Raw genomic sequence first — 144,179 nt, 5'->3', positions numbered from 1 at the left:
GTTTATATTGCACACAAATTTCACATTTTTTCTTATCATTTATAGCATGCTTAGGGATCATGTCAAGATTCATCATCCTTTTTACGGTATTAAAATTGACATGTCCTAATCTGTCATGCCACAGATCATAAGACTCAATGTTATATGAACAACCAATATCAGAAGTTTTATTTAAAGTAGCATTTTCTACATTGAGTTTAAATAAACCTTCATTAAGGTAACCTTTTCCAATAAAGGTTCCTAAATGTAATATTACAACTTTATTACATTTAAAGTTCAACTCATAACCAGCACGGACTAACTTTGATCCGCTAATCAAATTCCGACGGACTGCTGGAACGTGATGCACCTCATGTAGTGACAGGACTTTTCCAGAGGTGAACCTCAGGTTAATTTGTCTTATCCCAAACACCCTGGCTGCAGAATGGTTTCCCATGGTCACGGAAGTGCCTTCAATTACCTGATAAGTAAGGAAGGCAGAGCGATCAGCACAACAGTGTACATTAGCACCTGTATCAACTAACCATTCATTGGGTTGATAGATCAAGTTTAGTTCGGGTTTGAAGGTAACAAACCTATCGCTGGTGTCGTCACTAGCAGTCACGACATTTACTTGTGCCTTAGTATTGCTTTGGTTTTTCTCTTTGTCTTTTCGCTTAGGGCAGAATTTGACATAATGTCCAACCTGTCCACATGCCCAGCAAGACTTAGGTTTGGTTCCAGTTTTCTTTTGAACCTTTGGGTTGGGTTTCATCTTGTTTTTCATTTTCTGGTTTTTGAATTTCCTCTTGTCAGATGAGACTACTACATTTGCCTTTGGAATAAAATCCATAGGCATTCTTGTTTCATCACTTTTATGTTGCTTCCGATGTTCTTCTTCGATATTTAAGGCAATCATCAAATCTTCGAGAGAGATTTTACCTCTCCGATGTTTAAGAGTCATGCCAAAATCTTCCCAACTCGGAGGTAATTTTTCGATGATAGACAAGACCTGAAATTTTTCAGGTAATGACATATCTCCTTCAGCAAGACCATGAATTTGAACTTGGAATTCATGTGTCTGTTCAACCACAGATTTACCTTCAACCATTTTGAAGTTCAGGAATTTTGCCACAGTATACTTTTCTAAACCAGAATCTTCGGAGTTGTATTTTTTATCCAAAGATTTCCACAGCTCTTTAGCTGAAGAGGTTGAGCAGTATACATCAAATAGTGCGTCTGAGAGGGCAGACAGGATTCTCCCATGGCAGAGATTATCCCTTTGCTTAAACCTCTCTAAGGTAGCACTACGGGCAGGTTCCTCTTCATTAGGTGAAGGAGGGTCTGTTTCTATAACGGAAAATAGCCCTAGCGTAGTAAGCCAAAATTTCATTCGTTGTTGCCAACGTCTGAAGTTTTGCCCGTAAAATTTTTCGGGTCGGGCACTAGCCTCATCAGACCCTGTTATCCTATCGTTCATCATGTTTATTGATGCTACAATCAATTCTCTAAAATTGTAGTAACTGTAATAGAACTAATTATGCTAAAACAGTAATTTTTAATTGCACTAATAAACGACGAGCATGCAATAAACTTTAATAACAGTAAAGGGTTAAGAAATTGTGTATCTCCGGTCGAAGCGTCGGACGTGCCGACTGTCTTTAGAGAATTGATTGCCGCCCACGGTGCAAAGGCTTTCCGGAAAAATCCTCCCAAGATCCGACAACCGCTCGCGTCGCTCGTAGGTGCACTCCAAAACGAGCACCGCACTCGGACTCAACCTCAAATCGCAAACCAAGCCTCAGAACTCGGAACAAGGGGAGAGAAGAAGAAGTAGAAGGCAGAAGAAATGCTTTGCTTCGGTGTGTTTTCAGAAGGAACGGAGGAAGTGTATTTATACACTTCGAAACAGTGCAGAGGAAGGGACGCACTCCCTGTTCTCACGCGCGGATGCGTTGTATCGCATCCTCATACGACGCGGAGCGCGCGCGGATGCGTTGTATCGACGCGGAGCGCTGCTTCGCTTCCTCACGCGGACCAGAAACGAGACCAAACCAGAAACCAAACTGGTTTGGTTCAGACTGAACCAAACCAGCAAAAACAGACCGGGCCGCCCGTGAGCGCAAGGCCCACGGGCTAGGGATTTGCACCCCCCCTGCGCGCGTTAATCGCGCACGTGACGCCCGGATTATGGATTTCCGGCTCGAACCCCCCAAATCCACTCGATTTGGGCTTGGCCCGCGCATGCGTGTAGGTCTTCTTATTATTGCTAAGCAAGGATGGAAGGGCTTCATATATAAGCTCTTCCAAGCTTCTCCACTTAGCAATGTGGGACTAAAAAATACTACAAAAATTGCTTTGAATTTAAAACAAAACTTAACACTAACTACATGCGAAGATTAAGGAGCTGATCACCGGACTAGTCAACCTAGGTAAAATAGTAATCAACCGGGACTCGATGCGCTACGTGCTCAATCCTTTCCCAGAACTCCAGAATGGACGTCGATCATAGACGTCTACTATATCTCTAAGAACTTGGAGGTAAGTACCTTAGAAGAACTTTTTTCGACTTTAGAATTGCATAGATCCAGATGTGCAGGGATAAGTAAAGAGTCAAGCCAGAACCTGACGCTAAGAACCACTAAGAAGGATGAATCCGAGTCACACTCAGATATTAATGCAGACGAAGAAGCTTATATAGTTAGGAAATTTTAAAAGTTTTTTAAATCTAACAAATTTAAGAAATGCATACTAGAAAAAATCCAAGAAATAAGAGAAAGATTTGATGGTACCATTGCCAAAAATAAGTACATATAAAAGAAGATTATCCAGAGATCAAGAATGAGAAAGACAAAGGGCTAAAGTGAAACAAGTACAAAAATCTCAAGGTCACTTGTGATGAAAGTTTGTCATTCGAGTATGAGATAGAAGCATATGCTGGACTAGCACTGATGGCTAGTCACGAAGATCCAAGCAACTCAGAAGCTAACATCGATGAAAGGGGAGCGACATCAAATGAATGCAGCGAATATGGGGAAAAACTAGCTTCAGATCCGACATGGTAAGTGCGGTATGTCTCTTACCTCTTGATCAATTGTATTTTGGTATTAAATCGATGTCTAAATCAATGTGTAAATTGAAAACTAAAAATAAAAAATTAAAAAAGAAAAATTTAGAAATAAAAATAATCTTACCAAAATCATATTTAATAGAGTATTTTGATAAATTTAAAATTAAAATGAAAATGTTAATTTGAAAAAACAAATAGAAAATTTAAACAATTCTACATGTTCAAATTTTACTACTTCAAATTTTAAAAATTATCAAGAATTAAATTACTATTATAATTTTATAAGGGTCAAATCAGAAAAGTAATAAAAAGTTATATTCCTAGAAAGTACTTGAACAATCCAATAAGAAGAAACTTATATTGGGTTTCAAAATTAGGCTTAGATTAACTTTATGCATGTTTCTAATTTTAATTATCTTTAATATTTTTTTTATGTCTGAATTTGTCAAAATTTTCAAATAAATTGTTTTGTATGTGTTCTATTTGAAATTAATTCTTAATTTTTTTTCTTGTGGCAAAGGATATTATTATCTATCTATAAGAAAATTTTGAAATTTTTTGATTGATATAATATTTTTTGTAAATTATTTTTTAAAAAATATATCTTTAAATATAAAATTATTTAGCAGAGTTATTTTTGAAAAATTTTATTTTTTGTAATATGACATTATATTCTCTGTCAAAATAAATTTTGTCAAAATATTTCAACTATTATTTGATTTTCTATATATTATTTATCAAACTATTAATTTTAAATATTAAAAATTCTTGAACATTCTATTCTCGAAAATTTATTTTTCTATAAAAATATTTGTTATTTTACATTCTCAGAAAATTTTTCAATATTTTTGAGCTAAGAAACTATTTTTAAGATTTTTTTTTTTCAAATATACCTTTCTATATAGAATAATTAATTACTGCTCTAATTATTATTATTTTTTTATGAAAATTTTATTTCTATTGTGTATAAGTATGCTTAACTGTTATAAAAAAAATTTCTAAGTATTAGTCACTAATGGTGTTACCCTTAGTTTTTTTAATCTCTATTTTTAATGTAATTAAAGAGGGAGAATTATAGATTAAGTATATGGGAGGTAAATTTTAATTTACATATTTAATTTACATATTCATTTATTTTAATATTTTATTTTACCCTAACTTAATTAGGGTTGATCCACATCAAAAGGAGAGATTGTAAGTACCCCGTACTGGTTTGATATGATCAACCAAGTCAAGTTAGGTCTTGTGTATGTTTGATATCTTATGTCTAAGTGTGTAAGAACTTAGGAGCACAAAAAGTCGAGCGAAAGATGCACCTAGCGAGAAGGACGACACGGGAGAGAGTCAACGGGCTCGGTGCGTCCGAAGTACGAGGTACTGCGGAAGAGTACACTGGTGGATGAGAAGGAAGCGCACGACATTTTTGAGGGATGAGAAGCCGGATCGGAAGCTTGCTAGAGGAGAATGTCTGAAAATGAGTTCGGGTGAGTCCTATTCTGAATAACCGAAATCACCCAACTGAATGGAGCCGGGATTGAGGAGAAACTGGGCAGTCAACACTATGCTGACTATCCGGGCACCTAGACCCCTGGCCACCCCCAGGGCGCCTCCCTTGGCAAGGCTTCGAAAGGGCTAGTCAGCACGATCCAGGCGCCTGGATCTGCTCCAAGCGCCCAGACCAGATAAGCCTAATCCATTGTGAATTGTTGCAACGAGGATAAAGCTTTATCCACGCTCAGGTGCCCGGAGCTGTTCCAAGTGCCCGGAGCTGTTAGGTCAGCAAACGGTCAGATTCGACTAGTAGACTATAAATAGAGTCTTGATCTCAGTAGTTTAGAACAACACTTGTAAACGAATTTTGTACTTCAACTTCTAGTTATGTTTTTTACTTTTCTAAGCTTTCAACGTTGTAAAAGGTTATTCCGCCTTTGGGAGAGAGAAATTTTAGTAAGTTACATTTGTCTTGTACTGATTGTAAACCAAGTCAATATTTTTGCTTCTTTCTTTATTTTTATACATTTGACTTTATATTTTTTTAACAAGTATTTGTCTAACTTACTCCAAAGATTGAGAAAGAGTATTCTTTTAATTTTAGACAATTCACCCCCTCTTGTTGGCCGTCCGGGAACCTACAATATTCACATTTAACTCTCAACATCCTAATATCTCCAGCAGTGATGAACAATAACTTAGTTAGACCAAGGAGTATAACTCGTACTGGACTCATAGAATCAATAATATCCCAACTCATAAATTCATCTACTAGAAATTATTTTAATATATTCATAATTACACATATAGATATGCTCACAAGTTGTGATTCAATCATAAGTTTTTTCATTGTTATGAATCGTATTATGGATATTCAATAAATAAATTTAAAATCAAATCATAATGGCAAAGGCGAATACGTTCGCCCCCAGCGCCCCCATCAATCCGTCCCAGGGTCAACACGGAGGAGATAAATCACAAGCGACTACTAGCCTTTGGACATAGAGAACATACACTTAATTAGTAAAATTTTATTTATTTAATAAATAAGTATAAATCATAGAAGATTGTTTTAGGAGACATCTCAAATATAACAACTAAGACATCTGTTCTTGGAAAGCCAAAGCATTAAAACAGAGCCATCCTCAGGAAGCGCTCTCGAGAGGAGTCACTTCTCCTCTGATGACCATGATGATGAATATACTCCTTCTCCGACGATGACACTCCTATTAAAAACATCAAAATCAGTACAGGAGATGAAGCTTTCGAGACAATACAATGGCCGGTGCAAGGGAAAGAATGAGAGAACTGGGACTCGAGGGGGTAGATTGGGGATGGTGCAGCGAAGGCTGAGAGGCTTAAACTCGTCGGAGGAAGAGGTCGGAAGGGATTGCCCGATAAGAAAACAGAATTGCTCTACTGCGATTGCAGCCAATTTTGTCAGATTTGTTGTTGTTCTTGTTGCAAGAGCGGTCTATGATTCAACAGAATTCGTCTTGGGGTTTTCTCTCTTGTGTTCTGTTTTGCAAGCTGTTTATTTGGGCCGGGCCGGGCCGAGAACCAAGGTAAGGCCCAAAAATCATTGTCCGCTGCCACATTCTTGTTTATCTTGGAGTATTCGAAATCTGTCCCTCCAAGTAAACGGACGGATAGGGCCACCCAACTTGAAGAGTTGGCATCAAAGATGATTGTGGGCGACTTTCTACCTTTGATAGTGAAGCAGCCCATGCTCCATCCGACATGCTCTCCATTATTATTCCCACTATCCATTAATAATAATAATTATTAAAGGATTTAAGGATTAAAACTTAAAAGTGGTTAAGAGAGGGCAATTTACTATTTACACACTCAACTTTAAAAACCACTAACTTTAATATTTATCAACTGATGTACTTATTTTCTAAATAATCATTTTCGAGGTACTTCAAAAAAACTCATCACTGTCTAGACCGTAAATATTCACGGCCACAAAATCTTGGCTAGGTTGGTGATGAAATGTAGCTAGGCGGCTATAAAGGTGTGGCTAGGCAATCCTAGAAGCTTACAGTTTGGCTACTAAATCGTACGAGCTGTCTAGATTGGTTTTTCATATAAAGGAGGGAAACAAAATCACAACTATCCAATCACATGGTAAAAGATAATTCCTTCTCTTCTAATATTCTTGTCTTAAATTAACATGAAAATAAATAAAATATAAATAATTATTAGTCATTAATATAAATGACAAGGTATAAGAAAAAATATACTTAAATAATATTTCATATTTTAATCATCTCATCGTTCTAAAAAGATTATAATTATACACTCGTGAAACTAAAATTAGATAACTACGAAAGTATAACCAAATGATCTTAAAATTATGGTTAATCGTCCATGAGTTTGCAGCTATTAAGGATATTTTCCATCGTTAGAATTTTAAATAATTTTTTTTAGCCTTTTGGTATTAAATATATAAAAATTTACTATTTTCTTAATGGTAAAAAAAATTCTAATAGTAAAAACAATTCCTATACCTTTTGCAGATATCCTACGTTATCAAATCATATCTTTTTATTTATTATTATTTTGTTTAATATTTTTATGTATAGTTTTTATTTAATTTTTGTGGGCCCTCCTACATTTTCAATTTTGAGAAAAAAATAGTTTGAAAAAAAAAAAAAATCTAATGTCTAATTTTAGATGACAGATCCTCTAGTCCTTAATTTACGGATCAGGAGATGATCCATTATTATAGATCCTTAATTTGAATGGATCCTATTAATTTAAAGATGGGCTCCATCCAAATCAATGATTCTGATACAATGGACCATCCTCTAGTCCACAAATTACAGACCAGAAAATCTCTATTATTAATTTTATTACGATTTACATAGTGCAACAGTTAAAATAAAAATGATATATATATATATATATATATTCTATTTTCAAGAATAATTAAGTGAACTTGGACACTTGAATTATAAGAAAATAAAATAAATATTTTTTTATTGCACGTGTATTCTTAATTCTACGATAACTAACTCGATCCTTACGTTTCAATGGGTTAATAATGAATAATATATTAGTCCTATTAAGTAAAATTTAATTACTAATTTATCAAATCATTAGATGAAAAATTAGAAAAGCAGCACCATTATCTAGAAAAATAATAATAATAATAATAAATGTGCTTTTTAATAAATATTAAAGTTGGATTTTTGATTAATTTTTAAAGATAAGTGGATAAATTGCGCTAATTAAAACATTATTATTAAATAAATAAATAAGGCTTTAAACTCCTCTTGTCGCTCTCATTTCCTACGTCGATCGATTGAAGCGGTGAAGCCTTTCCCCGCCATGGCCAGCGCCGAGTCCGATCGCCAGGAGGAGGAGGTTGCCGCTGCCGGCGACGAAGAGGACACTGGCGCCCATGTCGCCCCCATCGTACGCCTCGAGGAGGTCGCAGTCACCACCGGTGAGGAGGACGAGGACGCCCTCATCGACCTGTAGCCCTATTCCCTTCTCTCCTTTCTGTTTCTTCTTCGTCTTCTATCTCTGAGATCGAAGCTTTTTCACGATCTACGGATGATTTAGGAAGGCGAAGCTTTACCGATTCGACAAGGAGGGGAAGCAGTGGAAGGAGCGGGGTAATGGGAGCGTGAAGCTTCTGAAGCATAAGGAGACCGGAAGGGTTCGGCTCGTCATGCGGCAGGCTAAAACCCACAAGATCTGCGCCAATCACCTTGGTTTCTTCTTCACCGTCATCGTTCCCCTTTTCACCCTAAGTTTTGGATTTTGCTTCACGCGGTTGATTTGTGGATTGCAGTTTTGCCCTCGACCAGTATGCAGGAACACGCCGGGAATGATAAGTCGTGCGTGTGGCATGCGATGGATTTTTCCGACGGGGTGCTGAAGGAGGAGCTGTTTGCGATTCGATTTGGATCAGTCGAAAGTGAGATTTTCTTTTTCTACCTCTGCTTAGTTCCTATGGTTTGCATATTTATTGTTCTTTATCTCCATTTGTCTTTCGTTTTTCTTGAGCAATTCTTCCAAAATTATTAAGACTCAATGCTCAACTTAGAATCCTCACAAAACTGACTCAGGATTAAAGTTAATTGAATTGTACACATTAGTTGATGGTTTGGCGCATATTTGAAAAGGGTAATGCAAACAAAAGTTCTATCGAAAGCCCCTCTATAGAGCTCTCATCTATGGGCATTCCTCTTTGTGGATCTCATTCATACTTAGGTAACTGCTTCTTATTGTAAAATAATTACAGTTTATGGTAGTCATTTTTGTTTTTTTGTGTGAATGAATGAGATTGACAACAAGGAGGAGTGCATGATCATCATAAACAAAGGTTCTGTCTCTGTAGATTTTTTGTCCCAGTCTTGTTGTCTAGAGCAGGAGTTGCAGTAAGAGTGAGCCCCCTTTCCAAATCTACTTAGTGGTCCAACTACTAGTGCAATCTAAAAGATTGGCAAAACTAAGTGATGCCACATATCTTTAAGGCCGACTATTTTTTAAACTAGCCTACTTCAACCTGAGTTTCAAGTTATTAAGAGCCACTTCAGTTTCAAGCTTGAGTTCATCTCTACCTCATTTGTCTAGGCCAAAACAAAAAGATTGATATATATGTTTCAGTCTGCAAAACAAATTGTTTCGATCCGAAAACTAATTGAACTGACCTTAAAAAGTTGAAGTTGTCTCATGTAGTTTAAGATATCTTGTTTCCAATTTTCTTTTTGGAGGAGGATTTAGGATTTGGATATTATATAAACCCCCCAATCTATCTAGAGATGTCAAATGGACCAAGCCACTTGTGGCCTGACACTAAATGGGTTGTGTTGTGCCTGACCCATCTCTGGATGAATTGTGTTGTGCCGGGCTCGATGCCATTAATGGGTTTGAGCCAAGTAGCACTTGCGTGGGTTAGGCCAAGCATCGCATGGTTCCACATCGTGTCTGACATGATATGACACTAGGCATGACAAGGCGCTTGTTTGGCCGAGGTGGGCCCTAATCCGTGTACCCGAACATGACCAATTGATACCTCTAAACCTTAACAATATGATATTTAGGAATAAATTTAGGCTTCCTTTAAAATTTTGTATTTTAAATTTCTGCAATCTTGTTTAATTTTAGGAGTTGTTTTAAAAATTTAAAGTTGTTTATATTAAATTTAGAAAGTTTGATACACATCAATCTGAAAAACCTGGAAGCTCAAAAAACCAAACTGAAAAAAATCAAGTTCAGGGATTTCTTTTTGTAAATCCAGGTTTGGATTTAGGGATTTCTTTTTGTAAATACAAGTTATTTTTGTAGGGAACTGCCGTTTTTTATGATATCTTATCTTTAGAAAGCCTTTGGTGAATGATGTGTCGATGCTTGATAGAAAATGCCAAAATGGTGAAAGTTCAGAGAAGTTGTTAGCTACCTAACTATTTTAGCATCCTTAAATGATAGGCAAGTGTATTCATTGAAAGCCTAGCACATCGCCAGCATTAAGCTATAAGTGAATTCATCTTTTCTGGTCCAATTTTTCTGTTCACTAGCTGGCCTTTGAAGCCTTTCTTGCAACTATTATCCATCAGCATATGCACCTACAAACTTCTAGATTTGTGATTACTCTTTCTCAACCATTACACGCATCAGATTGCAAGAAATTCATGGAGATGATTGAAGAAATCATCGCTGATTGTTTCGGTAAAACTGAAGACGAAGACAGTAAGGATGCCTTATCTGCTTCCTACCTCATAGAAAAGTTAAGCATGACTGAACCTGAAAACAAAGCCGACACAAAAGAGAGAGTGAAAGAAGATGAAGAGAAGCAAGTAGAATCTGAGCAATCATCTTCCGCAACTTAGCTCGTACCGTTAACTGTCTTTCAGGTTGGCGGTTATCTTCTTTCTCTAAACTTATGCTCTTGTGCAGATCATTGGTGTAGTTGAAAATCTTAGTCCTGCAGTGTGTTCATGTGTTGAAAGACTCTCCCTAAGGTTCGAGTCTCTTTGTTAAAATTGTTCCTCTTGATGGCTTACTATTATTCTGATCTATTTATCTCCCAACTTTTTGAAAACTATAAAAATAATAAAAAAAAAGGTATATTTTAAAAAAAAATAAATAGAAGATTTTAATATCAAAATAACTAATAAATTATATGATTTAATTTTATTATATCCTAAATGAATGATAGACAATTTAAATAAATGCATAACTTTTTTTAAAAGAAAATTAATTTTACACATTTATACCTACAGAAAGCAAACACATCATAAAAATGTGTTGATATAATTATGAATTTTAACAACATCAATAATTATACAGAAGTTGAATTTTCTTTCAGCGATATTTATTTTATTTTAGATGCTCGGACACCTTTCCTTTAGATATTTAATTATTTTTCTTTAAATGTGTGAAAATGGAAAGGATTGAGAAATGAATCGTGATGCATATAGAAATTAATATGGGTGTTGGCTTAATTTAAATTGAATCGAACAATTAAATAAACTGAATTTTTATATATTTTTTTTAAATAAATCAAACTGAATAAAATAAAATTAAACTGAAATTGTCAGAGTTTAGTTTAATTCCTCAAGGTCTTATTTGTAATACAAGTACATATCACTTGAAGAATCTCATCAGAGACCTAGGAAATAATTTCGATAGACACATGCACACCAATAATATCATCTCCATATAAAAATTAGTATAATCAAAACAAAGAGGGATTTATTTGCACAACAAAATAAGATAGAACGCCAAAGATTTATTATCATCCCTAGACCACCACCATAACAACAATAACAAGATATATGCCCCAACCATTCAGAGTTAACTAGATGAATACTTTTCCAACTAAGAATTATTACAAATAGAGTTTCTTTTGATCTAATACCTTCAGTCTGGTTGATTCACCTAATCTTGTTTATACTCACTGTGTAAATCAAATTATTTAACTATCAGAATCTCAACCAAATATACTTCAAATATATGAATAGGAGGATGACTCTTTCATCATAATAAGAATACCATTTAATGTGAATTTATGCTCCTTCAACTTTCAAAAACATTAACCAATTGATGGTAAAATCAGTTAGAAAGAAAACGGTTTCTCTATAACCTTGGCATACATCCAACTCTGCATGTAAACTTACAACAAAATCACCCATTGATCATTCTAAAAGGTAAATCTCTTTTAATTGGAAGGAGTTCAACTGACAAGTTCCTAAAACAAATCCTTTTCAGCTAAATCAGGTTGCTAAAAGAAACTCAGACAACTAACATCTACATGTCTACAGAAACAGTTACATTCATGATATAGAATATGAACATAGCAAGTAAACTATATGAAAACTAGGACGGGATTTGGTTCAATATTGTTGCTCATCCAGTCATAAAATCATACCCAAAAAGTGATTAGCAGTCTGGATTACTACTCCCTTTGAACTCGGGTACAATTCACAAGATTTCAAGCAGTTTGGGTAATTTATCTCTGTAAGGGAGCACATTCTTATGCAAAATTTTGATCCTGGTGACGAGAAAAATGTATGTAGCTTGTCTGTGAAGTCCACAACCCTTCAGATTTTAATACCACTGATCCGGCAGTAAGAATGGGGAACCCACTTCCTGAAGGGTCTCAGCTTGAGAACCGATGAAGGGCTGACTAAGCGGTTAATGGCCGAGCCGATCATCCGGGTATGTCCGAGCGGAGTTAGATAACCCATCCATGGGTTTGGGTTTCCGACGCCAAGGCAGAAGGATCGAAGGGCCGACCGGGAGCCCGAACGGCAGGGGCCAAAGAGCCGAGCGGGCAACCCGCCCGGACAAAATAAGGGCGAGGGGAGAAAAAGGCGGCCGAGCGGCCTATGCGCTCGGCTCGGGATATGGAATATCGGCAGAAGCATGTCTGATGATTAGGCCGTACATAAGATCGCACGATGGAGGATCTTGCCGTCACATCATGGAAAGGTTGATACAGTAGCAGTATGGCCTCATGGACGCCTTTTCTGACGGGTCCATATCTGGGCATGGCCCTTCTGACAGACCCATGTCTGGGCATGGTCAAATGCAGGTGGCTGCTTTGATTGGCGCGCCCAGGCTTCTTCGAGGGGTCTATATAAGGCCTCCATTTCTTCACCGGAGGTATGCACGTCTTCATCTTGAGGCTACCTTCTTGTCATTCCTCGCCTGACTTGAGCGTCGGAGGACCGTCGCCGGGACACCCCTCCCGGCTCGGTTTTGTTGCAGGTTCGCCGGAGTACTCGAGGATCCAGCAGAGAGCGCCACGTGCCCAGCGTCCGCTGACTCTTGGTTCGGACAGGATCAAATTGGCGCCGTCTGTGGGAACGCTCCTGCATCCGATCGGAGACAATGGACGAGGCTGGACGACAACACACGGTGACGCTTTCAACAGAGGAACTCGACGCCCTGGTCGAGATAAGGGCCGCCAAACTCATGGAGCAAAAACAAAAAGCATCCGCCGAGCGGGCGGAGCAGCAAGCAACATCTGCGTCTCATGGCCGAGCGGAAGCACCTCCAACCACCGTCGCATTCCATCGGGCCTTGTTTCGCACCCCTGAAGCCATACCAGCCCGAAGAGATAGAGGATCTTCCTCAGATGAAATGCCAAGGCGGGATGACAGGAAGGGAAAAGCTCCCCGAGCGGACTACTCCCCCGAGCGGATCAATCGTCAATTTTCGGAGGTTATCCTACGAGACCCTCTGCCCAAGCACTACGTGCCTCCGACGATCGGCGAATACAATGGAACAACGGACCCGGATGATCATCTGGGTAAGTTCGATAATACAGCCACGCTCCATCAGTACACAGATGGAGTAAAGTGTAGAGTTTTCCTTACCACCCTCTCGGGATCGGCTCAACGGTGGTTTCGAAGGTTGCCGGACGGATCCATCACGAGCTTCAAGGAATTCCGAACGGCCTTCCTCCACCACTTTGCCAGCAGTCGGCGTTACCAGAAGACAAGTGTCAGCTTGTTTGCCATCAAGCAAGAGCCGAGAGAATCGCTTCGAGCTTACATTCAGCGGTTCAACCAAGTGGCGATGGATATCCCAACGGCCACATCGGAGACAATGATGAATGCCTTCACGCAAGGCCTTGTGGATGGGGACTTCTTCCGATCGCTCATCCGAAAGCCGCCCCGAGATTATGATCACATGCTGCATCGGGCCAACGAATGGAAGAAGCGCAAGCCGCTCGGAAAAAGGAAGCTCCAGCCGAGCGGGCACCTATTCATGCCGAGCGGAAACAGCAAGCCGCTCAGCAGCCGCCTAGAGGACCGAGGGCCGAAGCAATCCGATCCCCACACGCCAGATCTCACGTACAAGAGGTGGCTGCCACTCGGCCCAAGCCAAAGAAGAGGTGGACCCCTATGTTCTGCTCCTACCACCAGACGGATACGCATAACACGAGGGATTGCCGAAGCCTTCCCTTTGTGTCCAATCCTGTTCCCAGGAAAGCCGAGCGACGGTCTCCTCCCACCGACAGGAGACTTAGGACTCATGAAGCTGACCGAACCCGCACCGAGAGGCGACATCAGCAGACACCCGATCGGCACCGATCCCCGAGGCAGGAGAATCGCCGGGCGTCCAGAGAACGGTCACGACCGTCCGCTCGGGAGGAGGAAAATAGGAGCAATACTTCCCGGGGCGAGATCAACGTTATTGCTGGCGGGCCGACCGGAGGAGACTCCAACCGAGCCAGAAAGGCGGGCGTCCGGCAACTTCAGATCCACGCGGTCGGTTGCAGCCAGGAGCGGGCGAGTGGACCGGAAATCACTTTCGGACCCGAGGACTTAGAAGGAGTAGAAGTGCCCCACGACGACGCGCTGCTCATTAAAGCGGTAATAGCAAATTACACCATTCACCGCGTATTTATTGACACAGGAAGTTCGGTCAACATCATATTCAAGAAGGCGTTCGATCAGTTACAAATTGATCGAGCCGAGCTGCTGCCCATGACAACCCCGCTCTACGGGTTTACGGGTAACGAAGTTCAGCCGGTCGGACAAATCCGGCTGGCCACCTCGCTGGGAGAAGAGCCGCTCAGGAGGACCAGGACAGTTAACTTCGTGGTGGTCGACTCTCCCTCATCCTACAACGTCATTTTGGGACGACCGACGCTCGGCGAATTCCGAACAGTTGTCTCAACCTTCCATCAGAAGATAAAGTTCCCCGTGGAGGACAAAGTAGGAGAAGTGCGGGGAGATCAGCTAGCAGCTCGGCGGTGCTATATAGAGATGATCCGAGCAGAGGCTTGTTCCGCTCGGAAGGCTCCCCGAATTGAGGTACATGCCATAACCGAGAAACCTCCTGCTTTAATTTATGATGAAAAGGAGGAAGTCCAGATCCATCCGACCCGATCGGAGGCCACGACTTTTATCGCCTCGATCCGGAAGAAGAGCAGAGAAGCTGATCCAATGCCTCCAACGAAATCATGATGTCTTCGTCGGGTCGACACATGAGTTACACGGGATTTCGCCGAGCCTAGCGCAACATGAATTGCATGTCCGACCGTAAAGCAGAGAAAAAGGGACTTTAGCGCCGAGCAGAATGCCATTATCCGGGCGGAGGTGGAAAAACTTCTGAAGGCCGGCCACATACGCGAGGTGCAGTTCCCGAGCTGGCTGGCCAACGTAGTCTTGGTCTCCAAGCCGGGCGGCAAGTGGAGGGTCTGCATCGACTTTCGAGATTTGAACAAGGCATGCCCCAAGGATTTTTATCCTCTGCCCCGGATAGATCAGCTGGTGGACTCCACGGCCGGCTGCGAACTAATTTGCATGCTTGACGCTTACCAGGGATATCATCAAGTACCGCTTGCCCGGGAAGATCAAGAAAAAGTAAGCTTCGTAACTGCTGACGGCACATATTGTTACAATGTGATGCCGTTCGGATTGAAGAATGCCGGAGCCACCTATCAACGCTTGATGAACAAGGTGTTCAAGGAGCAGATCGGGAGGAATCTGGAAGTTTATGTGGACGACATTCTTATCAAATCCGTCCGAGCGGCCGATCTTTTCAAGGATATGGAAGAAACCTTCCGAACACTGCGCAAATATGGAGTCAAGCTAAATCCACAGAAGTGCCTGTTCGGAGCTAAAGGAGGGCGTTTCTTGGGGTACATAGTGACCGAGCGGGGAATCGAAGCAAATCCCAGCAAGGTGAAAGCGCTGCAAGACATGCCGTCCCCTAGAAATACTAGAGAAGTGCAGAGGTTGACCGGTCGGATAACTGCTTTATCCAGATTCATCTCCAGAACCGCCGACCGGAGCCTTCCATTCTTCAAAGTTCTGCGCAAGGCTGCTAAGTTCCAGTGGGATGAAGAATGTGACCGAGCATTTGAAGAGTTGAAGATATATCTTAATTCTCTGCCAGTGTTAGCCAAGCCGATCGGGGGTGAGTCACTTTATATGTATCTGTCGTCAACTGAGCATGCTGTGGGCTCAGCACTTGTGAGGGCGAACGGCGAAGAGCAGCCGGTGTATTTTCTAAGCCATATTTTAAAAGACGCTGAATCTCGTTACACCGGGCTCGAGAAGTTGGCTTTCGCTTTGGTTCTTGCCGCTCGGCGCCTGCGACCGTATTTCTTGGCCCATACCATTATTGTCCGGACGAACAGTCCACTTGGAAGAGTGCTGTTGAATCCGGAAGCGTCTGGACGGCTTATCAAGTGGACGACAGAATTGAGTGAATTTGACATCCAATATCAGCCCCGCTCGGCGATTAAAGCCCAATCCTTGGCTGATTTTGTGACCGAAGTGCAAAGGCCAGAGCCTGAAGCTATGTGGAGAATATATGTGGATGGATCCTCCACTCGGCTTGGAAGTGGGATCGGAATATTACTACTCTCACCTCAGGAAGAAAAGATGCACCTATCCGTCCGGCTAGATTACAAAGCTACTAACAACGAAGCAGAGTATGAGACCCTCATAGCCGGATTGCAGGCAGCACGGCATGTGGGAGCAGCTCGGGTGACACTCTATTCTGATTCACAGTTGCCCACTCAGCAACTTTCCGGCTCAAACTCTACGCTGAGGCCTTTGAAAAACTCAAAGCTACTTTCCAAGAGGTGCTTATTCAGAAGATCCCCCGAACGGAGAACCAGGCAGCCGATGAGTTAGCCAAGCTAGCGAGCTCAATAACGCCGGTCGCCGTTCAGCAACCAATCGAAAAAACACTACTGGTGGCGCATGTCGATCGGATGCAAGGCCTCACATTTCCAAGTGACTGGAGGACACCCATTATAGAATTCCTCCGTTCGGGCACCACACCATCCGATGAATATGCAGCCCGGCTCCTCAGAAGAAGAGCCGGTCGGTTCACACTCATCGGAGATCAGCTTTACAAGAAAGCTTTCTCGCGCCCTTTGCTGAAATGTGTAAGCTCGGAGGACTCAGCTTACATCCTCCAGGAAGTACATCAAGGATCATGCGGGGGTCATCCGGGCGGACGCTCATTGGCCAAGAAGATCCTCTTGGCCGGATACTTTTGGCCAACTTTACAAACAGATGCCGCTCAGACAGTATCTACATGCCTTTCATGCCAGAAGTATCACAACTTCTCCCACCGACCGGCAGAGGAGATGAAGGCATCAACCATCTCATGTCCGTTCGATCAATGGGGATTGGATATTGTGGGTCCATTTCCGATGGCGACCGGGCAGAGGAAATTTTACTAGTGGCGGTAGATTATTTCTCCAAGTGGGTGGAGGCCGAGCCGCTGGCAAAGATCACTGAACAGATGGTTAAAAAATTCATTTGGCAACACATCATTTGTCAGTTCGGCATCCCTCGCCGACTAGTGTCCGACAACGGGCGGCAGTTTACAGGGAAGATGTTAGAGGATTGGTGCAAAAGCTACGGCATTGAGCAACATTTCACGTCCGTAGCCTATCCTCAAAGCAACGGTCAAGCTGAAGTCGCCAACCGGGAGATTCTTCGTATTCTGCGCGCTCGGCTCGACCATTTGGGAGGGAGTTGGCCGGATGAAGTGCCGAGCGTCTTGTGGGCTATCCGAACGACGCCAAAAGAAGGGACGGGAGTCACACCGTTCCATTTGGTATATGGCGGTGAGGCTGTCATACCGGTCGAAGTCGGCGTTGAGCTATGATGATGACAACACCGAACGAAGAAACATGGAGCTGGACTTGGTAGAAGAGGAGAGGGCAAAGGCGTCCGTTCGGCTGATGGCATACCGTCAGCGGATGAAGCAAAACTACAACCGGCGCGTAATTCCCAGATCGTTCCAAGTCGGCGATCTTGTCTGGAAGAAAGTCAAGCCGGTCGGCGACGTCGGCAAGCTTGAAGCGCCATGGGCAGGCCCTTTCAAAATCATCGAAAAGCTCCGCTCGGGCGCGTATTATCTGGAGGATGAGGACGGACGGCAGATAGATGCGTGGAGAGCAACACACCTCGGCGATGCTATATAGAGATGTATCCATCAGAATCTTCTTTCGCTAAATACTTGAAATGCAGAGATGAAAAGTCAAAGGAGCGAATATAAGGCATTATCATCGTAGCGCGAAGGCCCCCGAGCCGATCGGCCGGGAGGTTTATGTGGTTAAGACTTGTAAGCAAATAACCCGTGCCGTTCGGCCGGAAGTAAATTGGTCGAGCCAAGCGCTCGAGGAACGAAGGCCCCGCGCCGTTCGGCCGGAGGTAAATGGGTCGAGCCAAACGCTCGAAGATCGAAGGCCCCGTACCATCCGGACGGAGGTATATTATCCGAGCCAAAATACTCGATGAAGTAGATCCTGAGCCGTTCGGCCAGGAGGGCATTATCCAAGCTGGGTGAAAGGCAAAGAGCTACGCCGAACGGAAGTGTCAAAATTAGCCTTAACGGCCATCTAGCCCAGACGTTAAACCGTAGAGCCGCGCCGACCGGCTATAAATATCCGCGCCGACGAGCACCGTAGTTAAAGATCAAGAGACGAGCCGGCGTCTATAAACCCTCCGAGCGGAAGACCGACGAGCACCGTCGTTAAAGATCGAGAGCCGCGCCGACCGGCTATAAATATCCGCGCCGACGAGCACCGTCGTTAAAGATCAAGAGACGAGCCGGCGTCTATAAACCCTCCGAGCGGAAGACCGACGAGCACCGTCGTTAAAGATCGAGAGCCGCGCCGACCGGCTATAAATATCCGCGCCGACGAGCATCGTCGTTAAAGATCAAGAGACGAGCTGGCGTCTATAAACCCTCCGAGCGGAAGACTGACGAGCACCGTCGTTAAAGATCGAGAGCCGCGCCGACCGGCTATAAATATCCGCGCCGACGAGCACCGTCGTTAAAGATCAAGAGACGAGCCGGCGTCTATAAACCCTCCGAGCGGAAGACCGACGAGCACCGTCGTTAAAGATCGAGAGCCGCGCCGGCGTCTATAAACCCTCCGAGCGGAAGACCGACGAGCACCGTCGTTAAAGATCGAGAGCCGCGCCGACCGGCTATAAATATCCGCGCTGACGAGCACCGTCGTTAAAGATCAAGAGACGAGCCGGCGTCTATAAACCCTCCGAGCGGAAGACTGACGAGCACCGTCGTTAAAGATCGAGAGCCGCACCGACCGGCTATAAATATCCGCGCCGACGAGCACCGTCGTTAAAGATCGAGAGCCGCGCCGACCGGCTATAAATATCCGCGCCGACGAGCACCGTCGTTAAAAATCGAGAGCCGCGCCGATCGGCTATAAACATCCCGAGCGGAATAACGAATGCCAGAGTAAGAAATCGTGGAAACTACAAATATTAAAACGTTCAGGCCCGATTGGGAGTTAGTCCTTCGATACTCGGCGTTTGTGGACTTCACAAAGGCAGGATACATGCAAAGAGATTAGGCCACCTCGCTCGGGCTCTATGCAATATGCCGAGCCAATCGGACGCGTGAAGGAGAACTCTTACGAGCAGGACTGACTCTAAGTATCAACGATAAGTAAACCAAAGAACATCAGGGACGATGAGTAGGAAAACAAGCAAAGGAACAGTTTCATTAGAAGAATTATGCCGAACGGCAGGTACAAAAATTTTACATCCGCCGAGCGGATGAAATACAGAAGGTACTTGAAATAACCCGCCTCACTCAGGGTCTTCAAAGTTGAAGAAGGCGTCCGGAATATCATCAATCATGGCCGCCAGGTCGGAGGCGGGAATATGCATTCCCTCGGGAAGGTGGCCCCCTTTCTTCAAGTATGTCATCGTGACTTTGACCGCTTCGGCGAAGGTGGAAGAGACGTTGCCACCGAATTTTACGCCGAACCTCTCCGAGTGGAGGTATTCTTGGCGCGCTGCAGCTAGGCGACTCGGCTCTCCCTCTTTATATTTTCTGAGGGCCGCTCGGGAAGCGGTTAAGGTGTCTTGTACAGCCTTCAAGTCCACCTCGGCCTTTGTGCGCTCTGCCGAACGGATCTCCCGCTCGGCATTCAGCTCGGCCTCTAGTTTCTTAGATTGCTGATCTAGGGCCCGGACTTCGACTTTCATTTTATCCAGATCAGCAATCGCTCGCCTCTTCCGGCCACTGGCGCGCTTCACGTCCCCGTCCCGTTTCTTCACCAAGTCTTCGAGTCGGGCCACCTCCGCAGCCAGATCGGCAGCCTTCTGCTGTTCGGCCTCGAGGGTTTGTTTCCCCCGCTCGGCCGACGGACCCCCCGACAATTGAAGTTTTTCCAGGAGACCCTCCAGCTCGGCTAGCCGACGGCTAGTGGCGATTTGCTCAGCCCAGCGCTGTAAAGGAAATAACGAAATCAGGAATCAAATAGTTGCATGGAACAGGAAGAAAAATGAATACCTGAGTGGCCTGTTGCATGTTGTTGTCGCCGAGCTGCTTGGGCGTCATGAGGGCCGCTTGAATCTGCGCGTCCTCAAAAAGCTTGGCAAGCGGACCCGTCAAGGTTATTTCGTGAACGGGACTTGAGGGCCGATCGACGAACAGTAAATATTCCTCCGATGGGAATCGGAGGGTGGTCTTGATGGTTGGGTGGCCGGTCGGCGCTTCTCCAGCTGCAGTCGCCTGGCCAGAGGACTCCCCTATGGTGGAAGTTTCGCCCAACCGATGTAAGCGGCGACGAGTCCGGGGAGGAGAGTCGGTGGGCTGCGCAGGAGGCGATGTCACAGGAGTCCCGATCTGCGACGGCGTGCGATCGGACGAAGTAACGCCGATCGGCTCGTGTGGTTCCCCCTCTTGGGGTGGCGGAGGACCGGAGTCTCTTCGACGTTTTCGCCGAAGTTCTAGCGGTGGATCCCCGGACGAGGGAATTCCCAGCTCGGCGGGAGCCGAGGAAACAGGATCCGCCTCAACCTCCGTTGAAGCGGATGGGGCAGCATCTGTTTCAGGGGCGGACTGCGCCCCCCCCTCTCCCGCATCTGCCGGGCGGCTGGGGATGAGACCCCGCTCGGCGAGCTCCTTTTTGGTGGCCGCCTCGATCTCCACGGCCTTCAGTTTCAGATGAGCGGTAGCTTTGGAGCGCCACATGACTTCAGCTGCAATAGGAGAAATTAAAATCAGTTAGATAAAAAAGGTAAAGGGAGTAAAGAGTCTCTTACCCATACGGTAGGGAAGATTGGCCCGAACGGGAGATAACCCAAAAATATATAACACCCCCTTGAGCAGCAACTGGTCGATCTTGTATCGCTGACCAGACAACCAATTCGCTGCATGAAGGTAGGCTGGATTGCTTCTGAACTTGCCGAGCTCCGGCTGAGTCGGCACAGCGGTCTGCCATTTGGTTCGAAATGCCGGCCGCTCGGGAAGTCGGATATAGAAGAAAAATTCCTTCCAGTGCTTATTGGAGGTCGGCATATTATCAAAAAATTTAAAGCCTATTCTACTCTGGAAAATGAAAGTGCCCAACTCGGATTGTTTGGGGTAGAAGAAGAAGTGGAATATTTTGGGGTCAAGGGGAATACTATGCAGCTTAAAGAGGACAACCACCCCGCTCAGCAACCTAAAGGAGTTCGGTACAAGCTGGCCGAGCGGGATGCGGAAATAATTACAAACCTCCAAAATGAATGGATGGGTAGGAAATCTAAGGCCGCCCTGGAATTGGTCTAGAAAAAAGCAAATGGTGCCGATCGGCGGGTTATGGGGCCGATCGGACGGGCTGGCTAGAATTATTTCGTGGTCATCAGGGATCACATACGTCCGAACGAGGCGCCGGGCACCCTCCTCATCAAACCGACTCTCCATGGTCATATACCAGGGACCGTGAACGTGAGTGACGGGTTCAGAGGAACTTGCCATCTCGGAGAGGCAAGAGAATAGCAAGAAATCAAAGGCAGGGAAACAAAAGGGGCGAAATGAGCAGAGAAGACCTAGTAAGTGAAGGAAGAAGACTCACTGGGAAGGAAACGGGTGGAAAGAATCACCGATGAGGTGATCGCCGCCTAAAAACAGACGCTAGATCGCCGGAGGCCGCAGCAACAGAACGAAGCAGAAGGCAACGCGCAAGCAAGCATGCGGCGAAGGGAGGAGAAGAAGATTTTATACTGCCGAGGCTGGTCGGCCTCCGCCGTCGGATGCAGGTCACGAAAGGCGAGGCCAACATCCGCCCGTCCATTTCAAAGCAATCGCGTCCCATCGTACTAAGCATCGCCGCCACGTGGGAAGAGCCACGTGGCGCCTTGCCACTAGGCGCAATTAATGCGCGTCATACCGCGCGTGTTGCGACTTAATGGGAAGGATTTGCGCAATTTTCGAGAAGATTTAGACAAGCAAGCATCCACATTGAACGACGAGGCATTCAAAACGAAGAGCCGAGCGGCTGAATCCGCCATAAGGGCCGAACGGCTCAAAGAATATTATAGGCGACGGTAAGGCGATGACCGCCCGCTCGGACACATATAGTCCAGTCAGTCGGACTCACGGCCTCCTTCGACTAGACTTGAAGGGAAGGCAAGTGATCCGGCAGTAAGAATGGGGAACCCACTTCCTGAAGGGTCTCAGCTTGAGAACCGATGAAGGGCTGACTAAGCGGTTAATGGCCGAGCCGATCATCCGGGTATGTCCGAGCGGAGTTAGATAACTCATCCATGGGTTTGGGTTTCCGACGCCAAGGCAGGAGGATCGAAGGGCCGACCGGGAGCCCGAACGGCAGGGGCCAAAGAGCCGAGCGGGCAACCCGCCCGGACAAAATAAGGGCGAGGGGAGAAAAAGGCGGCCGAGCGGCCTATGCGCTCGGCTCGGGATATGGAATATCGGCAGAAGCATGTCTGATGATTAGGCCGTACATAAGATCGCACGATGGAGGATCTTGCCGTCACATCATGGAAAGGTTGATACAGTAGCAGTATGACCTCATGGACGCCTTTTCTGACGGGTCCATATCTGGGCATGGCCCTTCTGACAGACCCATGTCTGGGCATGGTCAAATGCAGGTGGCTGCTTTGATTGGCGCGCCCAGGCTTCTTCGAGGGGTCTATATAAGGTCTCCATTTCTTCACCGGAGGTATACACGTCTTCATCTTGAGCTACCTTCTTGTCATTCCTCGCTTGACTTGAGCGTCGGAGGACCGTCGCCGGGACACCCCTCCCGGCTCGGTTTTGTTGCAGGTTCGCCGGAGTACTCGAGGATCCAGCAGAGAGCGCCACGTGCCCAGCGTCCGCTGACTCTTGGTTCGGACAGGATCAACCACCTTCACATGAAATCCAGGAATTAACCTCTTTTCCAAACTTAATTGTAAAAACACTGACTGCTTAGCAATGTCTAAAGGTGCCATTCCAAAATCCTTGACTAAAAATCCTATCTTTCTCTGCAATATCTCTGTGGAAAACCATAAAAAAAATGAATATTTTTTTATTGCATCAACCAAACCTGAGTACGTCCAACCAAAACTATTCATGAGCTTGACATGGGCCTCGAATTTTTCCCTGCTGGCCTTGTGCAACACATCAAGGATCGAGAGGAACATCTCAGATCCCCCAGCAATTCCGATCCCCTCAACTCCATCTACCAAAGCCCGGAGGGAATCTGGTTTCTGCAAGAAGAAGCTGGGTTGCCTTTTAAGAACCAGAGAATCCAATCTTCAGGAATGCGACATTCATCCCGTAAGAAGTTCAAGTTAGGAAATGCCACATTCTCAATGCTGTTGCTCATAAACCTATTACAGCTCCAGAGATTCTTGAGGAGGATCTCCCTGGATCCAAAAAGACTTTCCCAAACCTTCAACTTGGGGAGAAACATGTTCTGGACGTTGAGGGAAAGAATGATGTGGTGCCGCATAACGACATTGACTGCATTAAACTCAGATAACCCCATGTCATGCAAAAAATTGAACTTTGGAGCAAGGTCCGTCTCCACATCACAGCCGAGCATTCCTGGCCTCCAAGATATTATCTTTCTGAGACTAACTTATAAATAAGAGGTAAAACGAGATACTTTTGAGAATTTAAACAATAAGAGGTAAAACAAGTATGAGATGTAGTCACCTACCAAAGCTACCTTGGCGATTGCCCCGGCTACTTTTAAGAACAACCATATATATAGTAGTATAAGACCTTTATGATCACTTTACTATTCAAATTACTATACAAGAAGAATCACAGGCAAACAATACTTCACATATATGTAAGAATTTGTAATCAGCCTTCGAAGAGGATATTTGGATTATCAAAAAAAAAAAAATTATAATTGACCACATGCAGAAATGACTTTGCAATTTTTGTGTTAACAAACAAGAAAATTTAAGTAGGTGACAGACTCTGTTCACATAAAAAGAGTGAAACTTTCAATGAAACTCGAACAAAGAAGCTTCTAACTAGAATATAAGGAACGTGATTTCTCACTAACCTTTGCAGATATCACTGTACCACACAACATGAATCAAACATTGCTGGAAGAAAAAAAAAAGGAAAACAAAATAATTTTTTTTTTACATTTTAAAATACACAATGTCTTTTACATTGCGAGGAGTTCAACTGATAACTTCCTAAAATAAGTGCTTTGCAAGTCAATCAGTTACTAGAAAAGAAATTTGGAAAAAAACTAGCATCCTCATGTTTATATTAGCAATTACATTCATAGTTGGCTGACCAGGAGAGTAACAAGTAAACCATATCAGAAACTAGAACATGATTGGTTCAATATCTTTGCTTATCCAGAAAAGAAACTCATACCCAAATAAACCTCAGTTGGATATTCCTCTCAAACTCAACTACAGCTCAAACAGTCACAAGACTTCATGCAGTTTGGGTAATTTATCTTTGTAAGGGAGCACATACTTCTGCAAAAATTTTGGTCCCGGCAATGAGAAAAACATTGATAACTTCTTATGTGTAGTCCATAACCCTTAAGATTTTAAAATCTCCATCACATGAAATCTAGGAATTAACCACTTTTCCAAACTTAATAGTAAAAACACTGCCTGCTTAGCAATGTCTAAAGGCGAGACATTCCAACATCCTTAACTAAAAACTCCATCTTTCGATGCAACACCTCTGTGGAAAGCCATAAAAAAGTTGGATATTTCTTGACTGCAGCAAAGAAATCCGAGTTCGACCAACAAAAGCTGTTCATGATCTTGACATGGGCCTCAAATTTTTCCCTCCTGATCTTGTGCAGCACATCAAGGATCCAGAGGAATATCAAAGATTCTCAGGGAACTCCAAGCCCGTCAGTTCTATCTACCAGAGCTCAGATGGTATCTGGGTTCTGAGCAATGAAGCCGGGATCCCTTTTAATGACAAGAGAAACCCGGTCTTCAGGAATACCACATTCATCCCGTAAGAAGTTAATGTTAGGGCGCACTACATTGTCAATGTTGCTGCTAAAAAACCAACTCCTCCTTCGGAGATTCTTGAGGAGGATCTCCTTAGATCCAAATGAACTTTCCCAAACCTTAAATCGGGGGAGAAGCGCGTTCTCGCAGTTGAAGGCAATAACAATAGGGTTCCGCCGAACGATAACGATGATGTCGGACTCAGATAATCCCATGTCGCGCAAAAATTTAAACTTTGGAGCGAGGTTCGTCTCCACATCCCGGCCGAGCAATCCTGGTTTCCAAGCTATTATCCTTCTCAGATTAGCACCATCAAGGCCCTGAGATCTGAAGATTCCAAGAACGGCGTCGGCCTTCTCGGTGGACTGAATACTAGTATACGAGGGAGCAACTTAGAGACCTTGGAAGCAACGTCGGCGGAGAACCCGCATGTATTCATCAGGTACTCGACCATGAAGTGGGGATCGGGAGAAGCGGTGACGCCTGAGGAGGATACGGAAGTGCCGGTGGAGAAGAGGACGCAAAGGAGTGGCGTCGACGGAGGGAGAGCATGGCGGCGGACCAGTGAGCGAAGCATCGCGCCGTCCGACCAGGTAGGCGAGTAAACTGTAAAACCCTAATTGATACACCGCTTCAGGATAAACTTCACATTTGCCCCCTATATGTTTCAATTTTCTTAATCCACCCACGAACTGGAAATCAAAGTCCAGAAGGATTTGACTATGAGAATCTCAGTCAAATAAATATAATTCAAATAAATGAATAGGATGACTCTTTCGTAAGGAAGGTGCTTGCAATGTGAATTTATTATTGGTGCTAGAATCATCCTACATTTATGCTCCTTCAACTTTCAAAAATATTAACAAATATCAAAAATATAAAAAAGACATAAACCTAACCACTTAGGATATAAAAGAACTAAAGCTAGTTAGTACGTGGTTATTTAGTATTAAATTTTCTATTTTGTTCTTCGAAAGTTTATTCCTTTTATTTTTTAATTTTTAAGTTTCCAAAAAGTAGAAGCTTTATACCAATAATTTTTTATATAATATTAATATTATTATATTTTAATACGATTCGATGTATATATCACATAAGTTATATATTTTGATTAATTTTATATATCAATAATTATTATTATTAAGATGTATATCGATGAAAAATTAGTAAATTATTATTATTATTAAGATAGTTAAATAAGATTAATAAATTTAATGAGTTAGCAAGAAAATAGTCTCGTATTAAAAATTCAACACACAGATTAAAAACTTAAAGATAGAATAATCTCATATTAAAAATTTTAATTTAGAATAAATGAATTAATTTATATTAAATTAAACTATTAATATTATTAAATAAAAAGCTATGATTGGAATATATGTATTAAAAATATTTTTTTAAAATAAATACCATAAACCCTAAATTGCCAGTTCATTTGGGGTCCAACTCTGAATCGATCTATTGAATCGGATCCATTTACTGCTTTACACACATCACTCCAAAGACTCGTAACTAAATAGGATAATAAAATAGATTACATACATAATCATGGATGTTTAAATGGTGTATTCCTACAGTAGCTAGCCATTATTTTCTTCAGACGAATTCTTATTAGCATAGTAAATACTGAAACCCCAAAGGGACTTTCGATCACATATGGACACGCCAAATTCACCATCTTGATTAGAAAATACAGAAAACAATCCTCTAACAAATAATAATACCAAACATGGACAATGTTCGTAGGCAAATTAGCTGGTCTTCTTCATCAATCCAGCACTTGCCGCGACTATTTGCATCATAACCTATTTTACATAGATACATGTCAAAAAGACTGGGGGAAAAGTGGCCGGAATGAGCCTTGGTGCTAAATTGCATCACACTTTTAGAGTTCTGCACATCAATTAGAGCAATCCTATATGCAATAAGATCAGCTACTTCCTCCATCTTCAAGAAGTCTGATAAAAAAATCAAAAAGAATATCACAAGATTAGAGTGACTAATGCAATGGAGCTTCTGGTCACCATTGAGATGTGGCTCATGGAGTCTGAAGCAGGAGGAGATACTATTTTCCATTTATCATGCGTGATTGAAAGGGAACCCTCTTTATCTTGAGAAATGTGGAGTGCTCCCTGTTTAAAGGATGTTTCCATGGCTCTCCGTCTGTTTGCAAATAAGCTCTGTTCCAGTCACCACCTCGCAATTCCAACTTGACAGCAGCAGCCTGTTACAATGGTTTGTTAGATGGAGTTCTAGATCATATCCATGATTAGGTGCAAATTTTCTTCCAGATAAATTTTTAATCTCATATATATATATATATATATATAATGAATTCAACAAAAACTTGATAAAGGTTTCACTTGTATTACTTTTCACGTTCATCATCCTTCGGGAGTCACTAACAGCCAATTGCAAACATAATAGAGAAACAAAACACTAATGCTTAGTGTTTACCACACAACATCCCAAGAATTTCAGGTGGCAGAGAGATGATCATGTAAATTCAACTTGGTAATAAAGTGCTTGGTTTGGTATATGAAACTTAAATTGTGAATTATGAATCACACTTGTCCACAACTTCCTACTTTCATGATAAGAACCTATCTTATTTTCATCCAGATCACTCAGTTTCCTCATCCTTCGTGGATCATAATTGTACAACAACATTTTGTATGCACTCATGACTGACCAAAATGAAATTGTAAAACTAATATATGACTGCTGCATGATGTAAAAGTGTTTTAGGTAGAAAAGGAATAGCTACATATTCCAACTTAGAAAGTGATTGGTATCACAACTCCAATTGGCCCTTTCACTTGTTATGACAGCAATAAATAACACATAAATCTCAATTATTTCAAGTCACACCCTGAATATTTTTCCAACAATTAAATAATTATTTAACACTATCCAAGATCTTACCTTTGGCAAACAAGAAATAACAGCTATAGATGTCGCACAGATAAAAGACAATAGAACAAGTTGGTAAGCTAAGCATGGGGATGATTAAGAAATATAATATAAAATGGAAACTTGACTCTGTCTAACATGCTAGTTAAGAATTTTTTTTCTTTTTCAAATCAGGTGGGTTCAGGTTTTTATATAAAGCTGAAAGCAACCTGTCAGCCCAGCCTGAATTTATTTAAGTAATAAATAAAAATACATATTTAATTACAAAGAACTCTGAGAGTTTGCATTAACTGATATCAATCTCTTCCAGTTCCAAGACTGACCTAACCTAGCTAAATCTACACTGATAGCTAAGAGTTTGTTGCACTGTATATTAATAATTCGTGCCAGTCAGTGCTCTCAAATGATATTTATTTCTAGGGAAATACACATCCAGTAGAATTGAATTAAATACATGCTAGTAGCAGCAAAGGCTTCATGATCCATTAACCCTAATGGGAATGAGAAATTCCAGATATATAGCAACAATATCATTATGCTGTGACAGTTTAAATGGTTGAGACAAAAATGGTACTTGAGCAATGTGTACAGCAGAGATAATTTCCACCATAACCATGGAAGCATGCCATCCTTGCTTCATTCCGAATATCTCGAGCAGCCCATCATCCGCTCGAGCCTCATAAAACCTTCGCTGAGAAAGAAAATAATGGCAAATATCTGTGAATACTCAGTGCATAAAAATATTTCAGGAGCAAATTGTAAGACATCATTTATGTCTTGTGGTCTTTTATACACTGTAGATTTACATTTTTATTTCAATTATATAAATTTTAAAGAGAGCAATGAATCTAATTTATGAACTTCCACTATCAACACAGAACACAACTCCATCTACATGTGAACTACTATTGTAAGGAAAATTTCCTAGAGAAAAAAAAAACATCGAAACAGTAAAATTTCATATAGATGAGTAATATCAACCTGATCAAGATATTCAGGAGTAGGATGTCCCCATGGATGGCTTCCACTTCCATAGCTGTCCAGATTTAGAAGCACAAGGGACCTAACACTGTAGCAAATGTGTCCATTGCAGAATTATCTCCTTGACCAGTTGAATAAATAAGTTCTGCATGTCAGCTAGGAGAGAAATTGCACTAACAGCATCCTTCCATGCTGAGTTTTTTTTAGCAAGAAAACTAATGTATCAATTAGAAGGTTACTATGTGAGTTCAAAAGAAGACATTTTCAAAATTCTTAACTCAATAGAATCTAGAAACTAAAGATGCAGCAAAGCATGCTAAATCAAGTTCTGAAATTTCCACATTGTATAGTACACAAGGAAAATCCAGTAGTGAACAGGCAATATCCGTTCGAGACAAAGCTTGATAAAATGGTACATTTACTAAAGTATGACAGAATTTAGTCATACATGGTGAGTTGTGGGCTTCCAAAGGGCCCTTATGAGCTTAGATGAATAAGCTACTAGTAATTTTAACTTAGGGACTAGTGCTTGGGTCTGACAAGTTAATAGGAAAATTTTCTAATTATCAAAGCAAATCTAACAGTGCGCAAGGAGAGGTAGTCAAAAGGTTGTTTGTGTAACCATACAATCACCGTTATACCTCACACACATGATTAAAGATAGGCTGTGTATGTGTTAGACTTGACACTCCAGTTTAGCCCATATGGCAAATTGTGGATTAATAAAGACAATTTATAAGCTTTGATTAGCAAGCTAATGTAAACTTCATCTTAAGCATTTTTGAGCTGGTGGTTAGCTTGACAAGTAGAATTAGAATGCATAATAACCAATTATGCAAAAAATAGAAAATATAATAACCCATTATTGCTCAGTTAATGCACAAATACAAGACATATTTCTAATGAAAGAAAAATATGGTTCAATATGTTTAAATGAATAAAGGCTCCAATTCCCACAAAAAACTAAAATTAAACTCCATGATCATCAATATTAATAAGTGAAGAAAGATTACAACATGATCACTTGAACATTGCCACAGTAAATTAGATAGGCAATAAAAATAACAAAGTATAATCACCTAGCAGGTATTGGAATCTTCTCCCATTCTTTATTGCTAACCTTTTTGATATAAAGGGATAAAATGTTTTTAAGCCCCCTGCATTTGAAACAATATCAACTTATTGAATTTCTATGGGCAGAAATATTGTCACACATGAACAACAAGAACAAAACAGAAGACCCATTTCAATATGAATATAGATCAGTCATTCCAAGTTAGAAAATTAATCACTTTTTGTTACAGGAAAAAAAAATCAAGCAAACATTTTTTTAAAGTATGTGCTATAACTGACCTCAGATTTGGAGTTTTCACACATGGTGTAAAGAACCAACCTTGTGTGCAGCTATATCCACCATAAATCAACTGCAAAACAAAGGCTGTTTGTTACATTTGACTACAGTCAAAATATTATTCATTTTAATAATTGAGAAGGAATAATGCTTAAACTGTATCATTAAATCAAATTATTGTTAATACATCATATAAATAACAAATCATATTGTTGATATAGAATCAGTAAATGTTTAAGTATGTTATAACAAATAGTGTGTATGTGTGTGCATTAAAAAGATTACTAAACAAAAATAGATTATTAATATATGTTTGTAAACAAAATGATTTTATTCCCATATTATAAGATTTAGTCAGACCCTAATTGCGTGCAGGTAGAGTTTTAGCTAAAGGAAAGGGAAATTTTGGGTTGTTGACCAAGAGAGGTAGCTAACTTCTCTCTTGACCCACAGTGAAGAAATGAAATTTAGAGTCAAATGACAGCAAGGTTGGATCAATGATCCTAAGTTCATGATAAATCTAGAGTTGGGGCAAGGGTGAACAATTTAAGCAAATGATAAAGACTATCCCTCCAATGCTAGTTCACTAGGAATCAAGTTGGGATAGTCGAAAAGGCCTTCGTTCAACATTTTCCAATGCATTCTAATATGACCAGATTTTAACCTGATTCCATCTAATCTGATCTCGGTTTCACCAAATCACAATTTATTTTCTTCAATTGGTAGTGAACTATCTAATTTTAGCCAATTTCACTAGGGATATGTATGATTCATGGAAAATTCCATTTTTCTATTTTTTTCAGAAAAAAATGAAATTTGAAAATGAATATGAAGAAAATTAGAAAAATGTTAAACAACTTTTTCACGCCATTGTAGAATAAAATTAATTTTAAAACCAAAAAATGCTGGTTGCCAAAGAAAGGAAAGATTTATTATGAAAAATAACATGGAAAATAGAAAATAATGAACTAACTCTCAATCCAAACAAGATGTCAATTTCTTGGAAAAAATTGAATCAACCTTTGCAAATACTGATTGATCAGCTAGAGTGATATATAGGTATTAGCTGATTCTGGCAATCACCTCCTTACCTTTACCCACTTTGTCAATTTTACTTGAACATTCCAACAATCAATGTCTGGAAAATGATAAATCATCATGAGTCAAAATATCGAGTATCATTTCGAACAAGAGTTTCAATCTTCAATCAAAATGGTATATAGTATCGATATGATGTTTTGTTAACACTTCGGCATGCTTTCTGAGCGTTCTGAGTTCAACTCAAATGAGTTTAAATTCAAAAATTCACTTCCACTAAACTCACTTACCCCCACATATAAAGTAGTGGTAGTTATAAAATCAATTGAATTATAATTTTAAAATAATAAGTTAGCAAGATTTAAGAAGTATCTCAACTAATGGATACACCTACCAAATACCAAAAAATGAACATTGTCAATCTGACGACAGCATTGGCTCTTATAACTTCATATTAAAATTAATCTCGTAACTTTCTATGACCTATTAAATAATACTCCTAGGATATCAGATATTAGAATTGATTACTCCACATATCCATAAATATATCTCAGTTAACCACCCACCAAGAGCTGATCTTTAATTGGCACATTAAAACTAGAATGGGTATAGGTACAAGATTACGAATGCATCTTAGTTTCTCCAACTTTAACATCACTCCTTTTGCTACTATGATACTCCAACTAGTGCAACTTGGTTTCCAATCTTTAGCAAAAATTAGCATGATGAAAAAAATACAGTATGAAAAAAACTCAGATAATAATTGGAATATGGATTAGGCCTTGTTATCTAGTTTTTAATCACTATTTCTCGTTTTAAAGTGACACTATTAATTTACTAAACGCATCACAATTACAATTATTTATCCATAACAAAAGACGTTCTATCTGATTCGAATGCAATGTAATAAAGACATAAATATGAACCTACTTTATTTGAAATTGGACCTTGTGCAAGGTATGGCCTTGTGTTACGTAAATGGTGAAAGCCATAGGCAACTTGGGCATCCATTCCTGTATTGTAACAAATTGAAAAGAATTAGGATCTGCAAGCATCTAATAGATGGAATACATGACTACATAACATGTTAGGGCATTGTATGAGCTAGAGGGGGGTGTGAATAGCTTGCTTCGCTTCTTCAAACTTGATGTTGCAGTGGAAAACTTGAAGCGAAGACTCCACAATGCTAACACTGGGATTTTACTTGGTATCCACCTCCTTGAGATAACTAATCAAAGGGTTCACTCCTCACACTCACAACTCCACTATGAATGTTACCTTCTCGAAATCTTTCCGGAGACAGAGAAGTCTTATATAAGCTGTTCTTACAAGAACACAACAAGAAAACGACTTGCTCTTTTCTGTCTTTGGATTGCCCCTTGGTGGTAGAAAATACAGCAACACATGTCTCCCAAACCCTCAAGAATTGAATGCTTCAAATGTTCACGAACTCCCCTTTTCTAGGATTACTTTCAGGCCAGAAAACGCCTCCCAATCGATTGACCTTACCCCCAATCAATTGCCATGTCAGATCGACCGTTCAAAACCTGTAGAATGATTCTTTTTCGCCCGACCGATCGATTGGCCTAATTAATTCCAAGGCTTTCTATTCTCACGTGAAAATACCTCCAATCGATTAACAAATCGATTGCTTTAGCCCCTAATTGATTCCAAACCTTTCTGTTCGCAGAGAGAACACTGCCTAATTGATTGCCCTAATCATGGGCATTGCTGGGATCGATTACCTTAATCAATTCGAGCTCCTTCTGTTATCGCGAATCAACCTCCCAATCGATTACCACCAATAGATTGGTGTTGCTTCAATTGATTATGTCAATCGACCTAAGCAGCAAAATCCAAAAGTTCGGGTTTAGAGTTTGCGAATCGATTGACACATCACCTCAATCGATTGATAACCCTAAATTCAACCTTTCCAATTCTGAATTCGCGTCTTGTCTAATATCCGATTGACCTCAACCTACTAAGACTTCCTCTATCCAACATCGAGTCATCCATGACCAGTTGAGACTTCCTGTTGCCTAGCATCTAGTCATCCTTGATCTGCCAGGGCTTCCTCACCAAGTATCTGATCCTCCTTAACCCACTTGGACTTTCCCTTGCCAACCTTCCCGTTGGACTTCCATCATCTAGCCGCGTTAGAACTTTCATTGCCTAGTTCTCAACTAAGTCTTCTACCACCTAGTCCCGCTAGGACTTTCATTTTCTAGTTCCTAACTAGATCTGTCACCGCCTAGCTCCGCTAAAACTTTCCGTTGCCTAATCTCCTATTAGGACTTTCCTAGTCAAGTATCTGATCCTCCCTTGACCTACTTGACTTCTCTCTACCACATTGTCAAACATTGAAACTCAAGCTTGGGTCAATCCGAGCTTAGTCAAACTTATCAACCTTGACCCGAGAATGATTGCACTAACAATCTCCCCCTTTTTAATGTTTAACAATATGATTAAGTTAGGCTAACCCATATTAGCCCAACTTCCATCTTCATCTCATGCCAAAGCATAAATGAGAGTTTTCTAACTTAAACGTTACATTCTCCCCCTTTGACACGCATCAAAAATCTTCTTCCAAGATTAATTCCTCTTATCACAATGAAGGTTCCCAACCTTTCATTGTTTTCAAATGCTCAACCTTGAGCATTTTTCAAATTTTCTCTTTTCTTATTCAAATCATGCCTTTAAGGTGAAACTCCCCCTCAAAGTATGCTCCAACTTCTATCATTGCACCAATAATGATTTGGAGTTCCTAAACCTTTAAAAAATCCCAAAATTGAAATCATAAGGTTAAAAATTCAACCTTGAATCTAAACCTCCTCCTTAACTCCAAATTAGTCCCCTTTAACCATTCCATTCTCATTTTCACCCAGAAAATTACCCTTAAATACTTATCCAAGCATTTCATGGGGATAGGAATAGTTAAAATACTTAAATACAGCTTAATCCACTGGAATAAACTCATTTAAGCAAAAACAACAATTATTAATCGATTGATATCTGACACCAATCGATTTCGGCCCATGTTAATCGATTGGCATGAGTTGTCAATTGACTACTGCATGTGCTAATTGATTGACAACAGTGCCCTTACTAATTTCTCAAATATGATTTCTGCCCAAAATTCAAAAATTCATAATTAATTCTATGATATTTGAAAAATCATGAAATTTTGTGTAAACATTACTTATGTCATATACTATTAGGGAAAAATAGTTTTCTATGAAAATATATCCCATTTTCAAAGAATGATCCAAAATTGAAAACCATTGGAAACTTTAATGTTTCACTCTAACTTTGTATTTAATTAATATATGGTGATTTCTAACCACAGATAAACTTCACCAAGGTTTTCCAAAGCATTTTTGAAATCATTTTCAAAACAAATTTCCAACCACGATCTTTGGACTAAATGCATATGACTTACACATTTGCTTTCCCCGTGATTGGACTTCACAAAATCCATGTATTTTGATAAAATTTATACTCAAATAGATGCATTAAATCAATATCTTGAGTTTTGCTCATCCTCCTAACATCTCACATCTAATATGTCTCAATACACATACAAGTCATCCTATGATCTTGCGAGATGTAAAGTTAGGTTTTTCATAATCAAAGGAGTATGCATCTCTATATAGACATTTTAACTTTGATCATCCTACCTAAGATGTAAATTAATATCATTTTTCTTAATTACAAGAAATTAAAGCAATGCATGATAATGAATATATCATATATCAAATGCATAATTTTTCAAAAGAAAATTCATCATATTTAAATGATGCATGTATGATATGGCATGTGTCAAAATACTAACACTATAATATCATGTCAAGATGAATGAATAATATGATGTCAAAACATGACAATTATAGCACAAAGAAAATACCTAGATTTTCATCTAAGTTCTAATAACTAATCACTATACCAAAAACATGATTTGGCATAGACGGCCCTATCTCCCTTGAATGTGTCAAATCCCAACTCAACACACTTTTAACTTTTATCCTATTTGTGCCAATTTGATTAATCTCAATGCCTCAAATTTTATTAGCACATTTTAAACTCTTCAAGAGTAAAAATTAAATTTCTATTTTCAAGATATCATAATACCTTGAAAATGCCCTGAAATACCAACTTTATTATGGTTGGTTTAATTACCCTTCCAATTAGAGTTGACACACTCTAAACCTATTTAGTATAAAGAGATCACATTCTTAGGAACTCAATACCTATTGGTACGGGTGTACTAGGTACTCATTAGAGATAACTTCCCTAGAGACCTTAATAACTTTCCTAGGCTTCTTAGAAGCCTTAGTCATGCTAATTTCCTCAAGGTCAACACTAGGGATAACTTCCCTATAATATGGAACTCTATGAGGTTTATATCCCAAACCTTTCTTGCTCTTAGATAGCTCTTGTCTACCAAAACTTAGGTTTTGTTTCTTGGATCCTTTGACATTATTTGTCATTTTCTCTATGATCTTCTCTAGTTTTTCAAGTCTTGACTCAAAACTTGATTTTCATTCCTTAAATCCTCAAACTTAGATTTTCCATGATTTCCTTGAGCATTTTTCCTTGAAGGGGAGCCTTGGCACAAAGGTAAAGTTGTTGTCATGTGACCAAAAGGTCATGGGTTCGAATCCTGGAAACAACCTCTTGCAAAAAGCAGAGTAAATCTGCGTACAATGGATCCTTCCCTAGGACCCTACATGACTGGAGCTTCGTGCATCGGCTGCCTTTTTTTTCCTTGAGCATTTTTCTTTCTAGGCATATATCTAACTGTCTTAGCATATATCTAACTTTCTTAGGGTTCTTACCTAACTCATTTTCTACCTTTCTATTATTAGGTAAGGTTAGTTTAGCATAATATAACTTGTAATTTTTCTTAGGATTGTCATGCTTTCTATTTTCATGATAAACAGCACTAAAATGACAATATTTATTTCTAGCATGCTTTTTATATTGAAATGAGGAAATGACATTAATTAATGGCACCTTAGTTTTGCTCTTAGAAGTTTTCCCTTGATTTGAGCTTCCTCCTTTGTTTTTTACTTGAAAGTCTCCTTTTTGGACATTGATTTTGATAATGTCCTTTTTGATTGCACAAGAAGCACGCAATGTGCTCTTTGCTCTTTTGTACCAAGGTTTTGGCCTCTTTAGATTTTTCCTTCACCTTGGGTGGCATTTGAACCTTCTTCTTCATTAAATTGGGACACTTGCTCTTATAGTGTCATTTCTCCCTATACTCAAAGCACATTATATGATCTTTATTTTTACAAATTGAAATAGTTATACCTTCATGATTTATGCTCTCTTGACTTGTAGAGGCGGAACATTCATTGTCTTTATTGGCTTCGAAAGTTGAGACACCTCGTTCCGGTGTCAATGAGCTTTCCCCCTCAATCCTTGAGGTAGATGTCTTTTCAATTTCATTCTCGGATGTTGAATGTCTCCCAACCCCTGAATCCTCATGTACTTGAAATAAAGAGTTTCCCTCTTTACCTTTTTCATTACTTTGCATTGAGGATGGATCTTCATGAAGCTTGACCAACTTACTCCATAACTCGCTTGCATCCTTGTAGTTACCTATCTTACACAAGATATTATTAGGAATTAAACTAACCAAAATTTTGATTAACTTGTCGTTTATTTCGGATTTTTGGAGTTGTTCCTCGATCCACTTCTTCTTGAGGAGTTTTCCATTATTATCCATTGGGGCTTCAAATCCCACCATTAGAACAAACCATTGCTCTATGTTCATCATGAAACTCTCAACTCTAGCCTTCCATTAGTGAATCCTCCCAATCTGAAAGGTGGAGACGCTCGGATATCATATTTGAATCCATCTCGGGATCCATTTTGAAGTTGAGCTCCTCCTTGATTTGTTGATAATTAGGGCTCAAACTTTCACTATTTTCTTCTTCCTCTAGCTCTTGATTCTTCCGGCGGTTAGGCTGATGAAGAGCGGTCTCGCTATGATACCATTTGTTATTAGGACATGTATGAGCTAGAGGGGGTTGAATAGCTCACTTTGCTTTTTTCAAACTTGATGTTGTAGCGAAAAACTTGAAACGAAAACTCCACAATGCTAGCACTTGGATTTAATTTAGTATCTACCTCCTTGAGGTGATTAATCCAAGGATCCACTCCTCATACTCAATTCCACTATGAATGTCTCCTTCTCAGAAACTTTCAGGAGGCGAAGAAGCCTCATACAAGCTGTTCTTACAAGAACACAACAAGAAAATGAGAATGCAAATACAATCAAAAATGACTTTACAACAATGAAACTTATTTTGGATTGCCTCTTGGTTGTAGGAAATGCAGCAGCACTTGTCTCCCAAACCCTCGAGAACTGGCTGCTTCAAATGTCCACAAACTCCCCTTTTCTAAGGTTACTTTCGGGTTAGAAAATGCCTCCCAATTGATTGGTCTTACCCTCAATTGATTGTCACGTTAGATCGACCATTCAAAACCTACAGAACGCTTCTTTTTTGCCCGACTAATCGATTGGTTAGCCTCTAATCGATTGCCCCAATCGATTCCGAGGCTTTCTGTTCTCACGCGAAAATACCTCCAATCGATTAACCTAATCGATTGCTTAAGCCCCCAATTGATTCCAGGTCTTTTTGTTCGCGCAAAGAACACTACCTAATCAATTGCCCTAATCGATTAGCATTGCTAGGATCGATTGCCTCAATCGATTTCAGTCCCTTATATTTTCTTGAATCAACCTTTATGACCAATTGATTGGCGCTGCTTCAATCGATTAGGTCAATTGATCGAGTAGCAAAACTCGAAATTTCGGATTTAGAGTTTGTGAATCGATGGACACATTACCCTAATTGATTGATAACCCTAAATTCAACCTTTCCAAAGTTGAATTCGTGTCTTGCCTGTATTTGGTTGATCTCAACCTAGTAGGACTTTCTCTGCCCAACATCCAATCATCCGTGATTTGTTAGGACTTTCCGTTACCTAGTATCCAGTCAACCTTGGCTGGTCAGGGCTTCCTCACCAAGTGTCTAGTCCTCCTTGACCCACTTGAACTTTCCCTTGTCAACCTTCCCATTGAACTTCCACCGCCTAGCCCCGCTAGGACTTCCATTGCCTAGTTCTCAACTAGGTCTTCCATCGCCTAGTCCCGCGAGGACATTCATTGCCTAATTTCCAACTAGGTCTGCACCACCTTGCACCGCTAGGACTTTCCATTGTCCAACCTCTGGTTAGGACTTTCTCCGTCAAGTATCCTGTCCGCCCTTGACCTACTTGACTTCTCTTTACTACATTGTCAAACTTCGAAACTCAAGCTCGGACCAACCCGAGCTTAGTCAAACTTGACCCGAGGACGATTGCACCAACATAAAAGGTTAAGCATGCAAATGTATGACAAGATTGCACAAGAAAAAGGAAGGTTATTTAATATAAACCGGAAGCAATATCACCATATGATAGCAGTTGAGCTAGACAACACCTTCACAAGATAGTAGAAGAAAGAAAACATTCTGAAAAGTAATAAGTTTAGAGAAACGGACTAAAATAGCAGTATAGACAAATATTGATAGGCGTCATAAAGAAACCAGTTATGACATGATAGTCATCCTACATACAAGAGTGTTAAATAAACCACAATATCCTCATTTTGTGGTCATATCATTCTGCCTGAAAATTCATAATATAAACAAGGAAGATATCACCCAAATGGTATATTATTTATTCTAAGAGCCTTCCATACTATATGGATTAGAATAAAGATGTTAATTCAGATCCAAGATGGTATCAATTTCAATTTTCCCCAAAATTTTTCACAACGAAATGAATTGCAAATGAATATTATTAATAAAATTGATCATACCAATGCTCAAGTAGTTGTAGAAGACTCCTTCAAAGCAAGAAATTCTTTCAGGCAATTCTCTTTGGATATCCAGATCCTGTAGAGACAGTAACTTTTCCAAAATATCACCATATATCTTAAATGGTAGCACATTTGAGCAATTACCTTAACTAAGCAGAGGACAAATGAGAAATCATATTTGAATAGACACATACTAAACGCTGCTACTTTGAAGCTAAATATAGCAAACAACCTTAAATTTAAAAAAAAAACAAAAGCAAAAGTGTGTTTGGTAGTAATTGGAATACTAAAAATGAATTGAGTAGAGATAGTCAAACGACTAGTGACTAGAGCTCTAGAAGTAGTAACACTTAGCCTTAATGGAAGTTGAGGATACTTGAAAAGAGAGACAAAAATGTAGTTTGACATAGGCTAAGTGAAGAAAAATAAGTAGCTAACTAGAATAAGTCAACTTGCAGGTGATTGTTGTTTGTAATGGTATTCAACGATTAACAATGCAACAAGTTGTAGCTTTTATGATCCTTAGAAAAATAGTGTCTACTAGAGCTCGTTGGATGAATAATGTTTATGCATCTTTTTTCTATTCTCTTCTACCTTCTTTTGCTAAGCAAGAGATGTAGTTGAATTTTGTGGAACATTTATGCCATTAATCACAACATTCCACAAGCCTTGAGACATGAAGAATGTTTTCCTCATAATGCTCCAATAATCATAGTTTTCACCAGAAAAGATGGGAAGAAGGATAGAAGGTTGGTTGAAAGAGGAGGATGTCATAGTTGAACGAGGAAATGGATGACCCCCAATTACTTTATCACACTAAGCTTTGATACCACTGTTAGTTTGAAAGGAAGAAGATAGAATATAAAATGGGAACCTTTCTTTAATCAGAATTTGTTTACAAGAGCGTCAAATAGTTTACAGTTGGAAATTAGGAGTGTTGAGGGCTTTTGAATGGAGCTATAGTTGTAGCTGGGTTTCTTGACATTTTAGTTATAAATGCCCACACTAACCCTCTATTTATAGACACTCTCCCCCACCTATGAAGATTCTAGAGAGCCATCTCCTCTTCTCGAGATATTTGAAAATATTTGTTGTGACTTTTCTAGAAATTATACAAGGTAATTGCTTGCTTAATTATGCAAGAAAGTGTTTTAACTCAACAGGTTCATTGGAAAATAGAAATGTTAAAATCTAACTTAGACTGGGGGCAAATTCCTGTCATAATAGCAAGGTAAATAAAAGCTAAAACAAGCATATAAAAAAATCTTGAGGAAAATGGTTCTGGCCTTCTGGTCGTTGGATGGCATGCCATAATAGATGTTCAATGTCAATAAAATAAGTATAAACATTTCCTAACCTTGGAACCTGCATATCAGCAACTATAATATAGTAACTCTACTTTCCAGAAAACGCACGGAGCCAAGTAATTACCAGAAAGCCTTAGGAGCATAAAAATCAGCATGTATCATGGGAAGTGGACAAATGGAAATTTGCAAAACAAGAAACCACAACTGAATCGTAGATGAAATGAGATCAAGCTTAGCACTGTACCTCGTTGAGATCATACTCTCCTACAGACTTAAGACAATAAGGCAATTGGAGTCCTTGTGTTTCTTGCATTATGATTGTAACGTGCCAACTGCATGATAAGGGGAAAAATTTGCATAAGAAAATTATCTCAAGAAGGATCAGTTGCTTGTGTAAAATTTCCCAGATTTACTACACCGCTGTTAAGCTACCTTGTGCAGCTTCCCATACTGGATTAGAACGGAAATAAAATGTTAAAAGGTTGCGCAAGGCTAAGAAAACTCATGGTAGTAACAAGTCTGATAGACCAATGTAGGAGAATTTCTAGTCATTACCAATGTAGCATACTTGATATGTTCCATAAGATGGAGGGCCTTTGACAAGAGCTACAGGAAACCAAGCCATGCACAATTCATGAACTAACAAGATTTAGTGACGTTATATTAATGTGGATATCACTGAATAAGCATAGCATAAGCACCATGGTTATAGAAATCATTCCATCTTGCATGATACAAGTGAGATTGTATCATTCTAAGGTGGGATTGAGATGTGGAAAAGTTGGGATGGAAGCACCATGTCAGATATTTCACATTGCTGGCGACTATCCAAGTCAAAGGAGAGTGGAGGCAGCTCTAACACGCAAACTCAGTGAACAGAATGGTAATTAGAAACAAGTACAGATTTTTTTTTTTTAATACTGAGCTAAAATGGATATATGGCTACTCAAGAAGAAAAAAGATATTCTTATCTTGCAAAAATTAGATGTAGCTCTAATAAATAATAAGATGAGAGAAAGCGGATTGAAATTTCAGGGACATGTTCAAAAGGTTTGAACCAATTAATACTAAAGGAACAAGGACTAGAGGGAGACATTGAAATTGTAGATAATCTGTCTAAATATAATTAAACGAAATCTATTATAGAATTCAACTAATAGAAGAGTTGTGAAACCAACACCAAATACTTGGAACCTAAACTACACAGCTTGATGATGCACATAATATCAAATCAATTTATCATCAAAAATATAATCAACATCAGGTTGTATTAATCCATGATATGGGATCAACTACATGAAATCTTATCCTCCATTGAACTCTATATACTATTTCACAACTATGATTCAGATCTGCTATACTACTTCCAATTACGTTAATTGTTCTCTTTGGATATCATGTGAAGAAGACATGATACTGGAATCAAAAGTGCCTAGCAAACAAAACAATTATATAATTTCATGCAACAAAAGATTCTTTTTATGGCACAAAAGAAGAAAGCTGCTTTCAATTAGAATTAAAAGTATTGCAAACAGAGGGAAATGATAAAAATTGTGATAAATGTAACAAAAGGTTATTTAATTGATTTATTAGTGAAGTCTTGCATAAAATTCAATGGAGGGATAAGAATCATGTAACAAACCTCAAATAGTTGGAACTACACGGTTTGATGATGATGAAGATATCAAATCAATTTATCACCAAAAAACTAATCGCCACGAAGTCATGATAATCCCATTAATTGGTGTGACTACATGTATCTTATTCTTACTTATGCAAGGCTATTTCAATAGTCATATTAAGATTTCTTAACTATTTCCAATTATCCTAGTCGGAGTTCTCTTTTAGATATCATTTAAGAAGACATGATATTGAAAGAAAAGGTTAAGTTCCTAGTTTATAAAACAAGTCATACTCTTGAACAATTTTATGCAAAGATTCTCGTTATGGCAAACAAGACGAAAGAGTTCATTTTACATGCTGAAATGAGAACTATAATTTTTTCCCCCATTTCTCACCTCAGGAATGGGTACTATTTAATGTATTAGCAATCATTTCCAATACCTTGAATCTATCACAGTTGATAAATCCATCACGGATGATATGTGAAAACCACTAGCATTCTTAGTGTACAAAAGGGACCACTATATCACGTAACTTGATATTTGTAGGAAATCAATTGATTTTGTGTGGTCAGGCCACAAGGAAAAAATATATGATTTGAAGAATCATCATCTATTGCATTGAGCTCTATTCAAGAAAATATCGCTAGCAATATTTAAATCATTGGCTAATATTTATCTTAGTCAGCCTCTACCTCTTTCATCTTTCACTCTAATAGATTCAAGATGTTACTGGTCGTCTTTGAACATGTCCAAACCATTTTGACTGGTAGTTAAATATGGTAAACATGAAATTAAAGGAGTTGCACTCTCAATCTTATAATAGAAATAGATAAAATGTTCACCTATCAAGGTTTTGAACAGGATTAGAAATTGCCTTAAGAAGAGATTGTTTCACTGCCGACTTCCATGCAAAAGGGAAGGAGCCACCCTGCATTGGTGTACTATAAGTAAACAAATGTTATTCCAATTAAACTGGAACAATCAAAGTTAGTGATGTACAAGTCTTTTACCCAACCAAAACTCCTGGAAAGATCATTCCCTGTTCCAAGTGGAATAATACCAGTTGGGGGAACAGGCTCTCTTTTCTGCACGAAAAGTTCACCAAGACTCCCCAAAATCCAACCTACCGTACCATCACCTCCTGCAACCTGCAAAATAAAATAATAAACCAAAATTCATTTGATCAGTAACAGGAAAGAAGCAATCAAACAAATCTTGTGAAATTGCATCAAAGCAAGAATGGAGTCGACAAACAAATAATTTAAATATTTGACTAATATCGACAACATAACAAATTTGGATGTGCAATGATCGAACATGCATCATTGAATCAGATATTCATAAAAAGGTATCAGCAAGATAAACTTGCAGGAAAGCGTACCATAATTCTTAGCTTCTCACGGATGGTCTTTGCATAATCATCGCCAAGAGATGCCAAATTCTCTAAGCAAGTTAAAGCATACTGAACAAAATGAGAAGGTGACGTCTCTGAAAGATCAAAGACCTGGGTTAACATACAAGAAATAGTAAGTGGCATGATTTCATGCTCCTAGATATGTTCCTGACCCAAAAAGATATTTATAAAAACAAATTCTAGAACCAAATGCAGTCAGCACAACATGATCATTCAAACATCCTGAAAAAAAAAATGTGTGTCAGATTGGATAGATTTCAAGATACCAGAACTCTACTTTGCTAGCACAAACCAATCTGGGTGGTAACTCTTATTGGAGATATTGATGGATATTGGGCATTCACTTCGAGTCCCAACCACAAATATGACGAGTATACAAAAATCTCATATATTCATGCGAAATTGTATAAAAAATCATACGAAAACATAGAGAAATTTGATTTTTGTCTCTGTGTGTGTGTGCACGTGTGCGTGTTTACTTGGATAATACAACAATGTCACAATCCCTGACTAGAGCTAGCGATATGGCTAGCAAATTCTGCTATTCCATAGTAATATAACCGGCAGTTAAATCTCACTTATGCTAGTAACTTTCCTGTACCCCTCGCACCTTTAAAGTTCAAGCTAACTAATCAACTTCCAATGTTTAGAATCTAATGAATTTCTTACATGCGAGTACTATCCATAGTTTTCTAGATTGGCTGATTCCATTCCGAATCAACTGAGTTGGATAGGTATCTGCTTTTTCCGATCCAATATCTGAGAAATCACTGATAATGAAGAGATTATTCAGTGAAATTATATAGATTAAAAAGAAAATATACTAAGCAGAAAAAAAACAAAGTTAAGCCACTTTCAAATTGCTCAATTACAAGAGGATGATTTGACTCAGAGAGAAATCTGCTGATTCTTAAAGGTATTGTTTTATTTTGAGAGGCACCAGATTTGTCTTTCCCAGTCAAAAGTTGAAAACGTATAAAAATATCAAAATAGGAAGGACACAATGAGATTAGAAGGAAAATAAATTAATTGCCATCCAAAAGTGGAGAATGTTTTACAAAAAGAAAGGAGACAAATGAGTGACATGTTCTCCTTTTGAATAAGAAAGTTCTGTAACACATCTGTTTTAAAGTGTTTTAGTGTATGTGCTATGACAATAAGTGAGACATTTGATATTCTTTAGGCCATAAATATACTGCACGGTGTATGTACTAACGTGTGTGTGTTGGTTATTGAAAGAGCTAAGTAATAGTGTACTATAAAACCTTAACAGATAAATATGATTTATAATTGAATATAATAAATTATGAGTTAATATGACAAAATTATTCAACATTTTTAAATTATTAATAGAATAGAACAGGTATTAAAATGTCACACTGAAGACAATCGATAATAATATATTAAACATTTAAATTTCATAATACTCAAGATTATATAATTTAATAATTCTAATATTTTGGGGTTTTAATATGTATTTATATTATCCATAGTAGTGATAATTGATTACTTTTCTATTTACAGTCTTTATTTTTTTCATTCCGATTCTACTGATTCTATTGAACTGAAACAGCCAACATTATTGTTTTTGAACAAGCTGATCCTGATAACAATCCTAATTCTGCAAACTATGATACTATCTTAGTGAATTTCCTTGTAATTTAGCATTCATCAAGACCACAAACCAACAAAAAATAATATTTTTTTATTATATTGTTTGGAACATGGAACACAAGAACGTTCAGTAAAGCAATGGAGGTAGTAGATATAATAATTAGGAGAAGAAATAATATTTTTGTGTACAAGAGACAAAATGAATAGGAGAGAAGACAAAGATGGTAGAGAATTTAGATTTTAAGTTATGGTATCATTCCTTTATTTGAGATAAAAAGAACACATTCTTTTATTGAAGAGTGAGACATATTTATATACAAAATTAGGAATCTATCTTAGGAAACTATAATTAAGGTAATTGACAACTATATTAGCTAATATATACATATATATACAGCTAATACTCCCCCTCAAGTTGGAGCATAGATATTAATCATGCCCAACTTATTACAAAGATAATCAACTCGAACCTCATTTAAAGCTTTTGTGAAGATGTCCCTAGTTGTTCTCCAGTTTTCACATATCCCGTAGAAATCAAGTTTTATTGAATTTTCTCACGAATAAAATGGCAATCAATTCCAATATGCTTAGTTCACTCATAAAACACAGAATTCAATGCAATATGAAAAGAAACTTGGTTATCACATTTTGTTTGTATTGAAATTTTAAATCCTACTTCGATCAAGAGTTGATATATCCACATTATCTCATACACAGACTGTGTCATAGCCTTATATTTTGACTCTGCATTGGATCGTGACATAACGTTTTGCTTCTTACTCTTCCATGAGACTAAATTTCTTCCAACAAAGATATAATAACCTGAAGTAAATCTTCTTCTATCCATTTTGGAGCATGCTCAATCTACATATGAAAAACATTCAATATGAGTATGCCCATAATTTACATATACGATACCCCATTGGGTGCTCCTTTCAAGTAACACAAAATTTGCTCTAACGTTACCTAATAATGAATTGTTGGAGATGATATAAACTAACTGACAACACTAACCAAATATGCAATATCTGGATAAGTCACGGTAAAGTAATTCAACTTCCCAACTAACTTTTGATCTCTCATGATGTTCAAATAATTCCCCATCTCCTGTGAAGTGCATGTTTTGAGTCATTGGAGAATTACAAGACTTTGCCCCCAATTTTCATGTGTCTCAGTTAATAGGTCGAGGACATATTTTCTCTGAGATACAAATATACTTTTTTTACTCCTAACTTCAATACCCAAGAAATACTTTAGCATCCCCAATTCCTTCGTGTGAAACTGAGTATGAATGAAAGATAAGGGATGAGATTCCTGTAGTATCACTTCCAATGATTGAATATCATCCACAAATACAACTAACAGAATGATATCCGCTCTTGATTGCTTATAGAACACAGAATGGTTAGACTTACTTTTCATCATACTAAATTTTCCAACAACTTGACTAAATTTTCCAAACCAAGCATGAAGACTCTGTTTCAAACCATATAAAGATTTTCGAAGACGACAAACTTGTCTTGTCTCCTCTTGAGCAACAAAACTCGGAGGTTACTCCATATACACCTCCTCTTTAAAATCATCATGAAGAAAAGTATTCTTGATATCAAGTTGATATAAAGGCCAATGATGAATAACGGCTAGAATTAAACAATCGAACATATGTCAATTTTGAAATTCGAGAAAAAGTGTCAAAATAGTCCACGCCATAGGTCTGAGCATTGCCCTTAGCAATAAGACGGACTTTCAGGGGGCATTTGGTTTAGGGGTTTGGGAATGAGGGAATGGAATAATAGAAATATATGGTGTTTGGTTAATGGGTTTGGGAATAAAAATTTGAGAATCATTCCTAAATATTTGGGAATGAACAAAACCCAATTAACTAGGTGGGTTTAGAATTCATTCCCCTGGATGGCTTTTGTTCCCGATAATTTTTTTAAGCCACCTCTCTTGCCTACATCTTACGAGCTCGTCTTCTCCGCGAGATTCCAATCGCAACCTGCGCTGCTTTTCCCTTCCCGAGTTGTTTCCATGACACACACAACTCCATCACTTTTGATCTTCCCGCTGTCCCCGTTTATGCTCTCGTCGATCTCTCTTCACACCTTGTGTGTTTCGCTTGCCGGTGCCACCAAGGCGGCTTCGCCTTCGATCGGAGAACTGTCCCTTTCCGATTTTCTCACCTATTTCTCCATATTTCCTCTCCCCAGCGTCTTCGAGGACTAGCGCTGCTCCCTCTCCTACTTTGACCAGGTCCTAAACGGCATAACGCTTAGGTGTATCTTACATGCTTTCGAACAAATTAGCACTTGAATCTTGGCTTTTCTTTTCTCAAGAATGTACTCCACACTCCCTAAATTTGGATTTGTTGTTAGGAGTTTCGGTTTTGTTTCTTCCACAGTGAAGAACAAATTTTGTAGTTTGACTATTCGTCCTCTCATATTTGTTGCAGTATCTTCAAGTGATAGATTCAATTTGATGAAGCTTAACTGATCTCCCAGTTCAAAATAATTCTGACAGTAGTATTATGGGGAAGAAGTTTATTGATAAGAAGAAGTCGGCTACCTTCCACCTCCTCGCCCATGACACTTCTGACAACAGTATTATATTTATTGTATTTGTATTCCTAAACCGTTGGTAAATCAAACAACAATATTGGTAATCATACCTAATCAAAGCTTATAAACCAAACAGCAATATTGGAATAACTAAACTCATTCTCATTCCAGTCTACTATCAAATTCATTCTCATTCCTATTCCTACACTCTAAACCAAACGCCACCTCAATCTGGCAATTAACTCATCCAAATTGACATTAATTGCAAATACTCATTTGTATCCTATAGCTCGTTTCTCGTAGATGGACCAAGTCCCAAGTGTCATTGTCATCTAAGACATTCATCTCCTCTATCATTGCATATTTCCAACCAAGATGAGATATAGCCGCGCAGATAGTTTTAGGAATAGAGATAGAGTCAAGTGAAGCAATAAAAGAATAAGAGGATGACAACAACTTGTTATAAGAAACAAAAAAAAAGTAGGATAAGTACCACTAGCGTTTATCTTTGTGTAACGCAATAGGAAGATCATCACTCAGGACTAGATATGATGACGAAGGAGTAGGTGTAGGACATGAATCAAGAGGTTGACGCTTTGAGTAACTTTAATAATAGGAGGCTTAACAGGAGCTAGTTCCGAGACGGGTGCGGGGATGTGATAGAATACACCAACAAATGATCATCCTCTTTTTGACGAGTCAGAATAGGTGAGGACAGGAAATAAGGTGTCTTCCACAAAGGTAACATCAATAGAGACAAGATATTTGTTAATACTAGGACAATAACATCTATAACCTTTTTGAAAACAAGAATAACCAAAAGATACACTTCAAAGATTTGGGATCTAATTTAGCGACATGCGGACGAACATCTTGAACAAAAAACAAGTGCTACCAAATATCCGAGGGTTGACAAGAAACGACTTATTGGGAAAAAGGATTTGTAGGATCTCACCATGAAGAACAGAGGATAACATGCGATTAATGAGAACTACATCAGCCCAAAAAGATTTACGTTTTACTACACCATTTTGGGCTGAAGTGTCAACACAAGAGGTTTCATGAAGCATGTCATTCTCTATATAAGATTAAAATAAGTCGGACGTATATTCTTTGACATTATCCTTTCACAAAGTATGGATGGACAAATTGAACTGAGTTTAAATCTCAGCGCAAAATGGACAAAACAAAGAAAATAATTCAGAATGACTTTTCATTAAATATAATCAAGTTATACAAGAATAATCATCAACAAAAATAACAAAATACCTAAATCCAAGTTTAGACAAAATATGACAAGGACCCCAAATATTAAAATGCAAAAGGAATAGTAGTAAATTTATTTACTCTAAGACTTGAATTAAGACGGTGATGTTTTACTAGCTTTGGACTGAAAAGTAGAAAAGAGACTAGAATTACCTATCATATCATTGATGGTAGTGGCACCAGAATCAATGGCCCATTTAGAAGATGAGAAAAGAAGACATGCGTTGTGTTTACCTGAATCAGCAATAGTAGTGACAGAGGAAGATGAAGACTTGAGTGATTTCTTATATTGTGAGAACTTGGCAAGTTCATCTAAGATAAGGATTGATTTATAGAGACGTCATTAGTGGATGCAATATGGGTCAAATGTTTTTGCTAATTTTTTGTACTAAAGCTTTCTACACTCAAACTTCATATGGTCTAGCTTATGATAGTAGTTGCACACAATATCACCCGAATTTAGTGTTCGAGTTTCAAAGTCCACTAAGCCACTATGACTAGCTGATCTCCCAAGCACATAATTAATATTATGACTTACCAAAGCACCACAAAGCGGAATATATGTAGTACTTTCTGTACAAAGAAAACGGCTAAATACATCTTGTAAAGAGGAGACCTCAGACTAGAGAGAACTTGTGACTTAGCAGACTCAAAGTAAGGAGATAAGCTAGCGAGGAAACTCATGATAGTCATCTGCTCTCGTTGGCATTGTTGAACCTTCATATCATAGCTAAAGGGCAGCAGCACATTAAGCTCCTTATATGTCTTCTTGAACGCCATAACATAATTGATCGGAGGTTCATCTTGTTTTTCCGCATAGTAAAAGGTTTTGCAAACCTCATACATGAAAGAGAGATTCCCTTTTCCAAAGTATAAAAATTCCAATTAATCTATCAGTTCTTTAACAAATTCACAATAATTAAATCAATTACCTCACTATTAATATAATTTTGAATCTGAAGAACAAACGAGCATGCTCTCTAATCCATGTCTACTTTGAATCATCTTTAGGAAGATCATCAGTCAAATAACCATTTTTATCAATACTTCATAGATAAAAATGCAGTCTTACTCTAATCCAAATAGTTCAAACCATTTAGCTTATAGTAGACATCACAGCACCACATCCGTCACAATGGAAGACTTATTCTCAGCTATAAAACTTTATTCTAAAGGAAGTCAAATAAGAGAAGAATCCAAAAGAATTTTCAAACCAACAAGACATAGGCAAATCCACGCATCGACGAGTACAAGCACGTCCCTGCCAGAAGTTCCAAACCCCACGATTAGCAAAGCGGCTAGGAAGGAGGAAGATCGATTGAGACGTAGCAGCTGATGGGCAGCAAAGGTTACAACGGAGATGGAACCCTAATTTCGAATCTCTCATGCTCTGATACCATGTAATTTGAGATAAAAAGAATATATTCCTTTATTGAAGAGTGAGGCATATTTATATAGCTATCTTAGAAAAGAATCTATCTTAAGAAGCTATAATTAAGGTAATTGATAGCTATATTAGCTAATATATACAGCTGATAAGGAAAGAGTAAAATAAGAAATAGAGTAGATATTATTGTAAATAGTTCGCTAAAGGATAAAGTAGTAGAAATAGTTAGAAAGGGAGATAGGATTATAACTCTCAAGATAGTAGTGGCAAAAGAAACTATTAATGTAATTAGCATATATGCGTCTCAAGTAGGATTAGATGAAAATATCAAATCTAAGTTTTGGGATGATCTAGACAAGATATTACAAAATATTCCACTAACCGAAATGATTTTAACATGAGGAGATCTAAATGGACATGTAGGATGAAAAATGAGAAATATGATAGAGTACATAAGATTATAGGTTTGGAACAAGAAATGAACAAGGGAAAATTATATAAAATTTTGCGATACATTTTTACTAGCTAATACATTTTTCGAGAGATAATAACACTTGGTCACATTTAAAAGTGGGTATAATAAGTCATAAATGGACTTTTTTATAGTTATGAAGAATGATAGAAAGATTTATAAAGATCACAATTCTAAAATTCGCTAGGCGCTAGATCGGCGCCTAGGCGAGGACTAGGCGCCGCTAGGCGGATTCCTCAGTATTAAAATAATTTACATAATAGCTCACATATTATAACTCCAACACAATAACATCAAATTTAAAATGAGTTCAAAATTACACAACTAATAAAATATCATTGGACACAAACTCAATATCATCGGACACAAACTTAACACTAAATTTATTCTACTTCTTCTCCATAATTTTCGACAACTTATTCTTCATCGAACACAAACTCAATATCATCATTATGATTCTCCTCTTCTTCTTCGGATGTAAAATCATTCTCGTGAAATTCTCTCACTCTTGAGCTTCTTCGAAGTTGTAGATTTTCATCTGCTCCACTTGCTTCATCAACCATTTGTCATGTGAGCCCAGAACCTAGTTCAACTTCATCATCTTCTCCACCATCCACAATCCAACCTTGTGGATTTGAAGCATCTTTTGCTAGAAGGACATCAACATTCCTTTCTTTTTCTCCTTTTTGTTTGTTCAACAATCAAGCATTAAATTGGATAAATACTAGATTGTTCAATCTGTTGACATCCAACCTATTTCTTTTCTTTGTGTGAATCTAAAAAAAAAGAGGGAGTAAATACAATAGTTAGTAACATGAATAACAAACTTTAAAAATTAATACTTACTTTAATTAAAGACTTAAAGTTTAAAGCTTACTCCTTCGAATGCACTCCAATTTCTTTCACACCCAGATGAACTTGTAGTTAATGAAAGTATTCTCAATGCCACTCTTAGCAAGTTGGTTGTGTGAGCCCCGTATGTACTCCACCATATACATAGATCAAATGTATCATCATTTTTTTCACATGCTCTTGCTGTTAATGCTTTTCCAAATAACCAGTCTTATCTCTATATTTTGGCAATTCCTTATTAATAATTGTATCCTGTGGATCTAACTCATTGGCATGCAAAATTTCCATGCATTCAAAAATCTACATCGCAGCCACCTTATAAAAGCAATAGAACTATCTTTATAGTAAAAATAAGGATTCAATAAAAATGTAGTGGTAGGTAATGATGTATCAAGTCTATCCTTCATTTTTGACTCAATAATCACTATGATAGGCTGATAATTTAACTCCACGTTGTTCAGGGCCACCTTGATGTCTTCTTTAGCTTGAAGAAACTCCCCATATAGAAACCCGATCGATCGCTTTCTATCTCCAACTACCAATCGAAGAACTCTTACTAAAAGTGTAAATATTTTTAAACAAAGTGTCACACCATTCCAAAAACTCATGCTCATCACAGTAAAGTAAGCCAATTTTCCTTAGTTTGTTTTTAGCCATTTACATTTCTCCTACATATCACTTGTAAACATGGCCCTTAAACTAGATATGTTTTCAATCAAACTTTGCAATGTGAGAAAATTTGATACAAATTTAGTAACTCCTGGCCAAACTATGTCTCTCTTCTTTGTGAAACTTCTCATCAATAACAAAATCTTATGGTGAGCATAAATGAAGATGGTAAAAGACTTAGCTTGCTCAATAACTTTTTTATATTGTGGAAGCTTGCCAATACTTTCAAGCATAAGATTAATGGTGTGAGTTGCACATGAACTCCAAAAGATCTCAGATCGCTTTTCTCTCATCAATTTAGCTATAGCCATATTATTTATAGCATTCTCTATTACAATCTGAACAATATTCTGAGCTCCTACTTTTCAACACACTTATCAACATACTCAAAAATAAGTTCAACTATATGTGTCTCGTATGAAGACTCCTTAGACTCTAAAAATGTAGTACCCAGCTTGCAATTAACACACATATTTAAGATTTTTTCTTATTTTTCTATCACTTTATGCATCTGTCATGATCGAGTACACATTCTTCTTCATGTTTCTTTAGCAGTTGCTTTGTTCTTTCAACTTCGGCTTTCAACAGTGGCTCCCTAAGTTGATATTGAGTTGGAGACTTGAATCATGGTCCAAATTGACCCACTGCCTCCATTAGTTGCTTGAAGCTATCATTATCAATAGCATTGAACGGGATTCTATTTTCATAAACTCATCTTCCAACATATTATTGAACTTGTTGAGTTCTCTCTTTAAAAAGAACATTATTTATATTTTTTTGACGAAACACTTTACTCCCATGGAGCCTGTATTTTCTGGAGCAATTGCCAATGTATATCTATCCATGGGGCTAAATAGAAGAGGTTTTTTTAATTCCATCTATCTCTTTAATTTCATGACTTTCTTCTTCATCTAGAAAAGTAGTCACCCCCACTCTGCAACTTTGTTCTTCAATTATTTTGTTCTTCTTTCTGTTTCTCCCTTCTAAAATAGCCTGTTTGCACTTACTTTTATCCTCCTGAGATGTTATGTGCTCCTTGATCCTATACACTCCCACTAACATCGTTTTGCCACACAACTTGTATTTAATTTTGTCGAGGTTCTTAGAATCAATCAACATCTCAAACTCCCATCCAATGTCATTTGACTTTCTCCTAAGAATCCCGGATTCAGGTTGAGTGACAAATGACGTCGAAGATGGATTATTCGCCATTATAATTGTGATAGCCTGAAAAATGATTTAAGAATAAATTTATAAGATATAAATCAGCAAAAAAACATTAATATAAATTAGTAAAAAAAATATTATCAGAATATAAATGTAATTTATATGAATTAAATAATTAATAAAATTTATTAGATTTTTTTAACATTTCAAATAGAAAATTATGAATATAAATATGATTTATATAAATTAATAAGATTTGTTAGAATTTTAATTTTAAATATAAAATATCAGAATATAAATTAATTAATAATATTTATTAGAATTTTGAAATTTGAAATATAATATTATTAGAATATAAATAATAAAATTTATAAAAAGATTTTAATTTTAAATATTTTTTATATATAATTTCTTGGGATAATTTAATTAAGATGTATAAAAGTCTATTCAAATTACCTTATTTAAGTGAGGAATTGTTGAATTAAATAAATAATATATAAATTAAATAAATAATAAATAAATTTTAAAAAAAATCATGTCCTGAACGCGATGAGCGACTCGACGCGACAACGACAACGAGCGGCACCGAGCGCATTCCTAGACGAGTCTGGGTCGCCGAACAAGTCGTCGGAAGCTTCCAGTGCCATCGGAACCTTCTGACAACTCGTCCGATGACCCTAGAAAAATATAAAATAAATTTAAAAACTTACAGCTCTTCCGAAGGAGGCAAGAGGCAGTCGGGGTAGTCGAAACGGTGAGATCGAATAAGGTTTAACCGTTTAGGGCTTTAAATTGAAAAATAAAAAATAAAAAAATCCTAAATTTCCACGACGATGCCCAGTACCGCTTAGCGGCTGGGCCGCCTAGGTTTGACGCCTAGCACCTTTCCAGTGCGGGTGTCGGGCGTCGAGCGCCTAGGTGCATTTTAGAACATTGATAAAGATTGTAAGGTATCCCTGGAGAAAACTAAACTACCTAATATAGATTAGTAGTATTGAATATCCGCCTCAAACATAGTATTAATAGAAGAAAAATGTGCACAACAAATTAAGTGGTGAAAGTTAAGAAGGGAAAGTAAAATATATGTAAGGAGATAGTAGTAGTACAGGTATTAGAAGAAATACACGGAGACTCAAATACAAGATAAGATAAGATGACATTAAAATTAAAATTAAAATTAGTAGCCAAAAGTATACTCAGTGAATCAAAGGGACGTGCACTACCAAGTAAAGAATATTGGTAGTAGAATGAGAAAGTACATGAGAAAGTATAAGAGAAAGTAAAAAAAAAAAACGAATAACCAATAAGATCTTATACACTGGTAAGAACGAGAAAAACTTAAAAAATCATTCAATAGCCAAGGAAGAGGTCAAGAAAGTAATGGTTGAAATCAAGAATGAAACTTTTGAATGCTTATATCAAAAATTGGATACAAAAGAAGAGAAAAGGAATATTTACATAATAACTAAAACAAGAGAGAAGAAAACAAGAGATCTTATCCAAATAAGATATATTAAAGATGAATGCAGTAAGATACTATTAAATAATGAGGAAATAAAAGAGCGATGAAAGATGTATTTTCATCAACCTTTTAATGAAGGTTTAGGTGATGAATTTAGCTTAGGTAATTTAAGTAGGTTAAATGAGTATAAAAATTTAAATTTCTATAGTAGTATTTAAACTCCAACAATAGAACAAGTTTTACAAGAGATGCAAAATAGAAAAGTAGTTGGACCTGATGATATTTAGATAGAGGTATGGAAGTGTCTAGGAAAATAAGGTATTGAATGACTTACAAAGTTATTCAACTTGATATTAAAAACTAAAAAAATGTTTCTGGTTCCCTTATATAAGAACAATAGAGACATATAAAATTGTGCAAAATATAGGGGTATTAAATTAATGAATCATACTATAAAACTTTGGGAAAAAACAATTAAAAAAACTAAGAAAGGAGACCACGATGATCAAAAATCAATTTGGATTTATGTCTAGAAAGTCAATAATAAAAGTTATATATCTTCTCATGCAACTAATTGAAAAATATCGAGAACAAAAGTAAGATTTACATAGTATTTATTGATCTAGAAAAATTTTATAATAGAATCTCAAGGAAAATTATATAGAGAATTCTGGAAAAGAGAGGTGTTAGAGTAGCATATATTAAACTAATTAAGCATATATATCAGGATATAATAATAAGAGTGAAGACTTATCAGCTCTAAGCCTTTATCTTTTTACACAAATCATGGACGAAAACTCCGAGAGACATATTTAAGATGGTACAGACATGTACTTAGACAACCAATAAATGTTCCAATAAGACTATATGAAAATATGATAAATGTGCACATTAAATGAGGAAGAGGGAGACCAAAAAAAAAACTTTGTTAATAATAATAAAACAAAATAAAATTTATTTAAATATAAATAATGATATAGTAGGGCATAAAGCTCAATGACATGGAAGAATCCATATAGCCGACCCCACCTAGTAGGATACAGCTTGGTTGTTGTTGTTATATAATTGTATTATATTGCTCTCTCATGTTAGTCTCGATAGTAATATCTCCCTTTTTTTTTGTGTTGTGGAGCATAAAAAGAGATTGATCATTAAGAAAGTAGATAGCCACTAAAGATGCTCAAAATTGAATGATCTTCTAGATAGAGAACAATTGTCAGGACCTCCAAGCTAGATAATAACAATCTGTATTTCAAATTAAGTAACATACATGTTCGCTTATACAGTCCTTGAAGAAAATGTTCCTTTGAGAAGAAAACAAGGGATAAACACCATATAAGGATGAAGGATGAAGGAAGAAGGGAAAAAATTATAATGGCGCTCATAAAATCATCAGATAGATGTACTTGTTTTGAACTTTTAATTAGTATTAAAAAAGGGATGCCCCATCATCTCTAATATTCTCATTTACCAACCCTCGGGCGCTACGGTGCAACAATTAGGCCCTCCAAGAGATTAACCAAGTATCTAATGATCGAATCCCAACTACGGCGCACTGTAGGAATTTTCTTCCAATGGGATGACAACCCTAAGAACGCTAGCCATTTGGATGAGCCGCTGTGAGCATTTCCTGATTTACCCTGGTAGCCGGTGGAAAACTTTTGTGGGGTTAGATCGGTCAGCTCCAAGATTAGTCAGTTAGAAAAGTTAGATACCTAAATTACCAAAAAAAAAATTCCATTTACCCCTTTCACCTTGATTTATTAAAAAGTGAACACTTTCATTAAAATTGTTTAAAATTTTATCAATTTAAAGCATTAAAACCTTAATTGAGATAATTACAATTTACATCAAAAATTCTCAAATAAAATTGTTCACTTTTACTCATTTAACGTTAAAAAAAAATTAAAAAAATTAAACATTCTAACCATGGTTTAAAATCTTGATCCATATCAAAGTTTTGATTTACGACCGAAATGATACGTGTCAAGACCATATTGTGTCATGCCGATATAGTTTTGCTATTTTTTAAATATAAAATATATTAATAAAAAATTTAATCTAAATATTAGAAAAAATTAAAATATGAGATTGATAAATAAAAATTTTATTATATATATATATATTAAATTAATCGTAGTTTTATTAGGGTTTGATTAAGCATGTTTAAATTATCTATTTATAGTTGAGAGTTGATTGAAACTATTAACATAAGTTTTATTATTTTTCTATGTTAAGTTGTTGTCTACCATGCCTACACTACGTGTGCCCACACACATCCTCACCACTACCAGTTGACGTCATGGAGCCTCACCGTGACCCAAGGACGTCGCAGGTCCTCACAACGACATGAGAACGTCGCAGCGGCCTAGCCACGACTCGCGGAGGTCACGGCAACCTCCGCGTCCCCATCGGGATGCAATCTAAGGAGGTTGTGATGCCAGTGGTGCCGGTGTCGAGCAGTCGACGGAACGATAAATTTCATCTATTTCTCCCGGTACGGAACAAAATTTTAAATTATGATCCTAACTCCACTTATGGACAACTAAAAGTTTGAAATGTAAATATTTACATAATTTTCCAGTGGAATTAATGTATATTTTGGCCTTAAAAGGGTCGTGAATAAAATCATAGCAAAGAGAAGTATACTATATAATATCATATTAGAGGAGGTGATAGGTTTCCCCTTTGATAATTTTGAAAATTATGGTAGATTGAATTTTACCCACGAAAGAATTTGAACCCTTTTTTTTTATTTGCAAAGTCACTAAGGGCATCCACAGTGGGAGCTCCTCTACGTGGCAAATGGGAAGGAGCTGGAGGGAGTTCCTTGGATTAAATGAAGAAGCGGCTCCATAGTTATGGAATCGCTTTTTTAAATTTTTTATTTATATTAAAATAATTTATTTTTAATATTTGTAAAAAAAACAAAATCAGCCTCAAGAACAATGGCTAATTTCGTTGAACAACTATAGCCATTAAACAACGACTAATTTTTAGTTGTTCAATGATCAAAATTTAATTTTTTAAATTTAAAAAAATCTATAAATACATGTTCAATTTTATTTTTTTCATTCATCTTATTATTCTCTTCACTCTCTACTTCTTATTTCTTCTTTTCTTTCTCTATTTGTATCTGAGATGGATGAAAATTTCAATACTTCTTTTACAAATCTTTTGAATTCTTCAAATACGGAAGAAAATGCATCTTCTGAATATATTTGCATTCCTCCAAATGTCCAATATCCTCATTTTTTCTCTCAAACACAATACCTTCCAAATTTTCAAAACATGTCATATGTTCCATAATAGCCTCCAAATTTCCCAATTTCCCAAAGTTCTCAAAATTTGTTGACGAATCCAAGTAACGCCGCCCAGCTCCATTTGGTATGTATCCACCGCAAGATTGGTCAGCCATGGGTAGTAGTCAATTTGGGATGTCTTCTCCTTACGTATTTTCTCCTACTCAACCATTATTCATGTTTTTGAATGAATCAAGAAGGGTTACTATTGACCCATCTAACAACGATAAAGAATCTCTTACGTCATCATCTGTTCTAACAACTCAGTGGCCACCACACTCATCACAAGAAGTGTAAAGATGCACCGGAGAAAGATGATTCGAAACAAAGATTTTGGTCTCTCGATGAAGACGTGGTCCTTGCAAAGTCATGGACAACTATCAGCACTGATGCGTCATTGATAATGACCAGAAGGATCAAGCTTTTTATAAATGTATAGATGATTACTACAACAAGCATCAACCAACTGGATGACGAGAAACTATCAGCGGCTAAAATAGCATTACTATAGGTTTGCACCAATAATAAATGAATTTTCTGCAAGCTATAATAATTTTTATACTCATCGTCAAATCGGTTGGAGTGATGAGAATATGTTAGAGAACGCACTGAATATGTGGAAAGTAAACAACAATAACAAGGACTTCAAGTATATGCATGTGTGGAGGGTTCTTAGAGAGTATGAGAAATATATTCCACAATCAGTAGCTAATTACTCTAGCAAGAAGGCGAGGACATCTGAATCGGGAGGGACACTTCAACATCAAATCCAAATACAAGTGTTGATGTGGATGATTTTGTAGTCTGCATTCGTCCGATAGGGCAAAAGGCACGAAGAGGAACAACTTCATATACATGAGAAAATGGTTGAAAAAATTAAGCAGAGACATGAGCTAGTGTAGATGTGTTTAAGTTTATTTTTATATATTTTTATAATTTGTCTTTTTATTTGATGTCCTGTAATATTTATGTATTTTTTAATTATTAATGTTATTTCATATTGGCAATTCATGAATTTAAATTTTATAAAAATTTAATTATATATAATGTAAAATATGGAGGGATGAGAAATATATATAATGAAAAGTGTGGGACTCATAAAGAAGTTGAGAAATTGCTTTTGATAATGGAGAGATATATGAGGTTTTTTACTATTGATGTAGCACGGATGTGACAACGAAGGAATTTTCTAAGAGAGACAACCATTGTGGATGCTCTAAGCCCCTGACTAGCTGGCATCTTCTGTTAGTATTAGCCCTAATACCAGTTATGAGATGATTGACAAGGACACTTTTTGTATCATATTTCACTTATTAATAAAAAGACAAAGGTAGTTATTATATTTACTTCAGTTCAATGCCGAATAAATAAGTATAATAATGCCCTAGGGTAGTAGGTTTTAATCTACAACATATCAATTGGTTGAATTGATAGTGGGATATTGTAGATATATATATAGAACGCTACTCTTAACTATTCCTAGTCAAGCCTTATATACAAGGACAATATTAATGTGTTGAGACTAGTATGTAGGTCAACAGATGACTTAATCTCACAAATCATAGATATGTAATATCAGATTGACACATGGGTATATATTAGAGAATATGTACTGAATTGACCCGTCATGAGATATTTCATGGATCGTTATATGAGTGTCATAAACATTATCATAGTGACTATTAGTATGAATAGTCCTTAGACTTGAAGTCACGACGATTCCCTACATAAAGAGTTATATACTTTGGTATCGGCAAACGTTACCTGTAACAAGGTGGACTATAAAGTCGATCACTTACAATAAGTTATGCGGAGAGGTGTAAGTGATGTAGATGAGATCTATCCCTTCCATATAACGGAAGCGATATATGTGGGCCCCTTGATTAGTATGACACAAGAATGCATGGTCATGCTCAAATGAGTCAATATGCGATATTGAACTTATTTAATTAAGTGTGTCTACTTAGAGATCAAGAAACACAAAGATGATAAGAGAATGACACGGTTTATGCCTCATTGATCAATCTAGATATCAAGGATAGAAGAATTGAGTTATACAAGATAATAGACACAGAAAGGTTAGGTCGAATCTCGACATTTTCGTCACTTGGGTAGTAATGATGTATTGTTAGATGTCACTCATTGTTTATGTATCTAAAGTGGTTTTAGATACATTGCCAACGTTACGAGAGCCCATTGGGTCACACACAAAGAATATGTTGATTTGAAGATGGATTATAGGGTTAAGTCTAATCCGAACTATACGTATTGAGTTAGACTCGAATGAATTTGGATTAGACTCATTGAGTAATGAGTTAGACTCATTGGTTTATTGGGTTAATGGCTTATTGGGTTAATGGTTAATCCAATATACTAAATCCAACCCATTTAGATTAATATATCATTAATCAAAAGGAAGATCAAGAGATAAAAATGTTTTTATAGTCATTGGATGAGTACGAAAGTCATTTGTAAAAGTAACTTTTAGGTGAAGTAACATTTTTGATAAAGTAACCTTTTGGTGAAATAACCTTTTTGGTAAAGTAACATTTTGGGTGATTGTGATCTTCTTGGTTTTTGCTCTTCTTCCTCTTCTTCTCTTGGCCAGAAATAACCTTGTATAGTTGCTAGCACAACAAAGGTTGTTTCTTCTCCAAGTTGTGAGTTCGTGAGACGTACATAGAACGTGTTCGTGTGGATACGGTAGAGGCACGGACGTGCTGATCGCGCTGAGATCTACATCCGAATCAAAGTTGTTGTCGGAAGCACCAGTTCACGCAATAAAAATAGCTATTCTATCTAATAGAATAGGAAAACATAGTATACAGTATTCGCAAGGATCTCTGGAGGGATCCTTTTTCCGCTGCATTATGTGTTGTTTTATGCATCAGATCCCTACATCTTCATGTGTTGAAAAACATGTAGCCATTTTTTCCAGGATATTGTCCGCCACATACAAAAATTTGCAATCTCCCCTATCTACAACTGAGCTTAAGTTCAACCAAAACAAGGGAAATAAAAAATAAGTAGACCCAAATTTTCAGTCAAAAGGCAAAAAGATCAAAATCTTCCAAGTAATGCTTAAGGTCAGATGACAGAAGCGGAACCGCATTAGGAATTGCTATCAGCCTTAAGAGATTTAAGGATTTCAGTAGGAACTGAAAAAGTGTACATAGCAAAGTAAAATGCTCCCTAAAAGCTCCAAATAATCTTCAACCTAAGGAACTCCAACTATCATAAATGCAGTAGCAAGCACATGAAAGGAGGAGGGGATAGTGCATAACGACCTGTTCCTCGTTGATGAGCTCCTGCAACCGGATCTTAAGCTCAGGCCCATGGCGCCCACCACTTCTGGAGTTCACGAACACCACAATCGGCGCCTCCGGCATCTCGTCCGCCTCCATGCCGCCACGGTTCTCGGCCGCAGCACTGGCCCCAGCGCCTGCGTCCTGGTCCCGGATGGCTGCCACCATGGCCGACCTCAGATACACCGGAATCACGATCCGCCGCTTAAGTTCTTCCTTCTCGACCCTGGTTCCGAAGAACCCGCACGCCCGAATCGAGTCCCACAACGACGACCGCGCCGCCACGTTCGCTCCCCCCGCCGCTGCCGCTGCTCTCTTCGAGTTCGGCATCTCTCTCTCCCCCCGCGCTTGTCGACTGGCTTCACCGGAGGCGGCGGACAAGGAAAAGAAGCAAAAGGAACCAAATTTTATTCTGGTTCAAAAGGAAGACTGATTAGGCATCTGACAAAAAAAAAGTTATTCTTTAAATTTTAAAAAACAAAAAATTACATTGCTTCATTAACTGTAGCCGCGGCGACAGAGTGGTCTTTACCGCAAGTGGAAATAAGGCACTGTGTGAATTAAATTACGAAGATGCCCTGAGGGTCACGCTGTCTGTAACTAGCATTGGGTTAAGCAACCCCTGGGGCGTACCCTTCCTGTCTATTCGCTTGATACCCGTGCAGCGATTCGATAAGAGAACTTGTGGCCCACAGATAGTTACTGAAAGTAGAAGCCTCAAGTTGCCCGACCAAACACGGAATCGGCTTTGTTAGTGGCTTTCTCGCTGGAAGAACTTTAAAAAGAAAAAACATTGGAATTTTGCGTCTGGATTTTTTTATTTAAAAAATATGTTTGATGAATTCATGAAATCTAAAAAAATATATAAAAAGGTTTTAGAAGAATCGTATAATGCAAACTAAGCATCTTTAGAAAAAGTTAAAGTATTTGATGTGTCTACCGGTCATACTGTGAGCAAACTTGAAATCAATAAAAATAAATCTAAAATAAATATGAACATTCATAAAGGCTTTGATGCTCATTGAATATGAATTTGAGATATTTTGAGTCATCAAATACATATGAAGCACAAACTAAAACCAAAAAAAACTCGAAGAAGCTCAAAAAATGTAGTGTTGCTCAAACAATATGAATTTAGAAAGTACAATTTTTCAATTATACGAATTCAGATGGTAAAGTCCGCAACACTTTTTATTTTATATTTGGGTTCTTACTTATGCAAACAATGCAGTAAAAAAATAGATTTATTACCTTAGCGTCCCTCTAGTATCGACCTCACGGATATAGAAGGAAGTACATATAAATACACAGGCTATAGATACATGATGGGATAAAACCTCAGATCGTCAGTTCCTGAGAATGGACCCTTGGTCATTACGCCAGAAATATCATATGTCCATCGTATGCACTACGCCCTAGGGCAGAAACAATGCATAAAGTAAAAATTGAAGATGAAGTAGTCATTTAAGCATTCTTTTAGTATAGTCTACACATAGTTTATAGAATCACAATCCTACACATAATCAATTTAGGATCGGATCGTAAAATCATACGATCCTACTAAAAATCCTTAAAATATTATCATGCATGATTAATAATTAGAAAATATAGCTAAAAAAGTCATTTACATATACATATATAAATTTAAATTAACTTATAATTTAACTATCATTCTCGCATAGTAATAATATTTATATTTTCATATCATAAAATAAAAGAATATAACATTTTTATTAACACAATAAGAATATCGCATTCAATGTCAAAAATATTTTCTTGGTTTATAAGATAATTCAATTTAAAGGTTAACAAAACACCTAACATATATAACAGAAAACTATTAAATCCCTTGATTCAAATATGAACGTCGAAAATAATATTCTAAAATCTGATTGACGTCACATAATACTAGACAATAAGCATATAAAAATTCATCATTTTAGGGGGGAAATGATAGAATATTATTGATAAAAAACTAACTCAAAAATAATTAAAATATAATAATTTAAAACCCTAATAAGATGAAAAATAAGATAATAAAAAAAGATAAAAACTTCTGGACATTCGAAATGGATTTAAATGATATTTTTTGGGTTTGAAATAGGGTGGCTAAGGATAAACTTTGAAATTTATTAAAAATCTTTGAACGAATTTTGATTTGATATATTATAAGTCTCGTGATTCAATCCAAGTCAAAAGTTATGAACTCTCAAAGCTTCCACCGATCATGTTCGATTCTGCTCCGATCCTATCGATTCTATTTCAATCCTACTGATCCTAACGATCCTGCTGTGATCCTACTGCAAAAATCGATTATGCACGATCCTGGATCAATTTTGGATTTCCGAATCATAGGATCGTATGATCCGGATCGTGATTTTGCAAACTATCATCCCACATTCTCTAAAAATCTAAAAATTATGGGAGATATTTATTTTAATATAATGATCCTTTATAGAAAAAAGATAGATATGTAGCCATACATTTTATACCCATTAAAAATTGATTTCAAATTTTATTAAAGTAACTATTCATATAAATATCAACTACTATAATTCATGGGTCAATAATAATACTATACGATGTGGCGATAGAGGAAGGTCCACCTTTCACGGAGTCAACTGTCAAGATAGAGATCAAAGTAAAGGGGGTCAACATCTAGATGTCTAAGGGTCGAATGGAGGACAATTGCAATGATCCATCGGAACAATCAGAGCCCAACCAGCGGGAGACATGTCCAAGCGAACCACCTGACCAGCTCGGGAAATACGTAAGATAGTCGACGCTCAGTATGGAGCAACAGAATGTTAAAGGAGACCAGATAACTCGTCCTAACGGGGAAGGGCATGTTACTATAATCGCCACAAGGAAGAACAACTGAGGCCAACAGGGCGAAGGAGTCTCGGCCGAGTGGCTACCCCGCTCGGCCAAGCAGCGGGACCTGGCTGTGGATAGAACGAAGCCCCGGCCGAGCGGCTACCCCACTTGGCCAAGCAACAGAACCGCTGTAGTATCTTTCAACATCCTTTTGGAAGATAATGTCTCTGACACGAGGCATGATCGACAGGCGGATCGTACCGCGGAAGCTCTACTATCTTGTCAGGGATATGTATGCCCTGTTAAGGTATAGCGTCAGGGGTACTTTCCTAACAGGTCCTTTCATAGGACATTGGAGAACGCGCTCATGCCTCAAGAAGCGTACACGTCGCCCACCATGGCTCTATATAAAGAGGGGTCCATCACCGACGATAATACACATTATTCACTATTTGCACTTATGTTACTGTTGCTCCGCATTCCTTCTATACTTTCGATGACTGATTTGAGCGTCGAAGGATCAACGCCGGAGATCCCTTCCCTAATTTGGCACTGATGTTATTTTTTTTGCAGAGCGGAGCGAGATCTGTAATCAGTCAGCGAAGCCGTCATATCTCAATTTTTCACCTTCCCGCTTTCGAGCATGATCATTATATATAAATGATATAAATTACCTATATAAAAAAAATAATGAATCAGATAAGACCACATATGAGGTAATTAATAAAGCTAATTACTCACTAAATAAAATAATTTAATTAATAAAATATGAAAATCATTTGAAAAAATACGCAATCCGATGAAGTACTTGTTGCTATGTGCTCTTTCATTTAATTATTGATTTGGATGGTAAAGAATCAGATAAAGCACGTTGATAAAATGATTTTAAAAAATAAAAGTGTTTCTTAGATAAATTTTACACCATTTGAGGATTTTAGAAGTCTGCCCTTTAATAATTTGTCGAATTTTATTTTTTTTAACAATCCGACATCTAACTTTTATTATCCTATTAATTCTAAAAATAATCGACCCAACTCATAAAAATTTCTCTTCAGCCATCTAGAAAATCTAGAAGATAAGTCATGATAGATGACCTAGTATCATAAAATTTCCGAACTCCCAAGTATAATATATTCGATGAAATTTGAACAATCGTTGTCTAATGAGACTCTCACTTCTTACTATTGCATAATAATCCTAGAGCGATGGCCTAACATGACTAGGATCATTCTTGTGGTATCGTTTCTATGCTTGATTCGGACTGTTTCTTTTGACGCTCTTTCAAATTCTACGACATGTCTATTTTGCATAGAGATTTTTGGGACTTTGTAGCCAATTCATGGGAGAGTCGGTCTATGAAACTGCCCAATTCATGCTCAAATCCAAGCTCACAAGGCACAAGGGTTAGCTATGCCATCTTGATAAGTTGTACTTCGATCATATTTCAGAGCAAACTTTGAGGGCCAAATAAGTTTTGGAGGCGACCCAACACACCGTGTTGTCGAGGGGAGGCCCCAGTGGATTATAGATTATTAAGATGACGTGTTACCATGCGTGCAAGAGGCAGAGAAGAATTACTATCAACAAAGAGTGAAGATCAATTATCTCAAGAACAGTGATAAAATGTACCAAGTTCTTCCACAATTTGGTGAAGCATAATAACAAGCGGAATGCTATTGTCATTTGTCACCATCATCAAACAGTTTAAGGAATAAGCCACCAGCATTGGGGAGGTCGCAACAGAGTTTATGGGGTAATTCTGAGAGCTATTGGGCAGAAATAAACAGATTTTACCTTTCCAAACCCCAGATTATCTAGTACGTTGGGGGCAGTACTAGTTCAGGCGGTCACCGCCAAGAAGATACGGGCTGTGATCTTTAGCATTAGGAGGAACAAAGCCCCAGGGTTGGATGGTTTAATGCCAATTTTCACACCTCCGCTTGGGACATAGTGTGTGCCTAAGTCATAAATGCAGTGCAAGAATTTTTTCTGCATGGACAACTATTCAAACAGTGGAACCATACACTAATAGCCTTGGTTCCAAAATCTAATCAGGCATATAATGTTAGTGATTATCGAGCAATATCTTTTTGTACAGTTCTACAAAGTGATCTTCAAAGTACTAGCAGAGCATCTAGTGAGAGTTATGGATTGTTTATTAGATCCAACACAAGTGACTTTTATCTAAGACCGCTCAATATATAAGTGAGAACATTCATCTAACTCAATAATTACTTCAGAAATATACACGCAAGCGGATCTCTCATCAATGCATGGCCAAGGTGGACTTGAGGAAAGCTTTTGATACCATGGATTGAGGTTTTCTTATGATGACTCTTGTTGGTTATGGTTTTCCCAATAATTCTATAACTTTGTGATTGGATTCAAGAATGCGTCACCATATTTTCATACTCTATTAGCCTTAATGACGACTAGGCGATATGGATTGTAGCAAAGTGACCCACTTTCTCTTTTGTTATTTAGGCTTTGTCTTAAGGTATTCTCACAGAAATTGTAGGTAGTATTGGAGCAAAAGGATTTTTCACTTCCATTCTATGTGTGAAGCGACCCAAGTCATTCATTTAGAATATGTCGATGATCTTTTGATGTTTGCTAAGGCAGATGTATCCTCCATCTTTATGATCACCGCTTGTTTAAAGGAGTTTGGGGACAAAGTGGGGCTTCGAACTAATCCGTTAAAGTCCAATATGTACATGACAGATGCTAATAAAAGAACAAAGGGTGAGCTTCTACAAATTACAAGTTTTCAAAATAGTATCTTCTCCTTTAGGTACCTTGGTGTTCCTTTAGATGCGGCAAAGCTTCAGATTGTAAATTAAAGATCTCTTCTTGATGCGGTGAATAAGAAGATTATCTTTTGGCCAAAATATTTTATCTTTATATGGGGTGCTCGGAGTTGGTCCGATAGGTGCTATAAGGCCTTGAATGCTATTGGTTGTCTATTCTTCCCCATTTCAAGTGGGGTGATTAACAAACTCTATGGAATTTAGTATTTTATTTGGTCCATCAAGCATCTACTAATCTCATAGACGACTATTTACTTATCCAAAGATAATGAGGCTATGACATTCGAGACTTGCATGCAGGGAATAATGCTTTACTATGTCGGATATTATAGAACATTGAAACTGTTGGATCGTAGAGACGTTAGGGGGGTGAATAGCGTTCGTCGAAAATTGAGAGTTAAAAAGAGTTATGCAGTGGAATAAAGAAAACAAAAACCAACGTTAACACAAATGATTTTATTTGATTTTGAGCCTGTGACGACTTCTACTTCAAGCCCCGCGATCGCCGATCACTTTCGTTAGACAATCACTATTAGTTTGAATAATGTGTTACAAGTATTGAGTACAAGAACTAAAATAATTGTTACCGACAAATAGAATGAAAATTGAAGTCTTTCATTCTTCAAACTTCTGAGTAGCTTTTCGGTGTCGTCGGATCATTTTCAGGGTAGCATGCAAGAACAAAAGTCGTATTAGTTGATATTCTGAAGTTGCTGGTCAAAGACCCTTAATAGGCCCATTCCGGACATCTAGAACCCCTTCGGGCGCCTAGACCATGCTGACGTGGCAAACTCTCGTTGAAACTTTATCCATGAAGTTTTATCCACCTCTAGGCGCCCAAGCCCCTCAGAACGCTTGGACCATTAACATGGGCTCGACCAATTAAAGCGCTTCAACTTAGCTTCTGGATAACTTTTCTGATCCGAGCGTCTGGACCAATTCCAGACCCTCAGACCGCCCAGGTGCCTATCCAAGCACCCACCCGAGTGAGCTAGATCACGTGCTCGGACCAACCCCGGGCATTTGGAATCCAGGCGCCCAGACTCCCCTTTTCACACTTCTCCTTCCTAAAAAAAGAGCTAGTCCAAGCAAATAAAAATATGTTTATCTTGTAAAATAAAGTTAGCACAATATAATAAGATAGGAGTAGTAATTAGATCATGTTTCCTTGAGACCAGGATCTAATCAAGGTCTCAGCTTAGGTTTTCCAAATGGACCTAAGCTAGACCGACGCATATAGTTCCCTTAACCGGGAGCACATTCTCACTGGATCTCTCCTCCAGTGCTTTCCTCTTACTTATCAACTGCAGTCGCTTGACTTGCCTTTGACCTACTAGGTCTTCTCGCTAGTTGTAAGGTTCGCAGATTCAACTAAATTTCGGTCGATTGTCAAGTGTCGCAGACCCAACCGGACTTCCCGCCACATATCGAGTCCCGCTGACCTATCTAGACTTCGTACAAACTATTGGATATCGTGGACCTAACTGGATTTCAGCCTGGTGTCAGGTCCTCCAGACGCGTCAACTCCTGCACACTTGGTTAAGCAATTAGATTATAAACACTCTAACTTTAATTCATTTATCATTCATCAAAAACTGAGTTAGACCATTAGTGCAAATTGATTCATTATAGATTCATTGGGTGCACCACCATTACCTCAAGGGTGCAAATTTTTGGCAGTGACAATGCAAAATGTCATCCTCCCCTTTAATCAAGAAGTTGGTGTACATTTGTAACCAAATTGTACAGGCGAAAAGGAAGCTCTAGGAAGGGCAAAATGAAGCTTTTGGAATGGTTTGCAGTAGAGAAGAATGACACAGATAATGTCTACTAATTTTCCCATTCACAAGCAACAACAACTGTCTTTTGGATGTCAATTATATGGAAAATTAATCTGCTACCCAAGCACATATTTTGCTATTGGATGCTTGCTCACTAGTGATTGTGAGCAACAGATAGGTTGGCGTTGAACCTCACAAGCAATGCTCCCTATGCCAACAAGCTGTGGAATCAAATGATCATATTTTTTTCTGTTGTCCCATCATGAGATAACTTTAGGTTAAGGTTCGGGAAGGACGAGACATCCAACCAACCATCAATATAACGGGAAGTTTGTTTAGAGTTTTTCGGAGAAGTCTCTCTATTTAGTGGTAACTTGTGTGATCTTTTTTATATGGTAAGTTAAGATCTGATTTGATTTTAAAGATAAGGGACCTTATATTAAATGAATATAAATATATATATATATATATATACAAAGTCTACAATGACTGAATCTTGATTAACTAATTGCATGTCACGTGCATTTATCCATAAAACTTTTTTTAATTCATCTTTCATCCTGCAATACTTCTTGTATGACTCATGGAATATTTATTGAATTCACACCGTTCGACGCTCGAACATCATCGATGTCAACGTCGACTTTGGTGTCGACACATACTTTGACGTTGACACCAATGCCGATGTTGATTTCGATATCATGAACTACAACGCTGACTCCAATTTTGACGCCGACGTCGATTTTTACAAATGAGCAACAATTGTATAAATGCGTAAGTTAACAATAAATATATGTAAGATGTATTATGTTCTTGAACGTACAAATCTTTAATAAAAGTAAGGATAATTTTATAACTTTATATTATATTAATAAACCTTCTCTTTCTCTCAAATAAAGAGAATATAAATATTTTACTTTTCCTTCTTTTCTCTCCCTTCTTCTCCTTTTTGTTTGCTAATGAAACTTTATTTATACATCCAATAGAGGATAATAATATAAGAGAAAGTTTCTCAAAGCCCAATTTTTTTGTTTTTGGTAAATAAGTCTAACTTACTAAATTTTTATGAGAAAATTATATTTTCAATCCTGTAACTTGCATCTTTTTTAATTTTAGTACTGTTATGAGTTAATTTACGTTCTTGGTCCTATAATTTATAATATTTTTTAATTTCAATCCTTTTTCCTCCAAAATTGAAATTTTTCAACGAAAAATGTCTAGTTTATGGTTGGAATATAAAAAACACATAGGTCAGAAAAATCAAAATCCCCAAATTCAATTTATAACTGATCATTTTCCATTGAAAAATTTCAATTTTAGAGGAGAAAAGATTGAAATTGAAAAATATTATAAGTTATAGAACTAAAAATATAAATTGACTCATAAAAAAAATTAAAATTAAAAAATATAAATTACAGAATTAAAAATATAATTTTTCTAATTTTTATTGACTAATTACATGTCATGTGCACTTGTCCTTCAAACTTTTTTTAATACACCTTCCACCCCGTATTACCTTGCACGACTCATGGAATATTTATTGAATTCGCAACCATATATTGATTAATGTGTAATGTTAAATTATCAATTTGTTCAAAATAGTTCGTATTATTATTTTTGCTCTAATAATTAGACACGTCCACCTTTTTGTTTCTTTTTTTTTTCAATATAACAAATACATCAAATAGACATGTATACACACATCCATAATACGACGACTCCATATACGATAAAACAGAAATCCGAAATCCGCAAAAGCGTCTCCTGTCTCCTTGCTCGCGATCGCCTTATCATTCACATGGTGAAGGAGAGGCGAGCAATCCTTAACGCACGCAATTCTTGATTATTATTATTATTATTTTTTATTTTTCCACCTCTCTTCTCCCCCTTCTCAGTCCCCGCTGCTCCGCTTCTTTCTCGTCTACTCCAAGCCTTACCCTAATCGTACGCGATCAGAGTTCGCAGGTTCTGTTAACCTGAATCGACGCCGGTGACGCAGAGGTTAGAATCGGAACTGGCATGGAAAGCGGGATGGAGGCTCAAGTCAATCCCCTCTTGAGGTAATTTTGAGTGATTTCTTTTTCTCGTCAGGATTGTGACTACAAATGCAATTTCGTGGGTTTGCGTGATGTGGAATCGGGATCTGGAAATTTTGATCTCGATAGGAGGAGAATAGGAGACGGGTCGCATGCATGATTGAAGATGAAGCACTATGTTTCTAAATATGCGATTTTGCACCACATGATTATCTTCTCCTTGCTGGATTTGGATAAGATTTTTAGACGTGTTCCGTCGCTTGATTGTTATATTGGTAGTGTCCTAGACAATAGTGAATCAAGAAACTTGGATTTGTTTGTTCTGGTCGGATGGATATATGTGATTGCTTTGATGACCTGGATGACTTTTTAGAAATGTGCTTTCTTCAATTGTTGGTGCACATATTCTTTTTAACAATAATAGTGATGGTGAAATTATCATGGTTGATTATTATCATTTCCTCTCTGAAGATGCTTTTTGCTTTGCAGTTTTTTTGCCGCCTTTTCTTATGGTATAGCATCAATGACTATGGTCTTTATTAACAAGGCAGTGTTAATGCAGTATGGCTACTCTATGAGTCTCCTTACCTTACAGGTATGGTTTATGTCTTTATGTCTTAGGCATGTACACTGTATTGATTGGATGCCACCTTTTTACTTACTCTGTTCATATACCGTACTAGCAATTGGTCACAGCCCTTCTCATACACTTTGGCAAAGTCATGGGACATACAAAAGCCAAAATGAACATGACGACAGCTAAGAAACTCCTTCCAGTGTCGGTGTTCTACAATGCAAATGTGGCGTTTGCACTGGCAAGCTTGAAGGGCATCAATATTCCAATGTACATAGCTTTGAAGAGGCTCACCCCTCTTGCAGTTTTGGTGGTTGGATTTCTCAGAGGAAAGGGAAGGCCTTCAACTCAGGTAAAAAATCAGCTTGCTCTTTTCCCTGAGGCACGAGCAATGGATTTTAGTTACTTACATTTCTTATGTTTGGTTGGTTTTGTTTTTGGCACTAATACAATGTCCATGTGGTGCTAACTTTTTTCTAATGATCAATTAGCAACCCCAATAAGCAATCTCTCTCTATGGGGATTATTTCATTATTGCTGATTGGCGGAAGAAAATCAGTGGCTTGAAGTGAATGTTGCTTATTCGTATTGTATTTGACCTCTTTTTATTCTAACTCCAGGTTTTTGTTTAAAATTAAATTTATATTGTTTTAGTCGCCTTAACAAATATTGGTTGGATTAGAACATTCTGACTGATATTATTTGTCTGGCATAAGTAATTCCACGTCTTTTATGCTTCTCTTTACACTGATGAAAAGAATATCATCAATAAATGTTGAGTTCGACACTGTATTTTGACTGTCCTCTTGTTTTCAAAAATTTTGCTGACGAGGAAAGAGCGTATTCAGAATAATCTGAAGGAAATAGTTAGCATAATTAATTTAGTATGCTTTTCTGGTGTGCGATATTTTTTGAAAGCAATAACCCTGAAAACTGCATAATATATTAAGATTCGGTTTGGACAAGGGACCTGAGATAAATAAAAAAATAAAAATGACTATCCTCTCTGTTAAATTGAATTTTATATAAGGGTTATTACATTCACGGATTTTGCTTATTTCAAATGAATCTATCTTAACTAGCGTTCCTGAGCATGAATCTACCTGGCATATTGTCACTCAATAATTACTTGGCTTCACTCGGATGTTTAAATGACCTTTCAGGTATCTCTTTCAGTCATCCTCACTGCTGTGGGAGTCATCATTGCAGCACTAGGAGACTTCTCCTTTGATTTCTATGGGTACACCATGGCCCTCACTTCTGTTTTCTTCCAGGTGAAAAATGTTTGCATGTTTTACTTTGTTAGATATTGGAAAGTTTGATAAAGAAAGGTAAAGTGTGAGTTATTACTTATTAACATATGTTGTTAAGCTGGTTTAATATGCACATGTATTTTTTCCCAATTAGATTAACAGCTGGTCATGATTGTAGACTATGTATCTGGTGCTGGTAGAGAAATCTGGAGCAGAGGAGGGGCTTACTTCAGTTGAAATAATGTTCTATAATGCCTTGATATCTCTCCCATTTCTGTTTTTCCTTATCATAGCAACAGGAGAATTTCCACACTCTGTCTCATTGTTGTACGAAAAGGTCAGAAACAACCTCTAGTATCTCAGTTCCATGATTTCAAATAATGTTTATGCTTGAGATATTTTTTGTTAGTAAACTTCCAAATTTTACATCATCATGGAAAGCATCACTTGTTTGTTATTCACAAACGGTTCAAATCTGAGTCTTATCGTGTTATCATTTATTATACTGAAAGTCAGATGCATATCCAACAGTCCAGCCTGTACTGTATAGGTTGTTTATTTTCTATTATTTCCTTCTAGAACAAGTATCATTTTATGTAGAGGAACATTGAGGAATAGTAAGTCTACAGTGTGTGTAGTTCGATTGAATTTAGACCATTGGTTTCTTAGTCATCCACCAGCTTTCTTGGCCTTTGAAATGGTCCGGGCTTGGCGAAGGATTTTAGTTAGACCTGCAAATTACAATGTTACAAGCTGTTAAGATAATATTTAAATCTATAAGATTGACATGGTCATAGTGGTGAATTGAAATGGTAAAATCAATATTGGGCAAAGGATGATCAAGTTTTTTTTAATCTAATAGTTGCATTATTGTGAACATTTATTTTGTATATGTACATTGTTCATAAATGAACTTATGATATTGGCTTTTGCAATAAGAATTTGAGACCTTAGAGATGCAAAATTCAAGCAGAAAAACTAAATCTTGCCTGAGAAAAATGCAAGCTCTCATGTCAGATTGAATCAGAAAGTCAGATTGGACCTTTCAAGTTTTTCCCAACCCTATTTCTCAGGAGTAATGTTTAGCCCACCCTTCACTGATTCTCCATTGTGAAGGACCTTGTGCAAAGATCGTCTTTTTTTTTCCTTTCAGTAATTTTGAACTTGGACTAGAAGAAAAGTATGTCATGTGTGTTGGCTAGGAAATTGATAGGTAATGCTGTGGCACCTTCTTAGAAAGTTTACAAGTTCTTGGTAATTCCGTAACCATAAAAGCAATCAACGATTCTTGTCATCTCGCCTGATATCTACATGTTTATAATCATTCAGTTAATGATTGGTTCAGCTCAGTTTTGTTGATAACCTGTGTTTGTGCATCATCAGTTTATTCAATTAATTCGATGTTTTTCTAACATGGCAGGCGTATTCATTTACATTCCTTCTGATTCTCGTTCTGTCATTGATAATGGGCATCGTTCTGAACTTCACGATGTTCTGGTGTACCATTGTGAACTCTGCTCTGACAACCACGATCGTAGGAGTTCTCAAGGGTGTCGTGTCCACAGTGAGTATTAACCGACATGCCCTGAATTCATTGAAAGAATTATTGACTCGGTTTAGTTTGTTGAAGAACTTTTGCATGTTTTCTTCCAGACCCTTGGGTTCATCTTGTTGGGTGGGGTTCAACTACATGCTTTAAATGTGACTGGATTGGTCATCAACACAGCAGGTGGCGTGTGGTATTCATATGCTAAGTACCGGCAAAAGAAGAAAATCCCTCGCAAGGTGCTGTCCCAAGAAGATCTAGTTAAAAACAAAGTTTGAATTAGATAGAAGCACGTGGCCTTCTCGTGCTTAGAAATACGAAAGAAGAAAGGAAGAATTACAAGAGAATAATTCATTGGAATTTGGAATAGTTGATTTGTTACAACCATAACAATGTTCTTAAAAATATTCTTGAATTGTAAACCATTCTTTTTCCTTCCAGTTACGGTGGAATGTTGATTTGTAATTGTAATTGACAAACTCCATCCATTTATATGTTGATAAGGACCACAAATCGTAGGGTTCATAGGGTTGCAAATTCATCTTCGGCTTCCCTCGCCCGCGGGCTCCATTTCGTCATTCTCTCTTCCCGATCCAGGCTAGGTTTTATCCCTGATCTGTGCGCCGGCGGTAGCTCAAGTGAAGTTCAGCTGCAAGCCCCGGTTGACGTCTACTTACCGTAGCTCCCCGGGAAAGCAATAGCAGGAGAGAGCTCAGAGCCTCAAAGGTGGTACTTTTGTCCGGAAAATGCTGGGGTATTCGATCGAGGGCCGATGCGAACAAGAGAGAAGATCATCCTTCTTCGTCTCTTCCGCTGCGGGCGAAGAAGAACCACCGGCGATGGATTGAGGCGACGGTAGAAACGGTGTGAATAATAGTGCTAGGTTTAAATACGACAAATTGTTAAAGTTACTAAAATGGGGGTTATTTTGCGTTTGATTTCAGCCACCAGCTTGGAATGGAGCCGAGAGACCCAGTGCCGAGCGCATTTCTCCGTCTTCCTCTTCGGTCGCTGCTGGAACAATCACTTGCGCCGGTGCTATCTCATCTTTCCTTCCGCCTTGGTCTCTCCGCGATTCTAGATTTGTGTTTCCTCTGTTCCACTCAAACGGTTTGGCGCGGCCAACTGATTCTAGATCGGATCGGAATACGAATGTCCGGTTTTGAGACAGATCAGCAAATCCATACGGTTTTGAAAGAATTTAGCCGATTTCCGTTTACCACCAGTTGGAAGATGATTCAGATGATCTGTGCGATCCTTGCGAATTCGAGGCGGATTGACAGTGTGCGAGATTGAACTTGAAGGCTCGCGTCCGCTAGCCCGGAGATCCTTTGATATAGGTGACTTTCATCAACGAAAACTCAATTCGATCATTTGTTTGACATCAAAGCTAATAACTGGGAAGATATGCAAGTTTCAATGTTTAGTACTGAACTATGGCATTGCTTTAAACTCGAGTTACATGCTCACTTTCTTCACTAGTTACTGACTTTGGCATTTCTAAGGTTCATTACACTTACAGTGAGCAACAGTTAGGTTGGCCTTGTGTTTGTATGACATCTGAATTCTAAAGACGGAATATAAAGAACTTCAATAACTTAGATTTCTTTAATAAAATCTGATGTTAGTTCCATAATGTGGTAGTCGAATTTTCCAAGCTTTATCATGGCATGCTGATCATATGCTTAAACTAATGGAACTGGTTTACTTCAGAGAGATGTGGAGAAGAGTGAGAATTACTGGCATTCAAAGTGCAGTTGCTACCTGGGTACTAATCTCTCACCAGTATTTGTGCTTCTTGTTATTCACTTTTTTGTATGAAATTGAACTCATATTGTAGTGCTGTGTTATTGATACTTTGCTGCACATTCTTGGTGCTTGGTTTTATATTCAGTTTGCAGAATAAACAATTCTTGGAGCTTGCTTCATGATGAATATATTTTTTTTTTCAATTAATGCTACACGTCCATTTTTTGTTATTTCAATCATCCCTTTGTTGTATATCTCATTCCTTAAGTTGTTTGTGCGATCACCAGCATCAGAATCCACTGGTTGATGAAAATGTTGCCAAGATCAGGGCAGATATCACAAAGGAACACAGCTGTCGACACATTCATCACAACTGACGAATTTGCTCACAAGCATAAGGTAGTAAATAAAACAAAACTTGACGAATTTTCTTATTTTTCTTCATTTTAGTTTTGTTCAGTTACAAATGTATCAATGTTTATTAGAAAATAAACTGTTTCTACCTATTGAAGTTTACTAGAAATCTAAAGACTTCCTCGTGGAGAAGATAGTCAACATGCAAACTACCTTTCAATTAAATAAATGAACAAAAATTATATATCGCTAGAAACAGCTATACGTGCAACAAACAACACATCTTCAGGATATTTGTAAAAAAGAATAAAAACAATCTAATTAATTTAGATGTCATTAGCAATATTATCTAATTTCAACTTGCCAATCTAGATAGTTGAGGCAAATACTTCATGATGCTGAATTTAGATTCTCACAAATTATCATCAGCATCATGAAGCTAATTCAAATGATGAACAGTTGTATGAGCTTCACAAGATAATACGAGATTAATGGGTATAATGGTTAGTTGCTTTGAATTATGCTATTGTAAGATCAAGGCCACTTGGTTGTGCTTTGGATGCTATTGAAGCTTTGTTAAGAAGGTTCCGTCCAGAGTCATTAGTTTCAGTATACGCTCAGTGATTCCTTATGGATATTTCAGGAAGGCATTCCCATGTTTATTGATGGAGATAAAGACATCTTTGGAAACTTGCAACAACACAATTGATTCACTTCTACTCCTCAAACAACAAATACATTTCAGAAGTTTGTAGCCACCATCAGCCCATGCATCTTATATGCAGGTGAGTTGTCTTGCCCACTCCAACCTTTGCTACTTATGTCATACATATGTCTTGATTCTTCTCCTTTCGAAGACTAGTTGAAATACTTTACATTTCTACAACCTTACAACGGCGTGCCAAGTCCTAACAAACATCCTCTTTCAAATGATTTATGTTACCACGATCAAACTGCATGATGTTACAAAATTTAATACAAAAGATGCTTATATTCTTTAGAGCCAACTATGAGAGGACAAGAATCAACAATGCAACCCTTTGAACAGAATTTATGAGTGGAAAATTCAAATATATGATCATTTATATTTATAACTCAAATTACAATAATATTACAATCAAGCTATAATATTACAATCAAGCTCAAGAGGGATAGATGGGAGGAGAAAATAAAAAGAGAGGATATTAAAATAAAAAGAAAATTATAATAAATTAGATTAGAAAAATTAAAATTATATAAAAATATAATAATATAAAAAACATTAAAATGAATTTAAGGTCTTGCAAGGTCAAGAAAATTATAAAAAAATCAAAAGAAAAAAGAAAAGAAAAGAAAAGCTCAGAGAGGATAACACCAGTGACAAATTTTAGTAGTTGTAACAAGCAGTGACATCTTCCACACAGAAGTAGCAGAATAGCTCATCACTCCGGTATGAGGACGCATGCTAATAAGATCAGACCATGCCCTTGGTAGATGAATGGATAGGAGGCTGTGGAAGATTAGGAGTGTTGTGTGAAGAAGGGTTTTATATAGCCCATGAACTCTTTGACCTCGAGCAAATACATAATAAAAGCTGACAGGACTAGGTGGTAACTAATTAAAAGCCTCTGGACTTGAAGTTGACATTACACTCGTTGAAAGCTGCAGGATGCAGCAGCTGTTGAGCTGCCTACGCCAAACAACAGCTCTGTGATGTCTGAAAGCAGATTACATAACAAATCTTTTGTTCATAAGGGGAGCCAAAACTAGCAAATCCCAAGGAAGTATCCAAAGATCACCTGACGACTGAAGATTTCTTGCATTCCAGTGTTTGCGCCTTTGGGATATATAATCTCGGAAACCATACTGTAGGTAGCTAAATTGGCTAGCTAGGGATAGGAGCTATTGAATAGATGTTGAGAGAATCCTGCCAAGATTTTGCCAGCCCGTTACTGTCCCTGCGTACTTATGCTTTCGAAATGACTATACTTGATAAGCGTTGGAAAACGAAATGGAAAGGCTGCCTATACTTTGATGGCTCAAATATTACGGTTTTACGGAGTTGTGTAGGGTTTTGACCTTTTTGAATCGATGTTCCCGGGCTCGTGAAACTGGCATTAATGCAGTAGTCCGTTGGCCTTATCATGCTCACGGAGAAAAGTGGGATATGCTTAATATTTCAAGTCAACCTAAAGCAGTGCTAGCTAAATACCACCCCTTAAAAACAATCACAAGTCACTTATTTGTTAAATATAGTGTAGATATTGGCCAGCGTAGCAGTGTCCCAGTATCGTCAGGCAATCCTTCGTTAACAAAAGGAGGAAAAAACAAGATCGTCATACTACAACACTTCATATGTGTATATATGTATTGCCCACTAGGTACGTCTGGGCCAGGCTATACTTTCGGCTTATCAGGTCCCAATGGCAGAACCACCAGCATCGAGGCGGATGGATGGATTTACTCATTTAGAATAGGCAATTTTTATAGATTAGTAGCTGCTGGGAGGATAGATTGGAGTTCCGTTTTGACCCTTTTTTTTTTTAAAAAAAATTGTGTGTTCATATGGAAATATATGATTTAATTGGATCACTTGGTGTATTGCACCATTCTTGTCTGCATACAATACAAATGACCGAGAACAATAACAAAGCAATGAGGAAAAGACAATGAACAAGACAAACATAGACACTTAAAAAAGAGAATGAGAAAAGCATGCCAATGTGTAAATGGCACAAATAGTCCCCCATCTGTAAATTGCTAAGGAGGGTTTTATTCGCTGGCGTACCATGGATGTTTTCTTGGCGTGAGACCCTTGATGGCTTCACCTGCGGGTCACCGGGAAATTCTGTAGGTGAAGGAATAACTTCCTGTATCAAAATGAATAACATGAAAGAAAAAAAATGCAACTTAAAGGTGTTCGACACGACGAAAAGGAAATGTAGATCGAAAGTACAACAATTCTTATCCACTTTCAGGGGCAAGAGTAGACATATGAGCTGTCTTTATTGACTAAGAAGAGATGCAATATCATGACATGAACTTATGATGTAACAAATTGATTTTTTTTATTCATCTGGAGTTCATATAGATAAAGTTCTTTCAATGATTTTGGTCAATTAGAATGGTTTAATCCATGGCATATGATCTCTCCGCCAACAGTAGGGTGAAAGTCTTATTTTAATACTCATAATTTTTAACCTGAAGTCATTTTCTTTTTTAATTGGTATTATGTATTTAACTTACGCCGACTAATTTTGAGAATGACCAATCCGGTTCTACAGAAGTTTCATGAGAATAACTGATCTGGTTCTACAAAAATTTTCCACCAACCACCTAAGAAAACATTGAATACACTAAAGGTTCAAATGCATAATAATAAAGATTGGTTAATGTAGAAAATGATTAATTATTTGGCAGGAGAGATTTGATTATTCTACATCTGAATCAGATGAAAAGGCCCAACAATATGAGTTGAAAACATTCGGGCCTAGAAGCGAGAGGGAAAGAACCAAAGTAATTATTTTATTAGAAATAAAATTATCTGAGATATTATAATGCTCAGAAAAAAAAACTCATCGAAGATAGCTTAGTGGAATAGGTCCAAAGACTTGAGTGTAATTTCTAAACTCTCTTTTTTCTCGTACTTTTAGATGTGTATTTCGTCCCAAATAATATTTATGTAACTTTTTTTTTAGTTTCAATTGAAAAATTGATTGATATATCTTTATCTTTAGAGGTTTTTCAGAAATCATAATGTCTTTCATATTGTCAGGTTTAATGGATGCAACCATGCACGACACCAGACGAATACGTTCAAGTTCATTCCTATCTTTGCTTGAGAGGTAGAGGTTTTTTTGTGTAATCCGCGACAAGTTTCATATGATTACAGATTATTTTTTTTTGAAAAATATAAATTTTATATAAAGGGTGTTTTAGTTTTTCCTATGATCAGATTATATTGAACATGAGCGTGAACTTATTGTTATATAGAATCACTCGTCTACAGTGCCAATCTCAACTTTACACATATACAATGTGAGTTTCATCAAATCAAGCTAGTTATTTATGTATAGATGATTATCTATAGGGAAATAGTTCAATTTTTTGTCCTTTAATTCGAGTTGAGATGAAGCTTAAAACTCGGGTCTCTAGCTAATGTCAGCCATAATCTATTAGTTGTATTGAACCCTCCTCCAATTCATATCACAGCTAGTTGGGGCACAACTTCTGTCAGACTTGTTTTAATATTGGTTATTTCAAATTCATCACAATCATTGCTTCTATGATAAATGCTTTGTTAAAATTGCAATAGATGACTTAGAATATGATAGTGCATGAAAATTTCAAAATATACATGATGCATGTAAACTGTTGTATGTTTGTAAAAAGTTGAAATGTCTCTAACGGTGCCTTAGTAAAATTTATGTTCAAGGAGATGTAAAAAGTGTTTCTTTCAACGTCAGTGGTCAAGATTTTAGATTTGTTCTTTGATAATTTTCATTTTGTTCTACTGCGTTAGAATATCAAGTAGGCATGCAATCCGTGAGATGGTAGCTGCAGTAACAGTGACGATGGAGATAACAGCAGTGACATGCGTTGAATCCAACACTGCCTCTTTCTCTATTGCCTCATCATCGACATTCAATGGATTTGACAACAACTTGTGATCAGGTAAGATGCATCATGTCACCAACTGGCTGCCTCTTGTCCTAACTCCTCTGTTGGCTACTATCGTCTATCGATATAGACATCTCAGAGATCAAATTATAAAATCATCCCTTTTGAGTTTTTTTTTTATTGAATAAGCACTCCCATTTAGTTTTCTTATAGTTCATAAAAATCTAATTCATGTCAAAAACCGAAGATAAAGAAAGACATACATGCATAGGAAATTATTACCAAGTCGTAGAGGTGTTGCTGAAATTTGTAGTAGCGTTCAGGAAATTGATGGATGATAGATTAGACTGAGATGAAATAGCTGACTGAGCTAGACATGTGCGACATGCATGCATGCATAACTTAATGCGACCCACGAGTGACTGAGATGTTCACATGCACTTTGTCTTCCTGCAGTTAATTCTCACCCTCTCGATCCTGATCCAAATCCAACTATGTAAACTGGTCCTGCCTGCAAACTCCTCAATTAATTATCGTCATATGAAGTACAAAATACACCAACTCAAACTGGTTGCAAGTTTGAGGAGTGGTGCCTACAGAAGACCAACCAAACTCTGCTGCATCTCAATTGCTGTGCCAGTTAATTTCTTGGTACAACCACATCAAGAAGCAGACACTGTTTCTCGATTTGATATGCCTCGAGGAATGAGGAGGTCAATAATATATTATATAGTTTTATTCATAACCAGCTTCGAGTGTGGCTATTTATACTCCCTCTTCCAACTTAAATTCTACTTCTTCAAACTTCTATCTATTGCTGATGTTCATGGCTAGGTCAGCGGCAACGTCGAAGAGGAAGGCAATCAGCAGATCAAGACTGGTGAAGACGCCACTGCAGCATGTGGTGGTGCTAAGGAAGCTGAGGAGGCTTAAGAAGCTTGTCCCAGGGTGCTGCAGGAGCACCGCTATTGGATTAGAGGAATTGCTGAGGAGGACTGCGCAGTATATCTCATTCCTGGAGTTGAAAGTGATTCTTCTTAAGAGGACCATTGACTTCATGGGGATTAACAAACTTAAATAATTATCCAGCTTTAGCGGAGTTAATTTCATGCTGAATGTGTGTGTGTTCATCGTATGTGTTAATTTAGCAGTGTCCCCTTCCTGGTAGACCGTACGGATCACATGAGATCTTGTAGTCGCCTATATATATGTTTGCATGAATAAACATTGCACCTCTGCTTTCAGTCTTCCTGTTCCTGGTTACAAATGGCTGGCTGTTTCCGGCAAAGGCAAGTTCTGTTCATATTTGAGGGACCCCACCATATCTAGCTAGTTCCACACACTTGATCTTCTTTGGTTAATTCATGTGTCGTCACAACACAACTGAACTGAACTGCACTGCACTGATATCTCTATGTGCTTGGACTCATCTTTGGTTATACTCTTGTTCTTGCAGGATTAAAAAGGTCATTCCAATGCCATAATGAGATTATATCTATCTACCTCCATCCGTCCGGCAAACATGCATTGATCAAACATTGAAATGAGTGATAAAAGTTGGAGGAACAGTTCCACATCTTGTCGCCCATGTTTCCTGGATCTTGCAACACAGTTTCTACAATTTTTGTTACTCATCTCCTGTTCATGCTTTACATAAGATCTCAGGTGAAAAAAAATTAAAATGAGGCTCTCTGTTTATTTTTTTCTTCATGTTGAGGAAAACATCAGAATTTCACTGAAAATGCATATGAACATTTATTTACTTTTCAAATAATTAACCATTTATTAGTGAAGTTCATTTTTTTTTGTATATATAAGTGTTCTTGTGTTTTTGTATAAAAGTGTTCTTGTGTTTATTAACCATTTATTTACTTTTCAAATAATTAACCAGGTATAAGGATGACAATGTGATGGGATGGAGATAAATTTTTCATTGCCGCCCCTGAATTATGGCCCCATCTTTATCTCCGCCTTCATCCCCAATTTTGTTTAATTGGAAAATTCCTATCTCTGATTCTGCAGGGATTAAATTTTCATTCTGCTCCATCCTCGTTTCAAATGCCATTGATTTGGCTATTTATTTTAACTTTCAAATTCTTTTATAAATTCCTTTTATTATATTTTATATAATAAAAAGTTAACTTTTTGGGATTTGAAAAATCCAAATCTAAATCCAGAAAAACTCTCCGAACCCTAAATCCATCCCTGTTTCCGGTTTTCCTCACAAGACCAGAATCAGTGAGAAAAATTAGTATCCCTACTCAAATATTAAGAGTTAAGTCGGACCAATGTGATTTTTGCACTGGTTTATGAAAGAATTCAATTATATTTAGGGTTTAAAACAAATTTTTAGTTTTTTTTTCGTTTTTTTATCTATAAAACCCACAAAAAATAACAAACGTGTCATATATTTGATCAATTTTAAGTAGTCTTAACCGACGTCTCTTCATTCTCAACTTTTTGAATTCTTATTTTGTCTTTCACAATTTTAAGATTTCACGAGATCAATGTGTCTTTTATCATTTGGGACTGTACGCACTATGTTCCCTTGTCTCTTTTGTCGATTCATATGTCCTTTCCAATATTCTTTTTAATCTTCTATTCCATAAGATCATTACTTGCATTTGTCCCTTCAAGCATTTCCTTGAAATGCTTCTTCCTTCCAGAATATTTTCATGAGGTGTTGTTTGGAAATTTTTACTTGGATCATCTTTTCTTTCGTGTTACCATTATTAAAAAGTTGTAGTGGACGCCACAAAGCGACCTTCAAGTATGAGAATTATAGCAAATAATTCTCTCATCCAAATATCAATACCAACCATACTACATGACAACAAAATAAACTAGACTACATTATAACAAATGATATATGCCCCAGATTATTTAAATAGAGAGAAATTATGAAATTTATTAATCCTAGAATTAGAAGTCGTTGATTTTGACCAAATATCATTATTAAAAAAAAACAATAAATGACTCGTGATGGCGAAAAAGTGTTGTTGATCCAAAGTGACCGTTGCCTTACCGTGTGGCTCTCCGCGCTTCTCGAAGCATCATCGATTCCTCAAGTCCTTATCCCTTCGCCGGCCCACCTTTTGCTATAATATTAAAAATATAACAGCAAAAAAAAATACACTTTCGAGAGGCTGGGTCCCACGTGGTCCCCTCCTGCCATTAGTCGGAATGGGAGACGCCCGACTGCTAAAGACCAGCCTATCAAATGCTGTTTCTTACTTGGCCACCTGCGAGTCGGTGGACCGTATCTCGCGGTGGCACCCAGCCACTTTGTCCTCTAACGATCATAAATAAAAACAAGAGCCATCATGAAATTGTATGTGACAAATTAGTCGATAAAAACCTACAAATTAGCGGAAATAATGCTAAATAATAATAATAATTTTAACCCTACAAGCTCTTGTGGTCGTCGCGGCGGTAACCGTAGTAAGAAAGGTACCATTTGACGAACTTTTTGAGACCGGTGTCCAGGTTGGTGGTCGGCTTGTAGCCGAGCTCGGCTCGAGCCGAGCTGATGTTGGCGTGGGTGAACGGCACATCGCCGTTCCCTGGCATCTCCACCACGTGCTTCTTCGCCTTCGTCTTCAGATGCCGCTCTAGGATCCTTACCAACGCCGGCACCGTCACCGGAGACGTGTTGCCTAGGTTGTAGATCCGGTACTGCGCTGGCCGCCGCTTCTTTCCGCCGCTCCCCGTGCTCGCCTCGGCCGTGTCCAGGGCCGCCACGCACCCTCGGACGATGTCGTCGATGTAGGTGAAGTCGCGCGCGAGGTCGGCGCCATCGCGGCGTCGGTAGACAGTGATGGGTTTGCCCTGGAGGATGTTGCGGGTGAAAGAGTAGTAGGCCATGTCCGGCCGCCCCCAAGGTCCGTATACGGTGAAGAAGCGGAGACCGGTAACGGAGAGGCCGTAGATGTGGTTGTAAACGTGGGTGATCTCCTCGCCAGCCTTCTTCGTGGCGGCGTAGAGGGAGGCCGGTCGATCGGTTCGGTGAGACTCGGAGAAGGGAACCTTGTCGTTGAGGCCGTAGACGGAGGAGGAGGAAGCCCAGACAACGGCAGGCTGCGGATCGCCTTTTCATTTGATATAGTAAACCACTCTTCTATAACACTTATTACCTTAGTATATCTGTCAGATGTATTTGTATCACAGTTTAACCAGTAGCAAGGTTATATCTTTTCAGGAAAAGTGGTTGCCAAATTCTGTGCAAAATATCTACATACACAAGTTCTCAAGTTTGATCATCTTCTTGGAGATTTAACTGCTGCACTTCGAAGAGCATATTTTAGGTATCATTCTATATTTATCTTCGCTATTTCCAGAATTATCTTGAGCTTAGAAATTCATATTGATTATATTGGGTAGTGCCATAAATGAGAACTGGTACATCAATATATATGATAACTAATTTAATGCAGAATGGACGAGATGATGCGAGGCCAGAGAGGGTGGCGAGAGTTAGCTGTTCTGGGAGACAAGATGGACAGATTCACTGGCTACATTGAGGGCTTGATATGGTCCCCAAGGGGAGGTCATTCAGATGAACACGTAGATGAATGGACCTTTGAGGAGGTATCCTATCCATTTAGTTTCTTTGATACGTTAAAATGCATTATTTTTAAATGTTTTTTTAAATTTTTTTTTTTAAAAGGATGGATGATTTTTTGAGTGTGAATCTGTATTTCATTTGTACTATGAATTTGCTAGATAAATGAGGCATTCAATCAGCCACAGCTATGAGATTTGTTATCATATGAATGAAGGCAGTTTGTTTGTGTGTTATCGTCTTTGTCCTACTCTTTCTGATGATAAGAGTTTCTTGGGGAAATCAAAATCCATTGCTACTTTTTTTTCCCTCTCCCTTGCGTGTGTATCTGAGATATTGAAGCCACCTCAGCAATTAAATCTGCAGGAGAATTACATTCTATTAGGATGATCTAAGGCTCATGCATCTGAAGTGAAAAATGTCTTACTGTGGAAATATTGACAGAAATAGAAAAAAAATTGTGAAAGCAAAGGAAGAGCCAAGTGTTGGAAAGAAGGATTGGAGTAGATACAGAGAAAGATATGAGAAAGTAATTAATCTATTTTCCTAGATATGCCATGCATTTGCATCTTCAGAATAGATGCTGCATTACAAAATGACATTTGTTGGAAAATCATCGCAGACATGTTGGTTGATCACAATATCCCATGAAAACTTTTTTACTATGCTACATTTAACACATAAAGGTGTGTGATTCTAGTTTTGTTTCATTGAAACTGAAATTATGCGACTAAATAATTATTTATTTTCTACCAGTACGAGGTAGTTGGTACATCTTGGTTCACATTTCGTATTATCTATCAATTCTGGGATACTTCCAGATTAGAAAACTAAATACAGGTAGTATTGTCCATATTATGGAGCAAGGTTTCTTTGATTAAGCTAAGGTTCTTCACCTGATGGTGATAGGGTTGTCTTTCAGTACTATGAAGTAGTTTATCCTGCTAATTCTTCTTTCTGTCTTTTCTCAACTCTCCTTTATGCTTAGCAGTCGAGTTGAAGAAGTTTGAACATCATTATCCATGCTCTTATCAACTTTAGGGTTGCAGGCAGCAATTTAAACATCCTAACTTTCATATACCATTTTACTCCATTTCTTGGAGAAAAAAACAGAATCTATATCCATCTTATTTGTAAAATTCATTTTCCCCACAAAAAGATCACCTGTTTGAGATTATATGCCCCTTGCCCATGCCCATGCCCATGCCCACATGCCCAAGCCAATGTGAAATAAGCATGTTCTTGTAATTACTATTCTATTGGAAAACTTAAAAAAAAACCCTTGCAATTCTTTCTTAGGGACCACATTCTGATTTTTCTGGGCCAACATCTGGATGCACAGCTTGTGTGGCTGTTATTAGGAACAATCAACTTTTTGTTGCAAATGCTGGTGATTCTCGCTGTGTGTTGTCAAGGAAGGGTCAGGTTTGTCCACAAGGAATCCTATTTTATGTGTGCGATCATATGCTTTACTACATCAATGGAAAATATTCTAGTTATGTGTATGTTTGTTCTTTTTCTTCTTTGATAGGCAGTCAGCTTGTCGACTGATCACAAACCAGGTCTTGAGGATGAGAAAGAGAGAATCCTAAAAGCAGGAGGATTTATCCATGCTGGACGAGTAAACGGAAGCTTAAACCTTGCAAGAGCAATTGGTATTTTCAGTGTTGTTAATTGAATTTTATGGCCCAATGAAGTGTGGCACCTTTGAGAAGAACCCTTCGTGTCAGGTGACATGGAATTTAAGCAAAATAAATTTTTACCTGCGGAAAAGCAAATTCTGACTTGCAATCCCGACATCAATATTGTGAGCACTTCACAGTTCTATTTTGAAATATTTAGTTCGAAAGCTCAGTTTGTTAAGAAGGCCAGTCTATATATTTATATCTAACATGTGCTTGCAGGTGGAGCTATCTGATGATGACGAATTCATTGTTATAGCATGTGATGGAGTCTGGTAAGCCTTATCAGCGATTCTAGTTTCAAGATGACTGGTAATAGCATCGCTTTTCGTACTGAGGAAATTATAAACAATGTGAATTGTATATACTAAATGCAAGTTTCCCTGCCGCTGGAAATGAGATTTTATAGACATCGACTCACCATAAGTGCTGGGATGGTATTTAACCCTAGAAACATCCCGATGGAAGCTTATTGTTAATCAGTCTTCTCTGTGATGTTAGGTAGACAACCGTCTACCTAAAATATGAAATTGAATTTAACCCTCCTTCTCATGCTTCCAAATTACTTGTTTGATCTTTTCTTCTGTCACATACCAGGGATTGCATGTCGAATCAGCAGCTAGTTGATTTTATCCATGAGCATCTTAGAACTGTGAGTGTCATTCTCCATATTTTTTTTTCTCTGATAATTTTTCAGTGACTCTTAGCATGTGTGTTTTAAGTGGCTAAAGGCGCAAAGGTATGTCTTGACTGCAGGAAAGCTGCCTCTCTGCCGTATGTGAGCGAGTACTGGACAGGTGCTTGGCTCCGAGCACGCTCACTGGCGAGGGATGCGATAACATGACCATGATACTGGTGGAGTTGAAGAAGCCCATTGAGCCGAATGCTTCTCTTGCTTGACGACCGATTCTGATCTGGCACTAGCGTCTCTTGTTGTATCATTCTGTAGATTGGAACTGCATTGTACATGAATTATACGATGAATGACCTCTTCAAGATTGTAGTCTCTTTTTTTTTCCCTGACTTTGTAATTGTTTGGGGATATCAATAAATGTGTGAGACCCACTGCAGCCAAAACTAGTTTAACACGTCTAATGTCGAGCTTGCTCAATGTTATTTAAATTTATTCATTTTTATGTTTTTTATTATTAAATAAATATAAATGAAATTTATTATTCAAATAACGAATTATATTCCTGAAATATTCTTTTTCTTCTCTATAGCTCCGTCAATGAATATTTTTTTCTCTATAGTTTTATTATAAATTGATCTAGAGAATTATTAAAATCAATGTAATTATCAAAACTTTTAATGTATTTATGCTCTTTTATATAAATTTGATAAAGTAAAGTGAGAGTAATGATTTAAATTAAGAGCAATCTCTAAGTTTTTATTCTATTTATTAAAAAAAAATAAAAAATTATTGGATTCCATTTACGTATCGAATTTAAATATGAAAATATAAATATATTAGGGAGGTTTTAATCTAACGGTAAATTAGAGAAAAATCCCTAATGGTAATCATAACTTTGCATACAATCCCCATGCCCAAAAAACTTTGTTTCCACTCCCTGCATGCAAAGTATTACTTGTTTCAACTCCCTCATGCAAATATTGATACCTAAATTGCCCCTCAGATTTTTTAGGTACAAAAAGTCCAAAATTGAGTACAAAAAGTCTGAAAAAGAGTATAATTCTTCTTAAAGTCAGTACTTTATATTAAAAATCGAGTATATTTTCTATCAAAATTGTCCTTCTTATTTTTTAGGTATAAAAAGTCTAAAAATAAGTATAATTCCTGTTAAATTCAGCACTTTACACTATAATCCAGTATTCTATACTAGGATCGAGTATATTTTCTATCGAAATTAACCCATATTTTTTAGGTATAAAAAGTCAAAAATTGAGTACAAAAAGTCCGAAAATGAGTATAATTCTTCTTAAAGTCAGTACTTTATATTAAAAATCGAATATATTTTCTATTAAATTCAGCACACTAAACTAAAATCGAGTATATTTTGAGGTGAAAAAAGAATCGTACTCAATTTGATAGAAAATATACTAGATTCTAATTTAATATACTGAATTTAAGAGGATTTATACTGATTTTTAAATTTTTTGTATCTAAAAATATCATGTGCAATTAGGTAAATATATTTGATTAGGGAGTGAAAAAAAAAATTTCATGAATGAGGACTACATGTAAAATTATGTTTACTAATGAGGAGTGCATGCAAATTTACCCTTAATCTAACACCGAGCCACACTAGGCATGGTCCGGGATTAACCCGGGCCGTCACGGTTGATGAACCGCCCAAAAAATCCCAGTGGAGTCGCATCGCATCGCATAGCATTGCATTCATGATAGTATGTGTATCCCTTCTGCCTGACTCGCGCAAGCTATCCCTTTTCTTCTCTCGGCATCCGGAACGAAGATACCGAAATCAACTACCAGCTCCCTGATTTCTCCATCCTTTACGCCTCTTCGATCTCCTTATTGTCGCACGATTCCGAAAGTCGAATCGGATTAAGTTGGCGGTTGTTCTCCCAGATTGTCTGGCTTTGATTCGCCATGGATATCTCAGTGGCTTCAGTCGTCGTCGACCTCCCTAGTTTTTGCACCTCCAAACCGCTCGCCTTCGCTAGAGCTTGCCCTTCCCAAAGGCGGAAATTTGGGAATCCCAAACCACTCTCAGACCCCAGGAAGAAGCGGGTTTATGTCCGTTTAGGCAGTCCTCAGAGTTTCGGGGAGATGGGACGCACTGAATTGGATGTTAGCGTCGGTTCCGGTGGTGTGCTTGATGCCCTCAAGTCGATCTCCGACCCGGTTCAGGCCCTTTCGTTCTTCACGGAGGTCGCCCAGCGGCCGGTGGCCGTCCACACGACTGAATCCTTTGACTACATGCTTGACTTCTTGAGGGTTCGTGTCAGAGTGGACGACATGCGCCTTGTGTTTGATTTAATGCAGAGGCAGATTGTGAAACGGAGCCCCAGCACTTTTTTGATCATTTTCAAGGCCCTTGGCGTCCGTGGGGGGCTGCAGAATGCCCCGCTCGCACTTTCAAGGATGCAGGAGGCTGGGTTCGTGATGAATTCTTTCTCTTACAATGGACTGATACATTTCCTTCTTCGTGCTAAATTCAGTAAAGCCGCACTGGAGGTTTACAAGCAGATGATATCAGAACGAAAAATGCCAAGTATTAGAACTTATTCTGCTCTCATGGTAGATTTGGGCAGGAGGAGGGAGACAGTGGCTGTGATGGAACTTTTGGATGAGATGGAAGTGCAAGGGTTGAGTCCAAATGTATACACCTTCACCATATGCATTCGGGTTCTTGGCCAAGCAGGAAGAATCAATGAAGCTTATGGTCTCCTTAGGAGAATGGAGGAACAAGGGTGTCAACCTGACGTAGTAACTTACACTGTACTAATAGAGGTGCTTTGCAGAGCAGGGAGGCTCACTGAAGCAGAGAAAATATTCTGGAAGATGAAGGCTAGTGAGCAGAAGCCAGATAGGGTGACTTATATCACATTGTTGGACAAATTTGGTGACGGCGGGGATTTTAATTCAGTGCAACGATTTTGGGAAGAAATGGAAAAGGATGGTTATCGCGCTGATGTAGTTGCTTATACTATTCTGATAAACGCTTTGCACAAACAAGGTAAGACTGAAGAAGCTACTAAAACATTGGAAATCATGGAAGAGGAAGGGATTTTGCCAAACTTGCATACTTATAATACGTTAATTGGTGGCCTTCTTAGAGTGAACAGGCTGGATGATGCTCAAGAGCTCTTTAACCATTTGAATATTCATGGTCCAAAGCCAACAGCTTATACCTATATCCTTTTCATTGACCACTATGCAAAATCTGGAGATTTTGAGAAATCATTTCAGACATATGAGGTTATGAAGAGAAAGGGAATTGTTCCGGATATTGTTGCTTGCAATGCATGCTTGTATGGTCTTGCAGAGTCTGGGAGACTTGGACAGGCTATTGAAGTTTTTCAGGAATTGAAGGATGTTGGTATTTCTCCTGATACTATTACATATAGCATAATGATTAAATGTTGCAACAGGGTTGGAAAAGTTGATGAAGCTCTGAGGTTGTTCAATGAAATGAGACAAAGTGGGTGCAACCCGGATGAGATTACTGTCAATTCGTTGATTGATGCCCTCTACAAGGCTGGTAGAGGATATGAAGCTTGGACAGTCTATTTTGGTATGAAGACGATGAATCTTGAGCCCACTGTAGTAACATACAACACGTTACTGTCAGGATTAGGAAAAGAGGGAAAAGTTGAGAAAGCCATGGAGTTGTTTCGGCATATGAGAAATCATGTTTCTCCTCCGGATACAATAACATACAATACTTTGTTAGACTGTCTCTGTAGAAATGGTGAGGTAGACCGTGCAGTGAAAATGTTGTACGGAATGACAGAAGAGGAATGTCTACCTGATTGTCTATCTTATAATACTGTAATTCATGGTTTAGGTAAGGAAGATAGAGTTAATGAAGCAATATGGCTCTTTCATCAAATGAGAAAAGTTCTTTTTCCTGATTTTGTAACTCTATGCAGCATCTTGCCTATGCTTCTCAGAAATGGGTTGCTGGAAAATGCTATCTATGTTACCGAGGCTTATGCTCTTCAGCCTGATGCTATAACAGATAGGTCTTCATGGGCATCTCTTACAGAAGGCATAATAAATGAAACTGGAATTGATCAATCAATTAAGTTTGCTGAAAAGGTCACTAAAAATGGTATGTTCCAAAATGACACATTGTTGTGCCCTCTTATTAAGTCTCTTTGTGGGTGTAGGAGAGCATGGGATGCATATACTGTTTTTGAGAAGTTCAAAGGCTACCATATTTCACTAACCATTGAAACATATAACCCTCTTATTATTGGGCTCCTTGAAGTCAATTTAGTTGAAGTAGCTGAAAGGATCTTTGCAGAGATGAAAACAGCTGGATGCTGGCCAGATGTTTTCACCTACAATGCTTTCCTTGTTGCTTATGGCAACTCATCAAGAATAGCAGATTTGTTAAAGATGAAAGAAGAGATGCGTTTTAGAGGCTGCCAACCAAACAACATAACCTACAATACAATCATATCAGGCCTTGTCAAGTCCAACTTACTGGATCAGGCAATTGACTTGTATTATGACCTTATGTCCGAGGGTTTTTATGCTACACCATGCACATATGGTCCTCTTCTTGATGGACTCTTGAAATCAGGGAGAGTACCTGAGGCAGAACATCTGTTCAGAGAGATGCTTGAGTATGGATGTAAACCTAGCTCTGCCATATATAATATTCTCATAAATGGATATGGAAAATCTGGCGATGTCGAAAAGGCTCTTCAGACATTTGAAAAGATGATTAGAGAAGGTATCAAGCCAGATGTGAAGTCTTACACAATTCTTATAGACACACTTTGCATGGCTGGTAGAGCTGAAGATGCTTGGTGCTACTTTAAGGAAGTAAGGTTAACTGGTCTGGAACTCGATTTGATCATCTTCAATTTGATGATTAATGGTCTTGGGAAATGTCAGAGAGTACAAGAAGCTATGACTCTCTTTAAGGAAATGCAAGATAGAGGAATATTTCCTGACTTGTATACTTATAATTCTTTAATACTGACCTTTGGGAAAGCTGGGATGGTTACTGAAGCTGCAAAGATGTACGAAGAACTCCAATTGAAAGGTTTCCGACCTAATGTCTTCACATATAATGCACTTATTCGAGGTTACAGTGTGTCAGGTAATACTGACCATGCATATTCGATGTATAAGAAAATGCTAATTGGAGGGTGCAGTCCTAATTCAGGAACGTTTATCCAGCTTCCTAATCCATGATGTTACAGGTTAGAGTTTATTTATATGAATTGCATTATGTATCTTGTTCTGGATATAGAATTTGATGTCAACTAACAACAAACTGTATCATACTCAGTATGGAATTTTGGTACATTAAGTATGATGAATTCTTGATAACTCTTTAGATATCAATTTTAGTGCATCTTGCACTTCACTTATGAAGTTTCTCAAAACAACTAGTGATTGATCTTTTTGGTAACGTATGAGACTATCCAAAAGATGTGCTTCCTCTACTGTTAAGAGATAGTTACAAACCCACTGGAACAGCTGAATGAGGAAAGCAAAATGAGCTCTGTGTAGAAATGTTAGAACGTAGAAGACCTTGAGTTGCTGTAAATAATGTTGGAGCTATGAAGTAAAGGGAATATTATTTGTGTCGAATATAATCAGTGTTCACTCTGCACTAAAGAAGCTCAATGGAAAAATAATTATAGTTGGATTGAACTAACTGAGTTGTTCATACTAGTCAGATTGGTTGACTCGATTACTCAGTTATGGAGGTGAGTTGGTCAAGCAGCAAAATCAAGTTGGTGAGTAGCGGGTCTGTCAAAATTAGGGAATAAGATATTGTATCTATGCTATTATTGTTTTATAAAAGGGAAATTTCCCATAATTTAAGACTCGGAGGTTACCACCTAAGTAAATATCAGGTTGGTTAGATTGGACGAACAAAATGGATAGTTAGATTTACGGCTGATTGAGCATGCCAACTGAATCAAGTTAATGAAAAGGGTTAGCTAGATCAATTCACCAAACAGACTAACCTAGCTTAGAAGCACCACAAGTTGTTTGGAATAACCAAACTGGGTGGATTGAGCGAACTAGTCAAATAGGTCAAACTCACCAATGCACGAAAACTTACAATCAGTTAAAAATATAATTGTAATAGACAAGATTTGTAATCAGTAACTGTTGCTTGGAATGAGCAAACTGGGTGGATTAGCGAATCAAACAAATAGGTCAAACTCACCAATGCATGAAAACTTACAATAGGTTAAAAACAATAATTGTAAAAGACAAGATTTGTAATCACTAATCAGTAACTGAGAGTAAGAAGCATAGTCAAAATAAATTATGCTTTCTGTAGGTCTAACTTTGACTAACTAAAGGACACTTGGCTTGACTATGTCTGAGAGAATAACTCAACTCCTTGCAACAGGGATATCGCCATACATATTGGCCAAACTTGTCTTTTTAGTCAACTGATTGAGATATAACTTCATAAATTGGAAAGTCACTTGTCTCTCCAGTGAACCTGTTGACTAAACTATAGTCCACTTGCGACTAAGTTGCTGAGCCACTTACTTTTCCTCACTCCAATTCACGGCTTATGCTCGCTTGCCAATGACAACAATCTCTAGGGTTTTGATTGTTTGCTTTCATTGGTTAGCTGAGTCAATAGTATGTTCGGCTCTTGTAGGGGTGCCAAGGAGCCTTTGGTACTTCTCTGCAAGGAAGAGGGTCTCTTGGCCTTTAAAGCTAAAGGAGTGCCCTCTTACCATTTAGCCTTTTTGCTTGCTATTCAATGTGCTCTCTGCCTATGAGTATAAAATGCAAAATGTGCACTCGGTGAAAAAGGTAAACTTTTTGCTCCTTTTTGTGATTTAGGTGATAAGACACAATCATTTTGACTTTCTTGAGAAGAACATTTTTTTTTTGCCAAACTTCATTGGTCAAACTTTTATTTTTAGCATATTTTTCTTGAGGTGTAATATGAAGTTATAAACCCGGCCATAGCCGGTCCCAAGCCCAGTTGAGAAAGGGCGAGGGTTGCACGTTAGGTTGCCGACCAACGTGGACTTTCAGGCAAATGTTCAATGAATGAATTTATCAAACTATTATGCTAATGATAGGATGTTCTCCGAAAGGAACGTGTTACAGAGTCTGACTATAAGGTCTCGACAAGGATGTTTATATCTCTATGAGAACTCGGGTGTAATGCTAAATATGTAAAAGTTCGCGTTGGAGGATCCGACTATAACGCAAAGACCACTACATCTCTCATGAGACCTTTGGTGTAGTATTAAATATGCAAGAGTTCTCAAACTATAGGTTGGATAAGAACAAATATTATAAGAAAATCAATGGTCTAAGATTTGAACTATAGAACATAGGAACACTCACTGGTAAAGCAATGGAGGTAATCGATATGATGATTAGAAGAAGAATTGATATTTTATTTACCAGAGACAAAATGGGTAGGAAAAGACAAAGATGATAGAGAATTTGAGTTTTAAGTTATAGTACACAGGAAGGAGTAAAACAAGAAATGGAGGAGGTATTGTTGTCGATAGTTCGCTAAAGGACAAAGTAGCAGGATTATATCTCCTAATATAGTAGCGGTGAAAGAAACTATTAATGTAATAAGTATATATACATCTCAAATAAAATTAGATGAACATACCGAATCTAGATTTTGGAATGATTTAGATAAGGTATTACAAAATATTCTGCCAACCGAAATGATCTTAATAGGAGGATATCTAAATAGGCATGTAGGAGTAAGAAATGAAGAAGTGACAGTATATGACCTTATACTAACTAATATGTTTTTTTTAAGAAAAGAGAAGAACACTTTGTCACGTTCAAAAGTGGAATAATAATTCACTAATTGACTTTCTTATGGTTAGGAAGAATGATAGAAAGATTTGTAAAGATTGCAAGGTTATTTTTGGAGAAAATTTAACTACCCAACATAGGTTAGTAATGTTAAATATACGCCTCAAGCATAGTATCAATAGAAGGAAAATGTGCATGATTCCTAAAATTAAATGGTGGAAGTTAAAGGATGGGAAGCAAAACATATTTAAGGACAGGGTACGATTACAAGTATTAGGAGAAATATATGGCGACTCGAATACGACATGGGATATGATGATATCAAAGTTGAAAATAATAACCAAGAGTGTACTTAATGAATCAGGGACATACACCTCCATGTAAAGAATCTCGATGATGGAATGACAAAGTGCAAGAGAAATGAATAGCTTATAAAGACTTATATACTTTTAAGAATAAGGAAAACTTAAAAAAATATATACAGTAGCCAAGAAAAAGGGCAAGAAAGCAGTGAATAAAGCTAAGAATGAAATTTTTATATACTTATATTGAAAATTAAATACAAAAGAAGGGGAAAGAGACATTTATAGAATAACTAAAGTGAGAGGGAGGAAGATAAGAGATCTTATCCAAATAAGATGTATTAAAGATAAATGCAATAGGGTTTTAGTAAATGATGAGAAATAAAAGAGCGATGGAATAAGTATTTTCATGAAGATTTAGATGATCAACTTAATTTAGGTAATTTAAGTAGGTCAAATGAGTATAGAAATTTAAATTTTTATCGTATAATTTAATCTTAAGAAGTATAGCAAGTTTTAAATGGGATATAAAATGGAAAACTATTGAACCAGATAGAGGTATGAAAGTGCATTGGGAAATAAAGTATTGAATGACTCATAAAGTGATTCAATTTGATACTGAAAACTAAAAAATGTCTAATCAATGGAGGTTAAGTACTTTAGTTTCCTTATATAAGAATAAAGAAGACGTACAAAATTGTCCAAACTATAGGGGTATTAACCAAATGAGTCGTACCATGAAACTGTCAAAAAGAGTAATAGAAAAAAGACTAAGGAGACCATGGTGATCGAAAATCAATTTAAATTTATGCTTGAGAGGTATAATAGAAGTTATACATCTTCTCATACAACTAATTGAAAAGTAATAGAAGCAAGACTTACACATGATATTCGTCGACCTAGAAAAAGCTTATGATAAAGGACCAAGGTAAATTATATGAACAACGCTAGAAAAGAGCAGTGTTAGCATAGTGTATATTGAACTAATTAAGGATATGTATGAAATGTAATGACGAGAGTGAAGACTTCAAGCTGATTAACTGAATCATTTCCCGTAAAGATAAGGTTATATTAAGGATCAACTCTAAATCTCTATATTTTTAGAACTCACTAAACACATTTGATACAGTACTGTAATGCATGTTGTTTATAGATGATGTTGATTTAGTAGAGTAAATGCTAAATTAGAATTTTGACAGGAAACATTAGAAGTGAAATACTTTAGACTTAGTAGAGTAAAGACATAATATATAAAATTTAAATTTAACAATATTAGACGTAATAACATAATTGCTAATTGTTAAGATAGAAGATGATGAGTTTGTAAATAAGAGTTTTAAGTATTTAGGATCATTTTTGCAAAAGGACGGAGGGATTGAAAAAAATGTCTTACATAAAATACAAGTAGTTGAAATGAAGGAGAGCATCAAGTGTTTTGTGTGATTGTAAAGTACCTCTAAGACTTAAAAGAAAGTTTTACAAAACGACAGTTAGACTTGCTATATTGTATGGAGTTGAATGTTATGCTATGATGTGAGCACATGCGCAGAACATGAGAGTTGTAGAGATGATGATGTTAAGGTGGATGTGTGAGCATACAAGGATGGATAGGGTACGACAACAACAACAACCAAGCCTTATCTTACTAGGTGGGGTCGACTACATGGATCTTTTTATGTCATTGGGTTCTATCCCCTATTATATCATTATCTATACTTAAATAAATTTTATCTTATTTAACCAAATTTTTTTTGTCTTCCTCATGTGCATGTTTGTTATAATTTCACATTGCATAACTGGAGCATTTACATATCTGTACCATCTTAAATTTGTCTTTCGGAGTTTTCCCTCAATAGATACAACTATAACTTCCTCTCTAATGTTTTCATTTCTTATTCTATCCATTCTCGTATGTCCATACATCCATCTTAACATCTTCATTTCTGCAACTATGAGAAAGATGGACAGGATAAGAAATGAAAATATTAGAGAAAAAGTCGGGTTGCACCTATTGAGAGAAAACTCTGGGAGATGTTTAAGATAGTACGAACATGTACTTGAACGACTAATAAATACTCTAGTTGGGCGATATGAAACTATGACAAATGCCCATATCAAACGAGGAAGAGGTTTATAAAAAAAAAGACCTGATTAACAACAATAAAGTAAGATAAAATTTATTTAAATATAAATGATGATATAGTAGGGAATAGAATCTAATGATGTAAAAGGATCCATATAGCCAGTTCCATTTAGTAGGATAAGGCTTGGTTGTTATTGTTGGAATACAAAGTTATTGTTAACAATTTAGGGGGCGTTTGGTTCTTTCCTAGGAATAGGATTCGGAATGAGAATCATTGTATTGTGGAATGAGAATGAGTATGAGCATGAATATCACTCTTAAAGTAATGTTTGGTTAGTTGCATATTTTCTATCGGAATAAATCAAAATTTCCCTTTTTACCCTTAAAGGAAAATAAGAGAAAAAATTAGATGTGAGAGAAAAATATGATGAAAGAGAATGATGAGGGAGAAAGTCTGATGAGAGAGAAAGTGTGATAAGAGAAAAAGTGTGATGAGAAAGAATGAAGAGAGAGAAAGTGTGATAAGAGAAAATGAGAAAAGAGAGTGTGATAGGAGAGATCATGATGAGAGAAGATGAGAGAGAAAATATGATGTGAGAGAAAGTATGATGGGAGAGGATGAAGAGAGAGAAAGTGTGATAAGAGAAAATGAGAAAAGAGAGTGTGATAGGAGAGATCATGATGAGAGAAGATGAGAGAGAAAATATGATGTGAGAGAAAGTATGATGGGAGAGGATGAAGAGAAAGAAAATGTAATGAGAAAAATGAGGGGAGAGAGTGTGATGAGAGAGATTGAGGAGAGAGAAAGTATGATGAGGAAAAAAGAGAGTAGTGAGTGTGATGGGAGAGATTGAGGAGAGAGAAAGTATGATGAGAGAGAGTGTGTTGAGGAAAAAAAAAAGTGGGAGTGTGACAAGAGAGATTGAGGAGAGAGAAAGTGTGATGAGAGCGAAAGTGTGATAAGAAAAAAAGAGAAAAGATAGTGTGATGGGAGAGATTGAGGAGAGAGAAAGTATGATGAGAGAAAAGGAATGAAGAGAGTGCGATGGAAGAGATTGAGGAGAGAGAAAGTATGATGAGAGAGAAAGTGTAATGAGAAAAAAAGAGAAAAGAGAATGTGATAGGAGAGATTAAGGAGAGAGAAAGTGTGTGATAAAATGATGAGAGAGAAAATATGATGAGAGAGAATAAGGAGAGAGAAGTGATATGAAAGAAAAAATAAATAAATATATTTTGATATTTAGTATTAAGGGAGAAAATTTTAGTTTTAGGTCAAGGGTATTTTTGGAATAAGGAAATATTTTGATTGATGAAAATAGAGTAATGACTCATTGAAGGGGAGGTACATGGGAATGAGTTATTATCCAATTTCAAGGATTCATTCCCTTATTTGCATTTCTATTCCTATAATCCAAATATTAACAATGACAATCAATGATTCCCATTCCCATTCCCATTGTCATTCCCCACTCCTATTCCTCTAAACCAAACGCCCCCTTATTTTATTCCTTTTAATTTAGTAGGAAATATATTATTTCACAGGGACCTTTTGCATATTTATCCTTTTCTAAAGAAAAATAAATACTTCATTCGATCACCCAGGAAATACAACAGCTTGATAGACCTTCCACAAGCACACGGTCACTCACTTCCCAAACATACTTAGCCACAACATCAACCTCTTTGTTGTACCCCGTTCTGACATAACATCATCTCATTAGGGGTGTCAAAAATGAACCCGATCCGACGACCCAACCCGAGTCGACCCGAAAAAAATCAGGTTCGGGTTGGGCATTTTCGGGTTCGGGTTGGAGGGTTGGAGAGTTAAAAATTTTCGGGTTGGGTCGGGTCGGGTTCGGGTTGACCCGGGTGGACGCGGGTTGACTTAAATATAGAGTTTTGTGGGGTTTTTTGGGGTTAAATCAAATTTTATTTTAAAAATTTAGATGCTTTTATGTATATTAATATCATGTTTGTATGATAATGATGGAGTATTGAGATAAAAGTGAAGAATTATAAGGAAAATAGCCAAAAAAAGTCGTTTTGAATCGGATTTACGGATTATATGGGTCGGGTTCTGGTTGATCGGGTTGGTCGGATTCGGGTTCGGATTTAGGTGTTTTGGGTTGAACTCGGGTTCGGGTCGGGTTCGGGTTGGGTAAAAAAAAACAAAAAAAAAATCCAACCCGACCCGACCCACCCGAATTGACACCCCTACATCTCATCATACATGAAGGCTGACTTGAAAAAAACCATAGCATTCCTTAGTAGCCAGCAATTCAGAAGAAGCATAGATTTGTAGCTGAAATGTAATTTATCCATATGTTGCTAACTCCAACCACCAAGAAAGTACACCATCAATTCATCCTCCAGCTCAATTATAACATGCTCAGTAAAAATATTACCTTTGACATAAACAACATAGCTAAGAGTAGGCTTCCTTACATTGATTTCAAATCTACTTCTGAACTTCAATTTACAACGTCAGTATCCACATATCTTGACAATGCATAAGAAGAAAACCATATCTGTTATATATCTTCCTGTTTCAATCCTTCTTGATATGCTACATTGCAACAAAAATAGATGCCCTTATGTTGGCAGCCTGAGCATTGCCTAAAGTTTAATCATCTAGATTCCTTGTAAATATTTTACAACCATCAATAATGGAATGTTTCCAACTTCTATTGGTCAACTTTACCATTACGCCAAAGTTCCCCTTTTCCAACTCCTATTGGTAATGTTGAATATTCATCTACAATGTACAGTATATTCTTAAAGGCCAAGATGCTTAGTTTTCATGAATCATGATAATATTGGTTTTATTTTGAATTATTTTTATATCAAGACATCAATTTAGAGATGAGAAAGTAATTAAGCTATTTTCCTTGATATGCCTTGCATTCACATCTTCAGAATAGATGCTGCATTACAAAATGATATTTGTTGGAAAATCATCGCATACATGTTGGTTGATCACAATATCCCATGAAAGTTACTATGATAAAGTTAACACATACAAGGTGTGCGATTCTAGTTTGAACTTCATTGAAACTGAAATTATGCGACTTAATAATCATTTATTTTCTGCCGGTACCAGGTAGTTGGTGCATCTTTGTTCACATTTCATATTAAATATCAATTTTGTTATACTTGTGCTTCCAGATTGGAAAGCTAAATGCAGGTATTATTGTCCATATTATGGAGCAAGGTTTCTTTGATTAAGCTAAGGTTCTTCACCTGATGGTGATAGGATTGTCTTTCAGTACTATGAAGTAGTTTATCCTGCTAATTCTTCTTTCTCTCCCTTTTCCCAACTCTCCTAGACGCCTAGCAGTCGAGTTGAAGTAGTTTGAACATCATTATTCATGCTCTTATCAACTTTAGGGTTGCAGGCGGCAAGTTAGACATCCAAACTTGCATATACCACGTTACTTCATTATTGGAGACAAAAACAGAATATATATCCTTCTTACTTGTAAAATTCATTCCCCCCCCCCCAAAAAAAAAGATCACCTATTTGAGATTATATTCCTTTTGCCCATGCCCATGACAACAACAACAACCAAGCCTTTTCCCACTAGGTGGGGTCGGTTGTATAAATCCTTTTACGCCATTGAGCTCTATCTCTTATTATATCATCATCTATATTTAAATAAATTTTATCTTGTTTTATTGTTGCTAACCAAGTCTTTTTTGGTCTTCCTCGTTTGATATGCATGTTTATCATAGTTTCAGATCGCCTAACTAGAACATTTATTGGTCGTCTAACTACATTTCCGTACCATCTTAAACGTGTCTCTCGGAGTTTGTCCTCAATAGACTAACCAGACTCTCTCTAATCCTCTCATTCTTATTTTGTCCATCTTCGTATGTCCACATCCACCTTAACATCCTCATCTCTGCAACTCTCATCTTATGCTCTGAGTCACAGAATATCCAACATTCTCCTCTATTTCAATCATCCTGGTTACCTTTAAGTTTGTTCTATAGCCTCCCAAAACACCTAGTCCACAACATATTGGTCCATAAGGCGCTCACTGCTGAATGTCCAATATATTAAATCTTTCTAAAAGCTCCCAATGTGCAAATCCCTCTATTAACCTTCATCCTTTTGCAATAACGATTCTAATATTACTAAATTTAAATTCCATATATTCTGTCTTTAATCTACTAAGTTTAAAACCTTTTCCTTCTAGTGTTTCCTCTCAAGATTTAAATTTAGCATTTACTCCTTTAAGTATCTCATCAACTGAAACAATGTCATTCGCAAACAATACGCAACATAGTAACTTGTCTAGGATATGTACAGTGAGTTCATCTATGACTAGGATAAAAAGATATAAACTTCAAGTTACCTATCTTTATAAAAAATACTTTGGTTTATTCGCCTAGAATCTTCCCTCTTGTCATTACATCTTCGTAGATATCCCTAATTTTTTTAATATACACTACGCTCACACCTTTCTTTTTTTTAAATTCTCTACATATTTTTCCTCAAGACTCCGTCATAAGTTTTTTCTAGGTCAATAAATACTATATGTAAGTTTTGCTTCTTTTTCGGATACTTTCCAATCAGTTATCTAAGAAGATGTATAGCTTTTATCATCGACCATTACAACATGAATCCAAGTTGATTTTTGACCACCTTAGTCTTCTTCCGTAATATTTTTTCTATTTGTCTTCCCATAGTTTCATGATATGACTCATTAGTCTAGTGTCTTATAATTTGCACAATTTTGAACGTCTCTTTGATTTTTATACAATGGATTAGAGTGCTCCCCTCCATTAATAAGGTATTTTCTTCATTTTCAATAATAGGTTAAATGACTTTGTAAGTCATTTAGTACCCTACTTTTCCAGACACTTTTATACTTCTATTAGAATATCATCAAATTCAACGGCTTTTCCATTAATCACTTATTTAAAGTTTGTTTTACTTCAAGTTTGAATTCTAGATAAAATTAAAATTTCTACGCTCATTTGACCTAATTAAATTACCTTAAGTTGGTCACCTAAACCTTCATTAAAAAGTTGATGAAAATATCTCTTCCACCGCTCTTTTATTTCTCCATCATTTACTAATACCTATTACATTCATCTTTAATACATTTTATTTGGCTAAGATCTCTTGTTTTCACTTTAACTATTCTATAAATATCTCTTTCCCCTTCTTTTGTATCCAATTTTTCATTCTTTGTTTCATTCATTACTTTCTTAGCTTCTTTCTTGGCTATTGTATATTTTTAAATTTTCCTCGTTCTTACAAATATATAATTTTTATAAGCTATTCGTTTTTCCTTCACTTTCTCTTGTACTTTCTCATTCCACCACAAAGATTCTTTACTTAGTGGTATGCCCCTTTGACTCACCAAATACACTCTTAGCTACTATTTTAACTTTGATACCATCTTATCCCATGTCGTATTAGAGTCATCGTATATTTCACCTAATGCTTGTATTCCTACCTTCTTAAATATATTTTGTTTCATCCTTTAACTTCCACCACTTAATTCTAGGAATTGTATATATTTCTTTCTATCGATACTATGTTTGAGGCGTATATCCAACACTACTACCCTGTTGGGTAGTTAAGCTTTCTCTGGGATGATGCAATTTTACAAATCTTTCTATCCTTCTTCTAACCATAAGAAAGTCGATTTACGATTTATTATTCACTTTTGAATGTGACTAAGTGTTCTTCTCTTTTTAAAAAGCGTATTAGCTAATATAAGGTCGTATCTTATTGCAAAATCTAATATAGTTTTCCTTCCTCGTTCCAAACCCATAACTCATGTACTTTCTCATATTCCTCATTTTCAACATGCCCATTTAAATCACCTCCTATTAAAATCATTTCATTTGGTGGAATATTTTGTAATATTTCATCTAAGTCCTCCCAAAACCTTGATTTGGTAGCTTCATCTAATCCTACTTGTGGTGCATATACGCTAATTATGTTCATTGTTTCTTTCGCCACTATTATCTTAAGGGCTATAATTTATCTCCTTTTCTAACTACTCCTACAACTTCATCCTTTAACAAATTATCTACAATGATACCCACTCCATTTCTTGCTTTACTCTTTCCAGTGTACCATAATTTAAAACCCGAGTTCTCTATCATCTTTGCCTTCTCGCCTATCCATTTTGTCTCTTGTACACACAAAATACTAATTTTTCTCCTAATCATCATATCTACTACCTCCATTGATTTACCAGTGAGAGTTCCTATATTCCATGTTCCAAATCTTAGATTATTAGTTTTCCTATCATATTTGTTCTTATCTAACCTATGGTGTGAGAACTTTTGCCTATTTAACACTACACCCAAGTTCTTATGGAGATGTAGCGGTCCTTGCTGAGACGTTACAGTCGGACCCTGTAACGCGAACTCTTGCATATTTATCATTACACCCGAGTTCTGGAGATGTAGTGGTCCTTACCGAGACGTTATAGTCGGACCCTGCAACGCGTTCTTTCCGGGGAGCAACCTAGCATTATCACAATAGTTTAATGGATTCATTCATTGAATATTTGTCATAGTTTGACGCTGGCTGGCAACCTAACGCAACCCATGCCCATGCGAAATAAATATGTTCTTGTAATTCTTTCTTAGGGACCACATTCTAATTTTTCTGGGCCAACGTCTGGTTGCACAGCTTGCATGGCTGTTATTAGGAACGATCAAATTTTTGTTGCAAATGCTGGTGATTCTCGCTGTGTTGTCAAGGAAGGGTCAGGTTTCTCCCCAAGGAATCCTATTTTATGTGTGCAATTATATGCTTTACTACATCAATGGAAGATATTATAGTTATGTGTATGTTTGCTCTTTTTGTTCTTTGATAGGCTGTCAGCTTAACTACTTATCACAAACCAGGTCTTGAAGATGAGAAAGAGATAATCCTAAAAGCAGGAGGATTTATCCATGCTGGACCAGTAAACGGAAGCTTAAACCTTGCAAGATCAATTGGTATTTCCAGTGTTAATTGAATTTTTATGGCTCAATGAAGTGTGTGACACTTCTGAGAGAACCCTTTGTGCCAGGTGACATGGATTTAAGGAAAATAAATTTTTACCTGCGGAAAAGCAAATTCTGACTTGCAATCCCGACATTAATATTGTGAGTGCTTCACAGTTCTATTTGGGTTATGGCAGATTTAAGCCCATTTGAAATATTTTACGTATCTGTAGTTAACCATTTAGATCAAAAGCTCGGTTTGTTAAGAAGACCAGTCTATATATTTACATCAAACATATGCTTGCAGGTGGAGCCATCTCATGAAGATGAATTCATTGTTATAGCATGTGATGAAGTCTGGTAAGCCTGATCAGCAATTCTAGTTTCAAGATGACCGGCAATAGCATCACTTTTCGTTCTCAGGAAATTTATAAACAACGTAAATTGTATATATACAAAATGCAAATTGAATATACTCATCAGTGAAAATTTCACTCTTCACTAAAGAAGCTCAAAGGAAAACTAGTTGTAGTTAGATTGAACTGAGTTGTTCATACTATAGTGAGATTGGTTGACTCGATTGTTCAGTTATGTTGGTGGGTTGGTCAAGTAGTAAAGTCAGGTTGGTTAGTATATTTGAAGGATACATATAGCCGACTTGCTTGGTTGTTATTTCACTAAAGTAAAATTCGATTTACATTTATTTGCAAGTATATCTGAAATTTATATATATTGTAGATAACTGCAATTTTTCTTTACTGAAGCAAGTGCAGGTTATTTAACTATATATATATATATATATATAACTAAAATATAATTTCTTGTGAAAAATGCAAGACTCAATAACATTGTGATTTTAGTGGATGCATATGCAACAAAGCCATGATAGAATTATTGATTTCGTCTTATAAAAAATCATTTGTGCTGGCTGGCTACCTGTGGCGCACGTTGTGTGGTTATTAGTGGCAGGTCAATAATTGAATTATTTATTGGGTCTCTTAGTTTCTTAGTATGTTTGGGGAATTTAATTGCCTAAGACAATTTTAACTGCATTACTAATAATCGGAAAAAAAAAGGAGTCTTAGCTCAACGGTAAAATTGTTATTTTGTGATCAAAAGATCATGGATTTGAATCTTAAAAACAGTCTCTTGCAAAAAGCAAGGTAAGACTGCATACAATGGATCTTTCCCTGGGACCCCGCATAGCGAGAGTTTCGTGCACCAGGCTGTTTTTTTTTACTAATAACTGGAAAAGTAAAAAAGAAAAATTTATATACACTTGAGACTAATATCTACTGATGCCATTTTTTGTTTTTTTTTATAATTGTCTTGTTTGATATACAATGATACATCAAGTGTAAACATGAGACAAACTATATTTTTCTAATGTTTTAAATTTTCTTTGCTCATCCTCTTCACTTTTATTTATTATATTTTTCTTCCTTGCTGGATTTTGACTTTTGGTTGAAGCTTCATAAGGCAATGATGCGTGAGGAATCAGTAAAGTTTGAAGAGGGCATCATCTTTCAGGAATTATATAAATCCTTCAAACTCGGTTAATGAAAAAGCAGGCCCGGAAAAGGCTTCCAATGAAAAAGCAGTGGTCAATGAAGGCAATGCAGGTGAAACCATTGATGAACCTGATGGTGCTGAGTAAGTTGTATATTCTATTCTCTGGCTTGCAATTTTGTATGGTGTATATGATATAGGAATCATTTATATGCAAATCTGTCTGTTACATCAAAAAAATTTATTTTTAAAAGTACCACTTGTAACGTAGGATACTCAGAGTTTGTCATCCTTGATACCCGACGTTCCTGAATTTTCTTGCAGGTAAATCCTTTGGTTTGATTTGTATTTAATATCTGTTATTCAGGTAGTTTTCAAATTTTACAGCACAAATAGTACTTACTGTTCTTCAATACAACTGATCAAAAGCATCACCAACTTAGTTTAGGATCTCCCTATCAAGTTGAGGTCATTATTGAGCTCAAAATCCACATAAAAGCAAAAGCTTCAGTGAATTAATCAAGGCTTTTTTAGATGTCAACTACAACAATTTCCAGTGATTCAGTGATTTTCTTAACCTGTAGTAGTTCTTAGTCATTCCTGATCAGGCAGGACCTTTAGAAGTTATACATATATGACCTGTAGTTCCTGTTTGAAAATTTCCTTTGCTGCTTTTTGACTTCCACACCAGATCTCAACGTACTGTGCAACTTAATCTTCTTGATCAAAGCAAATGGTGGCATATGCACCCAACTAGGAAATTTTAATGATCAATTGATCTCACTCATCTTGCTGGTATGCATACATCTAGAAGCTGTTCCCATGGAATGCCCAGTTGATTAGAGTGCGGTAGATTTGTTCCATTGGAGGTAAAGGATTAATTTTCAACGGATGCATATCTTCATAACTAAATTTCTCTCGTCCTCTAGTTAAATTGAGAGTCGATTATAAATTAATTTCATGATTTATTTATTATATAATTTAGGGATGAATTATAAAAATTATATAAATTTAATCACCTTTTATTACGATACACGCAGAAGCTAATTTAGAGGGGCACTCGATGACAGCCACTCCCACTCAGCACAGCAGTGCAGCCTGTGCAGGGCGACACTGGGACAAGTTGCTGCAGCATGCATGCATGCATGATGGGCTCATCTTCTCATTATCTCCTTTCTCCCCATGCTGTTGAGGAAAGTATTAATAATATCTTGACTCGGGGTGCTATGCCTGATTGGTTTGCATGCCAAGTCCTTTTTTAGGGTTCTTCATCATCGCCAAAAAGGTTGAGCATGATCCAAGTTATCCAATCACTGAGGGAGGGGACCGTCACCACTCAGGTGGATACTTTCCCAGACATCACCTGCTTTTTATTTAATTAGAAAAAAAAAATATGAAACCGCTAGGTTAGTGGCTCGTAGGCTGTCTATTATTATGAGGGAAAGTCTACAGAAATGATGAAATCTTCTATTGAGTTTTGATCCGACTATATAATCTTATACTAAATACTTATCATTAAAACATACTACAGGACACTTGTTATTTAATTGAAGAAGTATTAACATGTAACATGCTGAAACTATTATTATCAATTAAGCCTATCTCTACGGTGATCTTAATGCATGAGTTTTCTCAGCTCATTTGATCTTACAGAGACATGTTACTCCGTACGGCAGGTGCTACAACACTTTTATTCCTGCGATCATTAAATTGTTTTGTTTGATCTCGAGCTCGATCAAGGATTAGTTAGTTGATATCACCATTATATATGTACTACGTAGTACGATATCTAATATTTATGTCATGTAAATCGGTGAGTTTTAATATAATAATGTTAAAGCACAATATATTATAATAAAATGCATATTTTAATAGAGATGTCATGCCATAAGTACAATACAAAAATTATTAATTACAATTTAACATTTAATTTCTTTCAGGTTATCATGTGCATATGTTGTGTCTATCTTTATTTCATTTGGAAATCAATATATATATATATATATATATATATATATATATATATATATATATTATCTATTATATAGAGGATGAATGAGTTGTAATCCACCTACTAGAAGATGCATCTTGTTTAACAAGTTTGGCATTTGCATATTGTTTTGAGTAAAAGGCTAAAAAAAATTACACTTTAGATTGATCTACACTTATTATATATATATATACAATTTAGGTATCCAGCTTTTAAATTAATTATTATTAAAGATAATTTATTTAGTTTTATGAAATTTTTTAATCAATCATTAGGATAAATTAAAAAGTATTTACAATTATCCATCCAAAATCAATTCTTAGATTTATCATTCTATTTGAGAAAAATATTCTATAATATATCATTCAAATTTTAGATTTATTAGATTTAAAGTTAATGCTCCTTTACACAGAAGTGAATTAAATATAAGGTTATTTAATAAGAATATTTTTTTTCTAAAAAATGTCCAATATACCAAAATTACCTATTTAGAAGTTTGCTTTTCGATGAACACAATCCTTTTAGTGAAAACATTGTCTTTGATAAATGTTTCTTGAGAATTGACTCGTTTTGCTTAGATATGCTCCTAGATGTAGGATAAACATAATGGGGCGATCAATTTTTGACTGACATGTATTTTTGAAAAAAAAAAATCTTTCCAACTCTTAATCACTTGAGCTATAAACTGATATCCTTATTTCACTCCTTTTATATAACTTATGATGGATTGTGAAGAATACTTAGGAGGAGCTTAATCATCTTTTACTATAGAAGAGGTAGGATGTGTTAAGACCAAAAGGAATTTAGAGTTAAGTTGGCTTTCAATTGGTATAACCAATCAGGTAAGGGGATGATTTTTAAACTTTTTCTTAATTTTTCTTTTTGGTTTTAAGTTTTTCGATATAATTCAAATTAGTATAATTACCTCTTTGATCAATTTTTTCCCGTTGCAAAATATTTTGAATTAGTATAACACCAATCGAGTTTTAATATTTTTATTATCTCCCACACTTCTAATCCAAAACATAGTCTTGGATTTCTTTCTTCCTCTTTTTTTTTTTTATACAAGGTTCCAGTCTTAAATGACCCAAAATGAGCGATACATCTTTAAAAAGGATGACTTTCCATATTGGAAGAAGCTAAGATGGAGGTGTACTTGAAGACAGACTTCGACCAATGGTTCAACATCCACAAAGCATACAAGCCTCCGATCGATAACAATATCAGAATTTCGATGAACCCAGAAAACTGGAATCCGGAAATGAAAAAGAAGACACAAACCAACTTTAAGGAATTGAACACGATCCAGTGCGGACTCACGAAGGAGGAACTGAATTGCGTATGGCTACATGAAATTGCAAAGGAACTTTGGGATAAACTCATTGAGTTACACGAAGGAACAAACCAAGCAAAGGTAACTGAAAATGATTCATTTTTGAATAAATTATATAACACCAAAATGCAGGAAGAAGTAAATGTGACTTGGGATGAGGCATCTTCCGAAGAATCAGACGTCAAAGATGAGAAGCATCACAACTACCTCGCATTGATAACATCCGGATTGAAATCAGAAAGCGAGATGGAACAAGACGATGAGTCCGAATACGAATCAAGCCATGAGTCTGCACTTGTTTCCGAAGGTTCAAATGAGGCATCGTCTATCTTAACTGCTATTTTTTAAAAAATAATTGCATGTTTGAATAAAAAATTAATTAGATCAGAAAAATAAACTAAAACACTTCTTAAGGAAAATCAATACCTCAAGGATCAAATTGACAATGGAAATCTAAATTAAGCTGTAAAACTTGAGGAAAATACAATTTTAAAAGGTGAAATTAATAAACTCAAAGGATTATTAGAAACTTTCACCACAAGTTCAAAAAATCTAGATCTAATTCTTAAAATACAAAAAACTGTATATAATAAGTCCGGACTCGGATATAAGTCGAGCTCTATAAATAAAATTTTTATATCACTTATAAGCTAAAACAAAAAACAAACTAAAGTTTGTTTAATTAAGTAGGACTCAATCAATTCTATGTATTTAAAACTGGAGTTCATTGTCTAAAACCAAATTCAACCAAACTGATTAATTCAAATCCAAATCTAATGTAAAATGAAATCAAACAAATCAAACTCAAATTGAAAAACTAAATTTAAATCAAACAACTACAAAGTTAATTTAAATTCAAGTTACAATCAAGTTTATTATAACTATAAAAATAATCGACATAAACCTAAAACTTAAATCCAAATTTAATAATTCAGGGGGAGATACTAAATTAGTTGGCACCTCCAAAAATAATAGTTTACCTAGTTGGGTAATTAGGACTAGGTTAAAAATGGATAAAAGTTTAACTAGACAAACAAAACTGGAGAAGTTTTGGATGACAGTAGGTTAGGGAAACTCTGTCTATGCATATCTAGGAAGATATGACTTCGACCTGGTGCATTTAGCTTAGTGAAACTAACTGAAGCTACTCCTTATTAATCTTAGCTGGTTAGACCAAAGTTTTATAGTAAATTCAATGGATAGGACTATTTAAAAAATTTCGAAGGTGAAGTTACTCTAATGATGTTCAGGTGACTCACCACAGCTTAGAAGTTTATCAAAAGAATATCTGTTTGTTGAACCCAAAACTAAACTTGAATCTAACACAAGTTAAATCAAATCCTGAAATTTAACTTAACTCATCTTACAAACCATAGGATCTCGTTGTCTGAAAACTTAGATTGGATGAGATAAATAAGAATAAATTAATTAAAATTAAAATTAAAATTAAAATTACATTACATTACATCAAATTAAAATTAAAATTAGATTAAAATTAAATTAAATTTAAAAAACTTTTTGAATTAAACCCTAAATATTAATCCACTTACGCTTTTAAATTAAGTTAACTTAACATAAACTTAACTTTAATTAATCTAATCTTAATTGGTAATTTAGAATAACCTTGAGTGAAAACTCAAGTTAATACCTTAATTCAACCGAATTAAAACTTTAAACTAATCTATTTCAAATCAATCAAATTATCAATCACTTAATTTAAATCTCAATTAAATATTATCAATCCAAACATAAACTTATTTAATATACTTACTTGAACCTAAACTTAATGTGAAAAAACTAGGAATGATAGACTAGGATTCTTCTTATCAAATAATTTACAAATTCTAGGAAAATTCTTTCTTTATATTTTTTTAAAATTTTCATTTATCTAGTGTTACAAAATTATTTTGTCCTCAGTCTAGATCAAACCCTTAAAAAGCATGATCCTATATATCTAGGGAATGAGCATCTCACAAACACAATAGGTTTATCTTAATTGTGTATTAAAAAATATAGAATGACGTGAGATGTGTGGACTTTTTGTCTGGACTTCAGATACTTATATCAGTGCATCAACATAAGTCTGGGCGAAAAATACCAAAATACGATGATCAAGTTAAGCAATCCTTCTTAATAAACAATAAGCTGGATCAAATTTTACTTAACTTGACTAACAAGTGAACACTACTATTTTCTGGTAGATAGTTAGTAACTAACGGTTAGACATGCATTAAGGATATTGATAATTGAATGATTATTTGTTAATAAAGATATCAGGTTAAGGGAGAGAATTTACTCGGACAACTTAAAAAATTTTCAAAATTTGCCTTGACAAATACATAATTTTGAAAGTTTTTGAAAAATCAAATCCTTTGTAAAACTTGAAAAATTTTCTTACTTAAAATTTTTTTGAAAGCTTCTTTTTATTTTTTTTAACATTACTTTCTTAGAAAATTTTTCATTACTTTGAATTTTTTTTTAATATGAAAATCTTTCTTAGAAATTTTCATTAAAATTACTATAAAAATATTTATTAGAAAATTTTTACTTACTATAAAAAGTCTTATTTTAAAACGTTTACTTAGAAATTTGAAAAAAGATTACTCAGAAAATCTTTAAATTGAGTACTTAAAAATTTTAGAAACAGATTACTCAGAAAGTGTACTTAAATATAAAATATTTATTTTTAGTCATATTTTGTGTAATGTCTGACACTACTTATGTTTATATTTCTTTTACCTTAATTTTTTTTATAAATGCCAAATTGGGAGGGTAAGAGTTAATATAGAAAAAGAACAAACAAACATAATCAAGTAAATCAAATTGAAAACTAACTTAAATCATTTATTTGCAGTTTGCATATTGTCTTTCAATACTATTTTTTTCTAACTTTAATTCAGGTTGTCATTGCATAAAAAAGAAGGAGATTGTCAGTGTAATTTGTACTAATGATCAAACTCAGGTTTTGATGAATGACAAGAAGTTAAAGTTAACGTATTTGTGATCTAATTACTTTATCAAGTGTGCAGGAGTTGATGGGTCTGAAGGACCTAACATCAGGCCAAAATCCAGTTAGGTTCGTAGGATCCGATAGCTGGTGCGAAGTCCAAATAGGTCTAAGGGGTCCGATATCTGGCGCAAAGTCCAATTGGGCACTCGAGAGCTGACAATTTATTGGAAAACTTGATGGGTCAAAGACAAGTTAAGCGACTACAGTTGATAAGTGAAGGTAAGCAACTGAAGGAGAGATCCAGTGAGGATGCATTCCCGATTGAGGGAACAATAGACATCGGTTCAGCTTAAGTCCATTTGAAAAACCTAAACTGAGACCTTTACTAGATCTTGGTCTTGAGGAGACAGGATCTAATTACTACTCATACCTTATTGTGTTGTGCTATCTTTATTTTGCAGGATAAATATATTTTTATTGTTTGGACTAACTCTTTTTTGTAGAAAAGAAAAGATTGAAAAAAGAGTGTCTGACACCCGGAAGGGGTCCAGGCCCCTAGACTTTGGGTGCGCAGAGCTAGTTCGGGCACCCGGACTAGCTTCGCTCGGGTGGTCTGGCCAGGCACTTGGGCGGTCCGGGTACCCAGACTTGGTCCAGGCACTCAAACCAGAAAAGTTATCCAGAACTGAGTTTGAGCATGATGACTGGTTGAACCCACGCCAATAATGGTCCAAGCGTCCAGAGGTGGATAAACTTGATGGATCAAGTTTCAACGAGAGCTCGCTATATCATCAACAGTCCAAGCATCAAGAGGAGTTCCAGGCACTTGAAATGAGCATATATAAAGGTCTTCGACCAACAGGTTTAGAACAACAAGTACTACGACTTTCATTCTTTGGCGCTGCTCTGAAAAGGTTCCAACGATACCGAAAGGTTGCTCTGAAGTTTAAATTTCCTTTCTATTTATCGGTAACTCTTATGTTTCAGTTCTTGTACTAAATCTTTGTAAATCATTTTTGAACTGATAGTGATTGCCCATTGAAAACACTCTTACGTGGGGCCTTGGAGTAAGAGTCGTCGGCTCCGAAGTAAAAAATTACTTGCCTTAAAGTTTGAATTTTCATGTTTCTTTTCCGCTGCATACTTTCGATTTCTAAGAAGTACTGATCGCTATTCACCCCCTCTAGCGTTCTTCCGATCTAACAATTAGTATTAGAGCCCAGACTGCCAGAAGGTCTAACCGTCAATTGTGCATAAGAGCTATGGTCTAATTGAGCCATGCGAGTAGAATATTGACTTTGAACAAAGGAAGTGGGGGCTTCTGTGTCTGAATAAAGAGGACCAGATACTAGGTTGGAAGTCCTAGTTGCAGCTAGGCAAGGAAGTCCTAGTAGGTTGGGTGGACCGAGGGGCAGGAAGACCTGGTGGGTTGAGAATCGAACATGGGAAGTCCGTGGTCCTTCGTTTGAAGGGGAGATTACTGGGTTGTAAAGTTGCAAACAAAGTTCTCCGTTGAAAATAAATAGAAAAGATCATATGTTTATAAGAAAAAAATATCTTCAATAATATAGTACCTTTTTTTACTAGAATCCAAGAATAAAATTATAAAAACTTAGGTTAAAATAGATAATGTCATACTATTATAGACATATATAAATTTTTTTTATCGGTTAGGATGAACATGATCTATCCTATAATCTAGATAATAAAATCAAGATTAAAAAAATATATTTTTTTTGTAAATCTCAAAAACCTTTTTTACTTGCGGTTGCATTGGTTCAAAGGATCATTTCACATAATTTTCAACTAAAAAAAGTTGTGAAAAAAGTTTGTTTCAAGGAAATAAAAAATGTGTAGTAGGATATCTGATATGTAGCAGCATAGTTTAACGACAATGGAGAAAAAAAGTAAATAAAAAGGCAACAATGAGAAGTCGACAAGTGTACCAAAGTAAACGGTCCCACGAGCGAATTTTATCCAACAAACAGTCAAAACCAGTGTACCTTTTCTGTCGATGCAATCAATTCTTATTCCCAACTATGGAAGTTAGTGTGCATGTAATATTTTTTATTTTTGAAAAAAAAAAGAAAATCATTGTAATGTTTCATTGCATCTCTTGATGGATTGTCTCCACATTTGGAAAGCAAAAGTGGATGCTAAAGGTGCATCAATTTAACGCTACACAGAAGCAATTCTTTGCTTCTTGTCTTTCATGGAGTATTCGATGTCCAAAAAACAAAAAAAAAAAAAGATTATGGATCGAATGTAAAATCCTTCGTCGTCATGAGTGGAAGGGGGAAGTAGTAAGAGGTCTCAACGACGGGTAGTGCTAGTAATCATCAAAGAATGTTTAGCTGGCTTCGTGAGTGGAAATGCGGAATCTCTTCTCATGTTCGATGCTAAGTGCAACCTCCCTTTACGGAATCGTGTGAAAGTGATATGTTATTTGTGATAGAAAATTTTTATGGGTTTATATTAGTTATTTCTAAGATTAATTTATTTGAAGAGTTGGATATCTAAATTATTAAAAAAAATAAATGAGAAATTACATGTTCTCTAAGAATCACAATTAGTAGAAAATGACAAAAATATGAAATATGTCTGACCATAAATACTTAATTGTATATATAATGACAATGTTGTATAGTTGTTGTCTAATTGTCCCTAGCAATGGAATCTCTAATAATTGTGTGGTGCACATGAGAATTAGATTGATGATGAATGAAAATTTCTTTCATGCGGATCATATGAAGTGGAACGATATGGTACGACTTCTCCTTTTTTTTTTTTCCCTTCAAAGAATCACAATTTTCGTTTTGACAATAATGCTTTTGTTATATATATACATGTTAGCTTGCGCACTAGATCTATGCGCGATACATGTGTAACTGAGTGTGATTCTGAATGCCCCAAATAAATTTGGAGGACTCGAGGTACCCTGAAGTGATCTGAACACCTTAAATCACACTCAATCACTCGTGATTATGCATAGTCGGGGCTATATATATATATATATATATATATATATATGTTGGGTTGTAAACTTGTAATTGTTGTAAATAAAATTTCACATTGAAAACCTATAAATAAATCATGAACTTACAAGAAAAAAAATTTCATTAGTACGAGGCCTTTGTGGTAGAGTCTAAAATAAAACTATGCAAGTTAGGTTTAAAGCGGACAATATCATATCATTGTGAAGATATCTTAATTCTTTTGGTCATAACAATTGATATCAGAATCTGAACTGCTAAAAGGACTAACCGCAAAAGAGCCATGGGTGGAATATTGAAAAGAAAGTGGAGGCTCTCATGTCTAGATTAAGACGACTCTTTTTTTTACCTATTATATATATATATATATATTTTGAGATTTGGATCAGATTTGGCGACATGACCAAGTGGTAAGGTAGGGGACTGCAAATTCTTTATCCCCAGTTTAAATTTGGGTGTTGCCTGATCAACAAAAAAAAAATGAAGGATTTCTTATTCTACTAATTTAATTAAATGAATTGTCTCGGAAACTGGAAAAGTATAAGCCTATTGATAGTTTTTTTTTTCTCAAAATCTGGTCATTACGACCAGATACCAGGTAGAGAAGCTTTAGATGCGGTTAGGTGAGGAAGTCATAATAGGTCAGTTGGACCGAGGGACAGGAAAGTCTTGGTCAGTCAAAGGTTAAATAACATCAAGCGGATAGACTTGAGGGGGTGATCCTTCATTTGACGGGGGGATTGTTGGGTTATAATGGTTGCAAACAAAGTCCACATTGAAAATACATGGAAAGAATCATGAACTTATAAAGGAAAGATATCTTTATTGGTATGAGATTTTTTTAGTAGAGCCTAAAAATAAAATAATGAGGGTTTAGATTTAAAGTGGACAATATCATACATTATGAGATATCTTAATTTTTTCTTTATCATAACAATATATATGCACACGCTTCCTGATCTCTGTGCCCAACTCTTGTGCCTGACGCTTGTGCTCGATGAGTGTGTGCCACCCGAAAATGATTTGGGTGCCCGGACTTTTAAGTGTGTCATGCACGGAGACATAAAGTGAGTGATTGAGATAAATTGCCCATGTGATATCGTTATCAGACACTGTTACATGGGCAAAGTGTAATAATAATAATAATAATTAACAAATTTATGAACAAATTAATCGTATGATTTCATAATTGTTATAATATAACTACAATATGGATTTATCTTATTGAATACTCGAAGGCAACTGTATCATTGTACATGAGTTAAGGAAGTGGGGGTGTCTTTTTAATTAAAAATAAATAAAATAATGCAAGAAGGTCCTCTTTTATTTTTTGAACAAAAAAAAAACACTTTCAAAAAGAGTTTATCCTTCAAAAATCTTGCATAGAGTAAAATGAAGGAAAAAGAGGTCTATAACGAAAATCAGTGTGAAATTTCCAATTATGGAATGGAATTCCTGTGATGACATGGGATTCGGGAAACCCTAATGGGACTTATTCCAGCATTAATTTCTTTGCCTAAAGAAGGCAACCTTGATCTGTGTTGCCCTCCTGGAATTGTGGTCCATGATTGGCTTGCCTGCCTGGCTGGTACAATAAATGATTACACCGCCTCCCGAGAAACCCTCCCGATCTCCCCCAACTAAATCCCATCCGACGTGTCCTCCGCGTGCCGTGTCTTTCGCCCCGGAGTAAGACTTCGTGGAGGATCTGGTGGGACACGACCATATTGAGTGAGGCCGCCGATCCAAGCGGCGGGTTATAATATCCTCCTGCCCATAATAAATGCACCGCTGTTTTCGCTGTAGCCCACCAAATCCAGCCAATCAACGCACGACAACGAACAGTCCACTTGTGTACTGTGGCCTTCTTTTAGTAAAAGGCAGAATTTCCAAAATAATAATAATTAACAATAATGATGACGTGGCTGCTTCTCCGAGTTTCCCGATATTTAATTTTCATAAATATGTGAGTTTGCATGGTTAAATTAAATTGATTGAATATATCAGTTAATTTCTTTTAACTAAAAAATATTGCTCCTTTACAATTGAAAGCATTTCAATATTTACAATTAAAATTTTAAGAACTGTTACTTTATATTTTTTAAGTTGATATCTACTAATCAATAAATTAAATAAGGATATATATAGAAGGAAATCAACATTTAAAAACTATAATTGAGTGATGAATGGTTTCTACGCATCTCTTGATCACTATTGTGTTACACTCCAACAATTAGTTTAATACGTACGTAAAAAAAAAATAGGAAAAAGGAAAAAAACAATGATATTTTGCTTCACCAAATTAAAAATGTTTTAGATATTGTAGCAACAAATATTCAGCATGATTAAGACCAAAATCCCACACACATCGATTGCTTTCTTGAACTTAAAAACTCCCATTATTATTATTTTCCCCCTTTTTATATATTTCTTTTTTGTTTTTAGTTAACGAGAATTAGTTCGAGAATATGAATTTAATGTGGCTGTAAGAAATATTTAAAAATGTACTATCTGTAATAATTCATCACATATCCTTTATCTAAACAACTAAATCCGATTAAACCTATTGATTTTTCTTTTAAAAATTATATATGTGGAAGGGATAGAACAACAGCCATTCTAACGTGTTGAATTTTTTAGCTCATTATTGCCGCGATGCGACACGTGCTGCCCGCATGGTCAGGCTGGAGCTGGATCTGTTGAAACCCTAGAAGGGCTGTGGATTATATAAACACCAGCAAGGAGTAAAATAGATCAAGACGAGCAAAGAGAGGAGGTGGTAGAATAGATCTGAAACCCTCCTAGCTCCCAATATATAATCTCCTTTCCTTTTTTTTTTCTTTCCATTTTTTCCCTTCTTCCTTAGATTTGAATATCAAGACATGCTGCATCATCATGGATAGAAGGATGGTTGGTTAACGAGGAGCTGACAGAAGAGAGTGAGCACACAGCGGCAATTGCATCATGGCGGATGCTTTACCTGTTGCGTGCTCACTTCTCTCTCTGTCAGCTCTCTTTCTTATCTCTTCTCTGTACATTTGCCTCCCTCTTTATTTTTATTTTTTATTTTGTTAACACTTATCTGTTTCTGCCTTTCTGCGTTCATCTTACATCTGTCACGGAGAGGAGAGACGTCTCATCGTGGCTCGAATGCCCATGGATAGAAATGTAGAGGGTGTTTTCCGAGGTGAGTGTATTCTTCGTGGGTAATTATCTCTTAGGGCACTCATGGTGGGTCTGGTCTGGCCTGGTGAAGGACCATTGAATCGAGATGGTGCGTGACTTTTGAGATGCATGTATTTTTTGGGGCAATGAATTTATGTTTAACGGCAATCACTGTTTGACTGCTCCTCTTTATTTAACTCTGGATCATCTCCCTTCGTTTCCTTATTTATCTTCTCTTCTTCGTCTTTCTTCTAGCCAGCCTATATTAACTAGTTACTTATATTTGTCGTACAGATGCATTTTCTATGATCTTGTGTTGGTTTTGATAAAGCTGGATCTTGAGTTGTAAGATTCACGTTCTTGTAAAGCATGGTAAGGTATGATCTCTCTTTCTTTCTTGCTTTCTTTCTCAAAAGAGAAAAAAATATATATGTTCTTTTAGTGTTCAGTTTCTTTTCATGAATTTGGTGCTTGCTCCACATATTTACAGTCGTATTCCTATTGTGGATGTGTCTTTCATCCATTCTTTGCACTATCTATCTATATAGGAGTCCTGGCTGGATCTTGCCTTCTTCTTGTTGTTGTTGTTATTGAGAGAGCTAGTTATTGACTAAAAAAAATGGAATATTTACTGAGATGCTTGTTGTTTCATATGCAGATCCCACATGAATCCTTAGATCTATCGATTTCAATGATTAATACAAAATTTTCTATGTTTTAGTCACTTGGAAAGGGTAACAAACAATGTTTATGCCCATATTTTGATTACTTACTGCGTTTAGTTTCACTACATAAAATATTGAGTCTTATTTATGGATACAAATGGAGGCTTTTTTAGATAGTTTTTGTTACAAATGGCATAAGTCAAAGTTTTAAGGTAAGAACCATTTGCATTTATAATCTTGTAACTTTGATATAAGCAAGAATATGAAATTTCTTTGAATAGACATGCAAACAAGAAGTTAAGAAGAGAGTGGACATTTACAAAAGATAGTTAATATTAATAATAGAGTATGTAGAGGGATTTACAGCTCCATATGAAGAGATTAAGGTAGGGATTGAAAAAGTTAATCAAGTTAAATATTGTTTTTTTTTAAAAAAAAAGGGTTCAATATCAGAATTAGGAATTATAAGTGTGATGCTTGTAAAGCATGTTTTCACTATGGAAAATATAACTTCGTGAAATGTTCCAGTTAAGATCAACTTGTGGCTGGTGTTTAAAAAGTTGATTTTATTATCTGAGAAAAAGAAAATTGAAAAGTCCAGTAAATTTGTATCTTCACTGTAAATTGTAGAACTAAAAAGTTGAAAAATCTCGGCGAACAATCTATGGAAAAAAGAATGTTAGAATTTCACTCCAGTAAATTTGTATTTCTACTGCTGTCATTAATTGCTAAGTGAGAAAGATTGTTTGGATTGTGATCTCATGTTTGTAAATCTTTTTTCTTGTTTTGAGAAAATAGATTCTACAGTATGCCAAACAAGATTAAAGTTTGGTTTTAATTAGTCTGTTTGGTTCTTTAGTTAATGTATCATGATGTGTATGTTACACAAGCAATTTCATTACTTTCGATCGCACAGAGGAAAGATAACAAAGTCTATCTCATTTCCTTAGGAAGAATCTTGTGGAAATCTTTAAGTATTTAGGAATTTTTGCCATCATTATTTTGTAGTTTGAATTGGATTTTGCTTCTTCAAATTACTTCAAAATGTTAATCAGAGTCGACTGATCTCGTCTTGGGAAATTGTGAAGACACGGTGGAGTGGCTAGTAAGGGTAATCATCTTCCTCTTTCAGGATTATGTTAATCACAGTCGACTCCAGTCTAAATGCATGCTTTGTCATTCTAGATTAGATTGAGCTATCTTTGAACTCGTACAGATTTTAACATTAAATCTAATCACTATTGACATTATCTATACACAAAGTAGATGAGAGAAGAAAGAAGGTTATAAAGTTTTACAACTTAATCCAAATTCTCTCTCTCACTCTTAAAGTGCAACCTGAACTTTCCTGTTTTGATTTCCTTAACTAGTTTATTTTGAACTCAATTGTTTCTAATCCCTCTACTATTAATAAATTTAGTTGGATAAATTTTCTCGAGAACCTCAAATCATCTCTGAAAGCCGTGCACGGAGATCAATCTTGTGTAGCTCATCTTTTGTTACTCTAAGCGTATCGAAGTTTAGTCATTATTAACTTTATATATGATTTACTTAGTTTGTTCAAGGTTGATAGCCAAATTAAGCAAACTTCTTGGACTTGCCTGAAGAATATCTACTAGGATATTTAGCATTAATATCTCAATTATCAAATGCAAAGTTCAGTTGCCCTTCTATTTGCATGCTTTAACATTGATCTCTTTTCTTCTAACTCATGGACGGTAGTTAATTATTTTAATGAAAGATAAAAAAAGGAAGGAAAAAGAATCCCAAAATTATTAATCATTTAATTTTTTTCCTTCAGTACTCTGTCCCTTATATTCTCGTGTCCAAGCGAGTAGAAGAAGGGTCCCTAAAGTTAATCCCTTGTCTCCTCACATTGAGCATATCTGCTCCAGAACTACTGTATAATCATTCAGCTGCATTCTATTTCACTATCACAGGAGCTAGGCTCACAAACTTAATGATTTGAAGCTATTTTTGATCATACTGAAGCCTTTAGACCAAAGCAGCCAAACATCTGAACATATTGAAGCATAGTATTGCGTTAGGTGTTTAATTTGTGGAAGAGCATATGCAGCTTTAATGTGGAAGAACTTTTTCTAGGGTTTTGGGTCAGCTCGTTTAGTTTTCATTCTAGTTGTCTTCTTCATATTTACATTTCCAGATTGTAGTTGTCGTGTAGTTTCGACTTCCTTCTAGGTCTGTGCTTGCAGAAGCTCTTCTCATTTGAAGTGTCTTTTATCATTTTTTTTTAAAATATTTTTTTTTGTTGATTTGTTTTATTTTTCTTCTTCATTCTTTGTTGCACCTGATTTTTTCCTACCATTATTCAGTGAAAAGAATGGTAGTTAAATATTTTTGATACGTTGTGTAAAGGAGGCGCTCGATAAGGTTAGGAAATAAAAAAATCAAGAGAACGTGATAGTCAATAATCAAGAAAACGTGATAAATAATAGTCAAAAGTACGTGACAGTCAATAGTCAATAAAATGTTGCAGTCAATAGTCAAAGGAAGATCAGAATTAGGGTCGCTTCGCATCACCAGTCGCATAATTCTTGGTCGATCATAGGTACGACAAGTCCTCGGGTCTAAGTCCTAGAATAAGACAATCCTCAACCGACTGCATAGGCAGATCATGATGGCTAGATCCTTGGCTATCGTCTCCGATAAGCCTCGGTCGGATTCACACAGTTTAGTTTCTTCATCAAGACTTAATCCTTGGAGTACATCTGAGTAGTCACCCTGAATAGTCTACAACTGAACCTGGGTAAGACGGATAATGCTAAACGATAATAGTATCAGGGAATCATAACCTCCTCTCAGAGAATAACTGCCATCAGTTAAGAAATATTTTATTGGTCTGCCACACACTGAAGGTGGAACTTTAATTTCCTCCGATCAATGGGAGGTCGTCAGGTGTCCTCCCTCACCCAATATATTATGACACCTGACATCTTCTGGTAGCCATTAGGCTCAAAAGGCAAGCAAATTCTTATAAAAAGAGAGATGATCTTCATTAGCTAAGTACGTGCACATTCGCACGCATCCTCAACGGTTTTTTTTTCTTCCTTCGTTCGTACACTCCTTTTCCGAAAAAAGAGACATAACTTGAGCGTCGGAGGGTCTGTGCTAGGAATTTTTTTCCTGGTTTCTAATTTCTAATACTCTTTGTGTTTGTCTGAGTGTGGGCAGGGCCCAAGTACCATTGGCTTTGTTACTATAGACCTTCAATACCATGTGAAGATTTGTTTTTCCGAGATACACACATAGGGTGCGTCAAAGTCATCTTTTCGTTAACACTAATGCCATCTTGGCCAGCCTCCGTCTGACTTAAACAGGATCAATTCTAATACAGCATTATAGCCGAACTAACTCACACATTTAGATATTTTTCTTTACTTTTTTTCCTTTTAGGCTTGCATTGATAGAAGAAAGACATAAAACTTTAGTTAGTTTTGCATAATTCTGAACTCAATAACACTTGGTGTATTTACTTGAAATTGTGCATGAGATAGAGGATGAGAAATGAATATTTTGTTTTTTCTTGAACAAAGTAGAGTAAAATTTGGCAGAAAGGATTTTTTTTTGGAGATTTAGGATTCTTGTTAAAAAAAAAGCAGGCAGTTTGTAAATTTATCTTAGCAAAAAAGTAGAAGCGCTATGTTTGTACTAGCAATGTGAGTCTGTGGAGGATCTAATCATTTCTTCTTTTTTTTTTTTAAAAAAAGAAAAGTTTATTAGACTTCAATCCCAATCCCTCATCTGCACTGGGAACAAATATACTTAAGGAAATGTTATTTTAACGTTATTGTTCCTGACAAAAAAAACTTGTTTTTTATTTTTGTGAGTTAAGTACAAGAGCAGATCTGGTGGAGTGTACGGTTGGTGCTCTAAATCAAGTACAAGAGACTACTAGTCTTTGTTAGTTCGCATTTAATATTTGCAAGAATCTAAACGCCTCCAAGATTTGATTCGCTGATCGCCACTCGATCTACCGGCGGCAGGCTTAAATTCGCCAGGCCATTCGATGTCGTGGAGCGCCGCCTCGATGATCGACCGGCCGTCTCCCGAATCGCGAGGCGCATTCCCTCGCTGCTCCGTCCTCATCCCTGCTCGAACAGGGGCGACAGGTCGAACCCCTCGACAGTGAGATCGGCGGGAACGAGCTCAGCGTCTTCGCCTCTGCCGCCGCCGCGTCATGCTTATTCTTCCACTTCGATGACTGCTCCGCCTCCGCCACCACCGAAGTAATGGGGGTTCTCGTCTTCTTGAACCAGGGCGTCTTTCTATGCCAGCGTCGGCGTCGCTGCTGTTAGCCGGGTGTTGGGGTAGGGTTCGAGCACCTTCGTGACGACGCGGAGAGCGTCGGAGGAGAACCACGGCAGGCCACCCACATGACGGCGATCTCGCGCTTTATTTGCTCTCCGGTGCCGGCACGGAGTATCTTGCCTACGCCTTTGCTGGTCCGCATGTCACGACTCATGACTGACGTGCCAGGTCGACCTTGGCGAAGGTGCCGTGGACCAGCACGTTCTCGAGCTTGTAGAGGCCGCGAAGGCGGCCTTTCCCCTCTAGCGACGTCGCCGGAGGTAGTAGCTCCATTTAATTTCTCTCGTTAATTTACTTCGCTACTGATCTGTAGCTTTTCGAGCAATTAATAAATTAAAATGATTAATTAGGAAAAAAATAGTAGTACGAGTGAGCGGTGGCAACTCCGGCCATCGTGCTGCTTGCCTTCGCCGGCGAAATCAGGGGTTGCCTCGTCATCGTGACCTAGCTCTGCGGCATTAATCTCTTCCAGTGCACTGATATTTCATTTCTGGGATCTTAAAATAAATCTCTTTCAGTGAAAAATTCTAGGATTTTATCGGTCGGTTCAGGATGTATCACTAAGCAATCATCTAAATTATCATTAATCAACTTGCTTAATTGATCTGGTAAGAGATGGAAAGTCGGGGGATAGAGCGCTCCCCGTTGACCATATGTAGACTCCGCTTGACCTGCAATATAAATGATGGCAATGCCGAATCAGGGAAGGGGTCTTTGGCGTTGGCCTTCCGACGTTCAAATCAGTCAACGGCGATGAAGTAGAAAGTGGAGCACAAATGAATAATAGAGAGCACAGTGTCTCGTGTAATGCTTACCTCTGTCGATGCTTGGACCTCCCTTTATATGAAGTTCCTGTAGCATGCGTGTACGCTTCTCAAGGTGAGCACGTTTACTAAAGTTTTTTCGAAAAAGATTTATCAGTAAAGTGTCTCTGATATAATATTTTAACGGGCCGAGTATATCTCTGAGATGATAATGGATGGTTATGCAGTACGATCTTTTAGCTGTCCTTGTCCTTTATCGGTGGCATTAACTCTTAAAGGGATGTTGTTGGATATTAGAGAGAGTATGCTGCTGGGTCGAGTGGGTTGGCCGCTCGGCCGGTCATCTCGTTGTTCCTTGTGTCTCGTACGCTCGGCCGGAGTTCTACTGTGGTTGCATCACGCTCGCTTGGTTGGAGATCTGATGTGTCAATGTCGAGTCATGTCACCTGGTCGAGCGGGATAGCCGCTTGGCCGAAGTTTTGCTCTGCCAATGTCAAATTCTGCTTTGCTCGGACCACCTTCTACACACTGTTTTCTCCTTTGCCCGGCGTCCCTTACTCCATTGAGTGTCGGCTATTCGGCGCATGCCCGAGTCAGAAGCAGGGTTGGATTGAGCCTTCTCTCTTTCTGGTCGGGGTATCTCGCCTGACCGCCCGATGATAGTTGAGCGTTGATTTTCTTGACTTTGACCTTCGCTGTGATAACTACCCTTCCTTATCATTGCATCAATAATCATGTTCACAACCATTATATGATTCTCTTTAATTATAGAATGTGTGTTCTTATGAGGTGAAACAGTTGATATATGTATAGATGATTGTTCCAATGGATAATAGGGTCAATTATCAATGATGTAAAATGACTATGTCGGACCAAGGGCTATTGTGCTAGGGTAATTATTTGGGTTGGCTCAAGTCTATTGAAGGCCCTTTGCGGGAAAAAATAGACCTTTGATATTGTTTATAAAAATTTCTCTCATCCTTTTCCATTTGAACATGAGACCGAGAACTGAGAATAAAATTGGAAAAAATATGAATATTAAAAATGGGACAATAATAAAAAGAATTATGCTTACGTCCTCCGTTCATATGTTAAACATAAAAAAACAAATAAATAATATATAATAATAATAATAATAATAATAATAATAATAATAATAATAATAACAAAATTCAATAATTTATTAGAAAATATAGACCGGACCGAGACCAAATCCGCCATCATTACTTATCAAAAACTAGATCAAACATATGGATGAATGCATTGGCGTTTAAATTTAATCAAACAAAGAGGATAGTAATTTCAATTAGATCAGTGTGACGAGGTTAGGTGCGATTTTTTTTCCCAATCTTAATGAGCGAGAGAAGTATTGAGATGGCGGGAGAGTTGGAAAATGGGAAAGGGAACTTTAAAATATTAGCATTTTATTTTGTAATGTATGGATAAAAAATTTTGAATTCATATTTTTACTGAGTAAATGAGAAAATGCCACCAACAAAGAAGAAATATAACAAGAGAATACTAAGATTAAGAGATATTGAAGAATAGTAGATTATATCTTATAAAATAACATATATAAAATTAAAAATAAATTTAAAATGTTAAAAAGACAGCTCCCTTATGGCTCTATTGGAATCATAATGAAATTTTTATGAAATCACAAGCTAAAGGATCTATTGGAATCAATAATGAAATTTTATGAAATCAGAAGCTTTGACAAGACAATGAGATCATACAAATCTTTTATCACGTTTTCTGTTATATTCTTTTCTATTCTCTTAAAATATATATATTAAAATATATTTAATATATTAAAAATAATGACCCTATAAAAATTAGGGCATGCTCTTAATAACTTAAACCTAAAGCTAGCCGGATAGTTATATTTACCATATTTGTGTGAAACCGTATTGAAAGTACCCTTAAACTTCACCTTTTTTTTTTTCAATAATTACAGAATGTGCTATTATTCATCTGCATAATAAGGATAAGTATATGGTATATATTAAAAATTGATTTTTAGAAGTGAAATTATAATTGAGCTACAATTATAGAGGGGTAAAAATTAATAGGACGGCATCATTTGCCAAAATGTCAGATGGGCACACTTATTTTTTTTTTTCAAAAATTATAATATGGGCGTCCCATTTAAAGTGAAGGGTTTGAAATACCCTTAATTTAGGGCTGGTTCAAGAATTCAATGTTTCTGAATCAAATTTAGTGGTTAGTGTTTGAACCACAACCAGCAGCTATACTTGGTAGAAGCTAATAATTAATTGTTACACATTGTATCCAGGGCCGTACCTGAGTTTTCGTAGGCCTGAGTCGAAGTTTCAAAATTAGGCCCCTGTAATTAATTTTTCTTTATCAAAAGTATTCTTCATTAAGACCTACAAAATACAAAGCAAAATATTAATTTGAAATTGTATATACAATATATGTAATTTAGTTAAACAATAATAAATTATAGATATTACCAATACTCACTTAAATATAACACGTCTTGTCGTTTTTGATGCAAAAATATCAATTAAGCATGAGTAATCAAGATATTCCACAATTTTCTTCTCAATTGACAGCATGGCCAGCCCGTTCAATCTTTCTTGTGACATAGTTGATCGAAGATAATTTTTGATCAATTTCAACTTCGAGAAACTTCTTTCGGCAGTTGCAACTGTAACTGGTATAGTCAACAAAATTCTGTAAGCAATATAAGCATTCGGATAACAACCATCCACATCTTTGAGATGATTCAACACGTCTATTGCTCTTTTTGCTTCTGTTGGTAAAGAATACTTCAAAAGAGTTAACTCCATGAATAACTCATGTCCATCAATATCAGAATTGTCATTATGCTTTAAACATTGTTCAAGATTTTCACAAGATCTTAACAAATTATCATCATCAACACACTTTAATTTCTCCAAACTGAATAAAAACCCAAAAGTTTCTTCATATTTTTTAAATTGTTCAAACCGGCTTTGTAGAGAAGAATACCCTTGATCAATCAAAAAGAGAAAGTAGTTAACTCTGAAAGATTCCTCCGCTGATTGTGTTACCTCATTTGTAATAGTTTCATCAAACTGTTTTTTTCTTCTAATAATACGTTTTTCCTTGAATGAAGCTTCAATTCCCAATTCATTTGCCATTTGTTTAGCTTCATTAACAGCCTTTTCAAATCCATGTTCTCTATATTCTTCAAAATTCAACATAAGACCCTTTATATGTTTAATAGCAACATCAATATCTACATCTTCAGCTTGGAGAATCTTGCTTACAATATTTACTGAATGCAACAACTTATACCAAATTACCAAACCAACCAAGAATTCAAAATTTTCAAGATCATGTGTTGCTAAAGACTCAGCCTCACTCTTTCCTGTTGGATCATCACCCATGTCTGCTAAGTCAAGTAAAGCATCTCTTATCTTTGAAATTTGTTCTTTTATTGGTCTCACACTTTCAACGTGACTTTCCCAACGGGTTTGTGACAATGGCTTAAGTGTTAAACCTTCCACGTGATGTTTGAAAATTTTCCATCGCTTGGTAGAAGATGAGAACAATTTATATATCCGTTGTATTACTCCAAAAAATGACATAGCTTGAGGACAACAATTCGCAATATCACATAATGCCAAATTTAGGCTGTGACATCCACAAGGAGTATAGAAAGCTCTAGGGTTAATATCTAATAATCTTCTCTGCACTCCATTATGTTTTCCTTTCATATTTGATCCGTTGTCATATCCTTGGCCTCTTATATCATCAAGATTAAGTCCAAGATTTTTCAACACAGTTTTTAACTCAGTAAAAAGTCCAAGTCCTGATGTATCATCTACCTTCAAAAATTCAACCCAATATTCTTCTATCACTGCAGAGGTTGCTGAATCATCCACACAACGTATTACAAGGGACATTTGTTCCTCATGACCTGCATCTGGAGTACAATCTAGTATAACTGCATAATATTTGGCCTTTTTAACTTTTGCAATGATTGATTTTTTCACTTCATGTGCCAGCATCTGTATCAACTCATTTTGGATTTTAGGACCAAGATATGTATAATGAGTTTCACTTGATTGTATCCGACGAATGTGTTCTTTCATTATTGGATCAAACTCTGCTATCATTTCAATCATTTGCAAAAAATTGCCATTGTTTTCAGCATAAATTTTCTCATAATCTCCTCGAAATGCCAAGTTGTTTTTTGCCAATCTATGCACAATAGCAATTATCCTCTTTAATAGTTGTCTCCAATGCTCCTTCTCTTTGTTGATTTCTACTTGTATACTATCATCAATTGTCTTATTTTTTTCCAACCTTTTCTCCAATTCAATCCAATTAATCATACAATCAATATGTTCCTTACTTGCTTCATGATTTTTCAGACTACGACTCAAGTTATGCCAATCTTTGTACCCTTCATTAGCCAATTGACCAATTTTGTACATGGTACTTTGAGTTTTGAATAATTTGCAACAGAAGCAAAATACTTTGTCGGAAGAAATTGAATACACAAGCCACTTTCTATCTTTTTTTTCGCCATTAGGTAGTAATCTCTTGTAATGTGATGCATCAAAATGCCTACCATTATTGTCCTTAGGAAACAAAACACCATCAACTCTACTTGAACCCCTTTCAACTAAAAAATCCCGAATATTTTGATCAATCTTATCCCAATTTGCTGGATCATCAACATTAAGTGGAAACAAAGTCTCTTGATTTTCAGATTGATTATTAACCACATCCACATCATCTTCATCATTCGATTCATTTACATTGAGGGTTTGAATCAATTCTATATCCAAAGATTGATCAAGTTCTTCAACATGAATGTTGCTTTCATTCTCTTGTTCCACATTCGTTGGATTATCAATTGTTTCTTCTACCATCATTCTCTTGTTACTAGAAAAATATTTATCAATATCTCCTGCTTGACTTTGAATTAATGCTTCTTCCTTTTGCTTTCTCTTTCTTTTCTGATAGCCAGATAGATGTTTGGGATTGGAAGCCATTAATTATATTTTACCTAAAAAATATGTAAGAATTATCTAAATATTAAAACTCTTATAGTCATATGTTGTCAAAAATTTTCTAAGAAATTATATTAACTACAAGAAATACCCACCTCAAGGGAAGAATTTCCAATTTGATATTTTTGCCTATATTATGCTCCTCTTAGTTAACTGTAAGCAAATATACAAGATATAAATAAGATTCCAATTCTTACTACTGCAACTATGAATGTTTTTGCATCAAGAGATAAAAACTAAATATCTTATTACTGATTAGGATCGATAAATCAAAAAAGCAGATTACACAACTCAAGAAGACTGCCCTATCAGAAAAACGATTGAGAAAAATATAAAATGAAAAAGAAAAAGTGAATTCTGGTATCACAATCCAAGACCGGAATACACTGAAAAAAATAGAATAAATGCTAAAAAATAATACTTGAGATTTCAACAAAAAAGAAAATACCTGAAATATGAGTCCGGCTAGCAATAGCTTCCACTTCTCCCTGAGAAGCTTAAGTTCCACAGAAGTTTCCGTGAAAACCCTCTTCCATAGCTGCAAAACAAAAGACGAAAGCAACCATCAAAACAAATAAAACGTCAAGAGAGCGATAGAAGTCTCCCTTCACCAAAGTGCAGAGGGAAAAAAATACTAATCTTTTAGGGAAGACGAGGACCTTCACCTTGGAAGACTCACGAACGACGTAAAGCGTGCAGCAGCAGTGCAAACCGACGGCGTTAGTTGCTGGCGGCAGGGGAAATGAAAAATCAAGAACCTGTGGAAGAAAAAGGGTAAATAGGGTTAACTTATTATTTTACACTTTTACATAAAGTTTTTAAAATTATAATTAAGTCCTGAAAAGTGTAGCATGATTATTATAAAAACCCTCTATTGTGCTCCAACTAATGGGCCCCCTAAGATGATGGGCCCTGAGACAGTTGACTCTTGGGACTGTGCTCAGGTCCGGCCCTGATTGTATCAGTTACATGATAATTTTTACATGATTAATTGTGATTAGATAATGTTCATTTGAATTGTAGTTGGTATCATAAAGTTATCTTCTTTTGTTTTGTTCATTAAAATGTTATTTTAATTATATTATCACTCTCTAATAAGTAAAATTAGCATTAGATAATGACACTATTTTAGTAGCTAGCAACTAGCTGTTATACATTGTGATAGTAACCGGCTTGTTTCTACACGACCAATCATGATCAAATAATGTTTATTTAAAATATAATGAGTGTCAGGAGTCATGTTAATTTGTTTTCTTCATTGAAATGTTGTTTTAATCATGTTATCACTTTCCAATAAATAAGTTCAATATAAGATAATGATACTAATATAAAAGATAGCAACTAATCACTACATGTTGTACCAGCTACTTAATAGATCGTGGTCAGATAATAATCATTTAAAATCTAGTGAATGTCATGGAGTCTCCTTCGCTTATTTTGCTCATTTAAAAATTGTTTTAACGGTTATTATTCTTCAATATGCAAAATCAACATAATTAATGATACTGTTGTAGAAGCTAATAATCAACAACTACACGTTGTAATAGTTATCTATTTGGTTGATCGTGATCAGATACTGTTCATTTGAAATATAGTTGATGTCTTTACTTATTGAAATGTTATTGTAACTAAATTATTACTCTCCAGTAAGCAAAATAAGCATAAGATGACATTTTATAGAAACTAGCAACCAGCTACTACATGTTATTGCAATTACTTATTAGGTTTTACGCAATCGATCATGTTTAGATAATAATCATTTGAAATATAGTGGATGTCATGAAGTCTCCTTTGTTTGTTTGCTCATTGAAATATTAATTTAATCATATTATCGCTTTTCAATAAGCAATATCAACATAAGATAATGTCACTATTGTAGAAGTTAGCAATCAATTGCTACAACGTATAGCAGCTATCTTCTAGCTTCTACATAGACGATCATGATCAGATAATGCTCATTTGAAATGTAGCGGATGTCATAGAGTTCTCTACTTTTGTTTTTCTCATTAAAATGATGATTAACTTTTGTTATCACTCTCTAATAAACAAAATTAATATAAGATAATAACACTTTGTAGAAGCTAGCAACCTGTTGCTACACGTTGTAACAACTACTTGCTAACTTCTACACGATCGAATGTGTTCAAATAATATTTAATTAAAATGTAGTGGATGTCATGAAGTTTTCTTCATTTGTTTTACTCATTGAAATGTTATTTTAATCAGGTTATTACTAACCAATAAGTAAAATCAATATAAGATAATGACATTACTGTAGAAGTTAACAATCAGTTGTAACATATTATAGCAACTATCTATTAGTTTCTATACACCCGATTTTGATCATATTATATTCATTTGAATCGTAATGGGTGTCATTGAGTTGTCTTCTTTTGTTTTACTCATTTAAATATTGTTTTAATCAGGTTTTCACTTTCTAATAAGCAAAATCAATTATATAAGATAATGACACAGTTGTAAAAGTTAGAAACCAACTGTTATACATTGTAGCAGCTACGTGCTAGCTTTTATACGGTTGGTCATGATCAGATAATGTTCATTTAAAATATAGTGGGTGTTATGAAGTCCCTTCCATTTATTTTACTCATTAAAATATTATTTTAATCAAGTTGTCTCTCTCGAATAAGCAAATTAATATAAGATAATGATACTATTATAGGATCAACCCAAACTTCAAAGGATTATAACTTTCATTTGAGATTATGAAACAGACTCTGTCACGTGGGTAGAATTTCAAAATCTATATTTGTTATGGGGAACTCGTAACCATCAAAATTTCGGCCGAAATTTCACCATTTAAGCCCTTTTCAGAGTATCTTTGTTATTTGTAGTAATTTTTATTTTTATGGTATTTAGGGTAATTTTGATATTTCTGGTATTTATGCGTCTTAGTTTGTCTATATTAACATCTTGATTATGTTAATTTCAATTTCTGTCAAGAGATTTTTTTTTTTGAAAAGATATCTTTTCTTTTCCATAAGATTGGAATTGATGGACATATTTCAAGATTTCTTTCCTTTTCTAGTCTTAGGGTCTAAAATTTTTTTAGCAAACAATAGATTTTCTTTTTGGTATTCTTCAAGTTATCTTCTTGCTTTCTCTCCCAATTTCTTTTCTTGTCTTGTCCGCTGGATAATTGCTATCTTGTTAGACATCAAACTACTGTCTGCTAGATTATACACAATCAATCGTGATCAGATAAAGTTCATTTGAAATGCAGTGGGTGTCATATAGTTCTTTTCTTATGTTTTACTTGTTGCAATGCTTTAATCAAATTATTACTTTCTAATAAGCAAAATCAACATTAGATAATAACATTATTGTAAAAATTAACAACTAGCTGCTACACATTATAGTAATTATTTGATAATTTTTACACGATTCATCATATAATGTTATTTGAAATATAATGGCGCCATAGAATTTACCTCCTTTGACTCATCTGACAACTCACTAACAACAAAATAAAATACTCATCGGAGTTTATAATAAGAAAACCTATTTTGAAACAAGATAATGTGAACACAAAAAAGTGTCATGCAAATAGGCATCCCTTTTCCCTAAAACTTGTATTGATAAAAAAAAACCAACCCTACATTGGGAGGAAAAGTTAAACCCTTGACTAAGAAGGGAGGAAGAAGAGAGGAAGCTTTTAGGAAGACTGAAGCTCAAACCCTAATCATTAAATCCGGTTCAAAAGCATAGAAATTTTAAAGCACATCTACAGTAGGAGTATTTCGGATACTTTAATTGGGAGGGACGCCCATGACGGCTTTGATGTTTGCCTATTATATAGTTGTTTAATCTAATGCTAAAAGAGAGAAAAAGATGGAGAATTGCTTAATTCATTGCTAATATAATTGAGCTAGCACAAGGAAGGACACCAATGATCATTGGCGAACAAATGGAGCACATATAATTTAGATACGATTCAGATTTTGCTTGCAAATCTATTACAATTTATTCAATGGAAATGCTGCTGGATACGAAACGAGCTGAGTCGGCCAGCGATGGCAGTGGCGATAGCTGCGGTGAAGTTGGGATTGACCACTAAGAACGATGCCATCTGCTCGACCAGCAGCCTCTGTAACTCCGGCAATTCCACCGTTTCCTTCAAAACCAAGCCAACTGCATCGCCTCCTTCTGCGGCGTTATTGAGATTGATTGATCGTTCATCCTCCGAAGGGAGTCGGTGATTGTGCTCGCCTTCATACACCACCACCAACACCGATCTATCTTCTACACTTCTTTGCACCTAATTAATAAATTAACGATCGAAATCACTAAATGCCTCCCAGAGAGCTTTTGATTAATATTGTTCTATCTGTTTGGTTAAGCGTGTACCTTCTTCTTGACAGGGCAGGAAGGTGCGAAAGAGCATCTGAAGTAAGCTCTGGGGAACGGGCTGTCCCTCGTCACTTTCTGTCCATATTTCCGCCATTGGTATCCATCCTTCACCACCTAATCGATCAACAGTAGATTCAGCAAAGCATGCTCTGTGTGATTCGTGGAACTGATTTTTTTTTTTCTTTTTTACTTACATTGCTCGAATCGTTTTGATCAGTTCTAACGCAAATCTTGAAGGTTTTGGCGGCGGGATCATCAGTAACTGATTTCAATCTCTTCCATGCGTCTTCATCTTTTGCGCAATCTACTATCCACTTCCTTTTCGGCGAGCTTGATCCATTTTCGAAATCGAGTGACTCGCTGCGCCGTCGAGCTGCACCGTGACAGTTTCGAGACAAGGCGGCGACGATCTCCGTCAGCCTCCTGTTCTCTTCGCTGACCTTATTCAGTTGGGCTTCGAGGGTGTCTTCTTTACTCGAGAAGCTCTGTTGACCAAACGATGAATCGACTTGTGTGGATAAAGAAAAATTAGTCGGCCTCGCCGGAGTCGGAACGTCGACGGGGGAGGGACGAGGTCCGACGCAGAGGTCGAGGCTGAGAGATGAGCGATCGTTGGTCCCGTCGTCGTAGTCCATTGGATTCAGGAATTGAAGTGGCCCTGTTTGATCGGGCAAAAGGAGAAGTGTTCTTATAGAAGAAGACTCGTGATATTGCTTAACATTCCTGTCATGTAAATTTCAAGGAAGCTTCGTGTCTTTTATTTTTTTAATAATAATAATAATAATAATTATTATTATTATTATTTTCAATTTTTATGTCAATTTTTTTTTTGTCTGATTCTAAAATCATTTAATGACATTAAAAAAAACCTGAAGACGTGTCTGAACGCGTGACTGATAATTGTTAATTTGCATAAGCAGATTACTTCTCCCACCCCTCCTCCGACAGTACCCGGGACAGATTCTCTAGTCTGTAATCTAATTCATGGTCCAACTTTTATATTGGTGAGAATAATGATCCCCCACTTATTCCCTTAGCCCGGGCCAGGAACAGACCAAGATAAGAGGATAGATCCAATCCCGACAACACCCACCCCTCTCTCCCTTTTTAAATTATCTTTATATCCCCTCTTCTTTAAAATAATAAGTATTTTATCTTAACTCCTTTATTTTTATTTTTATTTTCAATTTTATTTAATTTTCATTTAGTTTTAGTTTTATTTATTTTTAAATCAATTTTTTTATTTTATATAATTTTTAACATTTGTTTATTTGTGATATTAAGTAATAGATATACCATCAAACATATTGGGAGTAGAACTTGATAGTCAATCAATCATTATTCTCATTGAATTAGTTCGAGTCGTGGGCACCAGAAATGTATTGAATGAACTTTATGTCTTTGAAAATTATCATCACATCAAGATATAATTTTATACTGCATACATTTGATGAGAATGTTGGGAGTTGTTTTACTCCCTTACCATTAAGAACTTTTCTAATTCCAAACCAAGAACATTGATAAATAGCTATTGCTCATATTGGCAATCACTTTGTGCGAGTTTTCTTATACTCTCGTTACCCTATACCACCCATTCCAACGTGGTGGTGGCAACATTCATCGTACGAAGTTAAAGGATGTGTCACTTATTATAGGACACGTGTTTATTTATGATACGAAGTAATAGATATACCATAAAATTCGTCGGGAGCAGAATTTAGAGACAATATTGATTAAAATTTCTATTTATATATATTTTTGTGTATTTTTTTATATTATTACATGTACTATTTATTTGAAAAAAAATATTTATTTATAAGCTACAAATATGTTTATCATTTCTGGATAATATTTTTGTTAGTTTTATATATATAATTTTTATTTTGATCCATATTTTTATACCTTTTATTTTTTTACTAATAATAACTCTTAAAATCTATAAAAAAATTACAAACATATAATAAAAAAACTTATTAAAAAAATAAAACTGATATAAAAATTGATAAAAAAAATAAAAAAAATGATTAAAAAAATAAAACTAATAAAAACTTAAAAAAACGTGGACAGGAGAAGGAGAAGGGTATAAAGGTAAAAAATCAATATGGAACCGAGTGTTGGTTGGTCCTAGGAAGATCGTATCGGTTTTACTGTACAAAAATTTTGTATAAGTGTCGAACCTTTCCTAAACAACCTATTGTGTTCTTTAGAAATTAAATTAGAAATCACAAACGGAACTTAACATTATTGATTCCAAAATTAACTTATCTGTTCTTAATGGTTTTAATTTGGATCGCAAGTAGAACTTAACACTATTGATCCAAATCAACCTATGTTACAAATTCAATTAAATATCTATTTCGGAAATCAGTTACCAGGACAAACATGGCGAGACACATGACCTTCTTGGGTATGGGGGCATCCGCCACTGCCTCGACAAAAGCTCTTAACGAAATTAAATATTTAATTTCCTAAAATAACATTAGGTTTAACGAAAAGGAACAATCGAATCACAAATTCGAAAAACAAAAAAAAAACACAAACTCGTACAACAAATTCGAAAATCTAGAATCTAATGCCTCTTGTGTTTGAAATTCATACAAAGAAAAATAACTAGTATGATGCGGAAAACAATTACTAGTTATACCTTTTTCTTGTATGTTAATAACCTCGAGATCTTCTGCCGTATTCCTCACCTCGCCTTGGACGTTGTGTGGGCGACGATCCTCCAAGATGAACACCATCCAAGAGCCTTCTTCCTCCTTCTCTAGAATTCGGCCACCACCACCACCAAGGAACCAAAGAGAGCAAGGGGAAAGGGAAGGGAAAGAGGGCCGACCATAATAGAGCGCACCAACAAGAGAATAAGAATTGATGTACCATGAGGTCTCTCCTCCCCTTCTTTTATATTACTTGACCAAGACAAATAAGGAAAAGATTTTTACAAAAATTAAAATCTTCCTCTTGTTTTTCCTTTTTCCCTTTTATTTTTCATTTTCTTTCCTCTTAATTGATTCAATCATCAATCATTGATTCAATTGATTGAATCATGGATGATTGGATGCTTTTAATGGTCGACCCCTTGCTTGAACACCAAGCAAGGGGTGGCCGGCCACATCATCATCAAGAGAAATAATTTTTATAAAATTTTATAAAAGAAGAAATCCTCTTATAAAATTTTACAAGCTTTCTTTCCTTATGTGGATGTTAAAAAATGAAAGTTTTAAAAAATTAAAACCAAGTTTTAAATTTTAAAACTTCTCTTCTAAAATTTTCTTTTTTAACATGGTTACAAAAATAGAAAGTTTTCAAATTTAAAACTTCTCTTCCTTTTTTTTTAAAAAACATGAGGATGGTTAAAAAAGGAAAGTTTTTAAACTTTTAAATTTTCTTTTAAATCATGTGACTTAATTCAAATAAGGAAGGTTTTATATTTTAAAATATCTCTTTTAAAACTTGTAGATATCTACAAAGAGAAGATTTTAAAAATTCAAAACACCCCTCCTAGTTTGAATAATGTGGCCGGCACCCTTCAAATTACTTGTGGTCGGCCACCTCAAGGAGTTTATGGCCGACCCCTTTGTCTTGGTCACCAAGCCATGGGCCGACCCCTTCTTGGTTACCAAGATGGGCTTTTCATGAGTGGATTTAAGGATTCATTGAGGCTACGATAGGGACCTAGAGGAGAAATTGGTTTTGACCTCCCGATGAGATTGAGTATCCCGTGTTCGCCCCGAACACACAACTCAATCCCATGAAGAATTGCATCAACTTACATCTTTTATTGTTTACACCATAAGTGCAAGTAGCATCATTGTAGGATCCTAACTCATCCCACAATTCTTTTAACTTTGTATAATAAGACGCAACTGTCATATGATCTTGAGCAAGACAAGCAATCCCTTTCTCGATCTAGAAAATTCGTGGTGCTTTGTTTTGAGAAAAGTGATTTTGAAGATCTTCCCAAACTTCATGAGCAGTGTCATAAAAAATGACGCTATCTGGAATATCAGGTATCAAAGAATTAAGAATCCAGGATAATACCATATCATTGCATTTTTTCCATGTCGCGTAGTCCTCTGGTTTGTTTTGCGCAGATGGTGCCTCGAGGGTTCCATCAATAAAGCAAAATTTGGATTTTGCATTTAAAGAGATGGTCATTGCTCTATGCCAAGTTGAATAGTTGTCACCATCAAGAGATTTAAAAACAAGAATCATTCCGGGTTGATCTGAAGGATGTAGAGAATAAGAATAGTTGGAATCCATGTAAAAATAGAACAGATCGTCACTGCTCTGATACTATGTAAAAATAGAAGAAGAAAATAATGATCTATTCTACTTTTCTCATTAACAAGACGTAATATATATACAAGTATACGTATCTTCCTCTCATATAATTCAGTAATTCTCATAGGATAGTTATCATATTTAATCATTAAATATCATTTACTTCCCTAACATATTTAGAATTCATCAAAGTCAATGAGCATGCAATTCAATAGCAATTTACTAATCTGGATAAGTAGATTTTTGTAATATCCAAAATACATATTCAATTTTTATATTTACTAGCAATTGTGCACGCATAGGGAGAAATCCAAGAAAGAAGAATTAACTTATAGAAAATAATTTTAATTTTTATGTATTGTTCCTTCTTTTATTTTTTTGGGGACAAGATTCTACCCCCACCAAAACATCATATATATGCGCCATACCTGCAATGCTAAGGTGACGTTTGACGTTTGAGAATTCCAACATCAAGCTATTGCACTTGATCTTAGCAAAAATTGGAAAAAGTATGATTTCTAACATTGTTGGCCCAAGGTATTTATAGAAATTATTTTTTTGCTTGTATTATTGTTAATTCTAAGATGTGAGATTAAAGAGAATTTTAAATTTCTAATTGATTCTCAATAATACGTCTCAGCTAAGTCTCAAACTCTAGATCCTTTATGCTTAGGACTCTCCTACATATTTTATATCATTTCAAGATTTTAAAATTTTTAAATAAATTTTAATCAAAATTTATTGATGACTTAAGAACATCAAAAATTTTAAACTAAGGCTATTACAATCTAAGAGTCTCCTGAGTCGTACCTTTAGATATATAGATTCTACCTCCTAAATTTAGATTTCACGGCTGTAGTGAATTTTTAAAATGTTTATAATGTTAGTATAATTTGATATATCATTAAAAATTTATATTTCTCAATTTGATGGTGATGTTGTGTATAGTCTTTCAAAATGACGTACGAGAGTAGTATGCAAACCGGGTCATCCACAGCAATTTCGACGTAAGATTGCTTGCATCATTCTACCGGACTTACGGATAATGATGCCAATTATGTTACCTAACACCGTCTTGACTTCAACCTTGAAGTATATAGAGACCACTTTCTCTCTTTTCTAATCTAATGCATGGCGCAGTAGACTTACTAACACTCGAAGTCTTTGCCAAATCTAATTTGGCAATCTCGAGTCAAAGTCCATCGTTTTCTTTCTCTCTCTATACCTTTCTTCATTACCCGGGTCAGCATTCACCGTTGATTTACCTTCTCCTAGGATCCCTGTGAGGTCAGGCCTAGGGGCCGCTGGGCGGCGGGATCCACCTTTTGCACAATAATCAATTTGGTGACGTAACAACCATGACATAAGCAAAATAATATTTATTCGACTAATCATAATAAAATAATATTTATTTGAAATATAGTGAAATCATGAAATCTCCTCGTTTGTTTTACTTATTGAAATATTATTTTAACTAGGTTATTACTCTCCAATAAGCAAAATAAGCATTATATAACATTTTGTAGAAGCTAGCAACTAACTACTACATGTTATAGAATCTACTTACTACCTTCTACATGGTCAATCGTGATCAGACAATGTTCATTTGAAATATAGTGGGTGCCATGAAGTATCCTTCATTTGTTTGCTTATTGAAAGGTTGTTTTAATCATGTAATCAGTCTCTAATAAGCAAAATCAACATAATTAATGACATTATTGTAGAAGCTAACAACCAACTACTACACGTTATATTTGTAAATTACGCGTATTTTAAAATGTTTTCTTTTATTTTAAAATCAAGTACGCAGCGAAAAAATAACTAAAAAAGGAAAACAAGATAGAAACGAGAACATATTTTTACTTAGTTCAGAGCCTTCGACTACTACTCCAGGACACCCAGGTCCCTTGGACCTATTAACGGGTAATTCACTAATTCTCTTTCAGAATCACTGGAAGAGTAATCTAAATACAAATGATCGAAGGAAGTGTAATAATCCTACACTTCTACTATTCAATAATTAGTAATAAATAATTACAACTTAAATTAAAATATACCGACTCATAGTTAATGGAAGTCGAAGCTTGGAGTCAGTGTCACAATGTCATAGCAAAGCAGCAGCATGGTCGGAAGCTTGATTACATCAAGGAATGAGGGTGAGTTGGATCTGTATCACAAACAACTACTCGGTAGCTTCTTTTATAGGACATTGGAGGCACCTTCAATCTATTTGGAGGCGCCTCCAATTAGTGTTGATCGGATATGAGAAATTTGCTTCTTATCCTTGAAACTTATCCATCGACCTAAGGCGCCTTCGCACCCTTTTCATTGAGGCACCTTCTTCTCACTGGAGGCGCCTTCATGCCTCAAAATGCAGAGGCTAAGCTAGCCAAACTAAGGTGCCTCCCTTACCATGGAGGTGCCTTGGATCACTGTTCATTCGAGGTAAAGCATGTGTCTAAGCTGCAAAACAATTGTTAGTCTTAACAAAATAATATTTTTCTTGCAAAATAGAATTAGTACAATTTCTGATAGTATGAATTAGACCTTGTCTGACACGACCAGGATCTAATCTTGGTCTTAGCTTAGGTTTCTAAAATTTGACCTAAGCTAGACTAGTGCCTACAGTCCCACTGGGACTTTTCTTCACTGAATTACTCTGCTCCAGTGATTTAGCTTCACTTACCATTTGTAGTCACTTGACTTACCTCTTAACCCACCAGGTCTTCCTGCCAGTTGTCAGGTTCATAGATCTAACTGGATTTTAACCAACTATTAGGTCCCGCAGAACCGACTGGATTTTTTGCCAGTATCAGGTCACACCTTAACCTAACTAAACTTCATGCCAGTTATCAGGTCCTCAAAGCTAACTAGACTTCAGCCTGGTTTCAGGTCCTCTAGACCCGTAAATTCTGGCACACTCGGTAAAAGTATCAGATCACACAGAATCTAACTTTAACCATTTATCATTTATCAAAATTAAAGATCAATTGTTAGTGTCAACTGAACTAATAATCTTTCCTTTTTGATATAATGACAACCTGCGTTAAAATTTATAAAAAATATGCAAAATAATAATAGCATGATTAAGAGAAAAACTAATAGTAATGATGTTCATTCTCTTAATCTTTGAATTTTTAACATTTTCTAAGTTTTGCCCTTACTATCCTCTCCCTTTGGCATTCATCAAAAATATACAAGCATAACAGCCAATAATCACAGGCTTACAGATAAGTTACAAATTAGAGAACACAAGTTGTAAGTACCCCGTGTCGATTTTGATATGATTAATCAAGTCAAGTTAGGCTTTGTGTATGCAAGGATTTAGGAACGCAAGAAGTCGAACGGAATATGCAGAGGACGAGAAGGATAGCATGGGAATTGAGTCGACGGGCTCGGTGCATCCGAGGGACGAGAAGCTGTGGAAGAGTACACCGATGAAGTGAGAAGGGCATGCGCGGCACTTCCGAGGGACGAGAAGCCAAAGCGGAAGACTGCTCGAGGAGAAGGCTGGAGTTGGATTCAGGTGAGCTCAACTCTGGAAGGCCGGAGGATCAACCAAGCGATCGGAGAATGCATCAGATGAGTCAACACTTGGCGGACTGATCCAAGCGCTCAGACCATATCGTTCGGGTGCTAGAACCATATAATCTGTGCGACCGAACCACCAAGACGCCGAACAAGCGCCTAGTCGATAAATGTCGCTATGGATCACTTTTGGGTCCATGTCAGCAACAGTCTAGGCACCCGGACTAGGGGTATAAATGAGTCAAGCTGCTCACGAGCGGCTCGGTCAAAGCTCGACTCGATCTCAGAGTTGACCAAGTTTGAGCCGACTCCTTTAACATTCGAGCCGATCTCGAGTCCATTCAATACTGGCTCGAAGGCTCGTCGAGCTTGTTCGAGCTCGACTAATTTAATATTTTAATATTAAAATAATTATCGCTTTAAAGTTAAGTAATAAGTTGAGGAGGTATTTGTGGTTAGAGTGTTTCATAAGGTTGTTAGAGGTTGAAGGTTTGAATCCCAGCTTGTTCACACTTGTTTTTTACATTTAAATTCATTGTTTTCAAGCTGAGCTCGAGCTCATGATTAAATGGTCGAGCCGATCTTGAGCTCAAATTTAAAAACTCACTCGAGCCGAGCCTCTTTAATTTTCTCGAGCTCGACCTCGAGCCGACCAAAGCTCAAGCTTGGCTTGACTCATTTGCATCCCTAACCCGGATCGGTCTAGGCACCCGGACCGATCCAGGTGCCCGGACGTGGTTAAAACCTTATCCCAGCGTCATTGCAAAGCCGTTACGTGGAGATAGAATTTGCCACATTGGAGGGCATGGAGATATAACTTTCCATGCTAGAGGCACTCGGAGTCCCATCCAAGCGCCCAGTGTCTGCCACGTTAGCAACAGATAGACTTGACCAGAGCACTATAAATAGAGCCCTGGTTCACCTAGTTTAATACAATCCTTTCTCTGTACTTAAATTTTCTACTCTATTCTTCATTGTCTGAGCTGTCAATGTCTTGTACGAGGTTTCTCTGCCTCTGACTTGTGTCGAAGAAGGAGTGTACTAGTAGAGCATTATTTGCCTTGGATTAGCAACCTCCCCGGTTGCAAATTAAGTAAATTTTTTTTGTCTCGTACTTTCTTTTATGCTGTTTAATTTTATTTATTAAAGTGTTTTTATAACTTAACGTCGAAAGAAAAGAAAGGTATTTGAATTATAATTGCAAGGCTATTCACACCCCCTCTAGCCGGTCACCAAGGACTAACACAAGTTAGGTGTGAGGGAGAATTTTCAAGATATTTTCTAAGGTATTTTTCAAAATATTTTCAATAAGTTTAAGAAAATATTCTTAAAGTATTTTTTAAGAGGTATTTGAAAAGGTTTTCAAAGTAGTTTTTTAAAAGTTTTTCAAATAATTTTCAAAGAACTTTCCAATGAAAGAAATTTCAAATATTTTCAAGATAATTTTGAAATATTTTCAAGGATTTTTTTGAAAAAGTATTTGTATTTAAAAACATCTTTGAATGCATGATTTTGAAAGAGATAAGCTAAAGGGTTAATTCTTTTTGAAGCTAATATTTTTTAAAATAATTTAATTTTTGAATTTTTAAAATGTGTCTTTTAATGGAATCTCCCCATGAACTTGACACTTCCTTAGGAAATCCTTCTTAACTATGGGTTGATTCAAATTAAAAGAACAATGGAATTTTCAAATGTTTTCAGAAGTATTTTCGAAACGTATTTTTCAAAAATATGTTTAAGAATTTAAAATATTTTTCAAGAATTTTTCAGAAGTATTTTTAAATAAAAAATATTTTTTCAAAGACCAAAGATATTTTTTAAAACACTTCTTTAAAATAATTTTAGAATGTTCAACACTCCCTCTCAGTTGACCTAACACTTTCTTGGTTACCCTTGTTAGCTACAAGGAACTTACCTAAGTGCCTAACGGTT

The 144,179-nt window shown here is 36.5% G+C and overlaps 9 protein-coding genes across 23 annotated transcripts; 5 read left to right on the top strand and 4 right to left on the bottom strand.

The window, feature by feature from the left end:
- Window positions 1-7,821: 7,821 nt before the first annotated feature.
- LOC122008319 (ran-binding protein 1 homolog a-like) lies at window positions 7,822-10,575 on the top strand. Its single transcript, XM_042564029.1, has 4 exons — window positions 7,822-8,025; window positions 8,114-8,265; window positions 8,346-8,471; window positions 10,175-10,575. Exons 1-4 carry the CDS (start codon window positions 7,877-7,879, stop codon window positions 10,384-10,386), a joined length of 639 nt encoding a protein of 212 aa, XP_042419963.1. The 5' UTR covers window positions 7,822-7,876; the 3' UTR covers window positions 10,387-10,575.
- A 16,321-nt stretch (window positions 10,576-26,896) lies between these two features.
- On the bottom strand, window positions 26,897-62,230 carry LOC122008317 (diacylglycerol kinase 3-like). 4 transcript variants are annotated; one of them, XM_042564026.1, is made up of 13 exons: window positions 61,778-62,228; window positions 43,709-43,831; window positions 43,338-43,475; window positions 43,170-43,255; window positions 40,947-41,034; window positions 39,396-39,471; window positions 32,453-32,535; window positions 30,487-30,557; window positions 30,213-30,290; window positions 29,134-29,221; window positions 28,727-28,843; window positions 27,264-27,463; window positions 26,897-27,197 (listed from the first exon to the last, which is right to left on the bottom strand). In XM_042564026.1, the coding sequence occupies exons 1-12, from the start codon at window positions 62,123-62,125 to the stop codon at window positions 27,305-27,307; spliced, it is 1,455 nt and encodes a 484-aa protein (XP_042419960.1). In that variant the 5' UTR covers window positions 62,126-62,228; the 3' UTR covers window positions 26,897-27,197; window positions 27,264-27,304. The 4 variants fall into 4 exon arrangements, with proteins under 4 accessions (XP_042419960.1, XP_042419961.1, XP_042419959.1 ...); XM_042564027.1 differs by having other exon boundaries at window positions 26,897-27,186; XM_042564025.1 differs by having other exon boundaries at window positions 26,897-27,463.
- Window positions 62,231-70,924: 8,694 nt separating this feature from the next.
- On the top strand, window positions 70,925-83,038 carry LOC122008316 (UDP-galactose/UDP-glucose transporter 7). 5 transcript variants are annotated; one of them, XR_006119262.1, is made up of 12 exons: window positions 70,931-71,260; window positions 71,726-71,831; window positions 71,920-72,162; window positions 72,974-74,627; window positions 74,717-75,473; window positions 75,554-75,949; window positions 76,323-76,377; window positions 76,646-76,757; window positions 77,356-77,497; window positions 80,467-81,365; window positions 81,768-82,024; window positions 82,146-83,038. XR_006119262.1 is itself a non-coding variant. In XM_042564023.1 (8 exons), exons 2-8 carry the CDS (start codon window positions 71,220-71,222, stop codon window positions 74,885-74,887), a joined length of 975 nt encoding a protein of 324 aa, XP_042419957.1. In that variant the 5' UTR covers window positions 70,925-71,012; window positions 71,166-71,219; the 3' UTR covers window positions 74,888-75,106. The 5 variants fall into 5 exon arrangements, 3 of the variants coding, with proteins under 3 accessions (XP_042419957.1, XP_042419956.1, XP_042419958.1); XR_006119263.1 differs by having other exon boundaries at window positions 71,920-74,627; window positions 80,467-80,536; window positions 81,214-81,365; window positions 81,768-83,038; XM_042564023.1 differs by lacking the exons at window positions 75,554-75,949; window positions 76,323-76,377; window positions 76,646-76,757; ... (2 more) ...; window positions 81,768-82,024; window positions 82,146-83,038 and having other exon boundaries at window positions 70,925-71,012; window positions 71,166-71,260; window positions 72,974-73,084; ... (1 more) ...; window positions 74,484-74,627; window positions 74,717-75,106.
- Window positions 83,039-84,632: 1,594 nt separating this feature from the next.
- LOC122010670 (UDP-glucuronate 4-epimerase 1-like) lies at window positions 84,633-85,571 on the bottom strand. The gene is made up of 2 exons (XM_042567177.1): window positions 85,550-85,571; window positions 84,633-85,399 (listed from the first exon to the last, which is right to left on the bottom strand). Exons 1-2 carry the CDS (start codon window positions 85,569-85,571, stop codon window positions 84,717-84,719), a joined length of 705 nt encoding a protein of 234 aa, XP_042423111.1. The 3' UTR covers window positions 84,633-84,716.
- LOC122008315 (probable protein phosphatase 2C 11) lies at window positions 85,454-88,642 on the top strand. Its single transcript, XM_042564021.1, has 8 exons — window positions 85,454-85,615; window positions 85,745-85,898; window positions 87,172-87,297; window positions 87,404-87,527; window positions 87,603-87,679; window positions 87,777-87,829; window positions 88,152-88,206; window positions 88,311-88,642. The coding sequence occupies exons 2-8, from the start codon at window positions 85,746-85,748 to the stop codon at window positions 88,452-88,454; spliced, it is 732 nt and encodes a 243-aa protein (XP_042419955.1). The 5' UTR covers window positions 85,454-85,615; window position 85,745; the 3' UTR covers window positions 88,455-88,642.
- A 1,253-nt stretch (window positions 88,643-89,895) lies between these two features.
- On the top strand, window positions 89,896-108,089 carry LOC122008313 (pentatricopeptide repeat-containing protein At4g31850, chloroplastic-like). Of its 8 annotated transcripts, XM_042564017.1 has the most exons (8): window positions 89,896-93,419; window positions 105,256-105,348; window positions 105,423-105,498; window positions 105,644-105,696; window positions 106,807-106,989; window positions 107,117-107,169; window positions 107,537-107,714; window positions 107,886-108,089. In XM_042564017.1, exon 1 carries the CDS (start codon window positions 90,127-90,129, stop codon window positions 93,409-93,411), a length of 3,285 nt encoding a protein of 1,094 aa, XP_042419951.1. In that variant the 5' UTR covers window positions 89,896-90,126; the 3' UTR covers window positions 93,412-93,419; window positions 105,256-105,348; window positions 105,423-105,498; window positions 105,644-105,696; window positions 106,807-106,989; window positions 107,117-107,169; window positions 107,537-107,714; window positions 107,886-108,089. The 8 variants fall into 8 exon arrangements, with proteins under 8 accessions (XP_042419951.1, XP_042419949.1, XP_042419950.1 ...); XM_042564015.1 differs by lacking the exon at window positions 107,537-107,714; XM_042564016.1 differs by having other exon boundaries at window positions 107,117-107,714.
- Window positions 105,043-106,993, top strand: LOC122010669 (probable protein phosphatase 2C 60). The gene is made up of 4 exons (XM_042567176.1): window positions 105,043-105,118; window positions 105,256-105,348; window positions 105,534-105,696; window positions 106,867-106,993. Exons 1-4 carry the CDS (start codon window positions 105,043-105,045, stop codon window positions 106,991-106,993), a joined length of 459 nt encoding a protein of 152 aa, XP_042423110.1.
- Window positions 108,090-127,517: 19,428 nt separating the features above from the next.
- Window positions 127,518-130,049, bottom strand: LOC122010668 (zinc finger MYM-type protein 1-like). Its single transcript, XM_042567175.1, has one exon. The coding sequence runs from the start codon at window positions 130,047-130,049 to the stop codon at window positions 127,518-127,520; it is 2,532 nt and encodes an 843-aa protein (XP_042423109.1).
- A 3,865-nt stretch (window positions 130,050-133,914) lies between these two features.
- Window positions 133,915-135,089, bottom strand: LOC122011463 (probable WRKY transcription factor 60). Its single transcript, XM_042567858.1, has 3 exons — window positions 134,630-135,089; window positions 134,433-134,549; window positions 133,915-134,343 (listed from the first exon to the last, which is right to left on the bottom strand). Exons 1-3 carry the CDS (start codon window positions 135,068-135,070, stop codon window positions 134,053-134,055), a joined length of 849 nt encoding a protein of 282 aa, XP_042423792.1. The 5' UTR covers window positions 135,071-135,089; the 3' UTR covers window positions 133,915-134,052.
- Between the last annotated feature and the right edge of the window lie 9,090 nt (window positions 135,090-144,179).

This window comes from Zingiber officinale, chromosome 8A, assembly GCF_018446385.1.
Source record: "Zingiber officinale cultivar Zhangliang chromosome 8A, Zo_v1.1, whole genome shotgun sequence".
Lineage (NCBI taxonomy): Eukaryota > Viridiplantae > Streptophyta > Magnoliopsida > Zingiberales > Zingiberaceae > Zingiber > Zingiber officinale.
This window is presented reverse-complemented; position numbering and strand designations above follow the sequence as displayed.

Excerpts from the sequence above, each read along its gene's own strand:
- LOC122010669 (XM_042567176.1), top strand. The coding sequence starts at position 105,043 with ATGGCTGTTATTAGGAACGATCAAATTTTTGTTGCAAATGCTGGTGAT. Across the intron at positions 105,349-105,533 it reads AAACCTTGCAAGATCAATTG|ATTTAAGCCCATTTGAAATA; the intron begins GTATTTCCAGTG and ends GGGTTATGGCAG. Across the intron at positions 105,697-106,866 it reads ATAGCATGTGATGAAGTCTG|GAATTATATAAATCCTTCAA; the intron begins GTAAGCCTGATC and ends ATCATCTTTCAG.
- LOC122008319 (XM_042564029.1), top strand. The coding sequence starts at position 7,877 with ATGGCCAGCGCCGAGTCCGATCGCCAGGAGGAGGAGGTTGCCGCTGCC. Across the intron at positions 8,266-8,345 it reads GATCTGCGCCAATCACCTTG|TTTTGCCCTCGACCAGTATG; the intron begins GTTTCTTCTTCA and ends TGTGGATTGCAG. Across the intron at positions 8,472-10,174 it reads TCGATTTGGATCAGTCGAAA|ATTGCAAGAAATTCATGGAG; the intron begins GTGAGATTTTCT and ends TACACGCATCAG.
- LOC122008316 (XM_042564023.1), top strand. The coding sequence starts at position 71,220 with ATGGAAAGCGGGATGGAGGCTCAAGTCAATCCCCTCTTGAG. Across the intron at positions 71,261-71,725 it reads CAAGTCAATCCCCTCTTGAG|TTTTTTTGCCGCCTTTTCTT; the intron begins GTAATTTTGAGT and ends TTTGCTTTGCAG. Across the intron at positions 71,832-71,919 it reads TGAGTCTCCTTACCTTACAG|CAATTGGTCACAGCCCTTCT; the intron begins GTATGGTTTATG and ends ATACCGTACTAG.
- LOC122008313 (XM_042564020.1), top strand. The coding sequence starts at position 90,127 with ATGGATATCTCAGTGGCTTCAGTCGTCGTCGACCTCCCTAGTTTTTGC.
- LOC122011463 (XM_042567858.1), bottom strand. The coding sequence starts at position 135,070 with ATGGACTACGACGACGGGACCAACGATCGCTCATCTCTCAGCCTCGAC. Across the intron at positions 134,550-134,629 it reads ATCAAAACGATTCGAGCAAT|GTGGTGAAGGATGGATACCA; the intron begins GTAAGTAAAAAA and ends TTGATCGATTAG. Across the intron at positions 134,344-134,432 it reads CCTGCCCTGTCAAGAAGAAG|GTGCAAAGAAGTGTAGAAGA; the intron begins GTACACGCTTAA and ends TTTATTAATTAG.
- LOC122008317 (XM_042564025.1), bottom strand. The coding sequence starts at position 62,125 with ATGCCGAACTCGAAGAGAGCAGCGGCAGCGGCGGGGGGAGCGAACGTG. Across the intron at positions 30,291-30,486 it reads GTGAAAACTCCAAATCTGAG|GGGGCTTAAAAACATTTTAT; the intron begins GTCAGTTATAGC and ends TTTCAAATGCAG. Across the intron at positions 28,844-29,133 it reads CTCCTGAATATCTTGATCAG|CGAAGGTTTTATGAGGCTCG; the intron begins GTTGATATTACT and ends TTTCTTTCTCAG.
- LOC122008315 (XM_042564021.1), top strand. The coding sequence starts at position 85,746 with ATGGACGAGATGATGCGAGGCCAGAGAGGGTGGCGAGAGTTAGCTGTT. Across the intron at positions 85,899-87,171 it reads ATGAATGGACCTTTGAGGAG|GGACCACATTCTGATTTTTC; the intron begins GTATCCTATCCA and ends ATTCTTTCTTAG. Across the intron at positions 87,830-88,151 it reads ATAGCATGTGATGGAGTCTG|GGATTGCATGTCGAATCAGC; the intron begins GTAAGCCTTATC and ends GTCACATACCAG.
- LOC122010670 (XM_042567177.1), bottom strand. The coding sequence starts at position 85,571 with ATGATCAAACTTGAGAACTTGT. Across the intron at positions 85,400-85,549 it reads GATCAAACTTGAGAACTTGT|GCGATCCGCAGCCTGCCGTT; the intron begins GTATGTAGATAT and ends TCAAATGAAAAG.
- LOC122010668 (XM_042567175.1), bottom strand. The coding sequence starts at position 130,049 with ATGGCTTCCAATCCCAAACATCTATCTGGCTATCAGAAAAGAAAGAGA.